The 137,606-nt window shown below is 30.2% G+C and overlaps 24 protein-coding genes, 1 long non-coding RNA gene and 2 pseudogenes across 56 annotated transcripts in view; 9 read left to right on the top strand and 18 right to left on the bottom strand.

Annotated features, from left to right (window-relative positions):
* Positions 1–4,146: 4,146 nt before the first annotated feature.
* Positions 4,147–5,924, bottom strand: LOC124957868. The gene is made up of 3 exons (XM_047515324.1): positions 5,438–5,924; positions 5,226–5,328; positions 4,147–5,096 (listed from the first exon to the last, which is right to left on the bottom strand). The coding sequence occupies exons 1-3, from the start codon at positions 5,777–5,779 to the stop codon at positions 4,735–4,737; spliced, it is 807 nt and encodes a 268-aa protein (XP_047371280.1). The 5' UTR covers positions 5,780–5,924; the 3' UTR covers positions 4,147–4,734.
* Positions 5,925–9,755: 3,831 nt separating this feature from the next.
* LOC124946994 lies at positions 9,756–11,074 on the bottom strand. Its single transcript, XM_047488526.1, has 3 exons — positions 10,615–11,074; positions 10,429–10,521; positions 9,756–10,354 (listed from the first exon to the last, which is right to left on the bottom strand). Exons 1-3 carry the CDS (start codon positions 11,072–11,074, stop codon positions 10,080–10,082), a joined length of 828 nt encoding a protein of 275 aa, XP_047344482.1. The 3' UTR covers positions 9,756–10,079.
* A 1,997-nt stretch (positions 11,075–13,071) lies between these two features.
* LOC124946453 lies at positions 13,072–14,517 on the bottom strand. Its single transcript, XR_007100071.1, has 3 exons — positions 14,350–14,517; positions 13,499–13,572; positions 13,072–13,415 (listed from the first exon to the last, which is right to left on the bottom strand). It is a non-coding gene; the product is annotated as an uncharacterized LOC124946453 (long non-coding RNA).
* A 263-nt stretch (positions 14,518–14,780) lies between these two features.
* LOC124957862 lies at positions 14,781–17,143 on the bottom strand. The gene is made up of 3 exons (XM_047515315.1): positions 16,868–17,143; positions 16,221–16,734; positions 14,781–15,956 (listed from the first exon to the last, which is right to left on the bottom strand). Exons 2-3 carry the CDS (start codon positions 16,726–16,728, stop codon positions 15,598–15,600), a joined length of 867 nt encoding a protein of 288 aa, XP_047371271.1. The 5' UTR covers positions 16,729–16,734; positions 16,868–17,143; the 3' UTR covers positions 14,781–15,597.
* A 3,241-nt stretch (positions 17,144–20,384) lies between these two features.
* On the bottom strand, positions 20,385–22,815 carry LOC124957799. Of its 4 annotated transcripts, none has more exons than XM_047515137.1 (5): positions 22,579–22,815; positions 22,064–22,196; positions 21,457–21,760; positions 21,189–21,382; positions 20,385–21,082 (listed from the first exon to the last, which is right to left on the bottom strand). In XM_047515137.1, exons 2-5 carry the CDS (start codon positions 22,167–22,169, stop codon positions 20,724–20,726), a joined length of 963 nt encoding a protein of 320 aa, XP_047371093.1. In that variant the 5' UTR covers positions 22,170–22,196; positions 22,579–22,815; the 3' UTR covers positions 20,385–20,723. The 4 variants fall into 4 exon arrangements, with proteins under 4 accessions (XP_047371093.1, XP_047371092.1, XP_047371091.1 ...); XM_047515136.1 differs by having other exon boundaries at positions 22,037–22,228; positions 22,353–22,807; XM_047515135.1 differs by having other exon boundaries at positions 22,037–22,196; positions 22,353–22,806.
* Positions 22,816–23,591: 776 nt separating this feature from the next.
* Positions 23,592–28,345, bottom strand: LOC124957749. Of its 5 annotated transcripts, none has more exons than XM_047515010.1 (5): positions 27,924–28,345; positions 26,903–27,658; positions 26,227–26,400; positions 25,318–25,610; positions 23,592–24,730 (listed from the first exon to the last, which is right to left on the bottom strand). In XM_047515010.1, the coding sequence occupies exons 2-5, from the start codon at positions 27,486–27,488 to the stop codon at positions 24,308–24,310; spliced, it is 1,476 nt and encodes a 491-aa protein (XP_047370966.1). In that variant the 5' UTR covers positions 27,489–27,658; positions 27,924–28,345; the 3' UTR covers positions 23,592–24,307. The 5 variants fall into 5 exon arrangements, with proteins under 5 accessions (XP_047370966.1, XP_047370965.1, XP_047370967.1 ...); XM_047515009.1 differs by having other exon boundaries at positions 27,918–28,345; XM_047515011.1 differs by having other exon boundaries at positions 27,914–28,345.
* A 1,842-nt stretch (positions 28,346–30,187) lies between these two features.
* LOC124947378 lies at positions 30,188–33,443 on the bottom strand. Of its 5 annotated transcripts, none has more exons than XM_047489463.1 (5): positions 32,513–33,443; positions 31,943–32,210; positions 31,313–31,567; positions 30,503–30,552; positions 30,188–30,411 (listed from the first exon to the last, which is right to left on the bottom strand). In XM_047489463.1, the coding sequence occupies exons 1-5, from the start codon at positions 32,738–32,740 to the stop codon at positions 30,274–30,276; spliced, it is 939 nt and encodes a 312-aa protein (XP_047345419.1). In that variant the 5' UTR covers positions 32,741–33,443; the 3' UTR covers positions 30,188–30,273. The 5 variants fall into 5 exon arrangements, with proteins under 5 accessions (XP_047345419.1, XP_047345423.1, XP_047345424.1 ...); XM_047489467.1 differs by having other exon boundaries at positions 31,313–31,432; positions 32,513–33,194; XM_047489468.1 differs by lacking the exon at positions 30,503–30,552 and having other exon boundaries at positions 31,313–31,432; positions 32,513–33,186.
* A 4,607-nt stretch (positions 33,444–38,050) lies between these two features.
* LOC124947376 (sideroflexin-1) lies at positions 38,051–40,273 on the top strand. Of its 2 annotated transcripts, XM_047489462.1 has the most exons (5): positions 38,051–38,212; positions 38,347–38,630; positions 38,764–38,940; positions 39,282–39,670; positions 39,780–40,273. In XM_047489462.1, the coding sequence occupies exons 2-5, from the start codon at positions 38,473–38,475 to the stop codon at positions 40,022–40,024; spliced, it is 969 nt and encodes a 322-aa protein (XP_047345418.1). In that variant the 5' UTR covers positions 38,051–38,212; positions 38,347–38,472; the 3' UTR covers positions 40,025–40,273. The 2 variants fall into 2 exon arrangements, with proteins under 2 accessions (XP_047345418.1, XP_047345417.1); XM_047489461.1 differs by having other exon boundaries at positions 38,070–38,630.
* LOC124947379 (39S ribosomal protein L2, mitochondrial) lies at positions 40,270–41,512 on the bottom strand. Its single transcript, XM_047489469.1, has 2 exons — positions 41,257–41,512; positions 40,270–41,046 (listed from the first exon to the last, which is right to left on the bottom strand). Exons 1-2 carry the CDS (start codon positions 41,489–41,491, stop codon positions 40,358–40,360), a joined length of 924 nt encoding a protein of 307 aa, XP_047345425.1. The 5' UTR covers positions 41,492–41,512; the 3' UTR covers positions 40,270–40,357.
* A 162-nt stretch (positions 41,513–41,674) lies between these two features.
* LOC124947380 (neurophysin 1-like) lies at positions 41,675–42,423 on the bottom strand. Its single transcript, XM_047489470.1, has 3 exons — positions 42,287–42,423; positions 41,940–42,144; positions 41,675–41,878 (listed from the first exon to the last, which is right to left on the bottom strand). Exons 1-3 carry the CDS (start codon positions 42,407–42,409, stop codon positions 41,757–41,759), a joined length of 450 nt encoding a protein of 149 aa, XP_047345426.1. The 5' UTR covers positions 42,410–42,423; the 3' UTR covers positions 41,675–41,756.
* A 129-nt stretch (positions 42,424–42,552) lies between these two features.
* LOC124947373 (rRNA N6-adenosine-methyltransferase ZCCHC4) lies at positions 42,553–44,910 on the bottom strand. Of its 2 annotated transcripts, XM_047489456.1 has the most exons (5): positions 44,730–44,910; positions 44,076–44,620; positions 43,304–44,003; positions 42,868–43,245; positions 42,553–42,694 (listed from the first exon to the last, which is right to left on the bottom strand). In XM_047489456.1, exons 1-5 carry the CDS (start codon positions 44,791–44,793, stop codon positions 42,690–42,692), a joined length of 1,692 nt encoding a protein of 563 aa, XP_047345412.1. In that variant the 5' UTR covers positions 44,794–44,910; the 3' UTR covers positions 42,553–42,689. The 2 variants fall into 2 exon arrangements, with proteins under 2 accessions (XP_047345412.1, XP_047345411.1); XM_047489455.1 differs by lacking the exon at positions 42,553–42,694 and having other exon boundaries at positions 42,741–43,245; positions 44,730–44,906.
* A 1,717-nt stretch (positions 44,911–46,627) lies between these two features.
* LOC124947375 (fructose-1,6-bisphosphatase 1) lies at positions 46,628–48,893 on the top strand. The gene is made up of 4 exons (XM_047489460.1): positions 46,628–47,168; positions 47,601–48,065; positions 48,155–48,344; positions 48,438–48,893. The coding sequence occupies exons 1-4, from the start codon at positions 46,996–46,998 to the stop codon at positions 48,624–48,626; spliced, it is 1,017 nt and encodes a 338-aa protein (XP_047345416.1). The 5' UTR covers positions 46,628–46,995; the 3' UTR covers positions 48,627–48,893.
* LOC124947372 (heat shock 70 kDa protein cognate 5) lies at positions 47,657–53,158 on the bottom strand. 3 transcript variants are annotated; one of them, XR_007100390.1, is made up of 13 exons: positions 52,936–53,158; positions 52,404–52,465; positions 52,130–52,275; positions 51,886–52,009; positions 51,518–51,826; positions 51,267–51,429; positions 50,727–51,183; positions 50,265–50,561; positions 49,876–50,063; positions 49,665–49,805; positions 49,484–49,569; positions 48,463–48,605; positions 47,657–48,022 (listed from the first exon to the last, which is right to left on the bottom strand). XR_007100390.1 is itself a non-coding variant. In XM_047489454.1 (12 exons), exons 1-11 carry the CDS (start codon positions 53,026–53,028, stop codon positions 49,486–49,488), a joined length of 2,064 nt encoding a protein of 687 aa, XP_047345410.1. In that variant the 5' UTR covers positions 53,029–53,158; the 3' UTR covers positions 47,657–48,022; positions 49,484–49,485. The 3 variants fall into 3 exon arrangements, 2 of the variants coding, with proteins under 2 accessions (XP_047345410.1, XP_047345408.1); XM_047489454.1 differs by lacking the exon at positions 48,463–48,605; XM_047489452.1 differs by lacking the exons at positions 47,657–48,022; positions 48,463–48,605 and having other exon boundaries at positions 48,823–49,569; positions 52,936–53,157.
* Positions 53,159–53,509: 351 nt separating this feature from the next.
* On the top strand, positions 53,510–55,193 carry LOC124947374 (tRNA-dihydrouridine(20a/20b) synthase [NAD(P)+]-like). 3 transcript variants are annotated; one of them, XM_047489458.1, is made up of 4 exons: positions 53,510–53,526; positions 53,613–53,810; positions 53,921–54,118; positions 54,213–55,193. In XM_047489458.1, exons 2-4 carry the CDS (start codon positions 53,635–53,637, stop codon positions 55,030–55,032), a joined length of 1,194 nt encoding a protein of 397 aa, XP_047345414.1. In that variant the 5' UTR covers positions 53,510–53,526; positions 53,613–53,634; the 3' UTR covers positions 55,033–55,193. The 3 variants fall into 3 exon arrangements, with proteins under 3 accessions (XP_047345414.1, XP_047345413.1, XP_047345415.1); XM_047489457.1 differs by lacking the exon at positions 53,510–53,526 and having other exon boundaries at positions 53,533–53,810; XM_047489459.1 differs by lacking the exon at positions 53,510–53,526 and having other exon boundaries at positions 53,664–53,806.
* A 2,132-nt stretch (positions 55,194–57,325) lies between these two features.
* LOC124947129 lies at positions 57,326–62,605 on the top strand. The gene is made up of 8 exons (XM_047488851.1): positions 57,326–57,632; positions 57,841–57,913; positions 57,990–58,236; positions 58,564–58,647; positions 58,757–58,844; positions 58,938–59,310; positions 59,385–61,194; positions 61,971–62,605. Exons 3-8 carry the CDS (start codon positions 58,230–58,232, stop codon positions 61,973–61,975), a joined length of 2,367 nt encoding a protein of 788 aa, XP_047344807.1. The 5' UTR covers positions 57,326–57,632; positions 57,841–57,913; positions 57,990–58,229; the 3' UTR covers positions 61,976–62,605.
* A 1,761-nt stretch (positions 62,606–64,366) lies between these two features.
* Positions 64,367–75,247, bottom strand: LOC124947128. 2 transcript variants are annotated; one of them, XM_047488850.1, is made up of 8 exons: positions 74,606–75,247; positions 73,811–73,982; positions 73,338–73,455; positions 73,109–73,253; positions 72,951–73,026; positions 72,514–72,880; positions 67,680–72,237; positions 64,367–67,310 (listed from the first exon to the last, which is right to left on the bottom strand). In XM_047488850.1, exons 1-7 carry the CDS (start codon positions 74,658–74,660, stop codon positions 68,311–68,313), a joined length of 4,860 nt encoding a protein of 1,619 aa, XP_047344806.1. In that variant the 5' UTR covers positions 74,661–75,247; the 3' UTR covers positions 64,367–67,310; positions 67,680–68,310. The 2 variants fall into 2 exon arrangements, with proteins under 2 accessions (XP_047344806.1, XP_047344805.1); XM_047488849.1 differs by having other exon boundaries at positions 72,951–73,038.
* Positions 75,248–76,974: 1,727 nt separating this feature from the next.
* On the top strand, positions 76,975–106,369 carry LOC124947130 (histamine H2 receptor-like). 4 transcript variants are annotated; one of them, XM_047488853.1, is made up of 5 exons: positions 76,976–77,794; positions 79,608–80,213; positions 94,974–95,233; positions 97,366–97,582; positions 98,370–106,369. In XM_047488853.1, exons 3-5 carry the CDS (start codon positions 94,981–94,983, stop codon positions 99,028–99,030), a joined length of 1,131 nt encoding a protein of 376 aa, XP_047344809.1. In that variant the 5' UTR covers positions 76,976–77,794; positions 79,608–80,213; positions 94,974–94,980; the 3' UTR covers positions 99,031–106,369. The 4 variants fall into 4 exon arrangements, with proteins under 4 accessions (XP_047344810.1, XP_047344811.1, XP_047344809.1 ...); XM_047488852.1 differs by having other exon boundaries at positions 79,647–80,213; XM_047488854.1 differs by lacking the exon at positions 79,608–80,213 and having other exon boundaries at positions 76,975–77,794.
* A 4,471-nt stretch (positions 106,370–110,840) lies between these two features.
* On the top strand, positions 110,841–112,436 carry LOC124947131 (nitric oxide synthase-interacting protein homolog). Its single transcript, XM_047488856.1, has 5 exons — positions 110,841–111,344; positions 111,428–111,539; positions 111,631–112,031; positions 112,113–112,221; positions 112,292–112,436. The coding sequence occupies exons 1-5, from the start codon at positions 111,169–111,171 to the stop codon at positions 112,361–112,363; spliced, it is 870 nt and encodes a 289-aa protein (XP_047344812.1). The 5' UTR covers positions 110,841–111,168; the 3' UTR covers positions 112,364–112,436.
* A 962-nt stretch (positions 112,437–113,398) lies between these two features.
* On the bottom strand, positions 113,399–113,927 carry LOC124947133 (annotated as a pseudogene).
* Positions 113,928–114,545: 618 nt separating this feature from the next.
* On the bottom strand, positions 114,546–115,099 carry LOC124947132 (annotated as a pseudogene).
* Positions 115,100–117,387: 2,288 nt separating this feature from the next.
* LOC124946504 (60S ribosomal protein L6-like) lies at positions 117,388–119,039 on the top strand. Of its 3 annotated transcripts, none has more exons than XM_047487264.1 (4): positions 117,388–117,526; positions 117,919–118,110; positions 118,186–118,459; positions 118,626–119,039. In XM_047487264.1, the coding sequence occupies exons 1-4, from the start codon at positions 117,524–117,526 to the stop codon at positions 118,970–118,972; spliced, it is 816 nt and encodes a 271-aa protein (XP_047343220.1). In that variant the 5' UTR covers positions 117,388–117,523; the 3' UTR covers positions 118,973–119,039. The 3 variants fall into 3 exon arrangements, with proteins under 3 accessions (XP_047343220.1, XP_047343221.1, XP_047343222.1); XM_047487265.1 differs by having other exon boundaries at positions 117,472–117,584; XM_047487266.1 differs by having other exon boundaries at positions 117,507–117,588.
* Positions 119,040–119,386: 347 nt separating this feature from the next.
* LOC124946618 (two pore calcium channel protein 1-like) lies at positions 119,387–125,368 on the top strand. Of its 3 annotated transcripts, XM_047487513.1 has the most exons (12): positions 119,387–119,691; positions 120,163–120,374; positions 120,580–120,744; positions 120,824–120,949; positions 121,528–121,835; positions 123,009–123,289; positions 123,393–123,611; positions 123,699–123,818; positions 123,927–124,266; positions 124,372–124,673; positions 124,752–124,858; positions 124,949–125,368. In XM_047487513.1, the coding sequence occupies exons 1-12, from the start codon at positions 119,592–119,594 to the stop codon at positions 125,180–125,182; spliced, it is 2,514 nt and encodes an 837-aa protein (XP_047343469.1). In that variant the 5' UTR covers positions 119,387–119,591; the 3' UTR covers positions 125,183–125,368. The 3 variants fall into 3 exon arrangements, with proteins under 3 accessions (XP_047343469.1, XP_047343466.1, XP_047343467.1); XM_047487510.1 differs by having other exon boundaries at positions 124,372–124,858; XM_047487511.1 differs by having other exon boundaries at positions 120,190–120,374; positions 124,372–124,858.
* A 963-nt stretch (positions 125,369–126,331) lies between these two features.
* LOC124946624 (mevalonate kinase) lies at positions 126,332–127,641 on the bottom strand. The gene is made up of 2 exons (XM_047487528.1): positions 126,724–127,641; positions 126,332–126,656 (listed from the first exon to the last, which is right to left on the bottom strand). The coding sequence occupies exons 1-2, from the start codon at positions 127,618–127,620 to the stop codon at positions 126,396–126,398; spliced, it is 1,158 nt and encodes a 385-aa protein (XP_047343484.1). The 5' UTR covers positions 127,621–127,641; the 3' UTR covers positions 126,332–126,395.
* A 100-nt stretch (positions 127,642–127,741) lies between these two features.
* Positions 127,742–131,202, bottom strand: LOC124946626 (probable dolichyl pyrophosphate Man9GlcNAc2 alpha-1,3-glucosyltransferase). Of its 4 annotated transcripts, XM_047487534.1 has the most exons (4): positions 130,996–131,202; positions 130,512–130,673; positions 127,994–128,088; positions 127,742–127,882 (listed from the first exon to the last, which is right to left on the bottom strand). In XM_047487534.1, the coding sequence occupies exons 2-4, from the start codon at positions 130,572–130,574 to the stop codon at positions 127,786–127,788; spliced, it is 255 nt and encodes an 84-aa protein (XP_047343490.1). In that variant the 5' UTR covers positions 130,575–130,673; positions 130,996–131,202; the 3' UTR covers positions 127,742–127,785. The 4 variants fall into 4 exon arrangements, with proteins under 4 accessions (XP_047343490.1, XP_047343489.1, XP_047343488.1 ...); XM_047487533.1 differs by lacking the exon at positions 130,996–131,202 and having other exon boundaries at positions 130,512–130,989; XM_047487532.1 differs by lacking the exons at positions 127,742–127,882; positions 130,996–131,202 and adding an exon at positions 129,968–130,303 and having other exon boundaries at positions 128,018–128,088; positions 130,512–130,989.
* Positions 128,639–129,961, bottom strand: LOC124946623 (dolichyl pyrophosphate Man9GlcNAc2 alpha-1,3-glucosyltransferase-like). The gene has a single exon (XM_047487527.1). It carries the CDS (start codon positions 129,958–129,960, stop codon positions 128,734–128,736), a length of 1,227 nt encoding a protein of 408 aa, XP_047343483.1. The 5' UTR covers position 129,961; the 3' UTR covers positions 128,639–128,733.
* A 1,415-nt stretch (positions 131,203–132,617) lies between the features above and the next one.
* On the bottom strand, positions 132,618–135,111 carry LOC124946625. Its single transcript, XM_047487529.1, has 3 exons — positions 134,600–135,111; positions 134,321–134,422; positions 132,618–134,220 (listed from the first exon to the last, which is right to left on the bottom strand). The coding sequence occupies exons 1-3, from the start codon at positions 134,738–134,740 to the stop codon at positions 133,882–133,884; spliced, it is 582 nt and encodes a 193-aa protein (XP_047343485.1). The 5' UTR covers positions 134,741–135,111; the 3' UTR covers positions 132,618–133,881.
* Positions 135,112–136,912: 1,801 nt separating this feature from the next.
* LOC124946619 overlaps positions 136,913–137,606 on the top strand; it is a 17,496-nt gene continuing 16,802 nt past the window's right edge. For 2 of the 4 annotated variants that reach the window (XM_047487515.1, XM_047487516.1), the window contains exon 1: positions 136,913–137,572. The gene's annotated coding sequence lies outside the window, so the exon portion shown is untranslated. The remainder of the gene's footprint in view (positions 137,573–137,606) is intronic. The other 2 variants (XM_047487514.1, XM_047487517.1) reach the window with 1 other exon arrangement.

The following is a 137,606-nucleotide window of genomic DNA, read 5'->3' on the forward strand; positions in this document are numbered from 1 at the left end:
CAACGATACGAGGACAATCTCAACGATTCGACGTAGACGCAAACAAGCTATGCTCTCGTGCGATCTTTCACACGGCTTAACGGACCGACCGACCGTTGTAATTAATTGGAGAACACGTAGCCACATTTCTTGCTATGCACATATTCTTTACATACACATCCATATCAATCATCTCATTCACGGTATATCATACGTATCGTAAAAACGAATCTATGATTATATTTATATTCTATCAAATATGAGTTTCATTGAACAACATTGTTGACCTGCATTGTTTCGAGTCGACGACTTTCACCCTTTTTCATCTGCGGCTTTTCTGTATGAGTAGATCCAAGAATCCTTATCGAGGACGCCAATACTCTTCCGGTCAAAAAAAAGTCCAATGTTCGTGCATTCGTTCGTTGATTAAAATCGTTAGATAGAATAAAATACAATATTATGGCTTCTTCAGACTATAACATTGTATTTTACTTTTATTAAAAAATGAGCTGTTTAGCAATTTAACCGTTGTTAATTGTCGCAGGTGGTGTCGTTTCTCCCTCAAAAGATTCATCAGAAAATGATGGATGCGAGACATTACACCGGTAACGAGGCCAGTCACCTATTTACAACTGGGTCAAGCATTGGGTGTTCGATTCTGTCTGTCTCTCTTTCTCTCTCTTTCTTTTTCTTTCCTTCTCGCTTTTCATCTCCGATTTACTCTCTGTCTCTTTCTCGACATACAAACTTATATACGCAGGCTCATTCACTTGCTCTCACGACACCGGTCTCAAGCCCTCTCCTCATTCTCTTTATCCTACTCTCCTTCTTTTTCTTTCGCTTCTTCGTGACTCTGAAATCGTGAACCCTCGCTCCACGAGAGCGAATGTCGCCTTGGGCGATACGATGACCCACCCTACAACTATCTTCCAATTTTACGAATCGAAGGGACATCGGTAAAGTATCGACAAAGAGAAAACTTCTCTCCTTGCTGTCGTCCGAGAAAACCAGTGAACGTCACACGTCACTCACTTTTCTCCCGGAGAATTGCCATTACATAGGTACTCATTAGAGTTGAATAAATTCTTCACTTCCCATGAATTTACCATCCTTACGCACTTCGTGTTAACATCTGGGCTTCGCGAGATATCGAATTGGATTTTTCTTTTAGAAAGTAATCGGTCAAACGGAATCAATTTTCCTCTTGGTTTTCTAAATTTCACATAGGTGTAGGTACATATGTGTAGAAAAAGTATGTAGAGTTATGAGGAAAATATGTAGAAGAAGATATGAGAGAGAAAAGTCCTCTAGAAGGTAGTAAGAGAAAAAAAGAAAAAAGGAAGGCGAGTTCGGTATGGTACCAATTAGGCAACCGGTGAAGGAGCAATTAGGCGTGCCGACATCAATTATGTTGAAACGTAGAATACAAGCTTCGCTCTCGGCGACATCGAGCTCTTACCTTACCTCCTTTGCAATGTCGAAAACTACGGAAGAGGCCGAAGATCGTCGACATTTCGAAAGCCCGTGGCGCGATTAAATTTAAGATGTCCGAGAATCACCTTGCTTTTCTTCACCATAAGGATTATTGAAATGTTCCTCGTGAAACCAGTGATTTCTTCTATTTATTATAACAAACGATCGGCCGTGCCTCATAATTTTATAGAAGTCGTTATCATACCTTCGTAATATTTTATTTGCGAACGAGAATAGGAAATCAAATGACTTTCCCTACGTTTTCGTGAAATGGTTGGCAGATTCGAGAACATACTCGGGAATTCGGTCACGCAAAAAGAAAGCAAATAAAAACCGATCTTTTATCTAAATTAGAGAAGTCGTAGGACAGCGAAACGTGCACATATATACATATATATATATATATATGTATCTAGAAAATCTAATAACCTAGTCAGAGAATGCGAATTACTCGTGGAAATTAATCGTGACGTGAGAACGCATAACGTGATTTAGATAGAAGTAAATATGTTTGTTCCTCCGTTTGTGAACTTTATGACTCTCCTGGTATAATAAGATGGACATTTGCATCGCAAACGCGGAGAAACTCAGTTAAAGAAACTCGAAGAAAGGCACCTTACGTTTATCCGTCTGTGATATTACTTTTCGAAAAGATTTGTTTCCTATTTTCTTATTTTTGTTTCACATATACAAATGATACTAATAAAGTTGGACAATTTAAATAAAGTTTTTCGCGAAACAAAATAATAAACTGCGGCATCCTACGATCCATGAAGATTCGCCGCAAATGAAAGTCTCCTCTTGCTTTCGAAGTAATTCCATGTCTTTTTTCTCGTAGTCCTTCGCGATCCGTCCAACGAGGAGAACGTAACGAGGCGTGACATTCACCTTTTTTCTTTGGCATGCGTTCGTTACTCGCTGAAGATTCCTCTTCTCCTCGATCGATATTCAGTACGACTGTCGACGACGGCCCTTTCCCTCTTCTAAACGTTCTCTGTTTCAAGAAAAACACGCTCCTAACCGTATTTGTCATCATCGAGCTAAACTCTGATTCTGTCGAGTAAATTGCAAGAAACTTGCCTGCCGTAATACAGAACTTTCATTTTTCGTCGAGCAAAAGCTACAAGATAAAATACATCAGATCTAATATAAACAGATCTAATAAAAATTTATCTCTAAAAATTTTCGATCGATTTTTATAGAAATAAATATATTCGAGCTATGAATTTTTCTACAAAAGAGAATTTCCAGAAAGACGATTTATTTGAGCCAATAAATCCACCACCGGCTTCGCATATCTAAAAGGCTAACGACCGTTTCGTATAGTGCTATCCATCGTTGTCCTAGAAAACGCTTACTCAGGCGCATACCTATCGTCGGAGTATAATAGTTTTTGCTATTGCTGGACGTGGACTTTAATGCGTGATGGAAAGAAATAAAGAGAGAAAGAGAGAGAGAGAGAGAGAAAGAGAGAGAAAGAGAGAGAAAAGTAAAGAAAAGGAAAAGAAAAGAAGCGACGAGTTTCGATCCAACAACAACCTCCTTTCCAGCCATTTATTTGTCCTCTAGGCGCGCGTGTGCCGTCGTGGGACATTGCTCTTAAAAAGATTCAGTAGGATGCATACGAAGAGTACAAAACGTCTTTCTAGACCCAATTTAGAACGACAAACGTAAAATACGACCTCTCGACCTCGAGAGGTAGCGCTTCGTTATGTCCGGATGCATGACCACGAGCGTGCACTTTTGCCTTGCTCCCCTTCTCACCAGTTCGCAAATTGTACTTATTGACCACCTGACATGTCATACGGTACGATCCGTTAGCTACGCATTTTGTTTCCTCAAAAGAATCGAGTTATAAAGTTCATCTTCAGCGACGTAACTTCAATAAAACGATATTTTTAACCTACATAAAATTTCATTTTCTTGATTTTTAATTTTCTTTTAATAAATATATTAAAAAAACATTTTATATATGTATCTCGTAAGATTATATGTATATTCGTAAGATTACGTTCGAGGAAATGATCTAACCTCGTCCATGGGGCTATTTCAAGAACATAAAGTTCTTATTGTGAAACTTTATGTCCTTGAAATAATAGGCATCTTTCTGAATAATGTATTCTTTATTTATAATATGGCTGTTTGTACTGGATGACAATTTCACTCGTATAAAAAATATGTTTCGGGCGTTCTCGGAAGAGTGGAAAGTTTGATATGATGCCACGGATGATTTCTCTTTTCGCCGGCTTGTTCGACTTTATGGACACGGAGATTTCAATGCGAAGAGAAGAGACGACGAACGATCGACCTGTATCAGCCATAAATTTCTTAATGTCTCTTATTAATTTATTTCTCTTACATTAATACCTAACTCTCGTTTTCGATTATACTTATTGTGCTACTTTACGCTCGAGTGAAACAAAAGCAAAGTGCAAGAGTAAAATCGACGAGCGATATATTTCATAATATTTGATATATTGCCAAATAGTATGAAGAAATTTATAACATCAGTTATGTTATTAGAAATTAATAACTTAGTACTAACGAATGTACTAAGTACATTCAAAACAAAAGAAAATGACTTTCTTTATTTTCCGATTTCACTTTACAATTAATATCATCATAAAAATGTTATACGTTTACTTATCAAGATAATGAACAAGGTAATAAATAAATGTAGATTTTTCTTTTTTCGTATAATCGTAATTATATTAAAAGGATTACAATGACCATATTATAAAATCGATAGTTATACGGGCTAGTAGGTTAATGGAATCCACGTACATCCATGATGGTAGACTAGATGGTTTTGATCTGCGGTGAGCAGAAAAAAGAAAAGGAGCAAAGAAGATCGATCGGAGGGGGGATAGGAAGGAAATGGAGAGAGAGTTAGTTCTCGCACGGACATTACACGCATTCGAAAGATGCAACGCGCATACTATTCGTGTTATCGTACACAAAAAGAAAATACTTGCTGAACTCGCGTTCCTTTACTCGCAAGACTAGTTTCTGTGTTTTGATTCGTTCGTTCCATTCGTGAACGCTCACGTGGCTAAATAATAAGAACAAGAATATTGATATTATTAATTATTATGTACAAGAAGATGATCTCACTTTCGAACCGACTGAATTTATACAACGGTTGATTCGCACACACATATAAATAAATATAAATAATTCTTTTTTTCGTTACTTGTTCGCGCGACGTGTCGAGAAATAATCAATAATAATAAAAGGATTTGAAATAGGATTTCGACAAATCGACATGAGTGTAATAGGAAACTATCGTCGATGATGATAGCTGGAATAAGCTTGATTCTGAGCATAATGTCCATCATCCCAGGCTCCAGAACCGGAGGTGGCCCATCCACCGGAAGAAACAGGTGCAGACCAACCGATGTTGCTGGTACCACCGCTCCAACCACTATTATAGGGAGTGAAGCTGGAGCCAGATTTAGAGGACCAAAGATATTTCAATCCAATAAAGGCAGAGATTGCAATAGAAATAAGTGATGCAACGATAGCTTTTTTGGCAATCAGCGCGATAAAAAAGTAAGCAACGGTAGCAAGCGCACCGATTTTAGCTTTGGCGGCGATCAAAAGAGGAATCACAGATTTCAGAAGCTTTAACTTCTTGACTCGTCCTGAAAATAAGGAATTAATTATGAGAATACAAAAAAAGAGAACGAATACAAAAAAATTTGTTAAAAATGTTACTTGAAAAAATGATATCTATTTTCAGTTTTAGAAACTAAATCGGCTCGGAACGTTACCTTCGACGATCTCATCGGCTGCCTGATGAATCTCTTGAGGCATGGAGTCGTTAATTGTACGAGCGACTTCGCCAATTTTCTCAACGGCTGGCGCAAAGTTGATCTATCACAAAAATTTATAATTAAATTTCTTTTCCAATGATAGGAATCAATAAAAGGTCCAAACTTCATAGATCTATAAAATCTTTAATCAATGATATAATCAGCATTACCCTTAAACTCCGTCCAGTGAAGTAATTGCTAGCTTCTTCGCCAACAAAACTCTCAAGAACGTTCTGTCTTTCGGCGACATCATTAGCACCATCGATTTCCTGATCATAGATCAAATCTTTACTGGATCTAGCATTTCTGCCATCCGAATTAGCATCCTGATTCCTGATCAGATTGATTCCTGGTACAATCTCTAAACTGTCCTTTCCAAAAAATTCCTTGGCCTTCCTATAGATGCTCTTTTGCACGCATGATATGCTGTCCTGCTGGAGACACTCGTCAAGATTCTGACCTGCCACGAGGACAACAGCAGTCGTTAGGTACACGATTATTATTAAATTCATTTCTGTGTCTCCCCCTTTTTCCTTGCACCAAGTATCACACCGAACAATCAAATCTCGCGCGAACAAACGATCTTCAGGAGATTAGGAGTCGCCCTTTTTCGAAACTTGTACCGGTTGCGTAGTGAAATTTCGTGTGGTCCATCGGACAATCTCTTAAGCTTATATTTGGTGGACCCCTCTACCATCGCCACCACATACGCCCCACCTCTACTTTTTTCTTTTTCCTTCCTATATGCGTGCGTCACGTGCGTTCGTTCGTTCATTCGTAAGCGTTCGCGCGCACATGACCAAACCTCTTCTTACCTTGTCCTTGTCGCGGCCGCTTAAACGGCCCCTTGTATGCGGGTATTCGTTCAAACAACGATAAGTGTGTGGCTAGCATCATCTTGTAGGTGTCTATTGGGCTATTGCGATCTGTGACCTGCCTGTGGCGAGCGATTAGAGGACGAACTAACCGCCTTGTCAAACGAACAATTCTACGAGTCTTTGTCCAAGTTTTTAGAAAATTATGCTACACAAAAGAGTGTTCTAAAATTTGAAATCACCGATATTTGAAATTTTCATGTACTAATGATCAATTTGTTTATTGATTGCAATTTTTTTTACAAACCCTTGCTTTATATTAAATATTTATATTGATTATAGTACATATATCATCGAGATAAAGCTTACGGTAAACGATAGAGAAAAACATAAAAGAAGCGCATACATAAGAAACCTCGTTAGACTTTATCATAACTCGTTAACATAAAACGCCCACATAATTGATATCGATAGCCTTACCAACTCGTTTGCTTTTTCCTTTGAAGAAGAGGAACGAACATGTAGGAGGTAAAAGTCTAAAAATTGGTCATATTCTTCCTTTGGCATTGTGAAACTGCAACAGAATTATGATACGATCGACGAATCCATCGAGTTTGGCGGATGCGAAACTCGAGGACGATCGGCATGAATGAAAGAAAACTAGTAAGGATCAAGTTCAAACATCCCGGATACGACCTTCATCGCGACGAACACCACTTTCTACTCTGACCTGCTGCTCTCAGGGGCCAGCGATAACGTCTCTCTCTCGTTTTCGTTTCGTTCCTTCCGACACACGCGCGAGTTTCAAAGTATCGAATGACAACTTACAGAAAACACACACAATTCGAGTTTCGTGAGACTATAGTACTTCTTAGTAGGCTAGTCACGTTGTCGACTAAACCAGCTTGTAACATAATCTTTGGCTGATTATATACCTATTAGATATTCACTCGTTGTTACATGTTTGTAGAGCTAGCTATATTTTTCAATTTCCTTTCGTTTAAACATTAATTTGTTCGCAAAATAAACAATGTATGTCATCCATTAACTTATACAACTCGCTATATAAAAAGGAATTCAATGAAAAGGAGTTGAATCTCGTACTCGATCTTACGTCAGTAGTCATTCATCTTTTCTCGGTCATTGGGTAACTCTCAGAATTCTCTCGGTCGATCATATGTTCCCCTCGGAAGAGCGAGCCTTAAAAAGTAAAACCAAAGTTTCTCCTTGTGCTTGCACCACTGACCGCTAAGTCATGAACACGCCCAGAGTAGTAAAATTGTTATTTTCATCAAGAAGAATATGACTTTTGATCAATCATATTCTTGACAGGGTTGCGTCAGGGTTGCGTCTTCTTATTTTCTAAAAGTAAATACTAAAATTTATCTCGTGTCTAATCGTATCTTACCTTTTTATGTATGCTAACTCGCTTAAAATTGATTTTTTCATAGATAGATATTGCACAACTTAATATTTATTCTTTGTCATGATATAAATATTACCACCGATAATATAAAATAATTATTTCTGATAAAATTTGACTACTTCGAAGAACTTTTAGATATTCAACGATATTCCATTAGATTCTGAAATGTATTTGAAAACATATCGTGTAGGTTAGTACGAGAAAGCAATCCGTTCAATCTCCTACGATAAGATTATTCCAGTATCACACGAAAAGATCCGTATGATGTGCATTTGAGATATCAAAAGATCTTTAACTCCTACGTTATTTTCCGTTCGAATCGGAGAAAGTTTGTATAGGTGTCATGCCGTCTCTTTCTTTCCTTCTATTTCCGGATTTGTGACTACATTCGGCAAGCTGAAAGAATTCATAAAATTCAAATTTTTTGGATTCTAGAAAGATTGTAGTATTTTTTCTTCAAACTTCCACACCGCGACAAGACGCATGCGCGACCTGAAAAATCAATCGGTAACTAGGCTCCTTCCCCGATTTGAATTTTAAATTTTCCTCTTCCATGGATCGTAATGAGTTAGGAATATAACGGAGTCCTCATCTCCCTGGCGAACGATCTATGTGTCTCTCATCTTTTCTCTTTCTCAACTTCTCACAACTCGACTACTATGGCAGAAAACTGAAATATTAATAGACCATTTCCAAGTCTTGAAGACTTATAACCGATGGCGATTAAAGAAATCTTCTTTCGAAAAAATGATTAGAACTTATTGCGAATCGAAACGCAATAACCTTCTCGAATTGCACTTAAAAACAAAGAATCGATTCTTCGTTAATACTCTACTCGCAATGCTCCGCGAGTGAGCGCGTATATATGTCAAAGGAGTAATAGTCGTCGAATTTCAAATCAAATAGGTATCGAAAGTTAGGAGGAAATATCGACGAAAGTAAATACAAGTAAACAACGAAATCACCTAGTAGCTTGATAGATTAGAAAGTATTTTGTTGATGGGAATAAAAACAGGAGAGAAGCGAAGGAAAAGAAAAGAGTAAAAAAGGAAGAAAAAAAGACAGATAGAAACCGAAGAAAAGACTTTGAGATACGAGATAGAAAGTGGTTTCGACTTCAAAGAAACGATTCGTCAAAAGAACAGTAAATATATACTATGTATAATATTTGAAAAAAGAAGACCAATTAACATTTCGATCGACAAATAGCGAAACTCCGGAGAAGTACCTGCATGGACTTCACATTGCGTCTGGACCGATTTCAAGGTTTGCCGGCACGTTTTATGATATTCGAGACATAAAAAAGGAACCGTCTCGCAAATGTGTGTCAGTAGGTCTACGGCTTCCACTTTCCTAGCGAAGATATTCTCTCTTTCTTTTCGTAAATAAAAGGAAAAGAGAGATAGTATGACGAAGATCGTAAGGAAAGAAGAAAAAGAAGCAAAAAAAATGGATTCCACTGCTTTCGCATAATTAATTTTCTAGTTCGATAAACCTTTCCTCGAGCAAAAAAAAATAATTTCTCACTCACGAATCAAAGATTCGAATGCGCGTGAACATGCAAGAGAGACGAGCAGCATAAATAAATAGTACAGAGTGTTTTATGTTTTGTTTTGTAACGTGGCTTGAAGCTTTCCTAGATTCTAGTGGTGGAAGAGGAAAACTATTGATCCACTTATAAAAGGCACGCTTTGCATCGAAAGCTAGGATGCTAGGCGTATCCGCGAACAGGTGTATATGCATCGCACGCCGTCGGTCAGCGTGGCAGTTCACTGACACACTTTTCTCTTTCTCGGATCCTTGAAGCCGTCCCCCCTTAACTCGATCGCCTCTCTTGTGTCAATTTTATTCCCTTTGCCAGTCCTCCTCATATCATTTCAATGAACGTCTTTGAAAGATACACTTCCGTTCTCTGATTAATTCAAATATTTTCTGTTTGTTAAATATTTTTAGAAGAACGGAAGAACGTTTAAGAATCAATATTATATTTAATGTAAACGATAAATACCCGCGTGCGTAGACGCGTGATCAAAGATTAAAATTAAAGGCAAATACATATCGATTGATTACAGAAGTCTAAATTTATTTAAATAACTTAAATTTAATTGTATACATATATTTGTAAATAAAAAGCTGCGAGACGTGTTGAGCGTAAAATTAATCGTCGATTAATGAAGATCAGAATTACGCTTGTCAACGAGTCGCGTTGTCTTACCGTCGTTTCGAGATAAGTAATAAATAAGAAAGAAGAAAAAAGAAATAAATAAGAAGAAATAAAAGAAAAAAATAAATAAAGATTGATCGTATACTTTGGTTCGTTTGTCGGTATTCGTTCTTGCTCGTTACGAGTCGTTTGTGATCGTTGAAGAAATCTTTAAAGTTCGTCGTCGGTTGTCGTGTAAAGTCAATTTCCAATCATTGGTCCATGTTGTCATTGTTAATGTCTTTGTCACTATGTTCGTAACGTTGCCGTCTATTTAAAGTCGTTTCGTCATTATCCTCGCTCGTACACGTCGAAGCATGTCTTAAGTCTTATAAACGATTCTACTAATTGTGAAATTGGTTGTCGCGTCAGGACCCCTTCAGATCTCCGTAAAGATTTGCGTAGCCTCTGTAAGGCAAGTTGAGAATGTCATCGTTCTCCTCGGACATACTACGTTTCTTGCGATGATGATGACCGACTTCTTGCGCGTAAACAACGTGGTGTCCACCTCCGTCGTCTCCACTACTGGCTAATTTCTTCACAGCGATGATTATGGACAGCATCAGAGCAAGACCGGACACCATTAATGCCTTCATCGTTAAAAGACCAAGTGCACCAAATCCCATGGCAGCCATCATTTTACCTGGCAATGCACCATATAACATAAATTCGATTGTCCATTAAAAATGAATGATTTAATAATCGTAAATATTTTACCCATCATTAGAGCCATTATCATTAATCCACTGCCACCCTTTTTACCACCACCACCTCCTCCTCCGCCTCCACCCAAACCTCCTCCGCCACGTGCTCTTCCACCTGTTGAATGGAAAACAATCATATAGAATATAAAATGTATCTTAATTCTCACTTAATTTTTTAATAACTTGGACCAACCTTCACCGATCATTGAAGCGGTCATAGTCTTCTCAAAAACTGTCTCAAAATTTTGCGGTAATAATTTTGGCAACTTCACCCTTAACTCTCGACCTTCAAGAAATTGTAGCAATGGCGTCATACTACCGAAGTCTTTGAGGAATCTTCCTTTTCGCGAGGAACTTGCGTCCTCCACTTCAACCAGACTAATTCCATCGAAGATCTCTATATCCGGTTCTTTGCTGGAGTTCTCGAGAAGTTGCTGAACGACTTGTCTGACAATCCTGACTCCCTGACACGATACCGAAAGATTTTTTGGTTCTTCTGCCGAGCAATCGGTCGAAAAGTCCTTCCAGGCGTTAGCAAAATCTTTAGATAGGCCACGATCGATAGCTATCACGTTCGACAAACAAAGAAATGTTGCGAGGATAAGAAGGAAACGCTCTACAATAGATGGCGTCCAACGTGCGGAAATTTTCCGCGACATATCCGTCTCCCTTCGTTTTTCTTCTTTCTTCAAATTCGCCAATAATAAAGTCGACCGTTTTTACGTAAGAGGGTAGAAATGGCGAAGTGATACTGTGGAACCTACGGCAGAGATCCGAGTGCTGCAGCAGAACGCTCTGCAAATCCCATTTATATAGATCTACATGCCGCGATGGTGATCATAGAAGGATGAAAAAAAGTAAAAAAGAGAATAAAGAAGTCTCGATGAAACGAACGGACTGGCCATTCTCCTCTCCCTTGCGATGCATTAGCTTACACTCTTTTTCGTACATTATAAATAAGATCCTTATCCTCCTCGTCTAGTGGAATCTTTTATTTGTGAAGTAAGCGTTTTAGAGCGTTACGGCGAGCGTCCGACCGATAAAGAAAAAGAGAGACATATACCTAGACAACGCTTTTGCTAGAAGAACACTTTTTTCTCTTATCTACCTTTCCCTCTCTCTTTTCCTTCCCTCATTCACTTAACTTATGAAAGGGGAACGTAGAAAAGATGCAATATCTATGATGAGATTCTATAGCATTTGTTTCTAGATCATTGTCCGATGAGATATCTTCCTCCTTATGATCCACCCTTCCCTTTTCTGAAACAATCTCTAACCTTCGCGCGATCTTCTTCTTGTTAGTGGAACGGAAAAAGAGAGCGTACTAATTTCGAATCTCGATTGTGACCGTGACGTCTTAGAGAAACGTTAACGATCTTTGATTTTCCAGCCGGATACAAATTCTTATCCCCGGAAAAGGCAAATTTCTCGATGATCTCGATAAAGATCTTTCGGTGAGGAACGATTTTGCATGATTGATCTTACTCGATAGTTAAAAGACGACTGAGAAACCATATGGATAAAGAAATATGGACAGAAATCGTCAAAAGTCTTAGTCGCTTCAGTAGACTTCGTTTCGGCTCGTAAGAAAGAAGGACGCGAGTATAGTAGTTTGATACGCTCGAAATCTTGAGATCACAGGCAGAGGGAAAACTAGAGGAGGAGAAAAAGGAGGATGAGGATGAGGATCGAGGAAAGGTAGGAAGCGAGAGAAACGATGAGTATCTATCTTCTAAAGAAAGAGAGAGAAGACAAATCTAGTTCATCTCCGAGCCTTTCTCTTCTGTTCCACTTCCCTCCATATTCTCGATTCCGACGCTATATACGCATCACGGACCTGTGACAGGTATAACTAGAGCCGGTTCGATACCGGCAACTTCGTTCCTTCGGACGACGCAATCGCATACGGACGTCTTATATTGATCGATGCAATCCTCGTACGATCGTTCTGAGATTTCTTAAATCCAATATTCATCGACGATCTACTTTCTTTTTTCTCTCTGATTCTATTTAACTTCTTTTTTAAAATTCTTTTAACTTTAAAAGAAACAACTTTTTATTTATTTTGAGGATGTTATAGAATAATTTTTTTATTCTCCAGTAGATTGAAAAAAGAAATCTATATAGTTTTTTCGTCATATTTGTGTTAACAATTTTGTTAATAATTGATACCTTAAACAAAATTTATGTATATCCTTGTAAAAAAAAAAACCAATAAGGTTTAGAAAGAATTATATTAACATTTAAGTATTATATTTAATCGAATTTAATCGGCTTCGATATTACGTTGACTTAATAAAAAAAAAACATCTTAAAATGGTAAAACACATTCAATGTTTCTAGAGTTTACAAAAAATATAATTTGTAGATAAGAAATCGAAAGTCGATGTGCTCCTGAAAAGAAAACGAATAAAGAATACTTCCTTTTGGACTTCCTTTTAATTCTCTCTTTTACACGTACATAAACACGAATCTAGCAGGAACCTATCATAAACGAAGTGGTTCCTCATCACGCACGTCTCTTTCGTCCAATTCTTTTCAATCGTGATGGAGAAAGCGATCATATGGAAGTAGGTCAACGTATGAATACAAGATGTTTTTCTTGAACTCTACATTAATTTTTTCTTTGAAATCAAAACATTTAATATCCTGTTCATTCGAAACTTATTCGTTTCACTTTCGATTAGCTTTACTATTGATTTATTGTTATAATATCTTATTTTGTTAATGATATTTTGTGTTTTCACCTTAGAAAATACTTCTTTTTCTATTTCGATTTATTATTTTGTTTATTAATCGTTAAATACAGTTCATTGTGTAATGTTTTATTTATATTATTTTTCGTTCAAACGCATTTGTATTTCCAGGATATTGTCTAATAGCAAATTTTCTCCCTTGGAATTTATCGCTATTAATTTCTTAACAATCAATGTCTTAGAATTGTCAAATTTAAATTCCTATTTCTTTGTTGCGGAAAAATTGGTTAATTCATAGGGATCTCTGAAAAAATAGAGAAACAGATTTATTACAAGAATATTTTTTAAAAGATGTGGATATTCGTATATCAATAAGTGTCAACGTACTCGAATTTCTAATAGAAAAAGCCAATAGTCAGCTTTAACGTACCAATGGATGTCGCTTCAAAATAGCTTTCTACCTGTGAAAAAATAATTCTTCACAGTCATAATAGAGGAAATAAATAGATTTAAATTCGTCAAAATGATGGCAGTAAAAACAGAAATTTTAATCCGACAATAGCCAATGATATGTAATAATATCAGTAACTTATTAAAAAAAAAGTCTCTGTCGGAACAAAAATATGTTTATATTAAAATATAAAATTGAATTTAATATTGATTTCAAAGCACTTAAAAATGAAATAACAGATATTATAGTAATAATACTATTTGAATTATGCGTATTCATCAACTACAACAGTCTATAAATTATTTTCTATAACACGTTTAGTCACGTGTCTAAGATTGAATCGTTACACTGTTTATCACTATACCAGACGCTAAAGTCCCGCTAAGTTTTGCAATGCGGGAAGCATCGTTCAAACTTCGAGCTCAGTTAATTTAAGAAAAACTGTTTTACTGTTACGAGCTTATTTCTTATTTAACTTCAAGCTCGTTTAATTTAAGAGAAATTTTTTGACTGTTAAGAACTTATTTTTCATTTAACATTAATTTTTTAAATTTGTTCCGTTGCACAATTATTCTGTTTTAGTTATCGTCTGCAATTTTTTTTCTTTCGTAGATTTACAGATTTAGATTTACAGGTTTATCTCACAAATTATTAATTAGTATCAAAATGAGATTGTAATCTTTGATTTTTAAATAAATCATTACTATTTCATTGATATTTGATGTCTGTCATACTTATAAGCATTCCAGTAGGATGATTTAGGAGAGAAGAATTCTAAATGACTTACGTTTACTTGGAGAATAGCCGTGCGTATCCATTTTAGATTCTTCCTTTTTTTGGAAACTAGTTTTACAACCGGCACCGGTTAATAGGCCGAACAGAATAAGAATTGATAGGAGATTCCGCATTATCTTCATTCTTTGATATGAACAAAGTTTAAAAAGAGACGTTGTGAAGTTATTTGCCATTCTGATATTTTATCTTCGTATTCTTTGTTACAGAAAAATATAATTTTCCACGTTCATATGGCGTAACAAATAAAGATAAACGCCGGATGTATCAAATAGAAAGATATCTTACCGTGCGATAGTTAATTATAAGAATCGAGAGAGACCAATTACAATTATATAGTTAAAAATTTACAATTTCTATACATTTCCGAGAATAATAATAAAATAAAAGAAAAAAAAGGATCTTATTTTAATTTCGCGTTCTTCTAATTAAACGATAACATTACGAATAAATCATTATATTATAAAAACAATAAATATTTATTTATACAACAAAGAATATTAAACATAACGTTATGATACATTTGCACTGTCAATAATGAAGGAGTGAAATAAATTAATGGTAAAAAAATAAATACTAGCAAGCGATATTCGTTACTTTGGATACTCATAGACACGATTTAACTTTGTCTTCCGTTTCTTGCCTTTTGGTCGGGTATACATCCTTGGTCTTGATAACGTCTATCGTATTCGGTATAACTATCTTATGAATCTCTTTCAATAGATATTCAATATAGAATTCTTGAGATATCAGAAAATAATATAAGAAAGATCTCTAATGTCTTCTTATTGTGATAAGGATGTCACGTGTAATAATAGAAAAAAAAAATAGTAAAACAAATACAACATCTCATGTAAAAAGAGATAAAGTATATATCGAATGTTCGTCATTCTGGCGTCATAATGCGTAGAGAGTCAAAGTCATGATAAAAGGATAAGGTAGCACAGTCATGTCTGTTGGATTTTTAAGAGGTGAAGGCACCCCAAATGATGAAAAAAAGAAAGAAAGAAAGAGAAATGATAAAAGAGTAAATGATCAAAGATGAACGAAAGATAGAAATAAATAGAGATAGAAAGAAGAAGATAAAAAATAGAGAATGAAGAGCCTAGAATAACCAAAGTAAACACCTAAGAATTAATACTAAGATTGTGAAGACAATACGAACGATACGACGGATTTCACAGAGCAACTAATCGATTCTGCATATTTTTCTGACTTCTCGTCTTCTGTCTCATTTTTTTTATTAGATGTGAGCGGAGTAGACCAACTCGTGAGCGTCTCCTTGCCCAGAAATCGGTGACTGCCCATGGAAATTTCTTGCCCATCCACTTGAGTAGCTATCACCGTGTCCATGATCGGAACTGTAGGTATGACTCGAGGAGTGATGTGGATGAGCGACAACTTCGTACGTCACGTGCTTCTGTTGCGAAAAGAGCTTTTTCAGGCCAATAATACTGGCCAAGAGTAAAGCTATCTTCGAAAGCAAAAGAGCTTTACCGACCAACAATGCCAAAGCCTTAAAGGCCAAACCAGCGATCACACCGATCTTCAATACAGCTGCTGCCATTAATGGACCCATGTTGTTATTTTTTTTACCACGACCTGAAAAACGTCGATTGTCTTTTTAAAATCAATTATTACTTTCTTTCCTTCTTTCGTTTGTCGTCTCGATGAAAAGATAATTAAAAAAAAGTCAATGGACCACTTTATTGTTGATCATAAAATCGAACAAAACCACTAATCGATTAATCGTTAAATATCTCCATCGTACTTTTTTTACTTATTACATCATTGACTCGAACTTGATACTTGAGACTATAAGTATAGATTATTCAACGCAGATTAAGTAATCAAAGATATGATTACCGTCTTGAACTGGTGCATTGTCCGCGCGTTCGATAGAAAGGCCAAGATTGAGAGATCCATTTTTGTCCTCAGAAGCAGACACGACGACATTATCTTCTGGAAGGATTCTCCACTTGATGCTTCTGGATTTGACGAAAGCGTAGACTTTGTTAGCCACAAGATTAAGTACTTCCGTTTCGTCGTCCGTACTTCTGCCTGCTTCGTATGTAATAACCTCCTCCGTAGCTTGGCTAGTCTTTCTGATTTCAATGTCATCGGTTAACTCAATGGAAGCTTTTTTCAATAGCTTGTTCATATACGTCACAAGCTTCAACATAACGCAGCTGCTAATATCGTTTTGCGAACACTTATTGTTCAATTTTCGAAGCAGCTCCTCCTCGTATTTCGCTCGATCTGTCATTGTTATAGACTGCTGCTCGATAACGCTGATTTTGTCAAGCTTCTCAATAGGATTGGCAAAACATATACCTAGAGCGTAGATCATCAGTAATGCTAAAACCGCTCTCATCTTGCTCTAAAAAAAAATTGCGAAATAATCGATTGAAATTAATAAATTCCAAAGTATAATCATGATCTCCTAAACGGTATTAATCTATTTAAGGAAAGCGAAGATAGATAAACAAGAAAATATTTTGAGTCGTACGTACCTATTTGTTTTTGAACCGAACGTTATCAGAACCGGACGAACTGAATACTCTAGATAAGTTTCAATCTACGGAGGCGACCCGTTGTATCACGCTCGATGCGTGGAACGAGCGTGGTAAGGCGTCTGAACCCGCGTCTCGCCCCGGCTACTTTATATAGGTAGATCTATGGGCTTAGTAGAGCCAAGTTGTATGCGTACAACACGATATGGCAAACGCCTCCTCGGTGGACCACCTCCTGCAGGAGGTGTGTGAATAACCAGCTCGGGAGGAGGACAGTCACTTAGGTAGGAAGAGGACAAAGAAGAAGTTAGAGGAGGAGAAGTAAAGCAGAAGCAACATTAGAAGAGAAAGAAGGAGGAGCGAGCGATAGCAGTAGTGGCTCGCTTGCTGCATGATAGTGCCAATTATTTCTTGGTATTGGTAAGCAATTCTATAGATGTATGCGTATATCCACGTATTTATATTGGCATCGAGAAGCTGATGGTGGGACGCATCATGCACAACTCTCTCGTGGGATGAATCTCTCGCGGAAGAGAGAATCAAGCCGATGCCAAGGTGAGGACACTTGGAAGAGATTGATCGGCTCAGAATACTCACGCAAACTGGTCCCATTCTTCGCACACAGATACGAGTGAACCGCTCGAAGAACAGTCATATACCACATACAAGGATATAAGGTCTTACTAGAAGTTTCACGTATATTATCGGCGCTCCCGAGATGATCTTGTGTGAGTGCACGAGCTTGTATAACGTACGCATCATACGTTCGCCCATATTCGAACCACTCGCGTTGGTGGCAGACATCAAGCCCGACCCATCAAGCCCGAGAACCATGTCACGGATGTGGAGCACGCATCCAGATCAAAGACATGTATACACCTTTCATACGCTTGAATGCCATGGATTTTACGTAAACCGTAGCTCTTATACCTTAGTCTTCCGATGTGGATTTTATTTCTTAACTACTTGTAAAATTTCAATGAAAGAATCATGTATCAAGTTTCTAGGATTATCATTAAAAGATTTAAATTTACAAGAATAAACTCTCTATATGAAAAGGATAATGAAAGTAGTCTTCTCATATATAAGAGATATTGATATAAAGATAACCTAGAAAGCGTTCGTAATAGGCTGTCATTGATTTCGGAACTGAAAGTCATCCGAAAGTATGAAATAGGAAAAAAGAATTGATAGAAACACTAATTCTTGAATCTTATGCATAGCAACGAGCGATTTAATCTTATAATCAACAAAAGATCGACGAATCATCCCAGATTCACGGAAAAACTTCGAAGGGAAGATGCGAATAGCTCGACTGGTTTTCGAATCCTGTTAGTTTCTTCCTACCAAGAACCGCTTTCACATAAGATCGCGGAGGTTAACCGCGTCGCCAAGCTTCGATCTTGGAAAGCTTGCAGATTATCACATTAACGTCCATTGATCATCTATTAATCTTCATCATCTACATCTTCATGAGAATATGATTCTCGTCTAACAAAAGGACAAAATAGTTTTTGAGTACTTTCGAGCGAGACCGTTACATGTGTCGAATTCCAATTAGATTATTATCCGTTGACATTGCCGTTGGAAAAACTCGCTGAACAAACTATCGATTCTCCATTATGGCGTGGGTAACAAGCCGTAAAAATGTTGCGTAGATACATACACATGAAACGACAACATTTCTCATATCGTTCTTCGTTCTCCTTCTCTTTCTCTCTCTCTCTCTCTCTCTCTCTCTCTTTCTTTCTTGCTTAACGACTTGCGGTACTTCAATATCTACGTTTCATTAACTTTCTCTCGTGTAACCTTTTATCCTAATTCTTTCTACGAGCCTACTTTGAAAAGACGCTCCTTATTAATCCTTTTACGATCAATTCATCGATTTACGTAACACTAACGTTTTCATTGATGTCAAGTGAATAATCGCTTTCAATTAATCGGGTTATCCTGTCTGTAAAATTCGCATTTCTTGATATTGCCAAATAATCGTCTCGATACTGATCGCACGTGCGCGAGAGAAATTCAAGAATTCTTTCTTGACCTTAATTCTGAGTCTCTCTAACATTGTGAAATACCTATATATGTAGGTACATGTATCATGATCAACACGAAAAATGCATGGAGTGTTTAACGCAAGAAAGCTTTGGAAGGTTAATTCTATTCGTTTGAAATAGGAGGATTAGAAAACGAGCACTGAGCGAAGGCAAAGAAGAAAATCGATTGAAGCTTTATCAAAGATTCCCGAAAGATATCTGGAACTCGCGAATATTTTCACGGACTTTCCGACATGGCATTTTCCTTATACCGCCCCTTCTATGGCTATTCACTTCCGGTCTTCTCGGACGAACGAGGTCACTTGGTCAACGGATCCATTCTAGCCGATTCTTTGGATCGCACCAGTGAGAATCATATCAGGCTAGTTCTCTTCTATTCGCGGATATCTTCGTCTTTTCCCGTTTTGTGCTTAAAAAGAAAGAGACCAGGAGAGAGAGAGAGATAGAGAGAGAACTGATGAAGCACGATTATTTTCTCGTTCACGATTTTCACGCCAAGATGAGCGAACCGGCCGGACCTACTACTCAATGTTGTCTGGTCCAGCATTCATCCACCATCAATATCTATTTATGCTATTTTCGTGGACATTGATTTAATTAATCTGTTCGAAAGATTAGAGAAAACGATTAGAAATGTAGTCCTTGCAATTAATTTACTGCAGAATCATATAATTTTATTTTTCAAGTGTATTTTTTATGAAGAATGTGAAATGTTGATAAGAAATCGAAATTCCTCTTATCCGATTCTCACTAGTGAAAGATGCTCGTATAGTCGATCCACATTCGCATCTGATATAAACATGAATTGGACGTTTTCGTTGATATCCGGAGAAAGTGCATTATAGCAATCAAATTTATAAATGATGACGACGACAATTGTTACAAATAATCAATTTATTTACGTGCCTAAGAAATCTGTGTCCCAATTTCTGACCATTTTCACTGGACGAAAGATTGCTCTTTCAAATCGTTTATTATAAAAAATATATATCTTAAGAAAATAGTCTTGAGCAAGCGAAACTTTCAACATAGTCCATCTTAAAACCGTGAAGTGAAAACAATTATTCTTTTTTTATTTATATGCAGGAAGAAGAAGATGAGTGTATGTATCTAACCACGTGAGATGATATGCTTTCTACATTTATCTGATATATTTCTATATGGCTTCGCTTTGTTTCAATAATATATAATCTCATTAAAACAAGTTAAAACTACAACACACAGAGGTTAAATAATCATTGGAACATAACGAGAAATTTAACAAATTACTATCATACCATTATTAGCTATTGGTTATTCAATCTGATCTCTTGTTACATGTATTTAATTTTATTATTTCGTTTTATTTACATTAACAGCAAAGCTATTTTTCTTCTTAATATCAAAGAACAAATGTTTGTATGTTTTTATGTAAAAAAATAATATATATATATATATATATATATATATATATATATATATATATATATGTTCGGTCTTCATGAGATTATTCAAAAGATCTAGAATAAACGTTTGTAAAAAAAATACTAATGATTTTATAATCATAAATTAATAATATATATGTACATCTGCTATCGATCAATATTTCTTTACACGAAATTACATGGACATAGTTTAAATACTAAGTATATGAGCTAACTTACGAAAACAACGTCGAAAAGAACGTCAAAAACGAGATCGAATTAGCTAGCTTCGCAATCGATTGATAAACAGTTCGATTCAACAACAATTCAAAATTAAGCTAAATAATAAATAATAAAATAAGTATAGATACATAATAAGTGAAAAGTCATCTTTCTTTACGATTGATATTCGCGGTAGCCTCGATATGCAAGATTCTGTCCATAAGACACAGTATCTCCGTGGTAACTTCCATCATATTCCGTATTGTGATTTACATAAGGATAAGGCTGATCGGAGGGTTCCTTGTAATAAGGATGCCCAATACCACTTTGGCTGTAAAAGGGTGGTTGATAATTTTGAGGTTTATACAATTTCACAAATCCTATTACTCCTGGTATAACGATAGCCAAAAATGTCAAAAATTTCTTGAAAGACACCAAGCCGAAGATTAGTGGTAAAAATAACAATAGTTTCAATTTGAAGAGCTTCAATACAATCAGCATCGGTATCAACAATTTTCGGAAACGATGACGAGCTAAAAAATGTAAAAATTCTAATTGTCATTTATAATATAACCTTTTGAATAATTTATAATATAAAAACCAATCGATAAACTCAAGTCAAATTAATAGAATACTCACAGAAAAGAGAATCCTTTTTATCTTCGAGAGTGTCAATCTCATCAGCGATTTCATCTATAAATCTTGGTGAGTAGACTTCGTTTTCACCAGTCTCTGAAGTTGGAACTTCTATTTCTATAGCCATGGTCTTTATGAATTTTTCCATTTTTCTTGATGCGAACTTGACGAGCTGATCCCATTCCGATTCATCGGATCTACAATATGACAAAGCCATTGTAAATTTACATTCTCATTAACATATACTCCATTATAAACTTTATTTATTTACCTAGGTTCCGTCGAGTATTCATACGGTTGATGGCTAACGTCTGCGACCACTTGCCGAGACATTTGCACTACCTTTACATTTTCGTTCAGAACATAAGCTGTTTGATCGAAAAACTCGGAGAACGAAGAAAGTGCTTCAGATTTGAAGCATTCCGCTAGCTCGCCGTTCAAACAAGCCTTGTTAATCTTTGCCAAATACGGGTCGATGTTTCGTCCTATACCGATACCAATCCAATCAAAAAGATTTTTACCTTTACGTGTTCCATTAAAGAATCTCCCATCTGGCTGCTGAGAATCAAAAATACCTGAAAAAAGTAATATTTTATTTGATTTTTATTTGTTTAACTTAATTTATACGATTGACTTGATTTATACAATAAAAAAATATTCTCAATAAAGACCAATGTACCACGAAACGTAAAATTACCAATATGTTGAAATATAAAAATTATTAATGCAATGAAATTGTTAATGTAACACCAACACAATGCGATTATTTCAATTATATTTATTTAAAACAAACGGTGAATTCTAAAGAATAAACGAGCATCGTTTATTAGTAAATTAGGCTATCAACTTACCAATTTTACCACTACTTAACTCCTCACCTTTCTCTTCAGCAAAGGTAACTCTTCCTCCGGTAGATTGACTACATATCAACAGCGAAGAGGATAAAAGAAGCACGCAGCTTACCAACAATCGCACCGGTCGCATTCTGCCTCTATTAACTTTCGCCGGTACCTACACAAATTTTCGTAGTCTTTATCGACATTCTAAGAAATATTGAATTTTTAATATAATTAATAAAATTGATATTGAAAGAAAGATTTTAAGTCGTTTGAGGGTATTTTGAAAAATAATATTACAATTAGAAATATAAAAATGAAAAATACATACAAAAAAGTTTTAAAGGACAAGTAGAGGATCACAGATTATTGATAATTCTTCAGATTATAAAGACTAGACAAATAATTTCACGAAATAATAATTAACAAAGTTTCAACACTTTTATATCAGTAATATACCTAAGCACACAGACTGTTATATCAAATGAAACTTTCTTGCACTACCTTTTTCTATTGATATTCAAAAAGAAAAAGAAAATGCTGAATTAGACTCTTACTTGTCTTTTAATCGTTTTTTGTCAGATGGTCGTCGTGCAAAACGTTTTAACAGACATGATGTCCACTATTTCCGAATTACAAAGCGTGCTTCTCGAACGTTTCTGTACAACGGACGCATTAGTCGAACGAACGACTCCAACTATTCACTGTAGTCTTCGAAGTGCCGTTAGACCAAAGAGACCAATCAGAATCGCCGGATCACAGTAAAAGCCGGCTCACGGTCTCACGTACACCTGCTGATATGCAGTACGTTCATTCCGTGTCGTCTTTTGAATAAAGATCAGCCAAATTATTAACTTCTCGACAATTTTGTAATTTTGTGATCAAAAAATAAACATGAGCAATAATGAATCATCGATAAATAATTTTTTCGATCTCTTACTAATACTAATTTTAATTAATATTATGATAATAATTAATATTTAAGTCATAAATATCGAAAAATTACATATAAATTGTTATGTCCTAATTTATTTCATAATCTTTTTTTTTCAAAATTAAAAAAATATCATTGTTACGTTTTCAATATATCAATATATTGAATCTAACTTCAATTATATCAGAAGATTAATTAATCGTATAACTTACCCTTCAGTACTAAGTAAAGGAAGGAGCTGCGTCCGGAGAGGAAGCAAAATGAACTTAACATATCTGCTAGTGACCGGCCGTTGCATTTATACAACAGATCGGTCCAATTTTAAGGAGAGGGAAGGATCTGTAGGATTCTAAGAATAGAGCAAGTATTAAAAAAATGAAAGTGAAAGTGACCTCGGATATAGGACCGGAACCTATTGGAGAGACGAAATCATTGTAAGGAAGATGAAGAGAAACAAACTTTCCTTTACGCAACTTGATGCTCAGCACATGCGTCATCGACCTCTTACATGGATATTTTAATTTCATTTTGTCTTTCATCTACCACCGACTAAGCCAATCGTCCAATCTATTTAAAAATTTTTTAATTTCTTAAGTCTAAGACAAAAGAGCTAATAAAACGAATTCGATCGCTATTTTCATTTTTATTTTTATCGAAAATATCAAGTGATGAACGAATAAGTAAAATTATAGTATTTGCAAATAAATCGTAATAATTTCGACCGAAGAAAAATCAATGTGTTCGAAATAATGTATTCTATTTTCATTGTACATTAATTAGTGTACCTATAGATTCTTATTTAAATAAACTTCGCTAATTTTAATGAAGTACACTGTCACGTCATACGTTTTACTAAAAATAAATAAATTAGTAAACCTACTTCAATACATTCTCGCACTTTTGGGAGATAAATAACATTTACGTCACCGTTTATTTTCATTACACCGTTCGAGCAACAAATAAATAATCCAAACATATAAATAAATAAAATTGAGGACTGTTCGTCGATCGTGTTATTTTCGCAAAAAAATATTCGATATCGAAAAGTGATTGTTCCTTTAATGCTTAAGTCACTTTTTTCATACTACAGGAACGATCAATCTTAACTATTCTTTTATTGCAATAAAAAATATCACGAACGCAGTATATATCCTATTACAAAAACTGCTTTCCTTCTATTATGAAAAATCGCACAATACTACTTATATCGCAGATGCATACAGATAACGGTTACCGTAACAATGTCAACGGTAATAGTAATAATCGTCATCCTATCATAGATCGAATGTTTGTTCTTTTAAGGAATCAACGTAAAGGTATTCAGCAATTCTACGTAAAGAACAAATATTCTTTCAAAGTTTCCTAGCCTGCACGAGTTTGTCAATGTCCTGATAGGTCGCCAGCATGGCCTGATTTTGCTTCAGATTTTGATCCTCTCTGGCGGTAGGACAATTAGCGTAAACGTCTTCGCAATTGATACCATCTTGACCATCCTTAGCTGCCTTCATGTACCGGAAAAATCTCAAGACATCCGGATTATCACTAGCAGGTTTCCTCAGCTCGTTTAATTCTCTTGAGAGTTGAGCAGAAACGAGATTAGAATACGGAGCGTATCGTGCTGGACTTCGATACATTGCACAGACTGCATACTCTCTACAGCCCTCACTAGTGTGCCCAAGTCGATAGAAAACAGCATCCAATCGCGAGAGTAGAGGTGAGTAGAACGGGTCGTAGTTCGTCAGGAGCAACGAGCTTGTTGGAATCTCGTGAAAGATCTATCGACATACATGTCGGAAAATTAAGTTTTACGTGCCAATATAGATGAGTATGCAAAAAAAATGAAAAAGAAATTTTCATAATTCAAATTAAAGTAAAAAGAAAACAAGCATCAAAAGAGGATCATTAATATGTCCTGTAAAAGTAGAACACACATATGTCCGATCCATGCTTAATCAATACATATATTTAATTTTTAGCTATATAAGGAAGAACCGGATGTATCGGGACATCAATTCGAGTTCTTGGACATTACGTTGATTGGATATTACTGACGCAAACAGATCACGGATTAATGTGCTAATGAAATGATAATGAGTAACGATGTATAAAGTGAATTTAACGGGAACCGACGTAACCATTACGATTTGATTGACATCTTTCTAAACATAGAGCACTTGCTCATAAATTTTACAACAACTGTTTATTTTGATTACAATTTTATCGAACAGAAATATGATATTGTTCTAATTTAACTATTAGATTTAGTTTTTAAGAAACATCTAATTTACATCTTGGTTTAAAGAAAGTGTGATTGATGAATTTCATAATCTATCCTATACTCGCGAAAAAGTCTATCACTTGCCTTGAAATCTTGTTTCTTCGTGAAGCCTTGCGCCGCATGTCTCATATAATATCGATCGGAAATCGTATTAGCATGAGTATATGCTGGATCAACGAAGGAATATCTAGAAGAAATCTCTGGACTTTTCTGTGACTGCATCATATTCTCATCGTATAATGTAGAAGCTGGCAATGTTCCGACTGGCTGTCGCGTCAAATAATCGTCATTGTAAAGATCTAAGTTGTCCTTGAACTCAAAGTTTTCTTCAGGAGCAGCCGTTACAGTTTGGGAAGATTGTGCGAAGGATGATACACCTACGAAAATTTCAACATATAAAAATAGCTTTCGAATCATTTGCTTATTCAAATATAATAGTAAATGGAAATAGAAAATATTTACAATTAAATCTATTTAAGGTCTAATTATCTCATTATTTCAAAAAATATTGATATATTAGAAAAGTGTTTCAAACAAAAAGAGTAGGATTAAGAAAAATCGATTAGTTGATGATATTTATTTGTCTTTGTAATGACCTTGAAAAGTCCAATCAAGATTAACACAAAAATCTTAAATCGAAACCTCTATTTTTTATATAATATTCTTGTAATTGTAATCCTTAACCAGGATTTTCAAAATTATTCCAAAATCAAATAAATATCATCAGTTAATAAATTTTGTAAACGTTACTTTTTTGGTTTAAAATATTGTTCCAATATATCAATATTTTTTAAGATAATTGACTATTCTAAAACTTTTGCCTTTCACTGTTAATATTATATTTGTATATATTTATATTTCGTTGTTTATATTATAATATACTTTAAAATTTTAAATAATACAAAATTAGGATATCGAAAATATCGCTAATTATTATATATATACCATTGCCAAAAACTATATTAATTTACTCTATTTAATTATAAAAATTACCTTTGCCAACGATATTACCGATACTGCCGATGATACTTGGTAAAAAGAGAGCAAGTAAGACGCTCTTAATAATCTGTATGCCAAAGAACAACGGTAGCAAGAGCTTCTTCAGGCCGAACGCTAGAAAACCAAGTCCGAATCCTGTTAAAAAGGTACTCTTTCCCTGAAAGAGGGCTGAAAGCAAAAGTACCAGCCGATTAAAGCCTGCCCAATTAGTCCTATAAGCCATGCCACAGTAAATGTTGGATTTTCTGTCGTCCTTCTCCCCTTTTTCTTTTTTCTTTCTCTCCTTCCCCCCTGACGTGGAATTACTGAAAAATTTGTTTTAAACCTTCTCGCCAATTGTTAACAAATACCCTTTTGCCCAATTTCGCCTTCTAAAAAGCCAATCAATATTAAGTTAGCTCTGACGTGCTCCGCGCATACAGTTTCAATCTCGTACAAGAGTCATTTAGAAATCGTGCACCGAGAAACATTCTTAAGCTGAAATTCTTCACCCTTTCTCCGTGCTAATATACATTCCAACTTAGTCAAACAGTTAAAAGTATTCGACAGCGTTTTAGAACACATTTTTATGATCTAAATGACCTCTTTCTCTCTCTCTCTCTCTCTCTCTCTCTCTCTCTCTTTTTTTTCTTCACAGACAAACATATACACACGCGCGTATCACACTCACCATCGAAGAAAGTTCTTCCTTTTCTGCCGGTGATCGTATTGGGATCGATCTTGATCCTAACCACGTGTTCTTTCGCATATCGATGAAGCTCGTCAAGAAGATCAGACCTCCTCTCGAACTCCTTTTCAAATTCCCTCTTAGTCTTCGGTTTGTTGTTGGTTTCACTTCGTATTATCTGCACGGAATCCGTAACATTATACTCGTCGACCTTGTACAGTTCATCCAAAAGATTCGAAAGTTTCTCGCCTACACAAAGATCTTGCTCGCACGAAGAAGACTCTTCTTCGTCTATCGAACTCCTCGTCGAGTTCTCCGTGTTGGAAGACTCAATCTGATAGCTTGATTTATCATCGATCATCGTTACATGATTAATATCTATATCAAACTTACTCGGTTTGCCACTCACTCTATGAGGGTGATCGTCCGTGCTTACATCGAATACTTCGTTCTCCGAATTTGTTAAGGTCTCGTTCACATTCAAGGACGAGGACTGTACAGTATTGAGCTTTACTTCGTTCGCCATTGTTAGGATCACGAGGACCCACGCCATCATCATCATCTTATACCTTCTTCTTCCTACGGACATCCTTCTATAGACGTCTTTTTCTTTTCTTCCCAATTTCTGTTTAGCTGTGTAATGATACTTTTCGCGACTCTTTATATATACCTCCTCCTCTAACTACATTCCCAGCTAGCTGATTCTTTTATTACCATATAATAACTGCATCTCCTTCGGGTTCGCCAACGTTTCGCTTTCTTGGAAATGAACAAAAAATAATTACTGTAATCGTCAGCTTTCAAAGAATATTCAATTTGCATAATTATTAACATATTCAAATAAGTATAAAGTGATATCATCGAGATATTCTATTTATCTTTATATAATACATAATTATACGTAGTTATTGTATCAATCAAGATAGATACTTCTGATTGAGAATTGTATCAGTAGATAAGTATTTAATATCAGGTTTAAACCGCGAATTAAAATAATTCATTTAGACAACGTACTCACTCTTACTTCTTGCACGTGTCATCAACACTGTGTCTTCTTGCATGAAACGTGAGCGAATGGCAAGCTCCCTGTTTGCACTGATCCTGTGGTATATCTCCAAAAAGGGAGAACGATAAGAACTTAAGATAGAGTTCAAATGAGGAAGGAATCTTCAAAAAGTTGGAATCACGTTCGACGGCCGCGACGGTACTGGCTGACGGTCTCTGTTGGATCGGCTGAACTGAACCGATCTGGGTTACCCGGCCATCCGTCCATTCGTCCCTCGCCACGGACTGTCGTTCCTTTCCACCTTCCTTCGTTCGTTACTTCCTTCGCTTCTTTCCTACTCTTTTTCCTTTCCATTCTTTCCATTTTCATCCTTTCTTTACTCACGTATGCTTCATAAAAGACCGATCGATCAATTCCTTCTTGTTTCTTCCATGTGCCAAGATAAAATCGAAAATAGTAAAAGATAGACAATTTTCATCTATTCCAAGATTAGATAAAAAGATCAAAAATTTCACATTTTCACATGACAAAGATCAAAAATTTCACATTTACATTCTTTCGTTACATAAACAGAGTAATATTTGTAAAACATTATCTTTTTTTACCTCTATATAACCCAATTTTGTTCATGTCTAAAAAAGTTATATAATTTAACTTACACTAATATATATAATAGACAATTAATGTTGCGAAAAAAATAAAATAAAACTAAAACAAACAGATCTATAAGTATATGCATTTAAAGTCATTCTACTCATGAGACATGAAGCACAAACGTGAATTACGATCGTGAACTACGACTCGCGTGAACATATTATCGTGAAGATTGCCTGTGACGTCAATACCTCTACAACTCAGTAGCAAGTGTGAAACAGGATATTTACACAGTGTGTATTAAAATTGAACGAGTATGATACTTTTCAATTGTTTTCACTGTCATGAATTAAAAATTCCTTGTGAATAGTTTACGCTTTCCATTAACATAAACGTAAACAAAAATAAAGTTAACACAACAACGTGATTCACGTTTGTGACTCCCGTCTCAAGGAAACACTGCATTATATAGAAAATTAATTTATGTTTGTTTCTATTTTAGTCAATCAAGCAACTGTCATGAAAGCAAGCATATCATCATTCATCTTACTCATCTTTTTTCTCTTTGATACATCTACTCGATCTATCGATATTCACCAAGGAAAAGAAAAGAAGAGAAATACAAATAGAAAATCAATGAAATAATAGCAAGTCTTACAATATAAATAGATCTTTTCCCAAAATAAATCTTTTATCAAAGCAGAAGCCACATGAACAATAAGCCGTTATGTTAATGCGGCTTTTTTGTTGAACTATAACACAGATAGATGGTAACGGTCGACTTGCGTGAACGAGCTCGGATCACGTATCGACATGTATGCGACTTCCGATTCCCCGCCAATTTGCCAGAGACTCAATCATCGTCATTAACTATCGTTCTGTGTCGTGGTAACGAAGTTGAACGAAGAAAATATGAGGAGAAGGTAAACGACAGCAAGAGAAAGGGAGTATTCATTCGATCATGGAAACGATTGAAGAAAGAAGGCAAATCGCTTCGAGAAGTCATATAGGAGCGTACATTGCAAGGTATAATCGTAAAAACTCAGAGCCGACAAGCAAGAACGATAGAGACACAGAGAGCGATAACGGTGTTTCGATCGGTGATGCGTTGGTTCACGCATGCTTTCGAACGAACCGCTCGAGCGAGTTTATCAAGACGAAGGTAAAAGAGGTGAAGAGAAAAAACAACTAAAGAGGAAAGGAGAAAGGTAGAAGGGAGGAGTATTGAGTGTATATCCAAATCTGTCAGTAGGTCACTCGGCACCAGGGGCCAACATACCTCTTGCCCACATTGTCGACCTTGACCATCGACCTCAAAACTACACATTGTTATCGAAACTACACAAATCGCTCTCGCTTCTTCATATACGACCAATACTTTATATTTTTCAATTGACTGTCTTTTTTTAAATTTAGTTAAATATGAAAAACTTCACCTATAACATTTTAATAGAAATCCGTAGTATCTGCAAGTCCGATTGGTAACGGTACTAGCCGAGAAAGTTACTTTTTTACGTATTATCATCACGTCGACCCGCTTAACGAAAAAATAGAATTCAATGATGAAGAATGACCATTTCTATCTTTTTCATTCTTCTTGTATATATATAGGATAATACAGAAAACAATACCTCATGGAAGGAATTACAAGTCAGTGATATAAATAAACATTTTATATAGATTGTACATTCTATGTATAAAAAATATATTTAACAGTTTCAACAGTGGCACCGAACATATTTGATCGTAGAGATTGTTTTCTAACATAAGATCTTCACATTTTATTAAAAATACAGTTATCTCGTTGCCGAAGTTCATCCGTAAGGATTGCGATATCCATGATAGGCCGGATAAGCCAGATGACCTTGAATATCATTCCTATGTGCCCAACCAGTGTCTTCGTGACCGTATCCTGAAAACGAATATATTATTAGATGTGATCAAAATGAAACTCAATAGATCGATTTCCAAGTATCGATAGTTGATTCAATTACAGAACCTACTTCGAATTTGGAAATGTTGCCCATTAAATTCATTCGTGTCATTAGATAGCCTTTAATTAGAAACATTACATTATATTAGAATACATTAAACGCATCCGATGCTTGATGTCACAGATGAGATTTGCACCTACTTAAGCACCGTACGCTAACAACTTCTTTTTTACGCCTAGTTTAACTCGCCGAATGTATAATAAAACGATGCCAAAAAAAATACTATCCATGAGGTCACCGTAAATTTAGATTTTATTGAACGAAATAACAATTAAATATTGCCATCATAAGTAGTGGAAGTTAAAATATTAAAAATAAATAGCAGTAATGTTATGTTCTAGGTGCAATATGAATACTTGACGTTCTCAAGTAGAAGAACATTTTATCAAAAAATATGAAGCAAAAATAATTTAACTATCTTATGCCAAGAACATTGCAGTTTTTTTAACACTTTTGTTATTTCATAGATACCAATTATAATCGTTGGATGAATTATTTTACAATCTCGATGGGTTGAGAAACGATACAAATGATGTTTCTTTCAAATGATAAAAAAAAATGAAAATTACGAGAGAGGAAACACCATCGTGTTTTATTTTAAAGATTGTGTAAAAAAAGATTAGTAAGGTCATCGACGTAGAGATCTTTCTGTTTTTACTTTTGAAAGATCTTATGTCTTAAATGGAAGTAAAAAGTAATTAGCTTTTTATTAAATGCTTTGAAAAATGTTACCTCTATAAAGATATGCTTATTAGCTATATACTTATTCTTGAATTTACTTGTAAATGCTACATATATACTACACGTAGAATTAATTACCAGTCGGATAATCAACCGGTGCTTCAGCAGCAGTGGCCCACGTGTGATAAGAATACACTGGATGTGTTGGAACCTTGCAAACCTTAAGATGCGCCAAAATAGATGGTGCGATCAGAGAACCTAAAACGAGGAGTTTTTTGATGAAGTGAACGCCTAAGAAGATTGGAAGCAGCAGCAACTTTAATTTGAAGAGATTCAATAATATAAGGAGCGGCAAGATCAATGACTTCTTCTTTTTAAAAATACGCCAATCGCCTGAAAAGATGAAAGATACATTAAAATCGAGAGCTGTTCATTACTTCCCGAACGATGTTGAATGATTCAAATAATTATGATAATTAATTTGAACGGAATACGAGCCAATTTGGATTCAGTGTATTATTATATAAAATGTACAGTTCAGTGGCTCGCGGTAAAATAACCTCACTATTTTACTGATTATAGAAAAGTAACCTGCAAAAATCCGCTATTCCGGATCTGCTATTCGGACGAACAATCAGATTTGAAATTATCGAAGTAAACAATTTAACGATTTCATATAAGTAACTCAATTCAACAATGGGTACTATTTTAACTAACACAAATGAGCCTCTACCAATGATTAAATATTCTTTTCTAGATGGAACTTACCCTCAGCCTCTTTCCTCCCTTGTATCTCTTGTAATTCATCTTCGTCCATTATCATCGGCCCACTAGTAAAACTTCTGCCATTCGTAGGATTCTCGATCGTATAAACGACCACACGTTTCGTCAACAAATCGTTGACATTCTCTCTGAGAAAATCTAGAGTGTCAAATATGTTTCTTTTGAAAGCTCGAGGACGAGGTAATTTCGGCAGTAAAGATTCCTGCTGCATCGATGATATCCTTATGATTCGAAATGGTCCATAGGTGAATTCCTAATATCGTAGAAAAATAATTGTAAGAAATATCTATAATTCGGTCAATCGATCAGAGAGATTTAAATGATAAATGCTGCGAGATCATGATTTTATCATAGAAATTTTCGAAAACATTTCCATAAAGGTTAACACATCGCGAAGTTATCATTGATGAAAGGAAAGTGAGAAAGGCATGAACGCGTAGCAGTTACGTGAGAAATCAAGATTACCATAATTGTAAGTTCTGCAATAAAATTTCGTGATCAGAGATTGAGATCCACGCGAACAGATCGTCATCTTTTTCCTTTCTAGAATCTTACCTTTTCTTTGACAAGTTCGTTCAGCCATCTGGCTACTTTGTACTTCCCACAGCTTGCAAAATCTCGCTGAAGACTACAGTCAAGCCGGCATCTTTCCAAAAACGTGTTTGAAGAGTTAAGGTACGTCGCGGCACAGATCTCTGTGAAAAAAAGGAATAGAAAAAAAATAAGAAGAGGCCTGGAGAGTGTCGAATAACAACAATCGGTGCTTGCTTCTTCTGTCAACATTATCGTTATCTTTGTCTATTTCTTCTGAATAATCACGATCAACTGTTATTTCGAATGACACATGGAACACAGAATCGTCTCATCGCGAATTGCTCCTAAATTCCACTTTTATGTAGCGCTAATTTATTATTCTCGATTAAATTACAAATTCAAGAAATAAAACCGGACACGTCGAATCCGTTAAAACACACACAATTCCAATTAAATCCAATGCGATAATGTTACCGAGGTAAAGCAGAATGCGAGATAAAGCGCACAAGTTTACTGACAGTGCTTAGAAGGTGTCTTGACCATTTATACGTCGAGCATTTAGGTCGGTGGGGGTAACGGTCCACGACTTAGATAATGCTACATCAAGATTACGCCCAGAAGCGGCCGTCATTGCATCTCTAGATGCGCCATTGCACGGATACGTAGATATAGCAAGTACGTAGATCGGTGTCACACGATCTATTCATCTTTCAAAAACTAATAGAATACATCGATTTTCATTGATATCAGAATAATGAAGTACTAAAAATCATTAACAAACTATGTTGCAAATTTAAAATTCCAATATCACAAAATCCAATCTTACAAAAAAGATTCAAAACATAATTATTTCAACAATGTAAGTTAACTTACGACAGAGATAATAAAATAATAATTTAATTTCTGTTGAAAATTATTTATTTACATAGTGCAATTTAGTTCGTGACAAAAATAACGAAGCGAAGTGTTACGCGAGAACGAGAAAGATATTTTTTCACAATGAAAATTCCTGCGTAACGGTAAGCGTTGTCTGCGCGACCACCGAAGGGAGTCCCGACGATTACCGGATAATCAGAATTCATCAAAAAGAAAAACTACAAAAAGAAACACAAGGCGGACTGTATGAATTTATCATAAATATACCTGTATGATGCGTCCCATTTCATTATATTAAGCTGCTGGAAAATCGTTGTTGATTATCCTCGCCGAATGTTCTCCCGGATGTAATTACATGGAAACAATTACGAGTCTTTCTTATCTCAGAAACTGTATTTTCGACATTAAATGAGACTTAACGAATCTATTACATTTGAAATCGAATCTAATTCCATATCGACCTGAAGACGTCATAAATTGTCGAATCGAATATTTTTCAAATTAACAGAAAAAATTATCACGTCAGAAGTGACGACATAGATTAATAATCACCAATCAACCTCTTTCGAAGAAACCGGTTTATAATATACTCCCAATCACTCAGCGTAAGCCATACTTCAATAACTTTGTATCAGCTTTCTTTTGTTTTTGTTGGATCACGCACATACTGCTACATTTGATCAATATCTTTTATATCTTTTTTATTTTTTGAAAACTCGTTCTACTATGATAAATGTTTGATGTAAGACTACTTTGTATTTTGTTTTTAGTACGTTCACTTCATTTCCGTTTATAACAGATATCAAATATAAAACGATTATTATTCGAACAAATTTTAGAACTCGGCCGAGTTTGTCTTGGAAATTTGAAGAAGTCCTGTCTTAAAACAGCCTTAGTGAATTCATTTAGTCCAGTATTTTAAGAGCAAGCAATCAGTATTAAATATAGTTCTTCAGAAATTTTGCAAAGAAAATTATATGGAGCTGATAATAAAAATGAATTTATAGGAAAAAGTTACAGGAATTATTATATTAAATGTATTACACGAAATATTAAAGTATACAATCAATATTACGTATACATCTACTTTCAGTAAAATTTATCAGATTCTTAGCCATAAATTCCTAAGAAATGGAACTTCATCATATTAAATACTTTGCAATCATCTCCAAAAGATCTCGATTCTAGAAACAGTGATCGAAATAGATTTGCATAGAACTATTGATCGTTAACAGGGCTCGCATATCTAATCAGATTCATTAAATCCTTTCCGCTATCGATGTGTTATTGACAAAAAAGAAAAGCATTATAAGAAGACATAAAATCAATGAGTTCACACACATATTTTTTCAAATTCTAGAATAACGAGATAAAAAATAAATACCGGTCAATCTGTGCTCGACAGGATAAATCTTTGAACACATAAACATATACATACACATATTACATACTTACGTATATACGTGCTCGCGATATAACCTGTTTACCCCTTTTTCATTGACCCAGATAAATTGTTGTGCCGTTCTTCATTGTTGCAAAATATGAATCTGTTCAAGATCATATTAATATGAGAGTACTCTGAATCATGGACAAGAAATCAGTGATCAATTCAAAAATTCATAGAGATTTCCATGATTTTCGAATAGATCAATTAAAAGGTATTAAGATAATACTAAATATACTAAACATTACGTTAGAAAAAGAAAAACTCGATTGATGGATCGATAACTAAAAAGTTAGGTTTATCCACAAACATTACTCATTACAATCTCCGAACTCATTTCAGCATCTTTTCACCAATTGGTAGGAATCAAGTCGTTTATTCGAATTGAAAATTATGAAAAAACGTGTGTAAATCTCTAATTATATAATCGTCGTAAAAGATAATTAAGAAAGATTCAAGAATTGAAGCGAGAGTCGATAATATATTATTCGATGTTATTTGTTCGTTTACTTTATTTCATTCTTATCGATAGTAATACTGAATATCGAAAATAATACTGAAGAAAATAGCTGAGCAGACTTTCATCATATCTGGAGCACTTTTTTATAATTAATAATTATTGCAATTAGATTTAAGAGTTTTTGTTACATTTACAAGCTTCTAAATGCATCTGTATTGTGTTATGTCTCCACTGGTATCAACATCCTGGTATACTTATGACTAGATGGTGTAGAACGATTAAAAAATACCTCGTACCTGATAAAAACGTTTATGTCTGGTGCAAATATCTCTTCGTCTCTTATTCTTTTCGCTGAACTTATAAACACGCATTCCGATAGTCTAGATCAGTGCACGGAGTGCCAATGTTAAAACCTATTAAAAGGAAAGACACGTCGTGCTTCGTGAAAGTTATTCTCCTTATTTAAAAGGTCTTATCGTATCGATATTTTTAATGTAACGTGTCAAAGAACAGATACATCAGAAACGTGAACTCCTTTCAATGGTATTCTTAACACTATAACTTGTCCTTTCAAAAAGAATTGCAATGAATGATTGTTTCAAAGATCTTTTAATGCCGAGAAAGCATGTAGTTATCTGATAATGAACCGATTTCGCCTGTCTTGTCTTTTACTGTTCTTAAGAACTAACGGTTTCACATTCAAACTTCATCTTCTTTTTTTATAATTATAAATCTCGCATGAAAAAGTGGTTCTTGAACTTCTTTAACTTTTGACACCTTTACATCTACTTACTTGCTAGCCTATATTTAGAAATTCTCTGTAATATTTTAAATTCGATACTTAAAATATTTAAAAATTCAAACTTGTTCATGAACTAACATTTTTATAAGAAATTATAAATATTATCTTATTCTACGATAAATGACTTCTTTCGTGCTAATCCTATAAAATTTCTACCGCTTTCCTATCATTAAAGATTGAACAAATTGGCAGGACATAAATTTTTCTCTCAATAAAATGAAACAAGATAGCGACGTAGAATTTCAACGACACCGAGCAAATTTTACCTTGAAGTAAACATGATTCTAACAAGATTCTTCTTAATGGAACACGCTTTGTCGTATTTCTACTGTATAATTATGCATAAAAAAGAGTTGAAGCAAAATCGAACAAAGAAATGATTCCATACGAATTATTATTACTTGGATGAAAGTATACAAATAGTCATAATAGGAAAGAAGTAGATTGTTCGATTTTTCATTTTAGATATAACAAAGTAGTATTGTATTATTCATATTGAGACAAAGCATTTAAGATGACATTTTATCTATTTGAGACTTTATTTATTTACTGTACGTCACCCACTAAAAAGAATCATCCCGTTAGAAGATTTATTTCTCTCTTAACATTACATTTTATATATTTCTTCGTTAGACAATTATCGCAATGATTATTATTTTTCGTTGGGTGACTTTAAACAGAGCTACATCTAGAAAGTAAGGCAATGTACTGTTTAACACAAATTATCCGTTAATCTTATTCGTATTTGCTAAAGAGACTCATGTCTTCTTTATTCATAGTTATTTTTCATTTAACATTCTTATTCATTGTTGCATAAATATTCGCTATGAACAAGTATTGGAAAATATTGCCATATCTCGGCAGTGTTATTACTTGGAAAAGTCTTGTCAGGACTCGCGACGTGTACATACATAAATACTTCGTTAAAAAAAGATTTTCAATTCAATATCAGCCCGTGTTATGAAGTGTAAATCTTGGACCTATATTATAAGTGGAAAGTCCGATGGAATCCGTTCTCTGTCAGACAAGTTGTATTAGCACTTACAGTTAAGTGTGTTGTAACTTTCCTACAGAAATTTTCTTGTTCTTTTCTTTCTTGAAAATCACAAATATGTTCGACAAGTTTTTTGTATAATGTAAGTATGTAAGATTTTTAAAGATGAGTTTTAAAGTATTAAATAAAAAAAAAAAATTTACAAAATTAATTATAATATGTATAGAGAGAATGATTAGTTAATAACCAATGACAAAACTTAAAATCTCTCAAGTTTACATTAGTAAGTTTTAATTAAACTGTGATACTCAGAGATTGTTGCTAAAAATTCTAATTACAGTATTCTATTTGAGGTCAACTTCATTTCATCATGGTATACTTTACATTTATATAAAAATTTTATCCGTTCGCCAATATTATGAGATAGTTCATATTCTTTGATGAATTTACCAAAGTGTTTTAATTGCATTAATCATAAGCGTTTACAATTCTGCGTATACTTCAACGATCTCATGACTTTTAACATTGTCAACACTGTCATAAATCTCGCTCTAACATTCACAAATATTACGATACAATCAGATTTTAAAATCGGCCAAAAAAATTTAGACCTACTTCACAAATAGCTATAAATATCTCCTTTTTTGAAAACACTTAAGCCCGATCAATGACCTCGCTCATAGTTATTACCAGATAGTCGAAAAGATAATATACAGAATTTTATAATCATTTTTGATACAACGCGATCGCCTAAGATATCAAAAGAGGCCATCAATGATTTTAAATAAACTCCAAAAAGCTTCGTTGTGAAAAATATAAAATTTCATATTTCATTGAAAAAGCCTAAAAACAATCAGAGAGAATGATTTTAAATCGAATATATCGACTCTCGGAGCACTACCATCTCGCGGAATCACGACAAAACGCGTTTCATGTGTGCGCTGATTTGCGCACGCGTCCACATCTTATCGATGAGGAATGCCTGGCTCCAGAAGAGAGAAAGAAAAAAAAAAGGAGAGGGAAGCATGAGTGGACTCGGGTAGCAATCGAGAGTGGAATAGCGAGAGGAAGAACGGGGGTTGGAAGGAAGACAGCAGGACGAGAGAAGTGTTCCAGTCGGTGGTCAACCGTGTTCGATTAAATAAGTAACGTCTGTTTTGTTTGGCTTTATAACACGTTTAATATATTTTTTCTTTAAAGACATCAAAGTCACAAACAGACACTAGCAAGAGACAGCTTCTAACTGATTTCTTATTGTTTAAATGTAAAAAACAAATAGGTGTTAAGAGAGAAAGAGAGAAAAGGAGAGAGAGAGAGAGATTGAAAGGAAGAGAATATCCGTAGTTTAGTGGGGATAACAGTATCAAAACAGGTAGAGTAAGAGGTACGGCAAGGAATAATCAAAATGTCGAGCGAAAAGAGAATCGACATTGAAAAACCATACTGGGATCAAAGTACTTACCGTGGAAGGGCATTACACTTTCTGACAGTCACCAATCCTTTGAATCTTTTCGCATCTAACAAAGCGCTCGAGCGTGCTCGAAATATCGTCACGAGATACAGGTAATCTTTTATATGATTTTTTAATCTTTTATTTAATTTTAAATAGATTTAAATATAATGAATTATCTGTGTTGATTTAGCTTGACTTTGTGTTTATTTTTAATATCTAATATGGATTTATCCCATAAAATAGGAACGGAGAGACTCTCGCGGAATTAAGCATCAACGAAGAAGAGCTATGGAAACAAAAATATTTGTTCGACAGCGCTTATCACCCGGACACTGGTGAAAAAATGATATTAATTGGTCGTATGAGCGCCCAAGTGCCAATGAACATGACTATAACCGGTTTGATGATGACATTCTACAAGTACATATGCATATGAATCTGTGAAACGGTTTAGAAAATACACAAGAGATTTTCACTTGACGTTTGGTCAATAACGCGACAGTTCGAAAGTAGCGATAAGATTCATTACGACTTTTGACCTGTTTCCTTTCCGTTGTCGGTCATTATATGTAAATGGAGAATACATAAGCGAAGAATGAAACGAATCGATTGGTTATCAGCAGAAGTATTTCACATCACGATGGACAATAAAGATATTTTCTTTCTCATTAAATAGATTTCGTCAAATAGATTTTGTTAAATAAATTTTGTTAAATAACTTTACTCTGGGTCATTAGGTGAAATTATTTTTTATTCAACAGATCAACACCAGCCGTAATATTCTGGCAATGGTTCAACCAATCCTTCAATGCTATAGTAAACTATACGAATCGCAGTGGTAAGTCTCCAATTCCAAAAGAAACATTAATTCAAAGTTATATCAGCGCAACTGGAGGGGCAGTGATAACGGCCCTAAGTCTGAACAGACTCGCACGACGTGGCCCGGCCTTGGCCGGTCGTCTGGTTCCTTTGGCCGCTGTGGCTGCCGCAAATTGCGTTAACATTCCATTAATGAGAATTACCGAACTTCAGAATGGTATCGAGTTACAGAATGAGTCCGGCATAGAAGTCGGCAAAAGCAAGTCAACGGCTCAAAAAGCGATCGCAACTGTCACGTTATCGCGTATTCTTATGGCTTCGCCCAGTATGAGTACGATGATAGATAAATATATTTATAATCTAGTCATGAGAGACAAATTTAAACTTACAGAATAATAATCAAATATATATAAAGATAATCATTTTATTATTTATTACAGTAATTTCACCAATCATAATGAACTACATAGAGAAACAAAATCTATTACGAAAAGTTAAGTGGGCTTCTGCACCGATTCAAGTCATTATTTGTGGAATTTGTTTAACGTTTGCGACACCACTCTGTTGTGCTCTTTTCATTCAACGAGTACCGATCAGTGTGGACAAACTGGAACTCGTAGTACAAAAAAAGATACGATCTCAAGATCCCGCCATTCAAACAGTCTACTATAATAAAGGCTTATAAACGAACACGTCTGTAATTAGGAATTCAACGAACCGCTACGGATGGAAACACAACGTCTTAATTAAAGATATATCAAGCCACAAGTAACACAAAAATACATTATAGATTAAATAACTAATTATTAGCCGACTCTGGAAGTGAAAGAATTATACAAAAGTTTATACCGTCACTTATGTATATACTATTCAAAATTCGAATTATTCAAGTTCAAAAAAATAACAAAGACAATAAAGAGAAGACTTCAATAAATATAGAGGAGTTTTTATTATTCGAATGTGTATATATACACACACACATATATATGTATCATAAAATTAATATAAATTTAAAGAATTAATTAAGACCAGGTATATTACAAACAATAATTGTAGATTTTGGAGGAAATTCACCGTTGACGCCTAACTGTCTAAGACGCTTTGGTGGTTTTATTTTCCTTCCAAATCTGCCAGTTTTTCGTTGCCAAAGACCACTTCTTGGACGATTACCCAATTCGCGATTTTTTTGAGCGCTACCGATTGGTGTAGAACCATGTAAAATATTCGACAAACGTCCTATCGTTGCCATACATCTATTGTGCAAACTAAACTTTCTCTTACTAGGTACTTGCACAACTGTCCTATCCAGTCCATCCGTGCCAATTATCGTCCCTGAGGTCCCAGCCGCATGAATAAGACTTCCTCCAAGTCCGGGATACTTTTCAATGCAGTTCACGATAGTACCGATCGGTAGAGCACCCAAGGGATAAGCATCGCCCTCATTTGCCCTTACAGGATTACGCGGAATACCTTTGTGTGTTTTTATAATATCTCCAGGCTTCATATTTTCTGTCGCTAAAATATACTTTAATTCGTCACCCGAACCAACGAGTGCGACGAAGCATGTTCTACAACCATCCTTGAAAACCTCGAGTACCTTTTCCTCTTTTGGTTTTTCATTCAGATCAGTCGGACCATCTCTTGCCCATTTTATCCAATGGTACTTGTGTTTTATACCACCACCGATACCCTTAACTATTACTCTTCCTGTAATTAGAAACAAAAATTCAATATATAAGAAAAATATCGTTCGAAATGTTTAAATTGCGATTAAAAATTATTTTTATTGTATAATTGATAGAAATATCTAACAGCAATAAAACTTGTTGCATATATTCGTCACTGCATACACAAGAGGAAAATAAATCTATAAGAATATATATCTATATATTAGCTATATCTATAAAAAATATTTACCTGATACAGGATCTCGACCGGCTAAATTAGTAACCTGCAGTGGTTCGATCGTATATTCATCTTTGAAATGTACAATTCGCCTGTAACTTGTTCCTGGAACACCTGGTTCTGGAAGTTTAAGTAATTTCCATTGATTTCTTCTAGGTTGTATTTGGAACGATACTGATGTCGGATTAGCCAAAGAATTAAATATTTGTCTTCCGACAATACGTTGCAATAATGTTATGGCAGACATTTTTAAGTATAATCAAACGTATTGCCCTCTAGAGAAAGAATAGTGAAGTCGAATCGTATAAAGTCAATTATCCATAGAACAAAACCCATTTTTAATATTAGTCGATAACATAGGGAGTGATAGGAAATGATATTCGAGGAAGGAGTACTCCAAGAAAGAGAAATGAATGAGTCTACTAATGAATCAGTTTCATATATTATGATACATCTTTATTAAGTTACTTTCTCTCATTACATTAGTTTAAATACCGAGAAAAATATAATCATTACTGTGCTACTTTGTTGGAGATTTCAATTTCTCCGAAAACCGCGTTTAAATCAGAATCAATTTTTCGATCATTCTCCATATTATCTAAAAGTCGGCAGTTCGAGTCCATAAAACACGATTCTGCAAATGAATTAAATAACATGACAAAATATAAGCAATATTTTATTTAATTTAAATATACCTTGCGAACAACAAATTCCACTTGCAGCACATCTTCCTGTATTTTCACGGCACATTGCGTAACCCGCAATGCAAGGATGCGTATAAAGACTTTCTTTTCTACATCTGTAAGTTTCTGATGTGCCGATAAAACAGCCGATAGTAGACCCACAACAAATATGAGGCCCAAAACACTGACCCAATCGATTAGGTCCACAAGAAGGGCACTTACAATTAATTGTTTAAAAAAATAATACAATTAATCCAGTATAAATTGATACTTTATAAAAGTAAAAACAATTTCTTATAATTCGATTAATAATATTAATTTGATAACTCTGTGAAAACTATATAATACTAAATACTTACTTCTCTTGTGAAACCTTCTAAGGGTGCAATATCTCCCCTCTTTCCGCCACGGGGGCAATTCGTAATTAAACACGCCGAAGATAAAATAATGAAAGTAGTAAATATAAGAAGTTTCTTCATCATGTTTTCAACTAAATTTCTGGCCAGACTATCTGAACAATCTGCTGGATGTACGAAGACGAACTGCGATAAATCGTCCACACAGCAATGTATTTATATTGTTAAATCTGTAATATTTAGTATTCCGTTGTGCTTTCTACAGATATTTTTACAATAAAGCACTCTACGGATTATGGAGATGAAATCTGCGTACGCATATTCTTATAAAGAGTAGTATTCCTTTTACTGGTTTCAAACTCGAGAAAATGTACTTAGACATTCAGCATTGTTCGGAAATAAAACTTCAATCTACAAACATATATTCGCAATAAATCTTTATAAAGAGAAAAAATGATAAAATTTATTTATAAACTTTATTCTCTCTCTTTCTCTCTTTAGAAATATGTAACATTAGTATGTCTATCAGATACTACTAATATCTTCGACCTTTATTCTATTAACTAATTTTTTCTTTGCTTTACCCATTTTATTATTCATATGTGTTGCACATAGCTTAGTTTGCCTTAATTTTATTAATCTGTTAAATCTTTTTAGAATTGGAGATTTAAATTTATAGCTAGTTATTAATTTCTGTTGTCTTATTACGTATCTTCTCTTGATATCAGCAACTTTATTGTCTGTTGTTTCCTCACTAATTAATGATTCTTTTCTTTTAACCTTCCTTTTTCTTATCAATAGTTCGCTTGAATTTTCATTAAAATTAATACTAGTATTTGTACTTTTCTTTTTCTTTTTCATTACAATACTATCTTCATTAACATTAATCTTACGTTTCCCAAATTTTTCCAATTTTTCTATTGGTTTATCATTACTAGCTTCGCAATTTTTGTTTGTATGACCTAGAAATAATGTGAATTATTAAATCAAAAAAATACATTGAAACGTAACAATACATACCTAATTTTTTACATTTAAAACAACATCCTGAAATTTTAGGTTTATTATTGCATTTATGTTTCTCTAAGAGACACCTTTTACAAGTATTACAGTGCTTCCAAGATGGTTTAACACAACGCTCACATAAATTGCAATGTTTGTATCTTCTTCCATCTTTAGAAGTGCAATCTTTACATTTCTTGCAGTGTTTATTTTCACTAGAAACCCACTTTTGACATTTCTTACAATATTTATAGCCATCAGATTCAGGAAGTTTTAATAAACTTAAAGGTATGTTAGTAAATATTCTTATTGGTGATCCATATTTTCTTCCAGTAGAGTCTGTTTTAAAAAGTGGATGATTTTCATAATCTACTTTGTAATCTAACATTTTTAAGTCTCTTAAACCACCAGTAACAGAAGGTGGATTTGATTTTTCTCTCATAATAAATTCCATAAAATATGGAAATATAAACATAATCTTCAAATCATCATTGTTGCCCTCAACTTTGTTTAGCTTCTTATGAAGATCAGAAATCTTCTTTATAGTTTGAGATATAAGTTCTACACGGCCACCAAATGGTGGATCGCATATTAAATATAAATCTTTACCTTTGTTTTGAGTAAGGAAATCTTCGAATACAAATTGAGCATTTTCATTGAAAAAATAATGATTAAATAAATTGTACCATCCATAACTTAAAGGGCTAAGAAAATTATGCTGAAAAGGAATAATTACTATTACTAAAAGCCACATTATCTCAAGGTTAATAGTTTTATAATCTATACTTACAAATCTCCCATCTATATCAAGAAGTAGAGATGACAATTTATCCTCCAAGTTTTGAGAAATATATTCATGTATCCTAGGAGCACCAATGCAAATAACTTGTTTAGCTTTGAGTTCTAATAACATGTTTATTATATCTTTTACAGATTTTTTAGAAAAAAGATATTGAGCTTCCTTTTTGGAATTTTCCAAAGGTTTAAGAACTTCCGTTGGATGATGCATTTGATGATCCGTTAAACCTACCATTGTCAGATGATCATTATGCTTGTTTCTTTCATTCATAAAAATCAGTTTTTCACAATCATGACAATAAGACCGGTTATTTGGACTGGTAGCCAACAACGTATTAAAACGTATAAATAATTTCTGGTGATTGTAGCTTTGAGCAATTTTCTTTTTCTCTTTTTCCCATATATCTTGTTGCAATTTAGTTAATTTTTCTCCGTATTTTAAATAAAATCGACATAATTTTCTGTCACGACAAGCGGAACAAACATAAAATCGTTCCAACGTACCATCAATATATTTTCCGAACAACACAGTTGGGCCTACGCAAATAAAAATTTCGATACATTACGGTTATATAATTAATTTCTAACGATTTTGTTTACAGAACGGCACAATTAAAATATGATTTTGATAATTTCTTTAAATTACCATGTGCACAATGTGGATGTTTATCATCTCTCCAAAAACATTCGAGATTACGTGTCTTCTCCATTATCAAAATCTAACGAATGAACCTAGTCACAAACCTAGCTAGAAGCTTTATGCTTCACTACATACACAAACGATAAAGAATAGAAAGCAAGTGCATACATACAGGGTGTAACAGAATAAGTGGGAAATACTTTATTTTTTAATAGAAATAAACTTTTCCATATAATTTTATTACTAAAAATACTGTTATAGATATTAATTTAATTTACTAAATTAAATATGCAAAAAACATATCAAAATGGTTTCGTATGATAAGTTTAAAAAAAAATTATCATACGTATAAAGTTACGTGTTATATAAAAAATTAAAGTACACATTAAATTTTTGATAATATTTATCGAAATTGATGTTGAAGCCACTTGTGCTTTCGAAAGAGTCCAAAGTAACATATAAAAAAATAACATATCACTATCTTACAATGTATAAGAAAAGACATTGGCTACATTCAATAAAATAAATAGCTTACGATTAGTAAGCGTTTTACGAAACGCTGTCAACAGCGTATAATTTATGAGCGAACTTTTTTAAACTATATGTTTAATGCAAGTGTTTATGTCATGATCAGATGCATCACCTAGATTTTTTGAATAAAAATATGAAGTAACTTGTTGAATAAATCGAGAAGTCGAAAACTCTCCAAAAAGTACTCAATAGTATATTATTTATATTGAATTATTAAAAACGAAAAACATTAATAATGGATCTAATGCTATTTATCATATTGAATGAGGACCTTAATCAAAATAAAACTTAAATTAAACTAAATAAACCATATTATTTCTTATTTATCCTTATATTCTATATACTAACAATTATGATCTGCGTACGTTCTCTAATACAGAAATTAAACATTTTAAAATATCATTTCTTTTTTCTTAAATTTTATTCTATTTTTCGTCTACTCTAACATGCTTTTACATAGATTATATAGTACTCTTGATTTAGTAGCTTTCTCTTTTAAGTTTTTGAAAGGATGCTGTTTCGATAAAATATCGAGAATAATACTGTAAAATATAAATAAATACTCCCTAAAATTTCCAGTTTGCAATAATATTTTTTTCATAATTATTACTACTCTCTATGATATATATGCATCAAAATTAAATTTTATACATTTGTTTAGCCAATTAGAAATATATAAATTACCTCCTATAGATTCTTTTATACGCCTTTTGAATTAAAGTTTTCTATTATTTCCGACTTTGCATTATCAATAACCGAGTATTTATATGTTCGCCTATTTAGATTAATGTTAATGAAATTGAAACGAAATCTTCCTGATTATTTACAATTAACATTAATGACATTAAATAAATTTAAATTAATTAATATTAATTATTTAAATTGTCATTATTATACGTATATATAATTCTATTTTTCTTTGCTTATATTTTTGATACCTCATTTTTTAATTAAGAAGATTTTATAACGTGTTGTGAATAATAAGCGTACTTCTATTATGTTGCAAAAAATAACGACTGTTAGGCAAATATATTGGAAAGACATACAGTGATTAGTGATATGTGATCGAAAATCTTGCAACTGTTGTAATGTGTGAAAGAATCTAAGTATGACATAAGGAGTAGCAATAACTGCAAGAAAATATTATTGCAAATGAAAATTATAAAAAGCAGTTTTTTATATATTACAGTCTTGTTTCTCATATCCTATAAAAGCAGGATTCTCACAAGAATTTCTGTACATAGAGAATGAGCATTAGAATATACAAGGTGTCCCATGCAACTAGAACAGGCTATATTTCCTAGACGGTTGAAAACAGAAAAAATGTTATAGATGAAAATTAAATGGTATCAGATGATGCATAATATGTAAATAATTTTATGCACTTTTGTGCATCAGTGTATCAGAAAAATGTAACTGCACTTTTTTATGGAAACATATTTTTAACTGCATCAGTTGATGCAATTTTTATATTCTATATAAATATATCAACATACTTATGCCCTAAACTTATACATTAAGAAGTTATCTTACGCTTATACTTGTACCAAACATATAATTAAAAAAAGTACGTTCAGTAAAAGTCGTATTTTGCTGGTAGTGCTTATTAAGCTGCTTTTGATGTAGAACAGCAGCTATTGATGTAGAATAGAGCTTATATAATGCGATGTCTTGCAAAACAACTTTAGTCTCTACTGAAATACTGAACCATTCGATTTTGTGACGTTCCTCACTCATCAAGATGACATCAAACAATACTTTTGATTCAAATTGTATGACTCTTACGAGATTTGTTCTTGACGAACAACGTAAGTTTCCTACGGCAACTGGTGATCTTAGCCAATTGTTAAACAGCATACAAACCGCCGTAAAAGCTGTTAGTTCAGCTGTGAGAAAAGCCGGTATTGCAAATATGTAAGTAATTGATTTTATATTTATAAAAAAACGTCAACGTGAAAATTGAGAAATAGATACTTATCATGTAATAATCGTGAAAAAATGGAAAATTTATAAAATAATTATGAAATTATTACTATTGACTCTTACATTAATTTTTTATAAAACATAAATTATATAACTTTGACAATTAGTTAAGATATGAAATAATTTTTGTTTGAATGGCTTAGTATAAATATTAGTATTTTTCCACATATTTACGTCTATATCGATATCTTCTATTATGCACTTTTATAAAGAGAGCATAATGAAAAAAATGTTTTGTTCGAAAAATGTTGGAGATTAAAGTTTATCTATGTTTTCGCAGACCGTACTTTTTTCTTCTAAGAAAAAAAAGAAAATTTTTAAGAATCATCTATCTTTAGTGAAACTTTCCGTTTATTTTCACAGGTATGGCATAGCTGGTAATATAAATATTCAAGGCGAAGAGGTAAAAAAATTAGACATTTTAAGTAACGAACTCTTTATTAACATGTTAACGTCTTCGTTCACAACCTGCATTCTCGTCAGTGAAGAAAATAAAAATATGATTGAGGTTGAAACGGAAAATCAGGGTAAATACATCGTGTGCTTCGATCCTTTGGATGGTTCCTCAAATATCGATTGTTTGGTGTCAGTCGGATCGATATTCGGAATTTATAAAAAATTAGATAACACCAATAGTTCCAGTGTTTCTAACGCTCTTCAGCCAGGCCAAAATATAGTTGCTGCTGGTTACGCGCTTTATGGTTCGGCCACTATGATTGTTCTTTCCATCGGACATGGAGTTAACGGATTTATGTACGATCCAGCGATCGGAGAATTCATTTTAACTGAAAAAAATATGCGTATACCAGAGAAAGGAAATATTTACAGGTATGTGATGATATTTTATGTACTATATCTGTATAATTATTTATCGACAACCTAAAAAGAACTTGATCAATAATTATTTTAACTGACAGTATTAACGAAGGAAATGAGAGTACATGGGATTCAGCTATAAAAGAGTATATACATTCCAAAAAATACCCGAGTAACGGTAAACCGTATAATTCACGATACGTTGGTTCAATGGTTGCTGATGTACATAGGACTATTAAATATGGAGGAATTTTCTTGTATCCTTCAACGAAAAACAATCCCAATGGCAAGGTATAACAAATCTGTAGAAGTTCCTAACGAGCTGAATATTAGCAGTATTTTCGAAAACTAATACTAACGAAAATAACGTAATTATATTCGTAGCTACGTCTTTTATATGAGAGCATACCAATGGCTTATATAATAAAAGAAGCAGGAGGTCTCGCATCAAATGGAAAAATCGATATTTTAGATATAATTCCGGAAAGTATTCATCAAAGATCACCAGTTTTCTTAGGATCCAAAGATGATGTTCAAGATGTGTTAGAGTTTCTAAAGAAAGCCAAATCATAAAATAGATTTAATTAAATTTATATATCGTAATTTGAAATATTTTCAAAATTAAATCTTGAATCAAAATCACTGAATTCAAGAATTTTCATTTGTATCAATAAACGCAATATAAAATTTGGAATTATTTATTGAATAACACAAAGAAAACATGAAAATTATTGTATTGGGAGTAGGTTTCCAAATAAAAAATTTGTGAAATAGATCATATTATGTATACGATATTAGTACGTTATAGCACATAATACATTTTATATATAATTAACTATATACGTATTGTGTAATTCTTATGCTATATATCTGTCTATATATACCAAGCATTCTTATAACATTCTTTTCATTGTCAATCATAATACACATTCATACTGTATGAACTACCATAGAACTCTATAGTAGCAAAGAATGAACTAACATACTAAGAATTTTAACACTGTTGACGAAATAGTGTCTAATCATTAAATTGACACAGGCGAGAACAGTATTCTTAAACACCATCTGTCATTTCACATTTTAGGCTGCATAAACATGTCATTAGCAATATTTTTTATTGGATTATGTACACAATTTACAAAACGATTTTCTAGCCCGACAATTGCTTCCAAGTTAAACTGCGATCAATACATATTGCAGGAAATTATTGTTACCTTCGAACTAATATTTCCTATTTTTATTGGCGAACTAATTCTCTCTGTATGAGAGCACATTACAGTAAAAAAAGTAAGTTTGCAACAAATACACAATTAGTGAATTTGATTATATACATTTAACAAAATGACATTTTTTAAGCTGGCTATGTAAAACGATAATTGGTGTTTATGTAGCTATGTGCAAGAAATTTATATTTATTGAGGAATTTTTACCATTAGTTTTTCTCCTCTTTCTTCTCTTGAGGTTCTTGTTGACTTTGGTTACTACTGCCGCTGCTGCTTTCTCTTTCTGCCGCCATCTACATCAATCACATTGATTTAGATTAAGGACAAATATATGAGACAATTAAAAACAAATACGTGTTGAATATTTCATATTCATATACATGCTTACTTTTTTATATGCCATTTCGAACAATTTCAAACTTGCTTGCTGTAATTCATTGGTTTGCTTCTTAATGTCCTCTGGATCCATATCATCTTTTTTGGCTAATGTTTCCCTTGTCTTGGCAACCAATTCTTTCAACTTATCGCACTAAAAATAAATGAAACATTAAAAATCAGTTGTAAATGCACATATTATAAAATTAATATAATTATTATACCTCGTCTTGTGGAAGTTGTGCCTTGAATTCTTCTAATTTAGACTCCGTATCGTGTATAATTCCTTCGGCTTGATTAACAGCTTCTACTCTATCTTTTTTTATCTTGTCTGCTTTGGCATATTGTTCTGCATTCTTTACCATATTTTCAATTTCGTCTTTGCTTAGACCACCGCTGGACTGAATTACAACTACAAATAACAACCGGAAGGTAAAATACTTTTAAATCAACATAATTTTTGACTTACTTTATGTAAATTATATAAATTTACTCAGTCAAAGACTTCCACATATATTACTCTACTTTAGAATAAATTTTGGAGACGAAAAATAAAACCATCATAGTAATAATAAAATAAGCAATTTGGAAAAAAATAATTATTTTTACATACTTTGTTGTTCTTTGCCAGTACCCTTGTCTCTAGCAGATACATGAACGATACCATTCGCATCAATATCAAACGTTACTTCAATTTGAGGAACTCCTCTTGGAGCGGGAGGTATTCCGACTAATGTGAACTGCCCTAAAAGTTTATTGTCACAAGCCATTTCTCGTTCGCCTTGATGAACCTTAATTTCTACTTGAGTTTGACCATCTGCTGCTGTGGAAAATACTTGACTTTTTTTCGTAGGAATAGTTGTGTTTCGCGATATTAATTTTGTGAAGACGCCCCCAAGTGTTTCGATACCTATAAAGAATAGACGAAAGTAATAACTAAAATTTATATAATTTAAATTAATTATTTCACTTAAATGTCAGTAATGAAATATCCTCATTGTTGTCAGAGAGAAGATTAGACAATTATACATCATTCGTTAAAATCAACAATTTATGAGAAATATAGAATAATTACCCAGCGACAGAGGGGTAACATCGAGAAGGAGAACATCAGTCACATCTCCAGCAAGTACACCACCCTGAACAGCAGCACCAACAGCTACAGCTTCATCAGGATTAACAGCTTTTGAAGGTTGCCGACCGAATATTTCTTGAACTGTTTGTTGAACTTTAGGTACCCTAGTCATCCCTCCAACCAAAAGAACTTCACCGATGTCAGATTTTGATATTTCAGCATCAGAAAGAGCTTTTTGACATGGTTGTACAGTACGCTTAATGAGGTCATTTACAAGACTTTCAAATTTGCTTCTTGTAAGTTTAAGATTCAAGTGTTTAGGTCCACTTGAATCCATGGTTAAATATGGTAGATTTATATCAGTTTGTAAAGAACTTGATAATTCAATTTTCGCTTTTTCAGCTGCTTCCTTTAATCGTTGCATAGCCATAGCATCTTTGGCCACATCTATACCTTGCTATAAATAAGTAATTACCGATTATGTTACGAAAAAATTCTTTTCTACAATTTTTTATATCTTTACAATTTATTAGTACATACGTCTTTTTTAAATTCGGTCACCAAATAATTAACTAACGCGTTATCAAAATCTTCACCTCCCAAAAATGTATCTCCATTAGTTGATTTTACTTCAAAAACACCTTTTTGAATTTCTAAGATCGATATATCAAAAGTACCACCACCTAAGTCGTATACTGCAATACTAAACGAATATATATTAATTAAAAATTTGTATATTTGTGCATAAAAAATTAACTAGAAAATAAATATAAGTATAAATAACTACTTACATTTTATCATCTGTTTTATCCATACCATATGCAAGTGCAGCTGCAGTAGGCTCATTGATTACTCTAAGCACATTTAATCCAGCAATTTGACCTGCATCCTTTGTAGCCTGCCTTTGTGAATCATTGAAATATGCAGGCACAGTGATGACAGCATTTTTAGCTGGTGTGCTAAGATATGCCTCTGCAGTTTCTTTCATTTTCATAAGTACAAAAGCACCAATTTGACTAGGAGAGTACATCTTTCCATCTCCTCCTTGTACCCATGCATCTCCATTAGATGCTTTCACGATTTTATAAGATACTGTTTTCCTGTAATAAGATAATACATGCAACTATTATTTAATTTAGAAAGTATATACACTACTTACATGTCTTTTTTCACTTCAGCATCATCGAATTTTCTCCCAATGAGTCGTTTAGTTGCATAAAATGTATTAGAAGAGTTTGTAACTGCTTGACGTTTAGCAGGCATACCCACTAAACGTTCTCCGTCTAAAATTTTATTAACTCTTTATTATCATTTTATTAAATATATATCTAAGAAAAACAAACTAAAACAGTATATTAAAATATTGTTTAAATAACCAAAGGAATAAAATTATAAACAATTACCTTTGGTGAATGCAATATAAGATGGTGTTGTTCGTGAACCTTCAGAATTCTCAATAACCTTTGGCTGTTTACCTTCCATTACTGCTACACAAGAAAATGTTGTACCAAGATCAATACCAATAACAGCTCCTTTGACACCTTCAGATCTAAATATATTGAAAAAAACATTTTTTAATATACATTACAAAAATTTCTCCTAGCATGTGTAAAGTAGAAATACTTTTTCTTAAATCATATTTGTTTTTTTATGTAATCATTATAAAAGATTACTTACTTGTAACGACATTGTTGTAAATCTGTATAACGTTGAGGCAGGGCAATTCCAGGAGCTGCAACCTAAAAATCATTATGATATATGAGAAAGAACTATATAAACAATTATTTAAATAATATTCATATATGTGTATATATATATATATATATATATATATGCATTCAAAGAAAAGTAAAATATATTAGTAATATATTAGCAATTGACAATCGTGTAAGTGATGAAATATTATTGTACATTTGCACCACCAATCCTGAAAGACTTATTTAACGCTCTTTCTTGATGATTAAGAAATCCTTAGTACAGAAGCTGCCCGAAATAAAAGAAAAGCCGGTTTCTGAATCAATTGCAAACAAAACCTTATATCCATTGATGTGTTAATTTGCATTAATTGCAGGACGTTTTGCAAATAGATACGTAAAAACATAGTGGAATGAATCTTTTCTTTTACGTGATATAGAAATCGTATACGACGCACACATTTTATTCGATCAATGATTCGCTCGACGTGATGAGAATCGCCATCAAAACTTACATTTTTAAGTATCGTACTAAACTGCTGTTTTCTGACAATATCGCAGCCAACACCGTTACAGCTTCTGCTAAACAATCTTGTGGCAGCCAACATTTTCGTTTATTCCTTTGATTAAGTCTAATTTCGGTGAAGAAACGAACCGGAAATCTAAAGACCAACTTCACGTGTAGTGATGCAACTCCTACAAAGCCTCACGATACGCACTCTATGCACGCTACTATCACTTTCGTAGAACATGCAAGAAGGACAAACAAATTCTTGCATTGACCAATCTTCAATAGCCTCCAAGACTTTGAACCAATCAAAAATCGAATTTAGACGCTCCGCCTTCTTGTGACTTCAGAACTATCCCGAACATTCGAAAAATTCATCAAATTAATTACGAAGATAAGATTTACTTGGAAGACGTAAAGAACTATGTTATCATTTGAAAATTATAATAATTCTCTGTTATATTACTTTTCTCGATATAATTTTTCTACTTTATATAATACATACAATTAAATTAACGGTATATAATAAAGAGTAGATCGACAACCGGAACTACAGTGTAATGTAGTAACTATTTCCGGAATTTCAAGCAAATATGATGTAATCATTTACTAAAGTTACCGCGCACATCGCAAGAACGATATAATCGATTCACAGTTCTCTTTTTCTCTGTTTCATTCCAACAGATGATGCTACGTTGGCACATAAATGATAACAGATTCTACATCTTGGTTACTATTATTACTATGGGTAAATAACCTTTTTTTGAAGCATCTACAACGTGTAGCGTTTTACATCTTAAGGAAGATGACGGTCGATATTGTCGAATTATTAAAAGAACCGAGAATAATAAAGGTCTGCGCGCCAATGGTTAGATATAGTAAGTAAGTAACAATAGAGTATTTTTAATGAATACTCTATTTTTTGCTGCCAGTTTTTAATAAAATTAAATATGAATTAGTATTAACAATGTATTTTTATGAATTTCATTCAGATTACCATTTAGAATGTTGGTCAGACGATATGAATGTGACATTTGCTTCACACCTATGATAGTGGCAAATTCATTTGTGAAGTCGGCTAAAGCTAGAGATAGTGAATTTTCAACAATAGAGGAGGATACTCCGCTTATTGCACAGTTTGCAGCCAACAATGTAGCAGATTTCTCTAATGCAGCAGAAATAATTGCTCCGTATGTTTCTTTTATATAAGTATATTATAACTACATTTTATTTATCTAAATATACATTTAGATATGTGTTCATAATGCAACGTCTCTTTTGCAGATATTGTGATGGAGTTGATTTAAACAGTGGTTGTCCGCAACGATGGGCTATAAATGAAGGATATGGTGTAGACATGTTAAAACATCCAGAACTTGTAAAAGACATAGTATCTCAAGTCAGAAATCGTGTGCCTCATCCATTCACTGTTTCTGTAAAAATACGTATATTAAAAGATATTCGCAGAACAGTTGATTTTTGTCAAACACTAGAGAAAGCTGGTGTATCATTTTTAACTGTACATGCAAGAACACCTGAAATGCGTTATGAACCTATACATTTAGATGATCTTAAAATTGTTAGAGATAGTGTACAATTACCACTTATTGCTAATGGAGATGTGAAAAATCTAGAAAATGCACAAAAACTATATGAAGCAACTAATTGTCAAGGAATAATGAGTGCAAGAGGTATTTTAACAAATCCAGCTCTTTTTTCAGGATATACAACTACACCACTTAGTTGTATTCAAGATTGGATAGATATTACAGCTAGGATTGATGCACATTTTTTATGTTTCCATCACCATTTAGTATTTATGACTGAGAAAATGTTATCAAAAAAAGATAGGGTATATCTTAATAGTTTGAAAACCAGAAAATCTGTTTTAGAATTTCTTGGAAATCATTTTGATATAAGACCAAGCCCATCTTGTGATATAATAGAACAAATATTTTGTGATATTAGTGAAAGTAATATTGCATATGATAATGAAAAGCACGCTAAAAATAGACAAAATATGGAATGTAATAATATATATATCGAAAGAGATCAATCAGAAATACCTAATTATCTTCTAGGAGATTTATTTCAAGAAGCATAGAATTTTCTATACAAAATTTCATGAAAAAATAATTTTAACACAGAACTATACTATGTACAGTTTTAAAGTATTGTCATTTTTTTTCATTTTTGTAAAATATGATATCAATGCAAAACAATTATTTGTAATGTATAGAAATATATTTTACCTTTTAAACGAAATTATAAGATTTCATTTTTCATCCACTCAATCAAAGCTGTATTCAACCATCTTTTGCTCAATTTATACGTGACTTTAGTAACAGGTGTAGAAAAAATAAAAACTAGAAACGCATTAGGATAAGATTAACCTTTTTCTTAATTTATTGTATTAATGTATGCTTGTTCAAGTACACTATGCTCCTCACATTATTAACGTATTTGGTTTAAAGGATTGAATTGATTAAAAGAATTCATTTAAAAAATATAAACATAGATACTACTCTCATATTCGATTGATATTACATGCACTGTTTCTGAATTCACTTAAAATAATAGTAATATAATATAGTAGAATAATAAAGTAATAGAGTACTCTAAAAAATACATAATTATTATACTTGTTTTATTTAAGTAATAGTAATATTATTATTATTTTACTAAACCAGTTTATTATTTTATTAATAAATTATTAATAATTAAGCAAAAAATTATATATATATATAATTATTAGTTATAAAAGTGACAATGTACTAAATTTTATTCGATTGTGTAATAGTTTACGCCAACAATGAGTTGGCGTAACTATGGACCGATTTTGATGAACAATGTCTTATTTTAAATTTCTCATTTTCCTTAAAAAAAACGTGTCGAAAAATGATATTTCTTAAATAATAGTTTATGTCTAAAAATAAAATTTTTTCAAAAATTCAATAAAGTGAGGATCTCGCTTAAATGTTCATTTTTAAAATGAGACGTTGTTCATTAAAATTGGCCAAGAATTACGTCTTGACTCATTATTGGTGTAAACGCTGTTCTCGATATTTTTCGCAAACAAAAATATCGTATAGTGGCGTCCCTTGAAATCTGTGGTAAAAGAGAAGTTGGTACTTCCACTATTGATTTTCATATAGAATGATGTGTATTTGTTCCATGAAGTAGACGATTACCTGCTTATTTTTTCCGTAAACTGATGGTCAGATTTTCTGATCCATTTAAACACAAGGAAATGCTTTTCACGATGGTCACATAAAAAAGCTATGATAACTCATTCTGGCATTTTAAATTTCAAATTCAAAAAATTAGTTGTTTATTACTTTGAAATGTACACTATCACTTTTATGCTTACTATTATATATTATGGTTCTATAAATGTATTTTTTATATACACATAGGTAACAAACTGATTCTTATAATATATAGATCAAAAGAAAATCTAAAATCGTTTAAAAAATTATCTAAAAATAATTAAAATAATTAAAAAGTTTATCAATGAATGTCCAGATATAAAGTAATAAAAACAATATTTGAAATATAGCTGGGAAAAGTAAAGTTTATGTTCCTATGATAGAAAACCTAGTATATATTTCTAAAATTAAGAAAAAAATCTTTAATTTTTCAAAATTCTTGGAACGTAGCAGTAAAACTATATTTTAAACTGATAAACAATTAGAATTGTGTAATATTTTAATATATTTTTTACACTGAAAGCCGAAATTTTTTAGAAGTTCTTCCTTATCTGATAAGGAATAATTAAATAAGACGTTATTATCCAATCTCATATTTATTTCCTCCACCGATAACTGGAATGTACGTTTCGAGTTGATTTGTACTAAATAAAATACAACGGCAGTATAATTTTGTTTAATGACAAATGCATATAGTATATACATTTATAGATTATTTTATAAAAAATAATAATTAATGAATATATATTTATAAATTATATATTATTTTTATAAAAATCAGAACATTTGTTCGTTTCTACATTATTAACGAAGTAGAACTCCCAGCGTTATTTTTAGTATTTTTGCTATAGGAGTAATCCACTTTATAGTATTACTATTAGTACTACTATTACTATAATAATAATAATAAAGATAAGAAAAATAAGTAAATATATCATGAACATCTTAAAATACATATGATGATGGAAAAGAAAGATACAAATATGAAAGATTGAAAAGTGTTAATTCATAGCTTATTAAACCACCTATGATATAACTAAAAGTTTATACACCAATGTGATAGGCGCATGGTAGGAGCAGCGTTCCCCGTTTGTGCTTGTAATTCATATTTTATCCACACCTGTCGCTGAAGTCATACACGCTTTGGACGAAAGATGGTGAACAGTCTTAATAGCTACAAATGTACGTATTATTATTATTATTAAAATCTGGTTGAAATTATTATTCTGCTTAACTATGTGATGCATCACGTTTGGTAGAAGGCCATACGTTTAGAAAATCTATAATATAGTTGCCCGTTACTTTAGTAAATCAACTATGATACAGAAAAATGAATGAGATAAGTTGTTGAAAAAAATATCATAAGTGTGAGCAAAAAATGACAGACGGATGGTGGAATTCAACAAACGTGTTATTGTCATTTTTACCATCACACCATCGTTATTACCACTACTATTGTTAAGACGAATTACAATCTGTTTTTTTTCGTCACTATGTATGTAAAATATTTAATCTTATTTCTCCTATATATGTTTGATTAAAAAAAGATTTTCGATAAAATATAACTTTTATGTATAAACATTTTCTTCTATTATTTCAGTAGGGAACTTTTAATGCATATGTTCTTTAACGTAGTGTTTTGTTTATTTTATCATAATTCTGTTTTTCATACTATTTTTGGAACTCTTTCTTTTAATTTTCAGAAAATGGCACAACTTATTCAAGATACGATTATTAACAGTTCTTTAGCTTTGTCTAAATCATTACAAAATGATGGTATATAATTTGTTTCTCTTATATTTGAATCATAATAATATATTTCCGAAGTATAACTTTAGTATCTTTCATTTAGATAATGCATTTGATAAAAAAGCATTGCTACATGAAAAGGAAGAAACAGATATTATATTAATACATGAAAACTGTGACAGAATATTGAGAAATCATAAGAACGAAGAAGTACAGAATAATAAATTGCATAATACTAAATCATTCGAAAAAGTTTTTTCATGGCTTGTTACATTTGATAGAGTAATGCATTCATCTATAGGAAAGAGAAGTTTCCATCTTCTAGAAGAATTGCTCTCCATCTATGTCAAGTAAGGCTTTTATAATAATTAAAATATTAATTAAGAATATATACAATGAAGTTTTACTTTTTTAGCAATATTTTAAAATTTATGGAAATAAATTACATTATGACATATGAAGTTATTAAATTAAAAAAGCATATAAGTAATACATTAATATTTTTTCATTTTTATTGGCACAATATTAGTGAGGTATAGTATTTATTATAAGGTGTTTTTTTTTAATAACTAAGAATAGTAATAGCACACACATATACAATTTATTTTTTATATAGCACATAAGCAATCATAACTCCTATTTAAACAAAATATCAGTATTATTGGCAATATATGTAGATATAGAATTAAGAACTTCCAAACGCTGTAAGGATCCTTCTAAGGTAGCTGCAAAACTTTTTAGTGCATTATGGATATATTTAAGTAAGTTTATATATGTTAATCATTAAAAAAAGAAACAAGAACTTAGAACTAAATATTTAATTATGCTATATTTTTCAATAATATTTATATATAATCATATAAATTTCAGATAAATCAAAAGAACATATATTTAAAGTATTACTTAGGATTAAGCTAATTACTAAAAGATATGCAAAGATTTGTGATCTTATATTCTCGTATGTAATAATTTTTATTTACATTTGTGTTTAAAGAAAAATTGTTTAAATTTCGATTCATATTACTCAATTAACTATTATTTTATTTTACAGTAAAAGCTTGACTAATTTAAAAACAAATGAAGAGTCTATAACAGGGATAAAATATATAAGATATTTATTCACTTTAAAGCTTTGGAGAAAAATAAAAGAAAATTCAGAAGACGCAAAACAAGTTGATGAATTAGCTGTAGCTATATTAGGATCACATATGCCAAAGATGCAAGCAGACTTATTGAAACTTGTACCTAAACTTCCTCTTAACTGTAAAAATGAAACATTATGGTTAATGCAACCAAACTTATTTGATCTAAAACAAGCATGTAATGATTTCCTCGTACTCGAAGAAAATATTGAGATAACTGAATATAATGAATTGCCTTCCACAATAAAAACTGAAAGAATATATAATTATACTAATTCAGAGGTAACTTCAATTTTTTATATTTATATTTATCATTAGATATTGTATTTCATTAAATATTCTGTTTAAATGCTTAGACAAATATGAATATTAACAAGAATAAAGAAATACACTCCTTGAGTTGTATATCTAATATAAATCAGAAGATAGCTTCAGATGAAAATAAATTAATGGAAAGTATTTGTGAAGAAAATGATAATTCTATAAAAAATCATATTAAAAAAAAAATAGAAAAAAATAAAAAATTTAAATTAGTGCCAAATGTAAAACCAGGAGAAATAATAGTCATTGATTTTTCTAAAGATAATGAGGAATGTATTTCCTTAAATAAAAGGAAAAAGAATAAATGTAAAAAAAATTTGGAGTGGCTTAGAATTGTGGCAAAAAAGTACCAGAAAAGCCCAAAACTTTTTTTTATAGATGATGCGAAAAATATTGATACTAAAGAATATGCAGATATATTAAATAAACAAAATAGATTAGAAGACTTGCAAAGCTCTCTAACATCTTTAATTGGTCATGATAGTTTCTATAACACGTTAAATTTTAATGAATGGATAATAAACCCTTGTCTGATTAAAAAATGTGTAGAAGAAAAAACATTAAGTGTTAATAATGAAAAAAATGTTGAATTGTACAGTCAAGAACCCTTGGTAGATATTACAGATACATCTGTACTAAAAAAAAAAAGTAAACAATGTGTTAATCAAAAAAATTCGATTGGTAGATGTGTAGATATAGTTGCTTTTGGTTTAAATGCAAAAGCAGAAGAAGATTTTGATTTATTTTCATTGGATGACAATGGTTCTATATCGATGTTTAAAAATATATCTTCTTCGTGCTCATCACCATTACTTATTCAATCAGATATAAAAATTTCTGAATCAAGAGAATTTTCTTCAAATTTTGGTTTTAAAAAGTTTGATCGCGAATCTAATGATATGAAAATGGAACAAATTTATGATTTCCAAGAAGCGGATATTTTAAAAGAAAATGATTCAAAAATACATATAACAAATCAAACTTTAATAGATGAAGCATGTATTTCCAAGGATGTACCCTCGAATCATTTACCAATTCAAACTGAAGATCTTCTTGTGCCACCCTATAATAATATATCAACGTCTTCATTGCAATTAGACTTCGAATTATTACCAACAGAACAATTGATAGAAACATTTAATTTACCATTACCTTTCAGTCAGTATGATTTAATATCAAATAATTCAATTCCTTTGGATTCACAATCTATATTTACAGAGAATGATAATATAAATATACAGCAAATTGTAAGTGGATTACAATCAGTTGAACCTTATGAACGAATACAGCAAAATATAAAGATATCTTCTGATTGCAACCAATTATATACAGACAAGGAGGTAATGGAAAATACAAGTCATTTTTGGAAACAAATAGATCTAATGGATTTAGATGATTCTTTACCACTAAAAAAACGTATAATGTTGAATTTTCGAAAATCTAATATTATTTTTAAAAATGATATAGAGAATGAACATTCTATAATTATGATAACAGAAGGTGTATCAGGAGATACCAATCTTTTGTATAAAGTAGAAACAGAAGACAATATTTTAATACCAACAGAAAAATCTTGCTTAAAACCTTTAAAAGGAAGTATTACAAAATCTGATACACAAATTTCCAAAATACCTCTTGTACAAGACAAATGTATGAAAGAAATTTCAACTAAAATCTCTATAAAACCCAACGTTAGAAAACTCGATATAACGTCATTTAATGAAGAAACATCAGTAAAAAGAAGAAAAGTTACATCCGAACTTTTACCTCTTTTAGACGCAAGTAGAGTTATATATTCAACAAATACACAAGCTCAAGCAAAAGATTTACTTTCTGGAATGAAAGGTAATTTGATATTAAAATTTGTTAGTATTTTGAATCAAATATCACTTTTATATTATGATAAATTATGTATTATACTCTACAATAATCTATATATATATACACACACACATTTTTATTTATTATATATATAAATTTTTTTTTATATTACTGTTACTTAAAATTCATATTATGTGTTTCACTATAAATCTTTTTAACTGAAACGATAAATTTAATTTTAAATATAGTAAATATAGTTTTATAAAAAATAATATCAATCGCATTAAATATACGGAATAATATATATACATACATGTGTAGCATGAATGTACATGTATAGCATATAATTATGTGATATCATCGATTGAAGATGTCTGCATTGAAGATTTATGGTTACTACAAATTACAAATCAAAGTAAGACAAGTAACTAATGTGTAAAAAAAATTTCTAAATCCAATTTTATGAGCATTGCATATATTTTTCTCTTTTTTCTTCTATAGCTGCCTTTAATTGTATAAATTATAATATGTAAAGCATAGTATGTAATGTAGTTAATAGTCTTACAATAGAAATTATCCCATTTGATGAACAATGATTTAACAAAAGTTTATTTATCTTAATATTTTAAGTTACATAGTATTTGTATTTGAAAACAAATCTTTTATTACTTATATATTTTTGATGTCATGACAACACAAATCATATCATTGAAGAGGTACCACTTTCAACATTTAAAAATAATGTCAATATTTTTATAAAATAAGAAAACTATGTTTATTTTTGTTTACTAATTTTTCAGTATGATGGAATCAGTGGTCAAAAAATACATATGATACCACCATTTGCAGTTAAAGCATAACATGCAGTCTATCATGTACAAGCTTGTATTACCACCAAAGAAGCAAAAAACATTTGCATTGAAAATATGATGGATAAGATCTAAGAATCCTATGAATATAGTATATTGACAATATAGCAGATTAAATAACTTCATGAATATGCTATAAATAGATAATGTATTTGAATATTAAATTCAAAATTAGTTATTAGTAATTAAGTTTGTGAGTGATTTATATCGTTAAAATCTAGTATCTCGCTGAAAATAAGTTCCATACTAAATTAACTTTTAAAATCAAGTTTATTTTAAGGTCATATTATAACACAGATAAATATATAATATTATTTTTTTGTTGTGTTAACATACAACAACAAAAAAACCTTTGTATATTCGTAAAAAAACAAAGTGATCTTGGAAAAACCATTAAAATATTTACGAAAAAAATTTTCTTCGTATTGTCACAGATAGACAATATTTAGGTAGCCTGTTTTAAATGAAACACCCTGTATACTAACAATAGTTCATCTTTGTCAATTTTTGATTATTTGATTACAATAATATTATAAACCATCTATTAAAACAATTATTTGACAACATTTAAATTATATTATTTTAAAGTTATTAGAGAGAAGTAGAAGCTAATAGAAGTTATTGAATCCCGATATGTACGTAAAAACATTTTGTATGTCATATTAATATTAAAAAGAACAGTTTCCTGTAAGTAGTATATATGATTGTATAATGGGGAATACTAACAAATATTGATTTTCTAGCTTCATGATTTTTAACCATAATTATTGTATAATCAAATATTTTACAAAAATTAATTGTTTATTGTCTCATTATGAATTAATTTTCTATCTGCAATAACATTATACTCTTTAGTATACATATAAAACTAAGAAACAATAATCAATAACCTGATGTCCATGATATATAATTCACAATAGATAACAGGTTCTAATATGGTATTATTGAGAACTGCATTAATCTTTTAATGATATAATAAAAATATGGAGTGCACTTGTATTAAATTTTAATCAAACAAATCTTAGAAAACGTACATAACTTTATTTTAAATCAGCAACATATTAATTTTATTATCACATTTTCTCAGAATATTTACTTGTAAAAATTTGGTTTATATATATATATATATATATATATATATATACACATATAATGATAAAGTGTAATAATGCAAGTAAAGATATATGAAAGTAATAAGGGCACGATATTTTCTTAATATTTATTAAAAGTAATTACCTTATTCGAAAAACACATGTAATGATTCCTTAAATGTTCACATACAGATGATAATATAATATCGTGTAAGAAATAAAATCTTCCATCGTAATTGAAGATTTTAAGAGAAAGTAATTAATTTTAACATTAAACGTAATAATACTTCGTTTTAGCTTAGCTAGAATATGTAACTGCTGTCTTTGCTCTGATTATGATTAATATACATTAACATTAAATCTTAACAGAGTGCAATACAAGAAAATGACATATTTTTATTTAAACTCAGTGGCACATAACTATTATACAACATATTCCATGTATATTAAATTTCATTAGTAATATAAGGAAAAAATAGAAAAGATATTTTAGGTTTTAGTATTGAAATTATCAAATGATTTATTAAAACAATTTAATTATTTTTTTTGTGTAAATATATTTGGAAAATCATTAATGTTTACTTACGAATAAGTGTTATGTTTTCTTTCTTAGTACAAGATTTTTATTTTAATTTTACTAATAAGAAACTGATTTTGAAAAATGTTATATTTAAATATGTTTAAAATCTAAATTTTAGTTTTGTTATTTTTATTTTAATATGATCAAATTACGATAAAATATATTTAATCTCATAATTTATGATAATAAGTTTGATATTGTTTATGACTATTTTGTTTGATTTCAAATGCAACAAATTGATGTTTTTATATCTCATATATATTTTTTATTATTTATTATTGTTAAAGAATTTACAGAAATCTTCGAAAAATGTTCAACTTTTTATATAATCTCTAGCTCACTTATTTTAATATTTTCCTTTTTTGTTTTGTTTAAAATTATAGTTTTATGATGATATATATATATGTGTATATATATATGTGTGTATATATATATATATATATATATATATACACACATACGCACGCACGCACACACATACACACACACAGCTGATTGTAATACGTTAAACATTAATATTTTTTAAGATCTTCTGTATAACATAAAATTTAATGATTATAAATTATGTATCCAATGTAAGTTTAGCAAACTAAGCAAAGTTTTTTTAAATAAATATTTTAAATTATATTTAGGTATAAATAAATAAAACAAATAGATATATAAATATGTACATATATTCGTACATAACAATACTGTAAGTACATTCATTAAACAACCGAAAGAAACATATTTTGTTATTTATGATATTTTTCAACTATTGTAAATTTATAATATGTAAGGGAAACTGACTATAAAACTAATTATTTACACATTGTGAGTTTTTTAAGCATAATAAATGTTGTCGTCTGTATTTCTCTTATGATATAGAACAGATTCAAGAGAAAATAAAGAAAAAACTATAAGAAAAGAAATTATAGATACATTATATATCTAGTTTAGTATTGACTAAATAAAAAATTGCCATTTTTTATAAGAAATATACATCTTTATATATTTATAAACAAATTTGATTTTTGCATCTGTTCGTTTATCTGTTTATCTATTTGTTAGCAAGCAAACTTTTCATCTTTTGAATAAACTTTATTTGAATAAAATCATAATATTATAATAATAGCATATTCTTATAAATTGAGACACACTAAACACTCAGTCTATAATAGTTATTTTACAAGAAATAAAGATCTTGTTTCCTTTTTATCATTATTAGAAGAAAAATACGCATTCATATATAAATTTAAAATATTTCAAATATAAGAAAAGTATTATTCTCGATAGTTAAATTTGCATTTTAATTCATATTTTATTTATATATATTATAAGACTGAGTTTGTATTTGCTAAAATAATTAAAATATGTCTTTATTTTACAATTGCCAAATAATGCAATATAATACCAATTTATAATAAAGTAATAAACTGTTTTAAGATGTAAAAGTGTAATTGATCATTTTTTCTTTAGTAAATTTACACTTGTAAGAATTTCTACAAGTTTTCAATATTTTAAAATGTAAATTAATAAACATAAATTGGTACATTACACAGATATGAAATGTTTTAATTTATATTGACATAACTAAAACTATCAGACTTATTTATTCAGACTTCATAATATTAAATAATGAAAAACATACACAGACACACATGCGCGCGCGCGCGAAAATTGCTAAATTATATCTTTTTTGATAGAGAATAAAAATATTCATTTTTCTCATAAAAAAAAAGATAATATTCAGTAATAGAAAAAAAAAAGATTATGATATGTGAATACAATATGTTATTTTTATAACAAGTGAATTATTTGGCAATATAAATAAAAGTTGTTGCTAAATTATATGAGATGATGTAGTATGTTTGTATAACACAATATTACATAACAAAAAATCACAGGTTTGAGATCAGATATTGAGATATGGCACCGAAGTATTATATTCAAGAAATTTATAAATTTATTTAACCAATATTAATAACTTAAATCAATAAATAATATTGTAGAAGTTGATAATTATGTTAAAGATGAATAAATTAAATAATGTGTGCATATTGATATATTCATCGTTTTTAATTATGATCTGTTCATTTAGTGATGTTTGAAAGTTATATGATGTATATGATAATTTTTCATATTAACATAGATGTTCTCATAAAGAATGTAAAGTTACAATGAAATTGAAATATATTAATATACTCTATAATATTATTTATGCATTTTTAAGCTGTGAGCTAGATTTTCCCTTTTGGATTTAATAACTATTGCAAGTTTATATTCATAAGTTTCGTTTCTACAAATTTCTTTTTTTATCTTGTTTAAACGAGTGATTATGATTAAACAAATATTTATGTACACATATTAACACATTGACTGCCATGCGAATATTGTACATTTTAACCTGGAGACCACAATAAAATCTTTATTATTATAATGATAAATTATTGCATAGTATAATTAAATATCGTATATTTTATCAATAATGTGTTTATTTTACTGATTACTATAGCAGTGTATTCGATTGATTTTGACAATTTGTTAATAAGCTTAAAATAGTACATTTTCAATATAAATACTCCATAGAATTGCACAAAAAAGTAATAACATTTTTTACGACTGTCATGATTGGCCCTATTTTCATTTATACTGTTTTAATATAGTTCATTGCAAAATCTAATTTTTGGAAAATATCATGTTTATTAATTTCTAAATCAACGAAAATAAACTGATTATTAATATTTAAAATAATAATTTACACGTACATATATTATTAGTAAAAAAATAAAATTCTTTTTATTCATAGTTTCATTATTCTATTAATAGCAAAAAACAATAAAATTAACAATAATTATTAATTATTGAATAGCATAATTTTTAGTTCACACTATTACATAGTTATTTGCATTATTCAAAATTCTTTTTATTCAATCTGTAAATTTTTTAAATTTAAGAGTCCCAGTCATCTACAATCATTGTAATCTTACTGAGAAAACAGGCAATCAATGTATTAAATGGTTTAACAAGTCATATTTTTTTTGCATATACCGATAAAGCAAAACAAAGATACGATGTCATATTTACGGTTAAAAAGCATCTTATTATTTAAATTAAAGCTGATATTTGTTAAATGTAAAATAAATGAATTGACTAGTTATGCTATACTTCGATACCTGGAAACAATAATTCATAATTGTTTTATTCCAACATTTATGTGGAATTCCTATATATGTATGTTTGTGTACATATATATGTATATATATAAAACAAATGGACAGATTAAAATTTTGGAGCACACAAAATGTCTCCATTTTTTTTTTGTCATGTCATTACTTCTGGTTCATTTGGCGATTTCGTTGACATCACAGATTTATTAAAGTTGATGTTTTATCAAATAATAGATCTGAAAAAAAAACTCTTATATCAGTTACATTAATACATTTGTATTTTATTTTGTGGATATCTTTTACATTATTACCTCTGTAAACTTTTTCTTAATAACTTGTTTATTCATGAATTAGTTTTGGTATTATGACTTAAAGATAACACTGCTGATCATAACAATCATTAACTTAGTTTTCATATATATCCCAATCTACTTTCTTCTTTTGCTATAATCTATAAAATATATTTTAACAATTAATATTTATTTCTAATAATAAAATAAAATTTATATAAGAAAATAACTAATTCAATTAAATAAAAAAGTAAAATTTATATAAGATAGAAAACGATATTATTATAATAATGCAATAATAAAGTCTTGCAGGTTATGCATTTATAACTTCATTACATGATATTTAAAAAAAAAAAAAAAAAAAAAAAAAAAAAAAAAAAAAAAAAAAAAAAAAAAAAAAAAAAAAAAAAAAAAAAAAAAAAAAAAAAAATTACTTTTTCTGAGTGAATAGGGACTAAATTAAATAAAAATGTGTAATTGTATATCTTTTTTGATTTGTAGATTATCATATGTTGAAGAAAATATCTTACCTCGTAATTTTATCAATACGAAGCGTATGTAAAGTAGAAGAATTTGGCATGTTTGTTTGTACATATTTTATATATACATAATTACATAGATATTTATTTTAAAACTCTTTATAAGTTAATCACAGCAGTGACAAAATGATATAACATACCATAATTGAAAATTATATGACTTTTACTAAATTTAAGAAAACATGATAGGAATGAAATTTAAACTTAAAATAAATTATTTGAATACAACTTTGTATTATTTGAATACAATTTTTACTTTGATTAATTAATGTTACAAACATAGATTCTAAATAACAGTCTTAAAATTCTCTACACATACATTATTACAGTAATTAATTAAATATTATATCTTATGAAAAAATGATTCCTAAAAATCTTCCACGATGATGCTTTACGGATTTTCCATGATGTTCTTCATAGTTGATCTTCTATTTATTTGCAGGTATCACTTATAGTATCTTCCAACGATGAGAACTCATATTTACACACATGTGGACACGCACATACACATCATATTTATGAATTTACACACTCACAATTTTGTCACTTATATCATATTTTCATCTTTTTATTTTGTATTTCTGTGGCATTTACAATGAGTTTCGTAATTAAACAGTATTGATCATCGACTGTTTTTCCTACGTTTACGTTTTAATATACCTGATGAATTCCACTCTGGATCATTATCAGAATAAGAATAATTTACCTTAGGGACATTTCTTTTCGAACTTCTGGTTCTTCTAGTGGGTGATTGCATTTTTTTTGCTTTTTTATAAGGTACATCTGTCGCTATAGTTTCTGATGCAAATCGTTTTATCGTTGTCATTTCAGATGCAGCGATTTCTTTACGCTGTGCAGGTGTTTTAAATCTTCTTTGATGGCAAGATTCTTGGCATACTGTAGCGTTTGATTCGTGTGCCGTGGTATCATGAATGTCCTTGCAATAATCTCGTCGTACTAAATTTGCAGTAAAATGATAATTACTATGTAAATCATCTTTTCTGGTAGAAGACAATTCAAAAACTGGTTTTACAATTTGCTCCTGATGTTTCTGTGTAGTATCAAGTGCTTCTAAAGCTGCTATGGACATCATGGGTATACCAGGATAATTATCTAATTTTTCTGTTTTTATTGGTATTTCTTTATATGTCATTGACATCATAGCATGTGCTTTTAATCTTTTCTTAAGAGGTAATTTACTATTGAAATTAGTATTACTCAATCTTGCTGTTTCACACTTCATATCAATTTCTTCTAATGTATTTTTTTGTAAAAGATCTTGTTTTACTTTATATAAAATTTTATCATCATACAATTTTCCTATAACAGTTTCATTTTTCGTCCTGTCATGCTCCTGGACGGTGGATGGTTGTACTGATGAATGCGTAGGCAAAAAATATGAGCTACTTTCAATGCATGATACATGAGAATCTGTACCAGGGTGTATACATTGTCGACAATGTGTAACTATATCATATGTACAACTTAAGCATGAACAATGTGATCTCCCACGAGAGTTGTTTGTATTTACATGAGAGTGCAAAGATGCAGTAGTATTTATTTGTAAACTACAAGAGACAGATGTACAGTGCTTATGATATGGCACACATAAATCTGTAGTAGCTGAGCAATTACTACAAATTGATGGTGGTAACGCAGTAGGATGAGATGCAGGAATATGTAATGGATGTTGCGATTCAATTGTTTCGTGCGAATGTGGATGCATTCCTGTACATCCTTGTACAGCATAATTAGTTGTAATACGATTGGGAAGTGTAGTAAATTCTTGCTTAATATTTTGTCTACAAGCAGAGATAGATTGTGATGAAGATTTATGTTTATCATTGTCTTCATTAGTTGTAGTTAGACTTGCAGCATCAATATCTTGCAAAGTTGCTTGAAGAGTAGATAATATATTTGCTCTGAGTGAAGCCTTTTTTGTATATAATTTTTCATCTGCAATATTTAATATGGCATTATCTTCTTTAGGTTCTATTTTAATACTTTTTTTTCCTTCAACAGAATGTTTTTCTTGTATAAAAGTATGATCAAGAGTGTTGATAATTTCAAATGATGTACAGTCTTCTGAAGGTGGTGTTAACCAAGTTTTTTCCATGATCTTACTTGTTTCATTAACATTATGATTTCTTGCATTTTCTACAGCTTTATTGATGATGTACAAATTACTATTTGGTGATTTTTGCAGCAACACAACTGTTTCTCCATTCAGTATAACATTTGTATTTTCTTTAGTAGATTGTACATTATTTTCGAGTGGGACCATAATATTTGACAATGTATCTGATGTTTCATAATTCATAGAACCTTGAAAAATGTGAGGAACGTTCACGGAAGATGCATTTTCTGCGTTTGTTGTATTTCCATTGCTCGTAGATGTTAATTTAACACAAAGTTCCACTTTTTCTAATTCATCTTCTGGATAAACACCGACAATCCGATTAATTAATTCAGTTGTGGGATTTTCACAAAGCTGTGATATAGTATTGGACGAATCATTAGTATCTGTTTCATCATCAATGATTTGGTTAAATGAAGTATTTTTTAGAACGGCATAATCTTTAACTTTGATTTGATCACATCGTATTTCAGATTCAGCTTTTAAATGTGGTACATGTTGTGATACACTGGCCAATAAGGAGAGACCATCGATATTTTCTTCAGTACTTAACTCAGTACTATGTATAATATATCCTTTGTCAGAGCTTTTAGGATCGTTGCTTATTTCTTCAATTTCAGAGAAGTCCTTATTTATATTCTTGATTGCATTACCATCATGAGAATTTTTTAATAATTGTACATCTTTCTGAAAAATAGTCGGTAATACAGGATAACTATGGGACTTACTTTGATCTATATTCTCTATAGCAATTTTTTGTTTGCTATCATTCTTATTGTATATTTGTTTATCATACTCTATAGATTGATTTACATATTGATTATTTACAATGTCTTCTTTGCATGTATGTTTAATTTCAATATTATGTATTGCTATATTCTTTGCAATATCAATTAAATTTTCTTCTGAATTATAGATTTTATTTTCAAAATCAAATGTCTTAATGGTGCTCATTTCATCACCACCTTCAATAGAATTACCAATTTCAACTTCAGCTTGTACATCTGAATCATCTCCATTCATTATGCTGAAACTTACTGTATTACTTAAATATCCAGGGCAAGAGACTTCAAAATTCTTTTGAGATTCACGAAATGTCTGCTGTTGTTCTAAAATTTCATTATTAATAAGAAAACCTTCTTTATTTTCATATTTGAATGTGTTATTCGTAGATGATTTTAAAATTGTACATCTCTCAGATTCTATCTTTTTACTCCTATTATTATTCTCTAATTCAATTATGTTTATACTTTGGCTTTCATTGGTCTTTTCAAAATAAGAATTTGTAGACAGATTTCGTTCTTTTACACAATCAGATTCTATGTTTTTATTATTCAATGTTTCGTGGACACCATGTTCGTCTTCCTTAACTTTTAAATAGGCAACTACGTCCTCCGATGTGCTACTTTCCACTACGATCTTACTAAGATTTAAGCTATCTACCTCGTCTTTGGAATTACATTGAGAATCTATTGTGATACTTTCTATAATTGAAGGTTGCGGTTTTAAATCACAGATTTTCTTGTTACCATCGTTTCTTTCACATATTTCATTCTCTGTAGAAATGTCTTTTTCTATCAGTCCTTTAATCACAGCCTGTTTAAGTCTATCGTTTATAGTGCTATTTTTCTTTAATTCCAAAACATCACTACCATTATAATATTTCCGAATATTTATAGGAGCATCTACAGTTTCAACAGCTGCATTGAATACACATTCATTGTTATCAGAAGATGAGTTAGCTGTTGCTGGATCAATATTGACATCATTACAACTTTTTGTATAAATTATAGATGACGCTAATTTTTCGTTAGTTAATGATTCTGTAAGTGTTGAAAGAATAAGATTAGAATTCTTTAAATCCGTGTTACCACTGTTCTTAACATCACACATAGAAGAATCTACTGCATCATCTTTGGAAGTTACTTTGGAAGTCCTTAATGTTGTATCTTGCAATTGGCAATGACTTTCTGTTGCATACTTTGTTAAATTGGTATTATCCACTTTTTTCTGTATTTTTCTTTTTATCTTCATTGAAGTTTTCATAGCTTTTAAACCTATTTGTTTCTTGGCTTCTTCCAACCATGCAGGTTTCTTAGATTTTTTCTTATTTATCACGGATTTTTCAATCTGTATGTCACTTGTTAGGTCAATAACTATAATTTTATTCGATTTTTTCAAATTTCTTTGAGAACAAGGTTTAATTTTCGTAAATACTTTTGGAGCAACACGATTGGTAGAAATATTACCCGAAATTTTACCTAAACTTTTAAAACACGTTTCATCTGTTATAGTTACAGATTTACAAGAATTATGCAAAGAAATAAAGTTACTACAACTACTATTATCAGATAAATTAGAATTGACATTATTATGAAAATTATCTATATTTTTAGGTGCTAGGTCGACGTCCTGACAAGAAAAAAAGCAACCATTATTAATATGTACTATTCAATAATAAAAAAAAATGTATGCAAAGATAATAAATGATGTCATACTTCATACAAATATAAAATTATTATATATAATATATAGTATTGTATTATATTGTACATATGTATGAAATAGTTGCTTCTTACAATTTATTTCTGTATCGCACATAATTATATTTTTATAAACGAATTTATATTCCATTATAAAAAATAAATTTGAGAAAGTAATTTTAAAGAATGTTATAAAGTTGATTACCTTTTCTATATCACATATACTGGATGAACTCATAGTTGCTCTTATATCCTTAATGTACTCTTTATATATTCTTTTATTACTTTCTTTAGAAAATTGTACAAATATTTTGCAAGTCCTTCTTGTGTCAAATTTGTATTGTAAAAGAAATTTTGCAGCATTTGATTGAAACTTTGGCACTTTTGGTAATACGTCATCCAATAAATGTGGAAAAGTAGGTGGTGGCCCAAGAGAAGTAACTGCAGCTGCAGTAATTTCATTTTTTATTGGCACGCTACTATTTATTTTCCTCCACAGACGATATATAAGTAAGTAACGCACATACATAATATTTGATTCTGGATGCAGGGGAATATTTTTAATAATTTTCCTGTAACACAACTTTCATTAAGATAGAAATATTAATTTATATAATAATAAAATCCGTAAAACATTCTTACGTTATTAATGGATTCAAGATGGCATGATAACTGCGACACATAAATTGTACTTTTATAAGAGTATCTAATAAATGTTCTGTGGAATGTTCTACAAAAAGTACCCAATCATTTATTATATGATAAATTAATTGTAAATAAAATAAATCTTGAATACATACCAAGATAAACATATAGGCAAGAAATAAGTCTAGCACAAATTTTACCCTGATCCTCCTTAGTTTTTTTTGATGCTTTTAATTCCATATCTATGTATATTGCCAGTAAGTCTGACATATAATTAAGATAAATACATCTATCATGATTCTGTAAGACATATTTTGTTTAACAAGAAATTTATTTAAATATCAATTTTTAAATTTTTAGTTACATTAGTTTTTATATTCTTACCTCTGAAAGCATACGATAAATATATAAGAATAAAACTAAGGTATCACTAATAGAGTCTTTCAACCGTGCTGCCCATAGAGGTCTTGTATAACATTCATTTATACTGATGCTTATATTTCTGTAATAAGAAAATAGCATCTACTTTTTAATCTAATCTTCCGTGAACTAAATAACAAATTGTTACAAATATTAAAAAATTATAATAAATATTTTTATGTAATTGTGCAAATTTTACTCGAATATATCGGATTTTAATCATTAAGAATATCATTAAAAGCTATAAAGTCATAATTGGAAACTATGTAAAACATGTGTTTGTGTATATATTACTTTTATTATATATATCACACAATCACATAATGCTATTATTTTTAGACTATTATTTTAAAAACCAGTTCTCAGATAATTAATACTGGTTATAAAATTAAAATATAAATTTTTTTCATAAAAAAAATATAATTCATGTATATTACCTCATATAGTACTGCATAAGCTCTGTTAAAGAAGACATACTACAATCCTTGTATATAACTTTACACATTTTTCTAAATTCAAAAATCCATGGAAATAAATTTGTTGTTAAAGATTTTGTATCTTTGTCCATCATATTTTCTTGTTTTTTGTTAATTGTAGCTTTCTTTATATCTATATATCCATAACAATGTAAGTGTTAATAAACAATGTAAAATATTCCATATTAAAAAACAAATATTTGAAAACATTTATAAACAATATGTAATGCAATACTGTTAAATCAATAATTTTTTATATTAATTAATTTGGTAAATATCATTTGATATAAAATCATTTTTCTTTATAATAAATATAATGTTAAAATATTTTTATTGAAGAAATAAATCTGTAGAATTTATACATTTCTCATCCATAGCACCAAAACGATATAAGAATAATCTTGAATTTAAACACAATAGAACATAAAAGACAATACAAATAATAACAAATGATAAATACGTTATAACGAGTCTTCGTTCTGAAAATCTACATAATTTTATGATAAAAAGATTCTCAAAATGAATATGCTTTTACGACTCCACAATGAATACATAATTCTCCAAATCTGAATATGATAAAAAAATAAAATGTAAAAGAAACAAACGAGAAATTGTATTGATCTTCCACGAGAAAACATATCACGTTATTGAGTCAACGTGTGATGCTTACGAATACTGAAATACAAATAAACATGTGGGATATTCAAGCAAACGGGTAAAGCGTCGTGGGAGATGTATAAAAGAAAACAGCATTACCTTGCTTCGGGATGTTCGCCACTGTACTATTGGTCGTGCTTGTGGGAGTCTCCATTGCGGTAACGTTTATGTCGAATAGTCACCTCTGTTCGATCGTTTATATTACGTAAAATTATTCTCTATGATCATGGCACATCTCATGTTAGGAGAGAGTTCAAAGCAAGCTAATGCAACAGCATCCTCTCACGAACTGCGTTCTCGGCAACAACCATATTGATACTACCGTTTGTCGCGACAACCGTAAGAGAGCGTCGTACGTGCCCTCTCACATTACTTCTTATATCTACCTATGTTACGTATTTGTACCTACACATATATCTATAAACGATCGTGATACTTGGCCTACATACTTTGTATTGTACGTCCTGTGGTATAATTTCTATCTGCGCATCGGTTGTGTTGTGTATCACGTTGCATTTAAAGCAAACGTTGTGACACGTTAATTATTCTTCTTTTATTATTAAATTTATTTTCATGTTATGCATTAAATAATGCTGAAGAAGTAGATAAAAACGAGAATGCACAATGATTTATGGTCACAAGTCTTGCATACTGAAAATTATGTTGTTTTTAGTACTGTATGAAAAAAACTTAAGCGCACAAAACTCTCCGTTTGTCGAACGATGCGACGAAACACTTTTAGAAAGGATTTAACGATAATACAAGTAAATCAGCCAATAGCCATATGGTTGGGCGTTTAGACGCACCAATCATGATACACGCTACATAGTTGGCTATCCTGTGGGATATCCAATCGGATGCAAGCAATTAAGAAAATACAACACACGATGCACATTTGCACATGTGAATGTGTATATATATATGACTTTCTTCATCCTTTTTGCAACTTTTTTCAGTTCTACTATAGAGAATCGGGAAGTACATTTTGATGTTAACAATTTGTAAATATGCGATTAAAAAAGAAAAGTAAAACGACAAAGCATAATTAGTTGTTCCTCACTGTTTTTCACGGTTTTTATAAAATTGTTTAATAGATACATGTGAATAAAAAGGATGCTGCAATTCAATTTATGTTGAACAGTCCAAAATATTCCTGGACGGTATATTTTTGTTTATACATATATATATATGTGTGTGCGTGTGCGCGCGCATGCGTGCGTATGTGTATGTATGTGTGTATGTATGTATGTATGTATGTATGTATGCATGATATATGCATGATGTATGAAAGTACAAAAGTAATATTTTTACGCATTATATGAGTATCGATAGATCTACAAAAAAGTTTCTGATGAAATTATTGTTACTGTATCCTATTTGAATTATTATAAAATATGTTATAATTTTACTTACTAAGTGGAGTATAAATTTATTTTATTTTTTTTATTAATACTTTGAATAATTTGTCTAATTTGTATATGATATAGTAAAATAGAATTTTATCTTGATACACGCCACCTGAATGGGTTTCACAATGTTATGAGAATAATTTTGCTCGATTCGATGATATTATGTATGAAATGTTAGTATCACGAAGTTCTTTCGGTATTGAAGTATAAAACACATATTTACGAATATTGGTTCGAAGTCAAGAAATACCAACAGAAGTTGAAACAATACAAATTATTCTTGCTTCGAAGGATTTTCTTGTTGCTCGGTGTTTTTATGCAATTACACATGGAAGTATGGATTTATGTTAAATATTTTGCGTTAAAAACTCAACATTTAAATTGTATCCTCTTTATCAAAAAAGTATGCTTAGTAAAGTAATCGATAAAATACGTCTTTTATAATGATCATCTCAAGAAAACTACGTAAGAATCTCTCTAAACTCTACATATACTCGTTTATCATGTGTGTTCCTTGTATCTTATCTTATAAATAGTTCCTTCCTTCCTCATTCCTTATTTTTCGTTTTTATTGATGCAATTTTCCAGATATTCAAATACAAACTTTGAATCCTTACATCTTTGGACGTTGATTCCTCTCCCGATTTTCTTGCTTTTTCTTGATTGGTCAATCTATGTCGCTTAAGAATGTATAAAATGTATTGCTACTCTTAAAGCGAGCTTAGTCAACTTTTGTACTTTATCGAACCAAAGTAAAACCTTCAAATATTAATTTCATTTTAGGATATTCTGGAAACTTACATTTACTTTATTTCTCAGTTTGTTAATCGTATTCTTTAGGAACGAAATTAAAATTTATACATTTATACCCGAAAATTATGCTAATATATATTTATAGAATTTATAGCTTCGGCAAATTGACGCATCTTTATTACATTTTTAGATTGTACCTTGATTTATTTTTATTCCATGTCATTATGCAACGTAAATATGTTTTATTTATTTTTCTTTGAGCTAATAAGAATTTTCATTTATTAACTCTTGTTTTTCATTAAACTCTTTGTTAAGAATAGTCATACAAAAAAGACTAAAAATTTACAAATATAATTTCGTTTTACAATAGTCTATATATTATAAAAAAGAAGTAAGAAATGAAAAGTTGAAAAAGAAATCTAATAATTAAAATAGAGAAGAGGAATGACAGTGTACGCGGATGAACAAGAAGAATGAAGAGAAAATATTGATAAAAGAAAAAAAGAAGAAGAAGTAGAGGCGTAAGAGTGGGAAAGAAAAGCAAGTTTTGAAGAGCGCTTGCGCCCATTTAATGGAAACGTTGGTTCTCTCGGTCGTTGTCGGTGATCTTTCGCCGCCACCGCCGCCAACACTCGGATATTCAGCCGGTGTTCAGGCGTGTCGCCCACTTTGGGCTCAGTGAGCCGGTGTAGGAGCGCCGCGACGCCTAAAACAGCAGCTTTGACTCTACGCTGTCGTTGTCATCGTCATCGTCGTCATCGTCGTCTATATTTTCGTCATTGTCGTCCTCATCGGAAAGCGACCGTATCGACACTAACACTGTCATCGCAGTTGCCACCGCCTTTTCGTCGTCTTTCTCCTCATTTTCGTCTTTGTCGCCCTTGTCATCATGTTTGTCGTTCACACTTACATTTTGCACCCGATTTTCACGTTTTTATTGTTATCCTAACGCGTTGTCTTCGCCACGAAATCACCGCCACCAACACCATTACCACTACCAGCAGCCAATATCATCGCCGGGTTGTGTCTTACATCATCGTTTAGCCGATCATAAAAACGCGAAGCAGGTTACACATGCAATCATCATATTTGGTGTACCGCGAGCTGCCGACGGGGAGGTGATAGGGTGAGCAAAAGAGGGAAAATATATTTATGTATCGCGTACAGTTACAAAGAGAGAGGAAGGGGATTTGGATGGAAAGAGTAGCAGAGAAAATATTGGAATCTTTCTTATTTTTCTTCATTATATACCTATTTTTCTTTTATTTTCCATTCTGTCATCGTTACACATATCTCTTATTTAATGTTTACTCCGTATCAATGTCCCTATCTTGAGATGATCGGTTCACGTGTCTTGAGGTAATCAGCTCACGATGTGTGCTTCGTCTCTCATCGTGTTTTCGTGATGTTTTGAATTTAAACACATATAATTAGACAATACTTACTTTTCGAGAAGTGGGAAAACTTTGCATCTTGTAATTAGATGCAAACATAGGGATTAATCTTTTGCCACAAGAGATATACTAACCAATACACCATTTGTAAACTTCATTTGAAATGTTTCTAATATTGATTTATACAAAGAATTATAAATTTTCATGAGATGAAATTATCAATACATGTAAAATTATTCGATCAATGATTTAAAAAGACAGAAGGAGAAAGACGTTACAGCCATTGTACTCGTTTGACATTTACTTCATTGGCAGAATACACATTCGTACTAAAAGCATTGACTATCTCGTTCGCGTGACTTCACTCGTCTTCTTTCTCATCTAATCGCAATAAAAAATGAAACAAATATAAAAAAAGAAAAGAGAAAGAAAAAAGAGAGAGGGATGATAATGTGATCTTTTATGGTTCATGATTTTTTTCACGAAAAGCGCATCGTATATGATAATGTTCGAATAAATGAAAGGAATTTTATCTTTTTTTTTATGAAAGATTGTTGGTACATAAGCATAGTATAAAGCTATAAAAAATGATGTACATTAACCACATCTAATTAGTTCAGAACTAATTCAAAGAATTAGGCGTTTTCAAGATAACTAACGAATTGAATTAAAAACGTTATATAATTTGTTAATCTGTGAATAATTATTTCATTTTTATTTAAATGAAAAATACTCTATTCTATATTCATTCGGCATATCTATCAACTTTTAATTTTTAATTTTCTTTTCTTGAACGTATTTTGTCTGGAAGATATCGATCAGCTGAATACGTCAAATAAAGACAAAGAGAATAATAGTACCTGTTGATTCCAAGATATAATTCATTGACGCGCAAAGATTATATTATGATTTCTAATATGTTTGCTATCTTCCTGTTTCATTTTGTAACGATAGATACGTATTTACACTTTAGGAACAACGTTCGTAATCTTTGAGCGGTTTTTTGATTTCTTTTTTGATCTATCGAAAATTACAAATTTTAAAAGTGGAACTAAAACTTTCATAGTACTTGTTACATATGTCATCATAGTATATAGCTGTTTGTTAAAACTCGGGAATAAAGAGCGAAAGTTCATATATTATATGCTCGGTATAGCGAAGAAAAATTTCCGGACGTAATTCGTCACTAAAGAATAGTAGATTTTCAATAGATAAAGTATACTTTTCTGCGATCTGATTGAGTAATTTCAAATTAAACAAATGTTAATATCTAACTGAAACATGACATTTCCTTGTCCCCGAATGATGATTTGATAGGGTAGAACGAGCAAACGAGACTTTTAATAAAATATTTATTTTTATAAAGATTATCTGCTGCTATCATGCTATTCATCCGAAACGCGCTTATGAATATAATATTAAAATGATAATACAGCTGTGAAATTTATACACTTTTATGCATTAGTATGCATTAGTATGCAATAACTATTTAATTACAAAGATATTGTCATGAATTATTAAACATAAATTATTAAACTATTACAGAAGAACTTACGAATTATCTAAGATAATTAAAATTTGTAGCTTGGAGCATAGAAATGTGGACTCGTGGGAACTCGAAGATTAAACAATTCACATATATGCATATCTCACATACCAATGAAGTGTGATACTTCATTTATTCAATCGATAAATTATTGGCATTTGTGCATTAACGATGACAATTTTTCTTGTCAACACGTCGATTGTCACTGTCATTTTTTTGGATGTGTGGGAAGTTTCCTCATATGATCATCAAATTCACACAAAATTGGTGTGACATCAACGTTTTTCTTGCGTATACGAGAATGAGAGAAAGGAAAGTAAATATTTAATAACTAATTCGTAAAATGCAATGTGCGACCTGACCGGACTCTGGACCGACATTCAATCGGATTGTCCTGATCTACGCGTATGCTTCAAACACTTCAAACGTTCCGAACTTGGAAAATGCTCCGCTGGCGAAGCAACGTTGGGAGAAGGCGTATGATACACATCAATATTAAAGATCTCCATTCAATGATTTTATGGACCTGCCGATATCTTAATTCTTTGGCTTAAAAGAACACTCTGCCAGGTGAATCCGCAGTGATAACTACTTTGAAGTAAACGGTGAGTATTTTCCTTCTATTTACTATCGTTAATAAAATTCTATGATTACATTTCTAAATCATTTTTTTTTAAATCAAGACTGTAACGTAGTTTTATTTTATTTTAATGTAAAAAGGACGATCTCTCATCATTGTACCTAGTAAAACGTTTGTGTTCCATATAAACTTGAATAAGGCAATGATAATTGAATGATAATCTCACGTGCACCAATAAACAGAAACCCGGAGTAGGTTGATTTACGTTTGACAACAGGGAAATGGATCAAACATTATTCAATAATCTCTTTGGAGATTAAATCTGTCCCCTGTATCCTTTGACTCTTGCTTGCATCAATTTTCTTGCTTACGTCATAATGAATAATGAAATTCGATGAGTCATGGTTCGCTTAAGGACGCGAATATACTCGTATTGACATCAAAGAGAATTTGCCGTTATTATTAAGTCTACAGCACTACTATACGCAGTATGAGGAAGGTGTTCATCCCATTCAAGTACTGTAGCTTGACAGTTCGCTTTGCAAATGGATAGATATTTGAATTTTTCCATAATTCTTAAATTGGTAATGGATGTACCATTCGATTTTCCAATTTATATCGGTTACTTAAAAGAATTCATAATTTTAATTTTTAATGTTTAAACGATTTTATAGATACGTGTAAAGATAATATAAATATTTTGATATTTTTAATTGATCGAGAATGTTTATTTTCGATTTAATTCAATATTCTTCTGTTGATACAAATGAAGTTAATAAAATAGTTCGTAGATAAATACGTACGCGATATAGGAATTTGTGCGAGGGTGGAAAACGTTGGTTAAAATCCAAACACGTATATACATTGTTAGAATTCCCTTCTTGCAAGTTCATGCGGTTTAATATTTTACTTAATATCGTTGCGTAAATACGAAAAAAAATTTGGAATTACATATTTTATACTCCACGTAGGTTTATTTCGTCATCTATTCTCTCTTTTTTTTCTCTCTCTCTCTATCTTTCTCACACTCTCTCTCTCTCTCTCTCTCTCTCTCTTCCTCTCTCTATTCTTCTCTTTTTCATTTCCCCTTTGTAGACCGTCAAATCTGACCGAAAACAATAAGATGTACCTGTCTTTCTCTTGGACATTATATGATCACTAATGATACGATTCACGTATGTGAATGTGAGTAGATTATGAAGCGAACTACAAACACACACACATATGTATAATAAACTTGCAATTTTTTTTAATCGCTGGTTACTATTGACTCGTGTTTAATTGCTTCCGTATCTTACTTTCCATTAGAAAGCAATCAAAGAAATTTTGTAATACGTCATTAATATGAGCGATTTCACACCATTTTTCTATTATATTTTTATATATAAATTATTTATCTATACATTTTTATTATTCTAATGATAACATTCTTATTTGAAATAATTTCTTTTATTTTTTTGGTCTTCTGAAAGAGTGATCGTACGTTAGGAAATGTACTGGTGGTACGATCAATAAAAGATAGAAATTAGATCATAAGAGTAAAAAAATAAAGAATTTGAGTTCCAACATTCGATTATCGGCACCCTTACAAAGATTGATCCAATTTAGCTGTTTTTTTCATCATGAAAGCATCGTTACGAAAAAAGAAGCTGCTAATGCAATTCGTCATGCGCCTTCTTTCAACAATTCTTTACATTTCTCACTGAATAACATTGGTATCTACGGATGGCAGATTAATTCGAACACAAATTCGCGAAATCAATGGATAAAATAAAACCAATAGATCTTCATCTTTTTCTTCTCCAATGATTCGCCGCGAATTCATTAAAGGCTAGTAATATTTTTAAAAATGTTATTGCAAAAGTCACAATTTATATATATCTACGTATGCCTAATAACATGGTAGACAACTTATGAAACACGATAGCGTTAATCCACTGGATTAAATCACGCTAGCCGTAAAGTTAAGCCAGAATAGTAAAATAATAGAAAAGTTACAGCGCTCTACCGTCGAGTGACCATCTGAATAAGAGATTAAATTACACGCTATGCGTTTCTGAGATAGAAGATCGTAAAGGAGAGAAAAGTCTTTGAAAATTGATAAACTTCTATGTGCGATTGCTTCACGAATAATTTTTGGTTATGCCGATAACGAATTGTACTTTTAAAATAGATACATAGATAAGAATATATATCTACGTGTACAGATACATATATGATATAATATGTATAAAGTAGGTATGTAAATAATATATATATATATATATATATATATATATGGTACTTCGCAGTCCCCTTTGTCGCATAACACGGAGGACAAGACACACGAACAAAGAAGTGACCTTTGAATGCGTTCATACGCATTGGCGTCCACCTGCGACCCCCTGATGCGTTAACTTCCGTCGCGACGTTTTTAACATATTCAAGCGAGTTCAAGCTTCCTTTCAAATGCTTTACCGACTCGCACAAATCCCATATGTGTTCTCTCTTCCTCGATGTTTTCACATACATTATCAAAAAAAAAGAAAAGAAGAATAGTAAAAAAGCAGTCTCTCTTTGGAAATTTCTGACTCAGAGCCAAATGCATAACTCTATTCTCTTGTTCTTCCAATAAAAACATAAATTAAGAGAGATTTTTCTTATCAGAATGGCTAATAGTACTTCCGCAACATTTGGTATTATCTGATAGATATAATATATTAATTAATATATATTAGTAACTTGATATATATTAATATTTATTACACTTACATCTTAGACTAATAATATTATTTCCTCTATTTCTATTTTATAAGAGGAAATATCATTTTTTAAGATATAATGATATTCATATGTTGGAGACATTAATTGTAACAAATAAAATATAATAATATAGACTATTACATACAACAAAGATAAATATAAAACATAAGGCGTTTGACAAAAAAACGTCGATCACCAGAGAATTGTTCTATTATGGTAAAACATATACATAAAAAATATTAGAATTTGTACAATTAGTAGTATTAGTACAAATTCTAATAGTTACATAAATTGAGAACCATGAGTAATCTAATTATAAAAACACATAGATGACAGAAGACATATGGAAAAGAAAATACAACAAACAAACATCACTTTGACGTACTCGATATACTTGGACGTTTAATTTGAAAGTTAAAACATTTTCGCGTTTCGATCGTGTAAGGTCTATATTGTACATCTTTTCTTCAGTCATCGTAAAAATGTACTTTAAAATAACGCGACGTCAAGCGGACAAACTGCTTTCGTCGTAGTTTCGAGTGCTCATTAAAAGCGACGAGCCTCCATGGAGCCTTATCGTTTCCAACCGGCGGGATCTTCGTTAGAAGTACTCAGCCATTCTTACAATCGTTCCCGATACGCGCTTACGATGCAAATCTTGAACCTTATTGTCCTCCTTCGACATTCTACTATGTTTCGTCGATGGCATGGACAATGTTAACCTTTGAAAGTGTAAAATACTTGTTCGTCTTATGTGCTTATATTCGATATAAGCACATATAAGTGTGTATAAGCACTTATGTACTTACTAACGTGCATATACAAATTATAGTTAATTAATTGAACTTGTATAACAGAAGCACATACCGATGCTCAAAAAGTGAAATGTCCTATGTGATAATGTTAAATTCGCGAAGCCATGTCTGATTTTCATGCCTTTTATAGATAATGTACTTTTTGAATTTTTGCGGTTTGAATTAATGATAAATGATAAAATTTCTTCAGCGTTGATCAATTGGATTCACTGATTTCGACGAAGTATATCTACTCACGAAAGAGAATCTCAATCATATATACAGTAATCAATGTTATATCTTTATTACAGCATCTACTACATTAAGAAAAAGGGTTATTTATTATAGGGTTAAGAAAACAATTTTTAAATAGCTAGTGTAATAAATATTCTGTTTGTTCATTAACTTCGCGTGCTTAAAGGCAATTAATTATTGGAGTACACTTATAACAAGTAATTATTACCTGTGAATTCCTGAGACAGAATCAACATCACAGTAGATTGCGTGTTGTATATGAAAAGAAATTAAATTGACAAAAAATTTAAATGTATGTATATATATGTACTCTTTTGCATTTATATACACATGTATTAGAAGTCTTATCAAGAAAAACTAATTATTTAATTTATTTTACTCTACACTGGTCGACTTCTGACAAAAATAAATATAAAACTATACAATCAATAATTATGATCTTATCAAGATATATTTTATTCCGAGTGAGATAAAAATCTATCTTATTAATTTGATATAAAACTATACAATTTATTTTACTCTACACTGATCGCGAAGATAAATATAAAACTAGACAATCAATAATTGTGATCTTATCAAGACACAGTCTATTTATACAGTGAAATAAAAATCTATTTTATTAATTGTAGTCTCAAATATAGATGCAATTATATGATGTCAAATTTTATAATACGTTGTGTGATCGAAGAGAGAAAAAAGCAACGCACCCTATCGCAAACTCAGACCATAGATATTTTTAGTGGTCCTTCATGACGCAATCGCGTTAAATGACGCGGTAAGTAAACCTAACGGGGTTGGAAGATCAATGTGATATTCATCAAAATCCATAATGCCATTTTGTGAAGTTATTGTGATTTTCATTTGTATTATTAAATACATCGATATTATTCGTCACTGATGCTTTATTGAAAGAAGAAAAAAGAGAAAACAAGAGTGAACAGAAATAAAAGAGATAACGAGTCTGATCATGATTTTTCGTTTATTAAACTTAAGTTTAATTTTGGTGTTTAAAATTTGTTGGTGATATTTTTAGTATATATAATGAACCATATTGTGTAATTAATTTCATTTATTTTTAGATTTGAAAAATATGTAATTAAAAAACAACACAAAGAATATATCACGATTCGTTTTAATGTTCTTCTACATAAATTATGTAAGTTAATCAAATTTTAAGTAGTTAATGATGCAGAAGTACACTTTTCAAAGAACCAACTTTCAATTTTCAACTTAACCAACTTACACGATTCATTATACAAATATGTCACATCTCCAAGATATTTTGTCTCGAAGACTGATCGTAATTGGAAATTTTGCGTTTTCAAGTTACTCGAGCGATAAAAATTGTATTTTATCGCTTGAAGACGTTTTTACGATGTACCTCGTCAAATATAAATATTTTCAAAAACTTTCCTTTTAAGTTAGCTCGAAACTTTTCTAAAGTGGTATTTATACTTGATATGATATCAATCTGAATGACTGAAATATTACCTTTCGATTACCTCTGTTGATTCAACAAAAATTTCAGCTATTATATCTGGATCTTTCGGATCTTAGTTTTACCCGAATTTTCATATGTTACGGCGTACCTTAGAAAGATTTCTTTCGTTTTGGAAAATAGTCGAGTTTTTTAAATCGAAGAAAAGTAATTAATAACCACGATGACAATGCGAAATGTTTGAGGTATCGATGACGACTTAATTTTATTTCTACAAAAGGGTGACTTACCCCGGTAGGGTCGGTGGTAGTTATCGTTGGATCCCCGGCAAACTCTCTAATCGATACAGCTTCTCTCTATGTCCCGGCTCACGCTCTCTTTCCATTGGCGCTGATACCAGCAATGCGTGAGTGACTGTGTGATTTTTTCAATTGCTATTTCCTATGATAGAACGAATGATGTAAATTAGTAAAGCTATACCAAACGGACGGTCTGACCTACATTCATTACTTCAGACAAACGAATGTGCTGCTACTCGCCAGGATATTTGTCTTGCCAATTAAGGAGTTCCTTCGTCCATTTGATATGAATCTATTCAAATTTCCAAATATTTTCTTTTATTTTTAATACGTTATACTTACGTATTTTTTTTTGCTTTATAGTATGCAATCATATTATGTTTAATCCGTTGCGTAAAACCGTAAAACCGTAAATTTTATGTGAGTATGTATATATGTATATATGCAATACATAAATATACTACTTATGTAGCCAGATTGTGCACCACGTACTGATCGGATTAATTTCTTTGTAAAGGAAATAGAAAAGATTGACGGTTGTTGAATTCGTTTTGAAAGGTAATGTCGTGATGAAATATAAACATTGTGAAAATTTCTTTTTGTATACGCGCAAGTATTTATGTTTTTACTATCTTTTGATCTATTTTCGCGGCTCGCTTTGATACCGTATGCCCACATAATAATATTTACGCGTAATACGAAACGTTTGACGATAGTTTTCGTATAATGATTATCGTTCGTAACGAGAACGTCCTATCAAGTTTATTGATATCGATATCAAACACTAAATGCTTTCAATATTTTAATTTTCGATAAACAACGAATCTGTAAATCGGTTGAACTCAACAACGAAATTGTCTACGACAATAATATAAATAATAAAATTAATAGACTTTTATCAATTCATATATCGAATTTGATTACATAATCGTGGTTACGATAGCATTACGAACAAAAAAGCATTTTCTTCTATTCAATTGCGTCGCATACACTATTCTCAATAATGGTTCTGCGAAATGGTTCAACAGATAATAACAAGCAATGCAAAGATCATATATTGTATGTATGTATACGGCGCAGCCACTGGACAAGGTTTGTGAGGAAATGGGAGATACTCCTCTATCTTCTATTGAACGCTTGATTTTGCAACGTTAAACGCAAATTAAAATTCAAGTTTCTTTTAAGCTTGTAGTAAAGTATTTTCATAATAATACGATATACTCGTAAAATACCATGATATATACCGTATTAGGTATCATAAAGCAAACTGAAAATTCAAATGTTGTACTCATATATATCTACATACGCACATTGGCTTCAACTATTTTTACACTTGTTCAAACTAGATTTATTTTTTTTCAGAGTTAGCAATGCAAATTTATGCGATGTACAATCTAATTTTTAAATAAAAAAGAATTAAACTTTTAGCTGACATTGAATATAACCCAGATAACCAATTATTATCATCTGTAGAAGTATTTGGAAAAATCACGCTAACAATTCGGAAAAATAAGTTCAGAAACTGCATTTTACAATTTTTTTTAATATAACAGTTTCAAATATACGTAAGTTTTTTTTCATTGGTTTGACTCATCGATATTCTTTCCTTCTTTCTCTGAGCGAAATAATGATTCCTTATTTTATGGAAAAGTGGAATAAACCTTCTTAAATTTATTACCATTTGCGACATTCAAAACAATCAGTGTGAGATCCGTTGGTGGAAATACGGAAACAATAATACAGTATTAAAATAGTAATACCATTCAAAAAATATCTTTCTTCGTGATGTGAGCTCGGTTTGAAATGAGGTTTAACGTTTAAACGTTCTTTTCTAATTAAATTTAATATTTAATCGTAGTCTTACTTTCTTTTTTCTCTTTTGTCTGTATCAGTTTATATGAAAAAACTACCTTCGTGCTGAAATACAACTAATAAAAGATCAATATTATTTTTTTCATTTTTCATTTAAGGATTCTTCTCAAAAGTATAATAATACGTAATAAAATACTTCTTTTTTTAAACAATCATTTTTCATTTTAATATTTTGTGATTAGTAACTCTCTTTCATCACATTAATTAAAATTAAAATGCATTGCATTCTAAAATGTAATTTTCAAAAGGCGATGCTACGTGCTACTCCAAAAAAGACGTAACGCTAATGTATATAACGAGCCATCTACTTTAATCCAGATTTTAATTGGAACACGTTTTTCGACCATTTAGCTAATTTAATTACGAACATTTGAAAATATTTCTTGTTCTTCGTTAATTACAAAAATTTGTCTTTGAAACAAAGAGCATACTAACCTTTTAGTACTTAACCACGATCTCCTTCATTCTAGTTTCTTTATAAGAATCCTTTCTTTTACTAATTTTCAATAAATCTCCGAAGATTTAAGAATATAATCTGAAACTTTTAATCTGTAACTTCGAAGAAATATATAAACAAATTTTTATAGAAATTATTTTTACTCAATCCGTGTAAAAAATAATCTGTAAATTAACGAAACATACGTATCTGGCTTTTTCGTTAGATAAGGTTATTTTATGGAAAGCAATCAGGTTGCAATTATAAAAGAATTTTTTGGTACATTCTCGTGAAATATGGTAATTTGCATTCAACTCTCTCCTCTAGTTAATTTTACCTCGTTTGTCCAAGAAGAAACGATTGCTTTTAATATCTCTCCTTTAGATTGATTAAATATGAATAGAGTATTAAATATGAATACAATAATGTAATATCACATATTTCCATATTTCGAAATAAGAAATACTTGTTTTTCTGAATCTTTTTTACAGTGAATGGTAGACATGAAAATGTTTTTGTGACCTCAGTGTTATAAGAGTTTATTGATAAGAGTTTAAAAGGGGTCCAAACGAATAATTCATGAAATGAAATTGTTTTAAATTTATAAGCTCGACGGTCGTGCGTAATGTAAACGTGATATTAGATTACGCGAAGTAGCTTTATCCTCGTTGGATGTCGTAACGAAATAAAATCATTTTCATCCAAGCGACCAATATCGGTCATACAACAATGAAGAGCGTATCTATATACGATCGATATTATTTACAATCGATTGATATTCTTTATAAAGAAATATTAACTCATTTATATCGAAAAATTATTTAGAAGATATTTTAATTTAAATATTGCTAAATAACTATGTACGCATTTACTAATGTATAATAAGAATAATAATAAATAAATACAAATAATAAAAGAAAGTAACAGTTTCTTAGCAAAATTTAAATCAAAATATCTCCTAAAATATTAATTTTTCGACATACATGGATATTGGACTTTCTTATAAAGAATATCGAGCTGCATCGACTAATGTATCAAATAATATATGATTCCATTTAAGAAAAACAAACTTGACCTTCATCTGATTTTTACGCGTTCACAGACACAAAACTAAATAATGTCAGAATATCCCTCAAAGTCATTCAACTTTTATTTGGAACATGTTTCACTACGGATAATAATAATGATAAATATATCGAATAAAAGTATCATGAACCATTAAAAAGAGCAGTGATATTTTTTTTGTCGCATCGACAAAGTTGTCCATGTGATGCAACAAAAAACAAACTAGTTGGAATTTCGAACATTGCAACCGACAAATATTTACATTTGTCGCATCACACGCATTGTCAATTTGGACGCAATAAAATGTGCCTTGTTTGTTTATTGTCGTATTGGTCGGTTGCTTGAACAACAACTATTTCATTGTCGTACGACATTCATTTAAGACATAGAGTTACGCTACTTATATTGTTCTCATTATCATGTATCGAAGAATTATGTCGGGTGATTATTCAATAAACTCATTATGAACCTGAAATTTAGTTACTTGAAAATCGGATTAATTGCTACTAATAGTCAACCAGTGAGAATGCAAGAGAGACATGTTGCGAGTTCAATATCTCGTTTACGATAGTTTATCCTAACGAGGATAATATGCACAAACGATATGCCAATCAAATGGATTAAATTGATCAGACTTTAATTCGAATGAAATCCTCATCCTTGTTGTCGTAACTACCTGTTTATTATCACGATATTTTACAAGAATATATACTCTTTCTATTATTCAAAAGATCTTTTCAAACTACTTTAAATTTATTCGAATCTAATGTTGCAGATTGAACGTTTAATTATGGCAATTATTTTTTACCTCGATTTAACAAAATTATGAACAATATTAATAGTCTCACCTTTTTCTTATTTCTCAAGAGAACTAACGAGGAAATTATATTTCTTGTTATGAATCCTCTTTCTGGGTATTAGATAATTCTCTCAATGATTCATTTGATGTTTCGAACAAACACGAACAAAGCAAATATTTCGGTGAATTTGCTTCGTTGAATTTTCTTTATTGAATTATCTGTCCACTTATACGTAAATGGGGTAAGTGTATTTATCTACCATCATTCATGGATTTTATCTTGTAATAGAGCTGTGGTTTATTAATATTTGCGAAAGATATTATTATAACAAATTTCTAATACATAAACAAGCTACCAGAACGTTAACATTCATGTTTCATTCAAGATCAAAAGATGATATAATACAGCTAGATTAGCGTAAAAATCGATTAACATTTTTGTTATCGTGACGTTCATTCTTCATCTCGTTTATTTTGTTTGCATAAATTTATTATATATCGAAGTTGTTTTCTACATAAGAACATATATTGATAATTAAAAGTATTGATTTAATAATTTACGATAAAAATCCAGAAATTAACCTGCGTGCGTTCTGTCATGGAATATATGAGCGTGCATGCACTTGGTGACCAAACACACGGGCAACTCACTGGTCACTATGACCAATGAAATACATTGCAGATATTCACACTATAAGTAATTTTCTTAGAAATCAAACATTGGCGAATATAATCTTTAAAGGTTCCGAGACGATCGTCTGTGACTAATTCACCACTAAAACTAGACATTAGGATACTGATAAATTCAAGTCACCGAATTTAGTCTTGAGTGTTTTAGGTTAAGTTTTGTCGCCTAGTTTTTTGGTTTTTTTCTCAATCTGGTGACTGTGACTGGTCAACAGTGTACACACAATTTTATGATACGATAAATATGGATTTCTTCTCATATGATAGTTTTTATTTCCACCGAGCTTGTATATTATATATTATCATTTAAACGACAGGAGGAGATTAGAAAGACAGATTAGAAAGATTGAGAGGACCGAGGAAAAATATTTTTAAAAATAAAAAATAATTTAGATAACATAATAAATATATTAAGATTATAAACATAAAGACAACAAACTTATCGATCTTAAATTAAAATTATTATTATCGATCTTATTATTAATGTGCTTGTGCTATGACGTGGTTCATTAAAGCAATAAAAATTTAGATTTATAAGTAAGTATGTACATAATATCAAAAACAAGAGTAACAATAGTCTATTCATCCTTCTACGCTCTCTATTTTGCGTAAAACAATGGCAACTTACTTTCGACCGCTGCCAGTCGGATGTCTTTCGATAAATATATTAATCACTTTTTCGTTTCCTCTTCTCTCTTATTCTCAGTAGATATATTCTTTCTTTTTTTTAAATACGACGACAAAAAGTTGAAAATTGTTAAATACACTTAAAAACTATTTTCAAAAGTAAAAAGAAAGAATTCAAAAAATCGTTTATATTTTCGAGGCTGTTAAGAAGAATATCTTGTATTTGAAGAGAGTAGAAAATATTATTATATAATATATATTTAATTAAAATATATATATATATATTATATATAATTATTAAATATGTATTATTATTATATTAGGTGGACCGGAAAGTAATATCGTTTCTGCGCATGTCGATATTTGATTGTGATTAAAAATAAAAACTTGTTAATAATTTATTCGTTTGAATTTAATTTAAGAAAGCGACATTACTTTCCGGCCCCCCTAATATATATTAAAGTATACTATTATTGAAAAGCAAATAGAAAATATTAATTGGTATTTATCTGAATTCTTTATTTTCAAAACGTCTTTTCGTGTTCTTTCCATCGCGTTATGAAAATGTATCCTTTATTATACACATAATAAGACCGGTCAACTTTGTTATTCCTTATGAAAATCAAATATGTGCCTTTTCTTTTATCTCCAACGAATGTTAGTCCTTTCTAACCTTTCAAATTGCTCGTTCTAAAGCCGACTATATGTCTTCGCGAAATTGTCTTCGAGAAAATGTTAATCCTCTCTTTTTTCATTTCTTACCGTGGGTTTCAAGTTTCACACTTTTCAAAAACGTTGTTTCTTTTAAACGAAAAATCTACTTTGGCGCTTTCTGAAGATATTCCTTTACTAACCGTTGCGACAAATAACGCATCATTCAGTAAAATGATATTTTTCAAGCAAGACATCAACAAAATTTTTCATCCTCAACAATCAAGAGTTGGTAAAGATGGCGCCGATTGTTGATGTACTTTATTAATGTCCACTTTCGAGAAATAAGAATATTAGTCTATTTTATTATTATTGCTAATAACTCTCAATATATTCTTCGAACTAACTAGTAGATTAAACGAAGCATCGGTAAATTATCGTTATCGGATAGTTAGCAATTAACGAAAGTACCCATTCGTCGAACAGTCAAATAAGCTGTTAATAGGTGAGCAAACAACAATAAATTATCGGTACAGTATGATAGCGATTTTTAGTTTATATACACCACTTCTATTTTTCATTATTCACTTATTTTCTTTTTTTAAATAAAGTATTGCCCGCTATAAACAAAAGATACAGTTAAAATTGCATTAAACAACTCTCTAGAATACTCTAAAAATTTTAATTTGTTTATAAAAAATAACAATAATTATTTTTAATCTATCGCTCCTTTAAGTAAATATAACATCGCCTTTATCTTTTACAAAAAAGTTTGCTTTCGTTGTAAACTATTGTCATTCAGTATTTGCGATAATATCATTCGCAGATGAAGGCCAGTAAATAATTATTCTTTGTCAACAGAATTACTAACATCGAAAATTGGCATTAAAATTGTGCAAAGTGTTGATGTAGCGCACGCATAACAATGCAGAATGGAGACTTTGATAGGCAAAGGTCAATTGCCTGAAATTAATATTGCCCTTGTTGCAAATTTTTTTTTTTCGATTTTACCTAAAATTATATTTCATTACTTTTAATAGATCAAAGAATATAATTCGTCTAAATTCTATTATTTTTCAAAATATTAAAATTCTAGAAGCTTATTTCAAAAATTTTCGAAAAAATACAGAAAGAGTAAAGAATTTTCTAGAATATTTTGTCAATCATGCAAGACATTGCCTTTCTTTAAAAGTGACGAACCGTAATAACAGTATAGTATTATCTCTGTGTCAGTTTTGAAGAACTTTTTCGTTCTTATAGCCACGAAAACGGTATCGTCTTTCTCATGAAATCTCGCTTGGATGACTTCTTACACTTCTATGCCTTTAAGGTCTCTTAACGCTCTAGAGACATTATCTTTCTCTCTCTTTCTTTTTCTCTCTTGCTCTCTCAAAAACTTCCACGTGGTGTTTCACGATATCGCGTAACGTGATGACCTGCGAAATATTTGTTACTACATTTTATTATACGTGAGTGTCCGTCTACCTTTCACTTTGCTCACCCTACCCATTTGTCAACTTTTTTCGATCAATTTTTTATTTTATTATCCATTATGTTTCTGGCTACATTCGATCGTTTCTCTTCTTCTCGATTTACAATGTAGCACTTTGTGATACGACTGACGGGTAAAATTTCACTAAAATATTCTTATGGAAGAGACGATTTTAACGATCTAAAATTAGCACTACGTATATAAATAGATATGTAAATGTATAGATCTAAAAATGAAACTTTTTTCTTTTTGTCAAGGTGTTAAGAAAATCAAGACGATTATCTGTTCCAAAAACAATACAGCGAAGTTAAGAGATGATCAATGTTATTATCGTTGTAAAGTACCGCGTGATGCTTTTCCAGATATTCGTGTAAAAAGGAAAGAAAGAGTGAAGATGTTAAAGAAGGCTCACTAGTTGCTCTCTTATGTTGTCCAACATCGATCCCACGAAACACAATTTCATAGCAATACAAAAATTAAACTACATATTGCGGTATTTTCTCACGCATTCTAAAGCGAGACCACTGACGACTGTATTCTTTACCGTGAATGTAACTTAATATAATAGATTTTTGTTTAAAGTAAAAAGAATCTTTCTCGTGTGACGAACGATTGTCACTCGTTTTCTTCCAAAAATAAGTAGATACGTTCATATATATTTAAAAACATCTATTTATTATTCTAATTCATTCTATTGTTTCTTAATAATTTTATATGATATAATTTCACAATAATATAAGTCTTCTTTTTTCTTACATTTTTTCTTTCCTTCAAGTTATTTCATTCTTCATATTTTGCTTAGCTTCCGCTTTCGTATAAATTAGGAGTCAAAAATAAGAACAAGTGGTTTCAATCAATAACTTAGACTTATTAGCTGCGTTCTTGTCACATAATCTTCAAAGGTTTAATAGTCCAAGCGTTTAATAATTTCATGATATAGTGAATCTCTTCGTTTTCTTTCGTGACATATTTCATACTTAGCTCAATCAAAATTAATATACCAAGAATAACGTAACGATTTTATTGTAACTTATAATCGATCAATTTTTTTATATAACCACAAGGAGTGTCTATTGCAATCATTATCACGAAAAGCGTTGACTTACTATAATTTCAAATAGAAATGAAAATTTTCAATTCAGTTTGAAGTTCTGCGTAAATCATGACTTTTTCTAAATTTTGGTGTATAAATTTGTTTTAAATAAAGCAAGAAATTGACTGAACGAAATATAACAAAATCTTAAACATAATACACATTGCATCGGAATTTTACAAAATATTTGTAAAACGTTAAGATGTTTGTAATTTCAAATAAAAAACAAATTGCCCGATTTGCTTTATCATGACGTCCATTTTAGTGTTACACAAACATTTTAATATTAAAATATAATATAATTTATCTAATGCATAAAAGTGAAACAAAGAAAATGAGTGTAATTATTATTCAGTTAATAACATAAACACATAATGATAATGCGTAAAATCATCACAATGATATTCTTTTCAAAAGAATTTAGGAAATAAAAACAGACAGGAATGCAAAAAGACAAAATTTTTTAAAATGATGTAGTGCCCTGACCGAACTAAACGTTAAAAACGGTCTGGATAATGTTATTTAATTTTATTAGTTCCAGAATGAACGTAACAACAGCAGCCCACGGTGCTGCGAGTACCCTTGCCGAGTTTGTAGGCCTCGAGGAAAACGTAAGAATGGATAAAAGTGGCGGTATTATGGACGGAGACCTTGGCGTCTCACCAGTCACCCTATCACCAGCTTGGTCCAGAGTCGCCCGGCTTCTTTTACTGGCTTCTCTTGCGGTTGGTGGAAGTGTCGGCAATGTCTTCATGATATCCGCAATAGTTGTCGAAGATCAATTGAAAAAACGAGGTAAATCCATCTTCCTTCTAATCATAACATTGCCAAATGTTCCATTTTTCTTCCTTTAAAGAGATCAGAAAGGAACTACAAGATGCATTTGTGTCGCTTGCTTCTGTTTTTCTCCTTTTGATCAGCTGAAAAGATTTATCAACATATTCTTTGGAAAAAACTCACAAGAGCCCCTTTTAATATTTTCGTGGATCACGTTAGAGGCATATATACTCTCAACGTAGCTGATTCCACAAGAAAATTATATTTTGAGTATCATTATTTTGCTGGCAATAAACATGCAAATAAGATGCCTCCACTTTCACTACTACCTTCTCAGATTTTTATTTGAGTTCTCCCGACAAACTTAATCATTCTTATTGCATTATATTATTATATATTTACATTAATATTATTGTAATGTATTTATTCATTTTTTTTTTTATTGAAAAGAATAGCTAATCGAGAGGACTGTAAATTACATGAACGATGTTTACAAAAAAATATAAAACTAGATGTTTCTTCTAAAACTATCAATATTTCTCTTTCGCCAATATGAAATAACCTCTTTTAAAAATTTTATTTATTTCCTAAAGATTTGAATTCGTCAATTTAACAAATAACAGCCAATAGGAAGCCACAGACTCGCATTGAACGTAGCTCGATCCTTGCAATGATCCTCGAAGAAAATCGATAGCCAACAAAAAAAGCTCGTAATTGAAGAGGTTTCAGAAGGAATCAATTTCAATGGAAACTCATATATAGCTTTAAGACTTTTTTTTTCTTGAGACCGGGCTAATATAAATTAACCAAGATATAAACCTTGGATCTGTCAATTTAATTAAGGAATGTGCGATTGTAATATTTTTTCTTCGAATGCATTTGATAGAACACAAGTAAACCTTCAAGTTTATTAGCCGTTTAATGTTTAATATAATGCTATTAATTATAAAGATTTATTTAATTTATCTCATTTAATCAAAATGAGAATTGATTGATTATAATCCTTGCTTTTTATAACGAAAATCATAAAGATTACATATATGATTTGGAACGTTCATTCCAAAATATTAAATTAACGGTTAAACATAAATTGGCTCCATTATCAAAATGCAGACGACAGTTCATAAAAAGTCATATATAACAGTCTAGGATATCACGATAGGATCATTTTGAGAACAATTTTTCTATGTATGTATGTATGTATGTATGTATGTATGTATATATATATATATATATATATATATATATATGTATATATATATATACATATACATACGTATATATATATATATATATATATATTATTTGAATATATTAACATATAAATATTCCAATATATATATACTCTCTTTCTCGTTCTTAATGAGAAGACGAGGCCACGAGTAAAACAAAAGTTAAACTATTTCTGTTTTCTTTAACGACATTCAAAGAGAATTTATTGTCAGTGGAAACCAATTCTGAACGAAATGGCAAATTTGTAAAGAGAGCTAACGTTCAATTTACACTTTCGAATAGGACGTTCATTATATATTCCTTTGTCCTTCATTTTTTGTCTCTCTTGTCTACCTCCGCTAATCACGTTCTCTACCAAACGGTTCAATTCATTATCAAACTTATTAAGCATGCAAAGTCTAGGCAATTGCATACTCGCTGCTACTATCGCTGATTATCTATATTGCGAAAAGGAAACGTAATCGCTTTATATTTCGCTATATTTTCTACATATATAAATAACTTCGTTAAGGAGCAAAATTCGTTTCTACTTCAAAGTCGGATCCGTCGACTTATGTTATCGGAATTTTCCTCGCATCTGCGTTATTTCAACAGAGAGGAATAGAAGAGAAAAAACACGTCAAAAGACTTCTTGCTGATTTTTGAAACATTTGTTACCATCACCGCTTTTAACGAGTATAATAGTAGTAAATTAATTGCAGGAAGGATTTGTCTTTATTAAAATATTTGTTATTCTGAAAGTTCCCTAAACATTAAGAAAATGAATTTTATTCGCATCCAAGCTCCTCCAGGAATAAGAATAATAATTTCTAAAAATTCTTTCTTACAAAAATTACTTTATTTATTACAAGTAGATCTTAGAATTTTAATTAGTGACAAAATCAGGAAAAAAAGCCAATTTGAATCGCATATTTCAGGAAATGCGTTTCTAGTAAACGTTGCTTTGGCGGACCTATTGGTGACCGGCCTTGTAATACCGGTGTCCGTTATCGTGATCCTGGCAGGACACGAAGAATCTTTAAGCACCTGCCGCTTTGAATGGACTCTCGAAGCGCTTTGCTTTCTGGTCACCGTGCTAACTTTGACCACGATAGCAGCCGAGAATTACGCTCGCCTTTGTTTACCCCCTGAAAGGTAAGCACTAATGAAAATCACCAAACACAACCAAGTTTATCGGCTCAATCGATATCACTACATATATATGTGTGTACATACACAAACATGCGCACATACACACACATATTCAACTTCTTTTTCCAAAATCGCTACATATTTTTTGTTTCTCGATTAATCCTGAACATTCATTTAGTAATCTTTAAAAAACCACTTTTTTTCCCTTGAAATAAATAATATTATAAATCGTTGATAAGCGATAAAAATGATATATGTATATAAATTAACGCTTTCATTTATTTAATTTACATTTTATAAACTACTTGTACAAAAGTAGAATTAATAATCAAACATGGAAGCATTAAATGTCCATTTTTATCATTAATATACTACATTCAAAAACAAAAAGGATCTCGTTGCCATAGATACATAAAATCAACATATAACTATAGAAAAACGAATCCATTCCATTGTATGCGTCAACTGTAGTAGAGTAAGAGTCAACGTGGGAGTTCATAATATTAAGTCTCATACTTTCTGCTCGTTATCGGAAAGACTACTAACATCGATGATAAGTCTTGAAAATTACTCCATCATTGTTTACCGTGCGTATCATATGCTGTATGCAAAATACACAATCAATTTTATTTATTATAATTTCAAAATTTATTGCTGATTTACAAAATTTTACATCAAGTATCACATATCCTTATACTCCTAACCTAAATATTGCCTACATATATCTATCAATATGACATGAAATAGAAAACTAAACTCTCAAAGTTAACCATTGAAAATGGCTTTGCAGATACAGCTTTCTAACAGCGAGCCGAGTGACAGCCACTATAATCGTCATTTGGCTCATTGCGGTGATCGCTGTGATTCTTCAATCATCTATCAACGTCGGACCAGACTTTTGCCTACGAAAATTTGGCGGTATAACGATGGAGCAAATAGTGGGTGTAACGATATTGGTCGGTTTACCTGCTGTAACAATTACCTTGCTTTATGCGATGCTCGTCTTGTGCGTACGCCGAGCAACGAGGGGATCCTACAAACCACCGATCGCCTTTTCTTGGGACTACGAATTAACTAAAGCGAACATATACAGCTGCTTGATGTTTATGATATTTTGGTTGCCCTTCGGCGCTGCCGTATGCGTGAATTCGTTTCGACCGATGAGTGCTCATGTTCTCTATGGCCTAGCCTGGTTCGCCTTTTCCAAGTCTTGCTTCAATAATCTTCTCTACTGTGTGGCCGATCGACACTTCCGCAGCGCCTACGTAAAGCTCTTTCATTACTGCTGCTGCAAAACGACCGTGAACTTCTCTAGAAGAACGCGCGCCGATGCTGGCAGGAATTCTAGTGACGTGCGTTTAAGGGTTCATATCATCCATTCTTACGCGAGTCCGGGTTCCTGTAGACCTACTGTGACCAGACCGAACGGACGTGAAGTCTACGAGCTCTAAAACGGCTTTCTATTAATGTTTGCTATTTCCTTTCTTTTGTGTGCCCTACCTCTCACTCCCCACACACGCTACTTATGCTATGAGAACATCTAACTCGAGTATTCATTTTTCTTTTTCTGTCTCCTGAAATCAATTGTGGAGAAAATGAATTCGTCCATAAGAGTAGTTACGGAATAAACTTTCAAACACTCTCTATTTTCAGCCAAGTATATACGAAGGTTTATTGCACTTGAGCGCTCTTGCGCGCACACGATACACGTGACTGGCTTCCAATTTGGAAATGCTAACGCGATTCTCCGATTTCTATCCACTTAAAGTTTATCGTCCTTTTGTCTTTCTTCTGTTATTCTTGACACGAGGTGTAGTACGCACAAAATGAGAAAATTATGACATTGATGGGTCTATATCAAATCTATATTTCGAACGGACCATCGTCACCGATACGAATTTGTATAAAGAATTTTGTCTTGTTTTAAAACGAAAGAGAGAAAGAGAGACACACGAATTTACGATGAATTTCTAAGGAAACAGATGTTTCGAGAAACTCACACATGCCTTGTCTATTTCCGTCTTCGTTTCCGTTAACAAAGAAATACATATCTTTTCAAATTGTATTGCTGACATAGACACAGTTATATTGATGAATATATCATCGAGACTAATCTCATAAAAAAATGAAATACGTATCGATGAATGTTTATACAGTTTTTCTAACCATATTATAAACCTGTTTTCCGTTTAAACAAATCAGTAAAGAAAAGAGTCGCATTCGAAAGAGTCTATAATAGAAGAAAAGAAAACTCTATATTCAAAAATAGATATAGAGTTATCTCATTGAGAGCTGTCTGAACCCTCGTGACTCCGTCCGATTTCGTTATCCGTCCTTGTTCGATTAAAAGGATTCAAAGTTATAAGTTTTTTTTATAACAAAGCTGTCTCTTAGTTACGCATCGTGACGCAGAAAAATTTGAAAATTTCGTAATAAGATTGTTTTAGGGATGTAGAATTTCCTAAGCACAATATTAATTTAAAACGTTCTTTTCCTCGTCATTTAATATAAAGATTTTTATATTTTAGGACAACATTGAATTTTCGATTAGAAGATTTTAGATTTCATTATAATGAGAAGAAGATTGTTTTTTTGTTCTCTTTCTCTTTCTCCCTTTCTGTCGTCTTTTATGTTTCTCTTTGGATGAAATCTGCTGTGCTTAGATGGCGTTTTAAGAGGAAGTCAGAAGTTGACGGAAAATAGATTTGATTTATGTTAGAGTGGAAAACGATTATCTAATACTATCAAGATGAACGAAAATAATTTAGGACAATATATATTAAAGCAACACGGATCTTCAAGTTTCGAGAATGAAATAGTGTCATCGATCAATCGTTATGTCTGAAATTGTGGTGGCGCTACCTGTCGAGGTAGTGAAGGGAAAAGAGGAAAGCATTCGTAAAGGGCATTCGTAAGCTTTAAAGGGGCTGTACTTTCTTGCTAGCGTTCGATGTGGATTAATCGCCACTCATATTAATTAATTATATTAGCTGTTCCTTGATGACTTACAAAATTATGATTTTCAACGGTCTATCTATATCTAATTTAGTATTACTCTTTTATGCAATAGAAACGCATATCAATTAATTACGCTTTTCTTGAAATTTACTTTATTTTATACACTCGACTGCACTTTCTATAAAATACGTTTATAAATTTTTGATTCGCTCTGAAATATTACCAGTAGATATCTATCAAATTGGTTCGTTTCCTCGACGCGAAATGACAAATTAATCGATCTATATCGAACCAAGAATATAGTGATACTTTGAATATCTAACGATTCAATCGATTTGAATAAAATTCATGTTATTATCATTTTTTATTCTTTTATGAGCACGTATTTACGTATAGAAAAGTATTTCAAATATTTTCCATTTCATCTGGTAATTTTCCACTTTATAGATCATTGAAAATCATTACAAAACCATGATCTCGCAAAATTAATTCTTATTTAGATAGATAAATTTTAAATAGATTTTTAATTTTTAATTACGAGATTAAACTTACGAGACTTTTATTTCTTAACGTGTAATTTTTCTACGTCATTTTAAGGCTAATTGAATTTCTTGAAATCTTGCTATTATAATATCGCTGAAATTAGTATATATTCTATATACCACATATATTTTTTTAGCTTATATCTAAAAAAAAGGTATAAAAAGTTTTGTACAATTCTCTTGTGAAAATTTCATATCCGTGTATTTAATGAATTATTATATTAATCTCAATAATGATATTAGAGATTGGAATAGACTTTCGGGAAGATAGTATGTATTCTCTCTCCGTTTATCAAATGGTACTTAAATTCACGAAACATTTCTTAAAAAATTAAACAATATATTAAGTTGAACAATAAATAATGTCAACATTTACGACCAAAAATATTGAATATAGTATTGTTTATTCGTAGAAAATGTTGAAAATTACAATATTACTTATTGGCCAATCTAATACTAACAATAGCGAAAAAATTGAACTCCGAACAAGATAACATCTTTTGAAAACGTATCTATATGTATCATTCTATACGTGAAAGAATGTTTTCATGGACGTTATACATTTCTATTCCAAATCGTAAATAAATCTTGCTCTATTCTGTGATTAAATTCGCGCAAAACATATAATCGTATTTAATCATTAAAGAAATTATCGTTTATGACATTTTTTATTACATTATATATGCACACATTTACAACACACGATATTTTTGTGTCAAAAGTTTTTTGCATATATATACATATGCACTTACATACAGTGTGCAAATAATTCGATATTATTATTTGCATTCGCATAATTTTTAAATCCAAAGAAAAATGATGAGATCGATAAGTGATTTTATCTTTGTGCTATTAGAACTCTAGTTTCGGTTACTCCCGAGCACGATAACTTTATAGCACGAGAAAATATTAGCTCTGTCATGTCTGAAAATAAATACTTCTTATCTGCATATTGTGATCAAGTATATTTTACGACGAAATTTTTTAAAGGAAAAGAAAGCAACATAATCAAATCAATCTCTCTTTGGACATATGAAATAAAGAACTGAATTTATTTTTTAATCCAATTATACAGTGTGAGGCAGCTACGATAAAACAAATTACGAAATGATCAAATCAGGAGAAATATGTCGTATTTTATTAAATCTTTAAATATAACACACTCTCTCTCTCTCTCTCTCTCTCTCTCTCTCTCTCTTTCTCTCTCACTCTCTCTCTCTCTTTCTCTCTCTCTCTCTCTCTTTTATATTTAGTAATTTAAATAAATGTAATAAGTGTTTCAAACTCAACAAACAAAACGATATGTTTCTCATGATATATCTTATATACGTATATATATTATAAGTATATAGTTCGTCTAGTAAACATTGATAAATTATGATAATGACGTATATATATACTTATGTATATAATATATGTATATACTTATATATTTCTCATGACTGTATATCTCTAAATATTGTATTTTACAAGCCTTCTGTCAATCTGTGATCACATTGTTAAATATGATCGAATCATATTATGGTCGATGTACGTATGTATGTAAGTCCAAGTAACAGCTTTCGAATTCGACACGATTAAATCGCTAAAACGCGATCGACGGATCGTACGACTCGAGAAACGGGACCAGGATCAAAAACAAGTTTGTCGTGCTACTACTTCTTACCATTTACTTCTTTACTACACTTATCCTGCATGTAAATATATACAGGATGAAATATAATGAATAAAACGTGACCAATTAAAGATTGATTGCTTGAAAATTTTCTTCGTTTCCAATGGACTTGGAAATCTTTCTTTAACTCGTACAAATTTATATATGATTCTATATAACATTGATAATAGCATTCACAAGTTTATTTTTTCTAAGCAATTTGTAAAATTCAAGTTTAAAAAACATGTAGATAAAAAAATTGATCACGTTATACAATTTACCGACATTACGCACGATATTCGTAATCTATAAATTCGAATCTAGTTTTTCTCTATAGTGAGTAATATCTCCCTTCGAGCTTGAATCATATTTATTTATCTGTATTTCATTTACCTGTTAATTTATAACCATGGGTTATAAATTAAATTCTGTGACTTATTTTTCTTATACTTCATCATCAACCTCTAGCTACGCTAAATACGTATCCATCTTACAAGTATGTGACGCATCAAAGGACAGAATTTTCATATGTAGCCTGGAGAAAGATATTACACACTTCAAAAATGAAAAGAAATAAAGATATATGAAAATGATGTTATTAAATTAGGTCCTTACACAGAAACTTATAATTAGTAAAAAAAATCTTTGTCAGTTCATACTATGTATTTGACTGTAACGATATAAATGTACATGTAATAAGTATAAATAAGTTATATACAAGAGTGTATATGCCCACGCATACACACACGTGAGGTACTTCACGTATTCAAAAATCGATACTCCAAATATTCGGCCATATCAAAGAGATATTCAATGTTCATTTCTTCAAAATTGTTTCATACATGTTGTCGGCTAAATTAAATCAATTCGATCGTTTCTTCAATACCGACACAGTATCCGTCCAAGGAAAAATTCAAAATTTATAAAAAATATCTACAATCTATTTGTATTAATTTTAGATCTATAATCCCCCTCACTATAAAAAAGAAAAAAACAATTATATTTCGTAAAATACAATTTATATTTATATAAAATATAAATCTTTTTTGTATAAAATTACAATTACGAATATTTTTGTACGGTATGAGAGGGATAATTTACGAAAAAGCCTAAAGTGTGCGTGTATGCGCGTGCTCGTGTAAATAAGACAACAATAATATAAACCATGAATGAAAACTGTATAGAATCAAAGAACTAATTACATACGATACTCATTATTGATCTTATAAGAAATTATGAGCTTCGTCCGTCACCGGAGATTCATTAATCTCGTATTGCGATCTGTCTATTCTCGTGCAAGTAAAAATCGGTAATTAATTGTGAACTGTCTAAATATATTTATATATTGCATTAGTATATCTGTAATAAAATTATGGTCGCGATAAATGTATTCCAAATTAAAAAATCTGTAAGCAATGATTGGAGGTCCTACATATACTTAAAATAATAAACTTAAACGACAAGTATATGTGATATATACAGGATCTCTCATTTTAAACGATATGGCTAAATATCTCCTATCCTATTATTTTTATAAACAAATGTTTCAAATAGAAGTTGTTAAGTTTTAATGTGGAAATGTAATATGTATTGCAGCTATTTCATAAAACAGGCTGTTGTCAAGATACGGAAGTCATAACAATTTTTTTACATGAAAATCGATATATTAAGCCTGACAAAAATTGTAGAGAATATAGTACTAATCTACCGACCATCTGCAGTATTTTTTCATCGATATTCAATCAATTTATTTTAGAAGTTTAACAAACTGATCAATTTACCTGTAAACATCTGATAAGCAATGAATTCATTGATCAATTTTGTTTTCTATTTGTATGCATTTTTTTCATACATTTTTAAAGTTGTTATCATTTGAAACGCAATGCTCTTCAGCAGTCATAAAGGACATTAAAGCAATTATACAGTTCGTTAAACTTCAAGGCGCCATAACTTGATGAAATATTGATATTCTCTACAAATTTTGTTCAGCTTAAAATATCGATTTCCACATAAAAAAATTGTTATGCCTTCTGCACATTGATAACAGCACCCTCTATGAAATAGTTGTAATACATATTACATTTCCACCTCAATAATTAGCAACTTTTATTAAAAATTAATTATTTATAAAAACAATAGGATTGGAGATATGATATTTGATCATGTCGTTTAAAATGAGATACCCTATGTGTATACATATGTAAATATATATAAATGTACGTATGTATACATAAATGTTCGTAATCTCAAACTGAAAATAAGAGGAAAATGGAATACATTCACGTATACTTCGCTATTCTTTATTATCCATCTAGAAATTAATAAAAAAGAAGAATCATAGCTTACTTTAGAATAATGTATGAAATCCCTCTACAATTGTAGAATTAATCAATTAATTAATTCTGCTCAAAAGACTGACATTGCGCCGTCATTATACAAAATTTATAAAAATGACAAACAAACGAAAAAATACAAGATTTTTGGAATGACGATCGGTTGATAAATTTAATAAATTTTGTTGTATAAAAACGTAGGTAATCACAAGGAATTACTCATATTTATATATTAAGAATGTATATTTATACATACATATTGTATGTAGCAAGAAAAATGATCAAAACTTTAAATCTATAATCTAAATTAAATCTGTTTTTCGAATATGAAAATTATAGCGTAGAATAGAAAAAGGAAAAGACTATAGTGGCAACTTGTTCTATTGAAACTTGCTACTATGTAATTCCTATCATGAAACTTGTCATATGCATAAAACTGTTATATTCTAAACTTTGAGGACCAGAAATACACAATAATGCATTATTTATTTTATCTGTATACATACAAAGTGATCGAAATGATCATTATATCAAGTAAATTAAAAAAAAAGGAAAAAAAAAATTGTGTTTAGTATCTTGTATATGCGTTACTTCCCTTACGAAGTAAATTCGGTTTAGATTATACGTAATTAACATTGTCATTGAAATAATATAATATTTCTTTACTTAAAATATCGGATTTGTTTTCAATCGAATAAAATGAACTTTTTATGAAAATTATCAGAATTAAAAGGACTTCGACACGTGCTTGTTAAACATGTATAATCTGGATTCAAGTTTATAAGTCATTATACGGCTCCTTTTACTATGTAAGAAAGTGAAAGAATTAAAATAAAAAAAAAAAATAAAAAAACTAAATAAAGAAAAATAGAATATATCAATGTCATGTTTTAAAATAAATGTCTATGATAATATTACCAAGAGGGCCATTGATATTATTCAATCGTCGGTTTGATCTTATAATAAAGATCAAAGTAAAAGATACTCCAATAGTAGCCTAGATGCAAATGTAAAAACGTCACGAAACTCATAGAAATAGATAGTATTTTTTTGGTGAAAGTTAGATCTTAAAAATCTATGTGACACCGACAGTAAAATCTCTTTATCGGATTATAAATGTATTTATTTTGTACTTGACTATATTTTTTGCATTAATGTATTTTTCGTAAACAGGCTGATGTAATGGAAAACGTCATACCTCTTAGAATGCAGCATCTCGTTTTATGAATATATTTTACTGTAATTTGTGTAAACGTAGATTTTATAATGTTGTAATAAAAGACACTTGTTTTTACCTCGTGTAGTTCACCTTTATTTTCTTTTTATAAATGATAAAATAAAAATCTGTATTAGATAAAACAGAACGAAGAAATAAATTCTAAATTGCTGATATTACAACAGATGGCACTGCAGTAATATGAAAAAATACTATTTTATACGAATTGCCGCGTAATTATTTACTTGAAATGAATTATATTTTTACATAATATAAAAACAAAAGGGTAAACGGAAGTTAATTAGCAAATAAAAACTTGTTTAACTTCTTAATAAATATTTATTACTTTCAAGAATATACTTTCATGATTGCTAACATTGTTACATTGATAACATTATTACATTGATAACCTAATTTTTGGAGTTCTTTTATACGTGTTGCAGTAACAGTTTTTGTAATATATAAATTGAATATGTGAAAATATATATTTTAGTAATTAATTAAAATATATTATGTTCTAACTGTTTTGTTCTATTCTGTTTGTTTTTCACAATTTCAATTTCTTTTACAGTTACCTTCAATTTTATGGATCCAGAATTTCTTTCAAGATTGGTACCTCAAAACAAAGATCATACACGGCCTGCTTGCAAAAAATGTGGTTATGCAGGGCACCTCACTTATCAATGTCGCAATTTCATTAAAGTTGATCCGAACAAAGAGATTGTATTAGATGTAAGTAGTACCAGTTCCAATAGTGATGAAAACTATGTGACTCCGTTAACAGAATTACGTGAAAAAGAATTAAAGAAGAAATTGAAAGAAGCTAAAAAGAGACACAAGGAGAAAAAAAATAAGAAAAGTTCCAAAAAAAAAGAGAAGTCTAAATCCAGTGATACAGAATCTAATAGTTCATCTACAGAAGAAGAAGATGAGAAAGAAAAAAAAGAAAAACGACATAAACATAAAAAAAGGAAAAAGAAATCGAAAAATAAAAAGAGAAAGAAACATAAAAAGTATAGCTCATCAGAAAGTGACAATGATAACAACAAAACATAATATCAATAATGGCTTATCATCGAAAGCATACTGATACTTAATATAAAATATTAGGTCTACCAAAAAGTTTTGTCCGTTTTTGAATTAAAGGAAAATAATATATTCTCAATATATTTATTAATATTTACTGAACAATATAATTTCTATCATTACTAATCACCTCTTTTCAGCTTGATGGTAATTTATGGATTGGCTCCATTTCAATAGAATCATCTTTGGAGGCATAAAATTTAAGCAGTGCTTAACTGATATCTGCTTCGTTTTTGAATTTTTTTCTCTACAACAAATTTTACAGGGAGAGAGAAACAAATGAAACCTGAGAATATGGTGGATGTGACAGAATTTCCTAGCCTATCTCTGCAATTTTTTAGCGAGTCGCCAAAATAGCATGTGGTCTGGCACTGTAGTGTAGCATGATTTACTTCCTATTGACGAACGTGCTTTTTTCCTTGAGTGCTTCATTCAAATTATCCATTCTTCATCAATACATTCCTAAATTGAGCCTTCCTTTAGATTTGAGAAGCTCATAGTGTATTGGTCCTTTGACGTTCGACTATATACACGATATTCTCTTATTGAAGCTGAGCTTTGTTTCGAGGTAAAGGAGAAGGTCGTTTGGAGTCGTAGTATGTTATTTTTCTCACAATGTTCTCATATGTAATCCACTTATCATTATCAGTTATCATCCAGAATCTAAGAAAGGTTCATATTTGTTTCAAACAAGTAGAAATGTGCAAATAATAACTCGGTCATATAAATTTTTTTCAGTTAACTCATGAGACATCCATCTGAGATATTTATATATCATTCCAAGCTTCCGAATATGGCCCAGAATGGTTTATTGTATTGAATTGAGCTTTACCAAGATTTCTGATGTTGCCAAGAAAGGATCTTGCTGTATAATCGTCCTAACAATATCGTCATCTATTAGAGATGATCTCCCAGAGCATACTTTGTCATTAAGATTGAAATCGCCTGCTTCAAATTTTTCGGACCATCCCCTGCATCTTCTTTTGGAAACTATCTTCACCAAAAATGTTAAAATTTCTACATGTTTCTGCAGCATTTTTATCTTTTTGGAATTCATATAGAATGCAATGCAGCAAATGAATCTTATCAATGGACATGTTTACACAAACAAATCTCACTTAATATTGAGATGACGAAACCATCGTTTCCGTAAATTTAGAGAAAAGGAAAGAGACAACCATATATGTTTTAAACGTATATTTTCATATATGTTGAAATTTGAGGTGACAGATCAGAATTATCGGACAGAACTTTCCAATAGACCTAATAATTAAAAATAATTTGATAATTGTACCATATGATCTTTCTCAACATAATGTACATATACCAAGTATGAATTATACATCTGGATCTTTTTACATGGATACATACTGTACAAAAAAAATATCGTGTAGAAAGTGATCCACAAGAACTATAAAATTTATATTAAACTAATGCAAACTATACAAAGCACTTTAAAATATAGAAATACATTCATTAAAAACATTTTATTTAATAAACTCATAAAAGAAAAATTAGTGTGTTGAGGTAAATGAAAAAAAATATTTTTTCAAAAAAATACACATGATTATCATAACATTTTCTGTGAACTAATTAGTATGCGTTTTTGCAACTGTGTAAAAGTAAGTAAAACGTGTGAATAAAACATGTTAAGAAAATCTCTCATATAAAGGCTTATATCATATTCAACTAACTGCATCATATATAAATTATCATAATACTATCATTATATTTTTTATTAATTTGTAATGTAACCAGAAAATATAGAAAATATAGAAATCTAATAAAAGTATAATACTCATTCAAATTTTAACAATAAACTTGTTTATTACATAATACATTTGCTAATATAATATTATGCCAGGTTTTCCTGATTGCAATTTGATTTTGATGTTTAAGAGTTTGTTCAAAAAATAAAAAATAAATATATGAAATTACCTTTTTTGGTTTTTTGAACAAATTATTTTTTTCGCAAAACTCATGTTTAAAAAAAGGTTATTTTTAAGAGTAATTTTCATATAAAAGGAAACTTTTGAAAGTATTAAAAAAATAATTTTCTTCATCTTTTATCTTTCCATCATCTAAATTATAGTGTAAATGCTTATATATGAATTGAGTGAATCTGATGTAATAAATTCAAGAAACACAAACCAAGGTTTGCCTCCATATTCTGAACTGATTCTAATAAACAAGGGCTTAGCTAAAAAATAAATTTATTACATGAGACTATTTTCTTAGAATTTTAATATATGATTTTGTTCTCATGTAAATTAATCTTGAATATTAACATTCTTTACAGATACTTTGTTTTAAAAATATATATTTTTTTTATTTTGAAAGTATCATGTCGTGAGCCATTGTTTTATCTTTTAAATAAGTCTTTGCTCATAAAAACGTATCAATAATTACATTTGTTGTTATGCTATGCCATTTAAGAATTTATACTTTTATGTATTAATTCGTTGAATTTATACTTTTCATGTTACTTTAGAAAAATGAATAAATTACGAACTTTATACAAAATTAAAAAATTTAGATATATATTATTATATTGTAAAGCGTAATTTAATCTTTAGTCTACTAATAGTTTATTTTTTCTTTGAAACTAAGATTGCGTTTCTCTTTCAAACAATATATCTTTTTATATGTTATTTTTTGTATAGAATAAGAATTCAATAATAACCTTAATATCTTTATAAAATTCTGACTACAATATATAATAAATGCAATAGGACAGATAATTTCCATTTTTCATTACTGCATACAATATGTATTGATCCATCGCTTTTTGATTTACATGTAAATATTTACATATGGTCTATAGCCTTGACTGTGATAATAGATTATTAGCTATAATATAATCACGCATGTTTTGCTACTAGTGTTTTATTTTATTGTTACTTGTCGCCTAAAAGAGAATGGTCCTTCAGTCATAAGTATTTAATTCATATGTTAGTTACTATTATGTGGACCGGAAAGTAATGTCGTTTCTGTGCATGTCGATATTTGATTGTGATTAAAAATAAAAACTTGTTAAAAATTTATTCGTTTGAATTTAATTTAAGAAAGCGACATTACTTTCCGATCCACCTAATACTTTCGAACCATTTAATTCTTTTCTGTTAAAATACGGGATATTCTTAGTAAGACTTTTTAAAATCTACAGATTAAGATCTGCACTATCTATTTAACAGTATATTGAACTGACATATGTGAATACCAATAATTGAAACTGAAATATAACTAAAATGACGGAAAGGAAATTGAACTGAATTTAACTGAAAAGTTGAATCAACCTTAATAGGATACTTATGTTTTCAACTATTACGAAATATGTTTGTTACTGTACGGAATACATATTATTGACATCATTCAAGTTGATCTGAAAACTCTGTTGTCTAATGTCAATTTAGTTCTTCGATACTAGCGCACTAACAGTACAGTGGTTACAGCTAATCTATACGAATATAGATACTAAATGATACACCAAACGATAAAATCGAGAGAAGGAGGGGTAGTATTTCCCTAACTAACCTTTTCTAGTTTTTATTTTCACCGTATTAGTTGCTGAGGTAACGCACTAGTTGAACGAGATATAGTGGGCAGATGTGATGTACGCTTCCGTTAATTATAAATAGGACAAATTTATCCAATTAGTTTGTTGTGATTCGTATAGATTTATCTTCATATAAACTCATGCAAAAAGATTCAAGTATATGAGTGCATATTAAATAAATTCGAATTTTCGCATTTAATAGTTCAGTAAAAAGCTCACAATCAAGAAAAAATTAACTAAAATAATGACGAGACACGCGAGAAATTGTACTGCTGGCGCTGTTTATACTTATCACGAGAAGAAAAAAGATGCAAGTGCTTCAGGTTACGGTACCAATACACAAAGAGTTGGGAAAGATTCTGTAAAGGATTTTGATTGTTGTTGCCTTACTTTACAACCTTGTAGAGAACCTGTAGTAACGTATATATTATTTATTATTTACTATCCTCTGCTAAAAAATTCTTTATTTTCATCAATGTTTTTATCGATCCTATATTTTATAGAAAAGATGGTTATCTCTTTGATAAAGAAGCGATATTAGAGTATATTCTAACGAAGAAAAGAGAATATGGTAGAAAATTAAAAGAATATGAAAAACAGAAACATAAGGAAGAGGTAAGCTGCAAATTATTTGAACTAATATAAAATATCGAATGAATATAAATGTCATAATATTTTGCTTCTTTTTCTCTATTTTTAATTATAGGAGGAGTTACATGAACGAACTGTAAACGAGGAGCTATTAAAATTGCAAAACTTTTTAAAAAGTGAAAAAAATATTGTTTCAAGGACCAAATCCAAAACAAATCAATCAAATACGTCGGTTTCAAATATGAGCAACGGAAAAGATAAAGCATTACCTAGTTTCTGGATTCCTTCTAAAACACCCGAAGCAAAAAAAATAAAATTACAAAAGCCTAATAAAACAGTTTATTGTCCTCTCAGTGGTAAACCTTTGAAACTAAATGACCTTATTTCTGTTAAATTTACTGAAGTTAAAGATCCAGATGATAACAAGTCACTTATAGTAAAACAAGCACGATATATGTGTCCTATTACTCATGATATTTTGAGTAATAGTGTTCCTTGTGCAGTAATTAAAACAACGTAAGTTAAATCATATAGATATTATAAAATAAAATTAAATAGATATAGTATATACAAATACAATAATAAATAAACTTTTAGTGGTCATGTTATCACAATGGAGTGTGTTGAAAAAATAATAAAAAAGGAATGGATTAATCCATTGGATGGTTCAAAATTAACAGAAGCAGATATTATATGTCTACAAAGAGTAATATGCACAGATTTATTAAAAATACATAGAATGTTTATATTTTTAACTGTTATTTTTAATTTTACAGGGTGGCACAGGTTATTCAGCTGTAAATGACTCTTTAGAAGGTAAACACGAAAGACCAGTATTGCAAGCTTAAATATATAAAAAATAATTTGGTTGTAAATATGTAATTTATAAAATTTACAATAAAAAATGTATTAATCCAACAAGTATTCTGCATTGCAATATATACATCATAAATTATATTATATTGTTATGCTATTGTATATTATTATACATCTTATATGACAACAGTATATGACATACGACCAGAAAAAGTAACTTGTCAGGAATATACTAATCAAAACCATAACAGTAAAAGTTTAATTTAAAACCATAATCTGAACGCGCTATACTTCTACTATTATAGCTCTAACTTCACCTATTTTTTAAATTGTTAACTAAATATTCTTGAAATTATGTACTTTCAGAACATTTAAAAAAGAAAATTAATTTTTTTGTCCGAGAAAGTCATATAAATTATTTAATAGTAACTGATCCATGAATATAACATGACTGTTATCTTTTAAACGACAAAAAAACGAAAAAATATATATATATATATATATATATATATATATATATATATATATATTATGTATATAAAATATATTACATAATTTCAAGAAACTTCAGATTTTAAAATTTTTATAGTTACTTTTTAAGCGTTGAAATACGTAAGAAATATTTTCTTCACTTATTTAACAGAGATCCATTAACCATTATTTATTTTTTAGACATTTTTAATTGCATATATTTTGTTGTATTTCATTTACATTTAATCAGTAAATCTACATTTGAAAATAATCGTCTCACTATATCAAGCGTAACGCTTTTCTCGTTCTTTTTACAAAGTATTTAACACTAGGTTTACGGGCGTTTCTTATGTACCTATCTCTATGAGCACCCGTCAATTTGACGGGTAAACGAAAATACTCATTTTCTTTAAAAAATTGATATATTTAAGTTAAGTCTGAATTGAACAATATTAGGCTTTACGTTTAAATAATTTATTAATAAGTAAAAAGCCTTTTTTTTTAATTATCACGAAAATGATAACAATAATATTAACTATAGAGTAATCATTAAAATAGAGTAATCATATTTATTGAGCACATTTTTTACAAATATACTAAATTTTGTGTATGCATTTTCCGCATACAATCTTTTTGCAATATATACAACAATTATTGCTTCTATTTTTTTTGTAGTAGCCCACTTGGCAACTTGTTCGCACTTTTAACGTTGAAGATTACAGAAATGAAGCGTCCAATCTTTGGCAAATGTTCTCCTTGTCTTTTTCATGTAATTTCTCGGCTAAACAAAATGAATTCTTTTCTGAATATTTTCGATCTGGTGCACTCTTTATATAATATCCACGCGTTTATCGCTCTCAAATCTAAAATATTGAAAAGAACTTGAAGGGGCCATCGGAAACCTGCTTTCACACTATATTTGCGTGCCATCTGGTCAACGACGTCTATACCAAACTTTGTTTTATTATAAAAAGTAATGATTTCTGGAACAAGTTTATAATTATTTTCTATTTGTACACTTGTATGTTTGGTGCTTAGAAGAAGGACTTTTATCTTAGGTTTACTTTTTTATACAGTAAATGTGCAGTTTTCCGACTTATATAAATGTGAGGAAAACAAAGTCATCTTGTCCTTTTTTCCTTCGCTGGTTTAGGCAGTTCTTTTTTATTAGTTCGGATGGTCCCAACCAAGGTTGTTTCTTTTGCAAGCAATTTTTTAGCTAGCGAGATGCTTGTAAAGAAATTGTCAGTTGTTATATTTCTACCTTGTTTTAGATATGGTTCGGCTAATTTTAATGTTACAAACTCGCCCAATGATTTTGAGCATCGAGTTTCATCTTTCCCATTTTCCCATGAGGGAAATCATTCAAAATATATTTTGTTTGGATGTCAACTGCTAACCAAAACTTAATGCCAAATTTATGAGTTTTATTTGGCATGTATTACGTAAACCCGCATCGGGCTTTCCTTGGAAATAATTGTTCATCAATCGATATGTTTTCATATAGCTTATAACAAGCCTGACTATTACTTATATATTTGTTCCATATTTCGGATATCAGCGCAAATTTATCTGTTTGTAATCTTTTGGATCGTTGGTTTTTTATGTCAAAGCGTATGAATCTCAAAATTTCTGTAAATTTATCTCTGCTCATTGTGTTAGCGAAGAAAGTGGGTCCCCATTTTTTCTACCATAAAGCTTTCAATGATCTCGCTTCATATGCGCCCCGGGCATATAGAATTCCTAAAAAACTACGTAACTCAGCAACTGTGATTGTCCAGTCTTTTTTTTAAACTCGATGTTTCAGTGCAATCTTTTATATGTTCCATTATATGTCTGTCAATTATTAATTCGAAAGCACTAGTTACACAACCCAACATAATATTTTTCTTGGCGTAGCCAGTAGGCCCTGCGATATCCTTGAATATCATACGAACGGGCGTCCTACCCCCAGATCCGCCTGCTTTCAGTTTTATCCACTATGTCCCGTCAACTACGATTTCAATTTCACTCATTACATTTTGGGATGTGATTGGAATGCTCGTCCTCTTATCCTCTGAGTCAGAATTAGAAAGAATACACATTCTTTTCTTGTTACGGCACACTTTCAAGAAGTTTTCCTCTTCACTATCCGAAGATCCTTCTATTTCTCCACTTTCAATATATTTAGAACTTTAACTCTCATCTTCGCTTTGGTCTAATTCATACTGATCTTCTTCGGAGGTATCCTCAGAATAATCTTCATTGATGTTGACAATTTTGTTTAATATTTTATTATATCTCCTGGATTTACTCATGATAGAAAAGAAGGGGAATTGATAAAAATAAAAAAATATTGTGCCCAAATTCACTTACCCTATTGTAAATACGATAAACGGAGACTGTTTACAATAAATGAAAATTTTACACACTGTCTTTGAAAAACGTTTTTATTCGGTCACTACAACAATCATACTGAACAACAATCATTCTTGTTTTAGAGATTTCTTCGGCGATAAGATCAGCGATTTCAGACAAAAAGACAAAGATGAAGACAAAGACTAAAACTCAGACCATACAATCGGCTTTTCACTTTTATCAGCTAGCCCGTCAATTTGACGGGTTTCGTGGAGATAAGTATACTACACACAAATTTCAAAATTTAGAAGGCTTAGGAAAAAAATGATTGTGTGTATAAATTCTTTGGATGAAATAATTAATTTACAATATAGAATAGTTAAAATTAATGCTATAGTTTTTTGGATATTTTATTTCAAAGTTTGAAATCCGTCAAATTGACGGGTCCCGTAAACCTAGTGTTAAGGGTGTTCACTATCCTTTTTTAATGATTTACACCATCGATGAGAACAAGCGTAATTCTTGACCGATTTTAATGAACAAGGTCTCATTTTAAAAAAGAAGGTTTACTTTACGACGCTGTTTACCCTGAATTTTGAAGAAGTATTATTTTCTTTAAAAAAAAAATCATGTTAGAAAATGGTATTTTTTCGAGAATAGTTTATGCACAAATAAAAAGCTTTCTTGAAATTCAGGAAATTTAGCGCTGTAGATTAAACCTTTCCTTTTAAAATTAGATTGTTCACCAAAATTGGTTTAGAATTACTTCTGTTCTCATTGATGACAATGTGTCATAGCACATTGTGTCATGTAGCACATTGGCAAGCAATTAGATTCGTAATTCAGGAAACTTTAGGTTTCGAAGCTGAATGATTCCAGTAGTTTTTTTATTATATCGATGTAAACGAAAATAATTAATTAATTTATTCTTTTTTTTTATTTAATAATTTAGTAAGGTTGCTACTATCCAATTTCTTATATTTATTTTCCCCACTGATGGCTGACGTGAATTTTGCAATAATCTGCGCTAGATAGGATACAGCAGCAATATAATTTTATTTGATGACAAATGCATATAAAGTATATACATTTGTTGATTATTTTTTCAAAATAAATAATTAGTGAACATATATATTATATATTATTTTTAATAAAGATCGAAACATAAGTTCTACATTATCTACGAGATTTTTCTTCAAATGCTATTTTGTTATGTTTTCCTCTTTAGGAGTTCATTTCATATTATTACTACTACTATTACTATAATAATAATATGTAATGTAATAATATAGTAATGAAAACAGTAATAAAAAAAAACAGAAAAATATATTGTATGTCATGACATATGATGACGGTAATTTATGATAAAAAAAAGAAGAAAAAATGTATCATTTTATGTGATGGTTTGACACACAAATTCAACAAATCCTTGTCAGCGTTCTTGACAATTTCGATATATGACCGCCCATCGATGGATATGTCTAATATAAAGGACATGAAGATAAGTACCAAACGTTTCTTTTTGTTCTCGTCCGCTATCATTTCTCCTTGTCTTACTACCTTATGATCGTTATGCATTTGTTTCCATACTATTTCCTAGTCATGATCAGTCGAAGCTAATTGTCTTTACTATTATAATATACAATGTATTAAATAATATCTAGATGTATATAAATTATATTTAAGTACATTTTTATTATTATATTATATTATATATTATTATTATTATTATCAGTAGTAGTGGTAACAGTCGAAATAGTATACTAGTAGACTAGTCCTACAGGAGAAGCCACGTAAAAAAAGCGCTAGGAGTTCTATTTCATAGATAATATGGAAATGAACTCTTAATTTGTAAATTAAAATAATATTATATATATTATATTATATATATGTATTCACTAATTATTTTTAAGAAAATATTCGACAAGTTTTTATTTTTTGTTGCAGATTTATATATTAATTCTTATATGTGTTAATTATATTTATTATTTTCTATGCATTTATTGTAAAAATTATGCGTATCGACGTCGTATATAGCACGAATCGCTGCGAGAATGCGCATGTTACGACAGAGAAAGATATACATATGAGAGAATGAAAAGTGAGTTCACAGTCTACTAAACTACTTACTCTATTCAATAATACTGAAATAACCAACAAGCTTATACACTGATACGATAGAAGCATGGTGGGGACAGTGTTCTCCATTTGTATTCGTCCGTTATATTTGGTCCGTACCTATCGCTGAAGTCATACATGCTTTGAACAAAAGATAGTGAACAACCTTTAAGAACTTTTGATATAGATGTCGATACTTAAGCTTTCCATTCATTGAAGGCCTAATAGATGGAGCTGTTTTGCAACCTCTTTCAGCCGCTCGATTTATGGTAAGAATGTGTCTAGTCGAACGATTAAAAATTATCCAAGAAATCCTATAATTATAACGTATGTATGTTCCAATTATTAAGTAAATATTCTACCTTTTGTATCCCTTTTTTATAATTTAAAATATATTTTTTTGTTCTGAAGCAATTTTCTTAAAATTTTAAAGAAAGTGTAAGAAAGTCTTGCCAGAATGTTTTTGACGTTTTGTCTTACGCTATTTATTTAATTATTTTGATTATAATTTGAATACTCAAAGCTTTTTTCTACAATATAAAAATTTGTTTTAAAAGTTTATTATAAATACAACGTAGATAAACCTAACCTAAAATTACCTTAGGTAACAGATTTTATAAACTGTGATTATAATGTGTAAAGGTTTTCTATATTCCCATAGATGTCGGATACAAAGAAAAAGTCACCGGAAAAAGCTGCGCCAGCAGCTATTTCGGACAAAAAGGAAAGCAAGAAGAAATCTAGGAAGCCAAGAAATTATGATCTTGGAAATGGTGTTTACAGATTTAGTCGTTCACGCATGTATCACAAGAAAGCTATTTACAAATTTTTAGATAAAAAGACACCTAAAATCGTAAGTAATATAGTAATATATAAATATATTATTTATAAAATATTGAAAAGAATATATGAAAATTGTATTGTATAGATAAAACTTAAAAAACCATTGACGGGTGAAAAAGAAATAGGCGGTGATAAGAATGGAGAGAAACGAATTGTTCTGTTGAAAAAGAGGAGAGCATATTATCCTACAGCAGATCCTATTACAAAACGACATGCCAAGAAGTGCTTCCGTGAACATCATCGATACTTAAGGCCTTCTTTAGTTCCAGGAACTATTTGCATTTTGTTAGCTGGATTACACAAAGGAAAGCGTGTTGTCTTTTTGAAACAGCTGAAAACTGGATTATTATTAGTTACAGGTTGGTTTTAATATTATGTTCTTGTTAATTCTATCCATAACAATGTATATAGATAATCATATATATATTTTTTTTATTATTATTATTATTACATTAATTTTATTTATTCTTTAATTGATTTTATTATTCCTACAAGACTCAATAAATATAAATATTTATGTTTTAGGTCCATTTCTCATTAATGGTTGTCCACTGCGTAGAATTAATCAGAATTATATCATAGCGACTTCTACACGCATTGATCTTTCTGGATTTAAATTGCCAGAACACATAAACGATGAATATTTCAAAAGGAAACGTGACAAACGTGCAAAGAAAGAAGAGGGTGATATTTTTAGTAAAAAGAAGGAAGAATACAAGCCAAGCAATCAAAGAAAAGCTGATCAAAAGGCAGTGGATAAACATATAATAGAAGCGATTAAGATAAATCAAGACAAGAAATTATTGTTCACTTATATGTCAGCTATGTTTGGTTTGCGAAGCAGTCAGTATCCACACAGATTAAAATTCTAATATACAGTTACAACTATCTTGTATGTGTGACTTTTTGAATAAAAATAAAAAATAACTTTATCTTTTATACGTTTTATAATTAATTATGAATCCATTTATCTGTAAAATGTACGTATATGAGATGTTTTACAGTGCCCGATAAAAAAACTATTACAAAAAATTTTGTTATGTTTTATTCTTATATATTCAACGAAAAATATTTAATTCTTAGAAAAATTCGAACAAAAAAGTATAATGAAATAAAAGAGAAAGTATTCTATTAAATAATTTTTAAGTAAAGAATTTATCAAAAGTTTTGATAAATGATATAAGTTTTCGTCAATGATATTTCTTTTCTCAGGATATAATACGATACTTATATATTTCCCTCTCTCCTGCTCTTCCCCTACTCATAATTTCGTAATTGCTCATAATTCGATCTGACGTCGCGCGAGTGACATGTATAATAGCTGGTGAGTGTATCGAGCATCAACGATCGTCAACAAATATCGACAAGCACTTGACTGATACAGACAACTCCATAAGTTATATACCGTGATAGTGACATCGACTTGCTTTACGATAAAGTACCAAGAAAGGTGTGTAAGTCACGCGCGTGATATATGTGACATAGTGCTAAATGTCTTCCAGAGCTGATGAACACGCTGCTAATTATCAACGTTTTAATAATGACACAAATCAATCTTTGGAACAAGACATTTCTCATGGATCTACCCAAAGTGAGTCATCCTATAAGTGATCTTACTTAAAAATCCTTTCGTATTTAATCGATATTAACGGTAATAAAATCTTGAAAAATTAAACGATTACGAACTCTCGTTACATTTTTAAAGCAACCTTTACGCGTTACGTATATACGCACGGATATACAAATTGTTATATTTTTTCTTCGTTTTCTTTTTTTTTACATAAAAAGTAAAATGTAAGAATGTGGTGATATCGTTCAATTTTATTTGACGCTAAAATATTTCATAAATTTCATAATTTATAGTTATTTTCATAATTTATGATTATTTAGAAAAAATAGATTATTTAGAAAAAATAGTATATATAATTAAAATTTGTCTTTTTACAATATAGATGTTTTCCTAACAAACTTTCCAATTAAACTTAATCAATTATGACGAATGCTATATGTTGATAATATCAATTCTATACAGATACCTTTATTTACTTTTAACTTCTTATAGAATATGGATCTATGTTATCTTCCCCAGAAAGTCATGTGAGAGTATCCTTCAATGAAACTGGAAATTCTAATAAAATAAATTATAAATTATATGTTGATGGAATGGATCATTCTAATGTTCCGGAGGATACTACTATTATTTCTCAAGGAGAACCATTGGACATTGATATGCACTGGGAAATGAATTATCATGAAGCTGCTATTTTTTTAGAAGTATTAGTATTTTGAATATCAGAATTTAATTTCACTAAACAATAATTTCTTTAATATATAAAAAAATAATATTTTTAGTGCAAACTAATCTTTAATATAATAGTTTATATAATTTATACAAATTTTCATTAAAATATAAATATATTATTGAAATTTTGTAATTTAAATATCTTATTTAGTAAATTGTATAAATTTATGTTTGTAGGAAGGACGAAATAATGAAAAATTTGATTCACATCCTAGACATCCAGAGGATTTACCAGCATATCTGTTAGTTCATAATAAGTGGTATTATGGATTAGATTTATTAACATCTCTTATTCTATTAGCTTTAGCATTTGTTGAAGAACCAGCTGTATCGTTATTCCAAGTAAGTTATGAAAAGTAATAATAAAAGCATCATTTTACTTTTATCCAACAAGAGAATAATAATGAATAAATACTTTTAGATGCCTGTGTGGGCTCATAGTACAATAGAACTCTTTGCTTTAATTACTATCGGTATAGAATTAGCTTTGAAACTTAGATGGATCGGATGGGGAACTATGCTAAAACATAAACGTACAATGATAAAGGTAAGAAATACAATATTTTTTTACAATTTATAGTTAGATTATTTTATATTATAAATTAAAAAGTATTTGCAATAAAAAAGCTTTTATCTCTGATAATAATTCTTGTCAAAAATATAAGAGTAAAAACAAAGATAAGGAAAGGCAGCTGCAAACTAATATCAAGTATTAAATTTTTTAATGATTACAATGGTAATAATGAAATAATGTATACTAACCGTTTATTTCATATCAAGTAAAGTTCAATAGTACAATAATTCTAAGAAAAAATGAAATTGGAACATTTGAAATGGTAACACGTTATTACGATTGAAATATTATGAAAGATATTACATTAATAAAGTTTGTGCAATAATTTGATATATACATATGTACATTATTAGCATATAGATTAATTTTCATTGTTATTATGCAACTTTATTAAAATCTCAAACACTTAAGTCTCCAATGGCTGATACATTAAATATTCTGTTACACTATTTAAATGTGTGGTATAAATATGTATACTATTAGAGGAATCATAGATTTCTTTATGTGCTCATTATTTGTTTTAAAATATTATATTCTAATTTCTGTTTCAGTGTATTACTCTAGCTATTATGTTCCTAGAAGCAATGGTAGTTCTAGTGCGGCAGTCTTCTCATTTTAGAGTAACACGAGCTTTAAGACCCATTTTCTTAGTAGATACAAAATACTGTGGTGGTGTTAGAAGATTTATAAGACAGATATTATTAACGTTACCACCAATTTTGGATATGTTAGGACTTCTTTTATTTTTCATATCTGTCTATACAGTATTGGGTTATTATATGTTTTCTGAAATGAATAGAAATTTTTCTACATTGGAAAATAGTTTCGTAAGCTTATTTGTTCTTCTCACCACAGCGAAGTAAGTAAGATGATACCTGTCTAATATATTAAATATTTAATCTTACTATATTACTTTAAATATTATATTAATTAAATATTTAATTTATAATATATCAGAATTAATACATATTTTACATGTGTGCCGATAATTATGGCAGTAGACTAAATCATATATTTTTCATATTGAGATATTTAAATCTTTATAAATAAAAAATATTTTCCCATTATGTAGCGAAATATTTTCCGAAATATTTATTATTATAATGTAAATCTTTTATTAATTATACTTTTTACAAATATCTTGTAAAGATATGTTTTTTGATATTTCATATGACAGACTATTTTTAGAATTATTCAAATATCTTTCAAATGACATTACAAAAAAACATTTCAGTTTTATTCATAAAAGGAAGTTTAAACGACAGTTTAATTATAATCATGTTAACTTAACTTAGGATAATACTAAAGATCTCTTCTTTAATAATGGTATTTTCTTTTTGTGATATTTTGAAAATATAAAAATAATCATGAAAAATTAATGAAAAGTATGGTAACAAATTCATTAAGTTTTTTCTCTTTTTTTTTTCTTTTTTTTTATAATTAACCCATATTAGAATAATATAGAAATAATTAGTAAAAAATTAAATAGACGTTCATGGTTCACATAGCCGTTAATTAAATTTCAATTCAAATGGTTAAAAATTTCGTACAAAAATAAAATATTAAGATTCTCCATATTAATTATACAAAATTCTTTTAGCTCTTAGAAAATGGGATTTCCCGTACTAACAAAGCAAGGTTGTTCATACATTTTTATGTTAAATTTTTTGACAATTAACTTTTTTTTCTTTATCAATAACAATATAACTGTTTTTTAAAAGTTTTAAGCAAGTAGGTAGGCATTTTTTCAGAAAAATGAAGTATACTGAAAAGTAACTTAATTCACCATCAAAATAAATAAAAACAGAATTATATTTACCAAATAAAGTTAAAGTAATTATATTTACCAAATTAAGTACATTTTTTATTTTTTTATTTTTTTTTTTTTAATTATAGATTATTAAAATATAAATAATTGTAATATAAAATAAATCGTAAAGTAAATTAGTTTAATTTTTTGACTTAACCTACTGTCATAATCACCGGCACAGGTAATAAATTATTATTGTTTAATATTAATTAAAATTTTCAGCTTTCCAGACGTAATGATGCCATCTTATTCAAAAAATAAGTGGTATGCGATATATTTTGTATCATATTTATCTACCATGTTATATGTAATGATGAACTTAATGCTAGCAGTTGTAAATGAAACATTTACATCAGCAGAACGAGATAAATTTAAAAAATTATATTTACATAAAAGAAAGGCCTGTCAACATGCTTTTAAACTATTAGTTTCAAAGCAAAATCCAGATAAAATGAAATTTCGTCAATTTGAAGGCTTAATGAGATATTATGCACCACATAAATGTAAGTCTAAAAAAATGATACATCAATATTATATCATTGGTTTTATTATAATTGTTTATAGTCTTATTATTTTATATTTTTTTTTTATTTCAATACTTTACAGCCACAAGAGATATTGTTTTAATGTTTCGTTACATGAATATCTCTGGAAGTGGTGCATTGAATTCTGAAGAATTCTTAGTAGTGTATGATGCCACAATGCTTCAATGGGAAGTAGAATATTCTAATATACCGTGGTATCATACAGCATGGCAACCTTTACAAATACTGTGTGTTGGTGCTCATACTGTTATTAGATGGTCATACTTTGAAAGTTTAGTATGTAAGTAGATAAATCAATAACGTTTGTAAACATGTGCATAAAGTAATATTTCATATAGTAGAAATATATATTATTCTTTTTTTATAGACATAATAATTATAGGAAATGGAATAGCAATGATAATTCGATTGATACAACCAAGTGAAAATCTTCAAATATCATCTCACAAATTTGCAGCTTGTTGGGATACTTTGCTTTTTGGAAGTTGTAAGTTTAATAATAGAAAATGTATTGAATAATATTTCTTTTCTGATTCTAAATTACTATTCTTTATTGTTTTATGAATATAATTAATAACTACAGAATAATTTACAGTGTTTGTATCAGAAGCATTAGCAAAAATATTGGGCCTTGGGATAAAGCGTTATCTTAGTTCTGGATGGAATCTTTTTGATTTAGGAGCTTCAATTATGACTCTAGTTGCTGCGTGTGGACTTATTTTATTTCCAAATACTACGTTCTTAGTATTGTTCAGACCTTTGAGGCTTCTAAGACTTTTCAAGATAAAAAAGCGTTATCGAGATGTGTTCGGTACACTTGTTATATTGTTTCCCCTAATGTGTTCCACTGCTATTGTTATGCTCGTTTTATACTATTTCTTTGCTATCATTGGAATGGAATTATTTGCTGGATATGATATGAGAAATTGTTGCAAGTACGTATAACACTAAGTTATTATCTTTTTAAAAATATGTACTTTATGATAAGTATGCATCGTTATTGCCGCTATGTTTGAACTATGTATATTTGATTTTATTAGGAATACAACTGTAGAGGATTTTTATAAATATTCTGCTAATGAAAGTACAGCATTAGGATATTATTATCTCAATACGTTTGATAATTTAATAGCAAGTAGTGTGACACTTTTTGAATTGACTGTTGTTAACAATTGGTTCATATTAATGAATGCATATGCTTTTACCGTTGGTATGTATACCCGGTCATACTTTATGACATTTTACTTGATAACCATGATCGTCCTTACAATCGTGGTATCCAGTTTCTTAGAAGCATTTAGATTTAGGATACAGTATAAAAGATCAACATCAAAACACGATGGTAAGTTATACAGCGATATAATATTAACTCTCAAAATTATGCAATGTATATGCATTATCGTTTATTATTTTTCTGTAGAAGAAAAAATGTTACACGAGGAAGTAGAATTAAGATGGAATGAATTACAGTGTATAATAGAAGATGTTCAATTTCTCGAGGATTTACGATCTTCTTTAGTTATTGGCGTAAGTATTGTGCAGTCTTTCAAATTTAATTTCCAGTTTGTTATTTCAAATGCATATTATCATTAAATAATATCTGGTTTTCTTACGCAGGGCACTACTCTTTTTATTGGCTCGCGACCTCGTACCAGAGAGGTTTTACAACGAAAAATGTATACGAATGAAATAACTGAATGGATCACAGAAGCTAAATTGGAAGAACGCCAAAATGATATTACTGTAATAAATGATTACACAGATAACAGAGAAAGTAACGATATTCTTGATTCTGAACTTGTTTTACATCGAAGATCGCGATCTCCACAACGTAACGGTGTATGCACCTAACAATATTTAGTAATAATTATTCAATTGTACAAATTAAATTCGTCGAGAATTTTCATCACTTAATTCAATTTTTAATATCATCTCAAACAATATAATATCTTCTTTATTTAGAAAGTTTGTTGCAGTTAATTAAAATAAGAATTACTACATCTGTTCTTATATTTCTATTTTAAAGAAACAATTTTTAAGAAAAAAAGTATAATTTATCATTGATATTATCGATTTATTATAAACATAAGAAAACAATTAATGTGATTTTATTAATGCTGGCATTAATATAATACTTTACTTGCATTTTTCTGACATTATTTCGTATTTTATGTAAAATAGGAAATACTTTATTTGGATATGTTATAATTTTATAGTATATTTAGAAGTAATTCAAATTTTAAACATATTTTGCTCATTTCTTCATTTTTATTTATAATAATTTATTTTCTCTTCAGATTTATTTAATTTATGTATCATAAATTATTCTTTCATTGTATACTTTTTCATAGCCATTACTAATATATTATTTTATTATTATGTTATAACCAATATTCTTAATTTTATGTAACACTGTATATTAATCTACATATTCATAAGTAGTTTGCATATACATATACATGTGATATAAAATAATATCTTAATTTCGATTATATATTTCTTTAATGAAGTGCAAATTGAATGAAAACAAACACCAGCTTGTATGTAATTATTTGAAATTGTACATATTAGAAAATGAAAATTAAACAAAATATTGTTATTACTTTTTTATTTTATGCATTGATTATTAATAATTAGTAATAATTATACATATATGTATTATTATATAATTCTGTTATTTTTATGCGAATACTGGCATTTATTTCTTATGTATTCAATCAATCTGTATATTTTTTAATGTTACCACCACAAGAATAAAATATACCATATTTTATCTATATATTTAAAAAATCGATAAATATTTGTGAATCATACTTTTTCAATTATAAAATACATCACAATAAGTAAACATTTGCCTTATAAGAACCATTACATTGCTCTTAATGTTGTTATATGTATTTAAGGTACATAAATATATTCCAAAAATAATGAGTAAATCTGTCATCCATATTTATAAATGTGTAAATTTTAAGCTGCTGAATATAATAAATAAATATAATATAGATAACACAAAACAAAATTGTTTATTTATTGATATTCATAAAATAATCATAAAAATAATAACTTATTCATCTATTGAAACACCAACACCACCTAAGCTTGTCAATGTAACACAATAACCATCTGCAATTAATTTTCGTGAAATACTTGATATGATTTCAGGTTGCGTATCTGGTGGTAATAAAACAAAAGCATGTCCTCCGCCGCCGGCACCTGTTAACTTAGCACCAAATCCATAATTTTGAGCTTCTGCGCATATTCTATCTAATGATGAATGAGATGTTTGCAATGCTGCTAATAAACTTTGATTTATATTGATAAGCATCTGGAAATTAAAAAAAAAATATGAATATATTTTTTATTCCAACAGAGCATTTATATCATTTTCTTACCATTAATTGATTGTATTCTTCATACTCTTCGCATTTTCTTTTACTATTATTCTGAATTTGATTTGTATCTTGTTTAAGAATTTTCAGTGCTTCTTTTGATATGTTGTCTATAGAATCCATGATAGAATCAATAACAGTAGGATACATACATTTCAATTTCGTTGATTTATCTATTATTGTTTTAGTGCTTCTTTGAACTCTAGTATCTACCAATAAAATTTTCATTTTCTTTACATTAAGTATTGAGTTCATACAATTATTTTTTCTAAATTCTATTATTGATCCATAAGTGCAAATGGAATTATCGATTCCAGATGGTGTACCATGCAAAATCTTTTCACATTCAAATGCATATTTTGATATCAATTTCAAATCGATTATATCTAAAGTTTTATAGATATTCTTTTGCAAACGTGACCAATGAAGAAAACAAGCCGACAAACAAACTGCAAATGAAGCTGAACTTCCAAGTCCAGCACCAATTGATAATTCTGTATTCAAATTTATTTCTGCAGGTTTTACATCAATTTCTTCTTTATTGGATACATATATGAGTAAATAAAAAAATGCTTCTAAACTTAATTTTTGATGTGGATTATTATATCCAATATCGTGTACGAATTGTTGAATATGATCATAAAAATTGTCATGATTATTTTCTAATTGATGAGATTTATAAATAGAAATATATGTTTGTATACGTTGAATTGGTACATTCACAACCAAATTTATGTTATGAAAGTTTAATTTCATAATTTTCTCTACTTCTTGTAGTTCTTGAAATTTTAAATTTGTACGTAAATCTAAACTAGCTGCTAAGGCAGTCTTTCCATACATTACAGCATGTTCTCCAAACAAAATAACTTTTCCTGGTGCAGATACCTTAAATGAGATCATTTTTATATAAAAATTTTTACTAAATAACGTACGTTATGTTACAGTATCATTAAGTCTTGATACATAACAATAACAATTAAGCAACAATTGAAAATTTATTTTTAAGAAATAGCTTCTTCTTTAAACTATTGAATAAAAAACTGCTATTGCAATTTTTAAATTAAATTAAGTTTGTTGTTTCTTCCACTGTTCTGATGTTAGAGTTTTTTGTGAAAATGCATGGATTGTTTTCAATTCTTCTTCTAGAGCTGAATTTACCAACCTATATAATTTAAAAATAATATCATACATATATAAATATCACAAATCAAATTACATTGCACATTTTTATGTGCGATTAAAAGGAAAAAGAAAAAAAACAATAAAATACTACCTATGTCGTTGTAACAAAGTTTTGCCTTCAAATACATTAGAAACGACAACCACAGAAAACTTAGCACCACAACCATCAGATTGATCGGTTACCTCCTGAAAGAAAGAAAATATTAATGGTTAGACTAAGATAAATAAAAACTGTTTAAAATATAATAATAATACTTATGAACACATGTAAATACATTGCAGTAAAACAATCATATTGAAGATTTAACTTTGAAAGTTATTTTTATATACCACTTGCAATAACTACATAAAATTATTCATGTACAACTGAACTTTGGAACTAGAACTTCAAATCTAGAACCAAAGCTACTTTTATATTCATTATTCAAACACAAGTTGGATAACAGATCAAAGTTCACTGCAGCTTATGTATATGAATAGAATATTCAAAATATAAAAATTTATTTTATACTACCATAAATGACATTTTATTAAAATTTTAATGCATAGTACATATTTATAAGTACGTTAAACATCGTTATTCCTATAATTGTATAACCTTCAATAAATTAAATAAAAATATTAATATTTATTTTTTTCAATTATAATCAATATAGATATAAAATATGAAAACGGTGCAAGATTTCTTTTATTATATTTCTTTTAAACTGCATATTTATTTCTTTGTATTGACAAATTACAATTTAACCATTTATACAATATCATTTTTATATCACATAGAAAACATTAAATAAAAAAAAATAAGCGATACATTATATTGAAAAACATGATTCAATGTATTTTTAATTTGATTGCAGAATTATTATCTGTAAGTATAAATTGTTTATAACAGAAATACAAAAAGAAAAGAAAAAAATGAATGCATGAATATACAGATATTAATAATGCAAACAGATCTGGATATTTCTTAGGTGGCTTTAAATAACGAATAAAAAAGGATAAAATTAATATTCCTAGTAAAGAACTGTAAAATAAAATTTTTATAATGAAATTATATCCATAATAATACTTTAAGTTAGATATAAAATTGAAAAAGAATTTACTGCACTTGACTTTATAGTTTGATGTCTTCTGATTATTTGGTTTTGCTTTACACAATTTTCTTTCACATTTATCACATTCATTTGTATAGACAAATAGATCTGACCATATCCAAGTGATAAAAATAAAATAAAATATTATTGTTACAAAGTAAACAAGATATAAATTATCTTTTATATACAATGGTAACATACTAAAATGAGAAATTAATAATAACCAAAAACATGCTAAAGGTTCATTATGAAAATGAAGTAATACTGGAATTGCTACCAAAAGAATAGACTTTTCATGAACTTGAAAAGAAAACAAAAAAAATGCTAAGGCTGAATTTATGAGAGAAATTATAAATTTTTCTTTTCTCGGAAATATATATAAATTAATGCAAATCGGTAGAATAGCAATTGTTGTTATTATCAAACAGATTTGTGCTAATTGCTCATTTGTAAAGATATTACGTAATTTATAAAGAACGTTAATTGTACACCATACATTAGCAACTTTATCTTCGAATATACCTCTGTTAAATGGGAATAATCGTAAAATCGTATGTAAAAAAGTGTTCCAATCTTTAAGGAAAGGTAACCAAATAATAGTAAATGTTATTAGAGTTATTAATGAGACACAAATTAGTATATAGACCGATAAAAACAAAGATTTAGTCTTACTAATTCTACACTTTCCAAGTATATAGAAGAAAAAGGGCAAAGAATGATATAATTCCATTTGTTTATAATTTAATGCTAATACAAATAAAAATGAACTCTTAATAAAAGAATCATTCAAAATAGCAGTTACAGCAGCTACAAAAAATCCTAACGATATACAATTATATTGAAAATGACCATGATCAATCATTATGATACCAGGATAAATTAATGTGCTTAAGAGAATAAAATCTTTTTTTTCAAATAAGTTATTGTACTCTGTTTGAGCAGTTTTTATTGTTTGCACACTCATAACATACCATATCATTGCTGGCAAAAAAATCATAGCATCTGAACAAAGAACAGTCATTCTCATGAAATATTTATGATCTGGAGAAGATATTCCTCTAGATTTGTGTAATTGGACATACGATGGATTAGTCGCATTAGCGATATAACCTAATAAGAAACTATGATACGCAGTCAAGGGAGGATAGTCTAAGCCCCAATATTCAAGATCATTGTCCGTCATATTGACGTACCATTTTAGGACAGGCAAATTTAGAGTTATTTCTTGCCAATGTCGTTGAGCTTCATAATCTCCATACATAGGAGGTTTTTCTTGGCCACTGTACGAATGATAAGTAACGCACCATCTTAAAATGAGTGCAAAAATAAAGATGAGAACTACTTGCATAGATCCACGCAGCATTTTTTCAAAATTATCTTATACTGATGGATTAAATTAAGTACAATCGGTACTTTAATAACGATATTATGTTCACACTGTAAATTTTGAGGTTATAGTACGTTACAGACTTACGAGAAAAAGCAAATAGAATATGTTAATATTTTAATACATACCACGTGCGAAGCACTCAATTTTGTGATTAGTTTATTTTTTATATAATCCTCAGTATATGGCATTATATGTGTTCAGAGAATATCGAAGTCTATGGTATCAATATTCACACATAACATCAAATCTTCGTAATTTTCCACTATATATACACACAATATGCGAGCCTGCATAGTAAAAATGGATAAAATGGCGATGTCTGCAGCTTCAACCTCAAACGAAGTTTGTTTATAAGGTTATATTTAATTATAAGGTTACATGTGTTTGTTTAAAGATTATATTCTATTTTCTACTGTTTCTTTTACTTTTCGTAAATATTCCATTCATAATAATAATCTAAACTCTAAATCCTTATTGAAAATATCGTATTTGATTTAATATTTGGTATAATCGTTAACAGATTTGTTTTTTTAATCTGATTAATTGATCGGTCAGAATTCGTCTATTGCAATCGATTCAGAATTGTAAGAAGAAAAGTGAACGATTTACCTTGGAATGACGAACGATCTGTGATGTTAATAAAAATCGATAGAGTTGAATATAAAGAAGTAAAAGCCAACGCGTTGTAAAACTTGCGAATATGTCAGATTTGCCACGTCAATAATCGAATTATGAGCATCGAAAATTAAAAAAATAAAGAATTGCCACGTCAATAATCGAAACTCGTGAACCTATTGAACGTTCATAGAAAAACTGATAATAAAAAGAGTGTACACCTACTTTTGTTTTTACACATACTTTTTTCACATGATTTTGATTTAACTTGTTAAACAAAAAATTTAATTTTGTGTTTCCACGATTCGTTCTAATTTAACACGATCGATCCAAATTTTAAGAAAAACAATGTTTTCGTATTATAATGATTACGGCACTTGCTTTGTATTATTCTCTTTCATTGTTTTTGGTTCTAATTAGAATTAGTCAATATAATTGATATACGTAAAAAATGTGTTTATTGTCAGAAAGTAACAACGAAATCATGTTATATATAATTCATATTATTTTGCCTAATTTTTGTGTTTATGAATTATTAACATGTTATTTTTTTTTTCAAATGATTATTTATCTTATATAATATATTTATATATATATATACAATCTTCATGAAATAAAAAGTGCAAGCACGTAAAAATAATACAATTTTAATATGATTTTTTAGAAAGTTTGTTGTATTATTCTGCTGATTTTTGAGATCTAGAACCAATCTTCTATTTTTCATAAATACACTATATTTTTTTATATGAATTTTTTTACACGTATTCTTTGGTAACGTATCTATCACGTAAAAACAGATTTTTATCTATAGATATTTTTTTTGTTTTTGAATTCATCGATAATTTTGAACGGTTTAAGAAATTCAAGATGGCTTATCTATAACATTGGTTGTATTCCGTAGAAATTAGATATAATCAATGATGTGGATCAATCAATTGATGAGTAACGCTTTTATGAATTTTGACAAGCTCGTTTTTAATTACTTTGTTCTTACGAGCATATAAAAAAAAAATAATAAAAACAAACGATTGGACTCTAATGACCTTGAAAAAAATACTGTCTGCGATATATTGCTCCATTGTTGTCAACAGTACGTCGAATGTATTAAAATTCGGTTAAATTGATTAATGTTAAGCTTCGCCCAAAGGATATAAATATAACAAAATGATAGTTAAAGACCATCAAGAGATATGGCTCTAAAGAAAGGACTCACCTGCATCAAGTTCATTTTCCAAGTAACCGCCAACATCTAATGAGGATATCGAAGTTGTCTCTTATAATAAGGAAGAGTAGTAATCCTTCTAGACTAAATGCCAATATTCAATCGGAATGCTAGTTGGGATTGTGTCTAAAAATCAAGCTTCTATTAAAGTAAATATAATTAAAGTAATTTCGGAATCGTTGAAAATAACATAATTAAACATAAAGTTATTCCGTAAATATTTAGTCCATCATAGCATGAAAACTTATGTAGTTCCTAAATAACATGATATTTTCAAAAATACCTATTATAGATTGTTCCCAATGTAAACAATAACTGACATTATTAATGAAATTTATAAAAGTTTATACATATGCAAACAATTTTTTTTCTTGTTTTTTATATGTATTTCATGTTTTTCAAAGTTATTGAGGTCCAATTGCCCATTTTTATTATTTTTCTCGTTATATACATATCACAACAAAGTAATTAAAAATAGTCTCGTTAAAATCCATGACAGCGTCGCACATCAACAAATTCATTACGATGTGTTTCATTTTGTTTTCTTATAATAGCAATAAATAGGTAAATCATGTACGTTTATGCGTATATTAAGCGAGTTATCTTGCAAAGATGTGGATATATAGATTATGAAATACGAAGACATTTTTTTGGCCATTGCCTTTTTGAATTACTCATTTAAACATCTTAAGCAGTATAAAGAATTCTCTATTTCATTACGTGTTTTATAACGTATAAAATTAATGGGAAGATTAATTTTTTTTCATCGCAATGAGATATGTCTCTCGTATCTAATAGGAAAGAATTGCTATATATGCACAAAAAAGCTTCGTTTTCTTAATAAGTATGATATAATCGACATTTCCATACATTCCTTTGCCTTTCAATGTATAATTATTATAGGTATATACCCTTATTGGTGTTTCACGCGCGCGAAGAAGTTTTTATATAGATTATACTATTATAAATATCGTTTTATCGATATATATAGATTCACATATATGGATAGAATTGTAATGAGTGATTATTTTAAGAACTTTATCGATGTACGCACGAATCAGAAGCATATAATTCTGTAATTAATTCTTGAACGCATAATGAGAATTATTTATTGCTCATTAATTATAAACATATATTTAATGGGGTTTTTAAATTATCCTCTTTCTTGATTTTAATAACTCTAATCTCTATATTGGTTTTTCTCGGCAGTATCAAAATGTATCAGCGAAAGTTTATCATCTACAAAACTTAATGCGATTAACTTTGTTGAGTGTAACGTATCTGGCAACAAATGTTACGATGTTTACGCCTTACGGTATAATAAATAACTACAAGGATCACCACCGTCGTTAATTAATAAATCCGTACTTATATAAAATCAATTACATCTTACAATTAACATATAGATCCATAAAAATATTTGCGATTCTCGGAAATTGCTTTATTGCAATTAAACTTTCAAATTGTCGGATATAACGCCTTCATTTTAAATATTTCGATGGATAATAACGATATAAATACATATATACCAAACTCTAACGTGATCGAATAATAACCGATTATCGAATGCTATAAATATTAATTACAAATTGCGTTAACATTCGATAAAAAGGAAAGTAGATAGATATTTCAGCGATAACTTTAATTCGATTCAAAAATTACTTTAAAAATTTTCTCATTTGCTTCGTCTGATGTTGCATACTGTATTGAGCATTTTCGGCTTTCGTGATCAGAGAATCTAATTTACCCAAATGCGATCCCATTTTTTCATTTATGTCAATCTTCTTTGATGGTATCGTAATAATCTCGCTACTTTCTTCGGAGATTATTGGATTTTTCGAGTTCTCCGATAAATCGACCGTCATGCTTTCTTCTTCCGCAGTTATCATTACTTGCCCTTCTTTTGCTCTATTGCGTTCCATTGATTTGTGATTCGGTGTGCCACCACGTGATCCTACCTTCACTTTGAGCAATGTACCCAGACTGCCGCAAACAGTCTGCACAATTTCCATAAAGAAATATAGCTATAATTTTATATTCCTTCTAAATCCTCAATCAAATTCTATTTGGAGAGAATAGTTTTGAAGATATTTTTACCTTAAATCTATTGATCTTTTTTTGAGTTGTACTAAGGATGCTATTTAATTCATCTAATCCACCGCTAACTCGTTGCACAGTCTCGTCTGATTTGTCTAAATTCTATAATATAAAATGGCTATACAATTATTGCTTCTTTTTAAAGTTTATTTTTAACAGGGTGAAAGGAAAATTTCAATCGTTCTCTAAGACTTATATTCATATAGGATTTATAATTAATAGTGATAGGTTAAGAATGAAAATAAATATGGAAAATTATTAGAAAAAGACACAGTGTACCTGAAGGATCGCGTCGTCATCATCGTGATCGGCACGATCAGCCTCCTGTGCTTTTTGACTTTCAGTCCATTCCTCGAAACTGGGAACAGGCAAACCGAGTAATTCTGCTCTCTCACAAGCATAATTGTAATCTTCGGACATTATATAAATTGTCACGTAATTATCTTATGAATCTTTAACTACATACAATATATATATATTTTGATGAGCTAATCAATTAACTACGTCGTCGATACTGATAAAACATTTAGATGCGATGATGATGATATCTTATTGTTCACAATGAAATTTTAAACATTGATTTCTGTAAAAGTTCTATTACGGCACCATTGATACTTTTATTTTTTGTAAACTTAAAATGAATTATCTTCTTGTAATTCACCCTCTACGTACGTACAAATATGTATATCACCGATATGGGATTGCTCAATATTTCGGCTTATTTGAATAAAATGATTCGAGTTAGATTTTAGGGGTAAGGTTAAAATCACTGTCACGTTGCTGGAAGACTTGCCCACCTCTGGAATCCATATTGAGATGAATTCTGCGCAAACTCGAAGAGAAGTATCAATGAAGGGCAATGGCATTGCTTCACGTTCCAGTTTTGTCGAGTTAAATTCGATTTTTAAGCTTCTTAGAAGCTTTTAGAATGAGATAAAAAATTGTTAAATTGCGAATTTAAAATGTCATTAGGAATAACTAAAAAAAATAATACGTAACAAGTACGATCATGCATAAAATTATTACGTCGGAGAGAGGTTTAATCGAGATAAAATATAAAGGGATAGAATCGGTAGAGTCGATATAATGTCTTGCGATTATAGAAATTTTGCAAGAACCTGCGGTGATAATGCGGCGAATTATATTATGAAGCAAAAATTCGAGCCAACGAATGAATAAGGGAAAATATAAAAATAACTCGGTCGTACGGTATCAAATCAGTTGTACTCGTGACATGGAAATGTGAATATTTTGTGCCAGTAATTCCCAACCTTTTTTAAATAATACCTTTCCGTTTTGTAAAACAAATTCATAATATTGTATACTACTAAAAACATATATTTTTACAATTTTTGGTAGTATACCATTGTTATTAAAGGAATTAAGAATAAAATGAATGAAAAATTTATTAAAAAATTTATGTATTAAAAAAATTTCAACTTCTACTTCAATTTAATAAAATATTCAATATATTTAAAAAAATATGAAGCTCATTAGGTGCAATATTTCTACTCATAATTGTTGTTTGACGAATAACATAGACCGTTGATATTGAGATCACATTGAGTGGTTTGGAAACTACTGTTTTATGCGATTTTTTATTCTGTATGGGTAAAAACGAAAAGTATATTTTAATGAAAAATCTAACGAATAGAGACATACATGACTCTTGTCCATGAACTTGAATATACTTCAATCAGAGAATCATAGTATCTCGAAACGTGGAAAAGCTTTAAATTAACATAAACCATAGCTATTACAATAGTACATGTGCCGACTTTCAATATAAATGCAGCCAACCTGTGTGACGTCCGTTTAACAGTTTTCTTTCTTGATGTCACACCATATTAAATTTCCAACATCGGCAAAATACTGATAAAGAAATCATCATTATGTCGTCATTTTCTTGACAACGTCTCGCAGTCTTTAACGACTTAATACTTCAGTGACATACTACGTATCGCAATATCCATGTAAATTTCTACGAGATGCGAGGTTGGAAATATTTCTGTGCGCATTTTGTCTATTGTTGTTGATGCGAGCTACAATACGTTTTCTTTTTTTAACTTTGCAAAAAAAACCAAGACAATGGGAATGCTATTCACATCTTATTTTTTCTCTCGAGATATTCCATTCGCATATTATTATGATCGCGACAACCTTGATAACGCATTTTTTCAGCATAAACAAATTCTGATAATAATAGTCGGAATAAACTATTAAGAATAATACGGGTCTGAAGTTTTCTTAAAACTTTTAAATATTTTTTTGCCAAACGTTTACTTTCATAAAGTATGATAAAATCTCGATAAAAAAAATATACGTACACAGACATTTTTCGGTTGACATGGTTTGACATCATGCTTATAAAAAAACTCATCTTATCGCGAGAAATCTTTACAGTACTTCCAAAGTTAATCTGCAATTCGTATCGAGCTGGATAAGACACTTAAAAGTCGCGCGTAAGGATTTTTGGGCTTTCGGGAATCTTCGTAAGAAGCGACCAATCAACGAATGGCCCTTGATTTCTTTCGGCCGAGTTCGTGGGAGAACGCGGTCAGGCTTTCCCCTTTCGCTGCTGACGACACGAGTGGACGCAAGACGCCAACAACGCTGTCGTATGCCATCGTATTTCAGTTCGGTCAGCGACGTACTGCTTGCAGTGTCGGAACGTTTGGTGCATTCTTTCTTCCGCTTTTATTATCTTTTTCTTCCACTTTCGTATCTCGTGCTGCAGTGTACTTATATGCATGCTGTTACAGGCAGCCGGGTACGAGTACATTCTGTGTCGCATGTGTATGTGTACGCGCGTATATGTGCGTCTCTGTTTCCTTCGTCTTTTTCCTACATGCACTCACGTACACGAACTATTTTCTTTTATTATATCGTTCTCTCTTCATCGAGAAATCAAAATATCACGCGTATACCGACAGAAAATGTGCAAGATTAGTGGTACATAGAAAAGAAAAAGAAGATAAAAGTAATCGAAAGAAAAGAAGAAAAAAAACGACGTTCATCGAGCAATTTTAAGCAAACGCTATTTTGACAGCACACAGAAGCAGAAACAGGGCAACAGCTCAGACAGTTTCCCAGCGTCTTTCCCTTTCTCGTCCTGCCGGTCGAAGCTTCCTCGTCGTTTCTTCTGTCCCTCTTTTTCTTCCGAACATTTACGAGCGAGAGAAAAGATCAATTGCTTCCAGGACCCTTTTTCAACATTCTTAACGAGCAGAAAATCATATTTTATACGCATTGGTGAGTTTTTTGTTCTCTTTTTGTATATATATAT

This window comes from Vespa velutina, chromosome 2 (genome assembly GCF_912470025.1).
Source record: "Vespa velutina chromosome 2, iVesVel2.1, whole genome shotgun sequence".
Classification (NCBI taxonomy): Eukaryota; Metazoa; Arthropoda; class Insecta; order Hymenoptera; family Vespidae; genus Vespa; species Vespa velutina.

Excerpts from the sequence above, each read along its gene's own strand:
- LOC124957868 (XM_047515324.1), bottom strand. The coding sequence starts at position 5,779 with ATGAATTTAATAATAATCGTGTACCTAACGACTGCTGTTGTCCTCGTG. Across the intron at positions 5,329-5,437 it reads TCACTGGACGGAGTTTAAGG|ATCAACTTTGCGCCAGCCGT; the intron begins GTAATGCTGATT and ends TTTTTGTGATAG. Across the intron at positions 5,097-5,225 it reads AGCCGATGAGATCGTCGAAG|GACGAGTCAAGAAGTTAAAG; the intron begins GTAACGTTCCGA and ends CCTTATTTTCAG.
- LOC124946994 (XM_047488526.1), bottom strand. The coding sequence starts at position 11,074 with ATGTCGCGGAAAATTTCCGCACGTTGGACGCCATCTATTGTAGAGCGT. Across the intron at positions 10,522-10,614 it reads TATGACCGCTTCAATGATCG|CACGTGGCGGAGGAGGTTTG; the intron begins GTGAAGGTTGGT and ends CAGGTGGAAGAG. Across the intron at positions 10,355-10,428 it reads GATAATGGCTCTAATGATGG|GTAAAATGATGGCTGCCATG; the intron begins GTAAAATATTTA and ends GTGCATTGCCAG.
- LOC124957862 (XM_047515315.1), bottom strand. The coding sequence starts at position 16,728 with ATGAGAGCGGTTTTAGCATTACTGATGATCTACGCTCTAGGTATATGT. Across the intron at positions 15,957-16,220 it reads CAATGCACCAGTTCAAGACG|GTCGTGGTAAAAAAAATAAC; the intron begins GTAATCATATCT and ends GACGTTTTTCAG.
- LOC124957799 (XM_047515136.1), bottom strand. The coding sequence starts at position 22,169 with ATGCGACCGGTGCGATTGTTGGTAAGCTGCGTGCTTCTTTTATCCTCT. Across the intron at positions 21,383-21,456 it reads GAATACTCGACGGAACCTAG|ATCCGATGAATCGGAATGGG; the intron begins GTAAATAAATAA and ends GTCATATTGTAG. Across the intron at positions 21,083-21,188 it reads TAAAAAGGATTCTCTTTTCT|CTCGTCATCGTTTCCGAAAA; the intron begins GTGAGTATTCTA and ends TACATTTTTTAG.
- LOC124957749 (XM_047515007.1), bottom strand. Across the intron at positions 26,401-26,902 it reads AGGAAGAACTTTCTTCGATG|CCCTCTTTCAGGGAAAGAGT; the intron begins GTGAGTGTGATA and ends TTTTGCTTTCAG. Across the intron at positions 25,611-26,226 it reads CGGTAATATCGTTGGCAAAG|GTGTATCATCCTTCGCACAA; the intron begins GTAATTTTTATA and ends AAATTTTCGTAG.
- LOC124947378 (XM_047489463.1), bottom strand. The coding sequence starts at position 32,740 with ATGTTGACAGAAGAAGCAAGCACCGATTGTTGTTATTCGACACTCTCC. Across the intron at positions 31,568-31,942 it reads AGGGAGGAAAGAGGCTGAGG|GCGATTGGCGTATTTTTAAA; the intron begins GTAAGTTCCATC and ends TCATCTTTTCAG. Across the intron at positions 30,412-30,502 it reads GCAACATTTCCAAATTCGAA|GATACGGTCACGAAGACACT; the intron begins GTAGGTTCTGTA and ends ATTCGTTTTCAG.
- LOC124947376 (XM_047489462.1), top strand. The coding sequence starts at position 38,473 with ATGTCGAGCGAAAAGAGAATCGACATTGAAAAACCATACTGGGATCAA. Across the intron at positions 38,631-38,763 it reads AATATCGTCACGAGATACAG|GAACGGAGAGACTCTCGCGG; the intron begins GTAATCTTTTAT and ends CCCATAAAATAG. Across the intron at positions 38,941-39,281 it reads TTGATGATGACATTCTACAA|ATCAACACCAGCCGTAATAT; the intron begins GTACATATGCAT and ends TTTATTCAACAG.
- LOC124947379 (XM_047489469.1), bottom strand. The coding sequence starts at position 41,491 with ATGTCTGCCATAACATTATTGCAACGTATTGTCGGAAGACAAATATTT. Across the intron at positions 41,047-41,256 it reads CGGTCGAGATCCTGTATCAG|GAAGAGTAATAGTTAAGGGT; the intron begins GTAAATATTTTT and ends TTCTAATTACAG.
- LOC124947380 (XM_047489470.1), bottom strand. The coding sequence starts at position 42,409 with ATGATGAAGAAACTTCTTATATTTACTACTTTCATTATTTTATCTTCG. Across the intron at positions 42,145-42,286 it reads TAGAAGGTTTCACAAGAGAA|TGCCCTTCTTGTGGACCTAA; the intron begins GTAAGTATTTAG and ends ATTAATTGTAAG. Across the intron at positions 41,879-41,939 it reads TGGAATTTGTTGTTCGCAAG|AATCGTGTTTTATGGACTCG; the intron begins GTATATTTAAAT and ends ATTCATTTGCAG.
- LOC124947373 (XM_047489455.1), bottom strand. The coding sequence starts at position 44,793 with ATGGAGAAGACACGTAATCTCGAATGTTTTTGGAGAGATGATAAACAT. Across the intron at positions 44,004-44,075 it reads TTGATATAGATGGGAGATTT|CATAATTTTCTTAGCCCTTT; the intron begins GTAAGTATAGAT and ends ATTCCTTTTCAG. Across the intron at positions 43,246-43,303 it reads TTTTAAATGTAAAAAATTAG|GTCATACAAACAAAAATTGC; the intron begins GTATGTATTGTT and ends CATTATTTCTAG.
- LOC124947375 (XM_047489460.1), top strand. The coding sequence starts at position 46,996 with ATGACATCAAACAATACTTTTGATTCAAATTGTATGACTCTTACGAGA. Across the intron at positions 48,066-48,154 it reads GAGAAAGGAAATATTTACAG|TATTAACGAAGGAAATGAGA; the intron begins GTATGTGATGAT and ends TTTAACTGACAG. Across the intron at positions 48,345-48,437 it reads AAAACAATCCCAATGGCAAG|CTACGTCTTTTATATGAGAG; the intron begins GTATAACAAATC and ends TTATATTCGTAG.
- LOC124947372 (XM_047489454.1), bottom strand. The coding sequence starts at position 53,028 with ATGTTGGCTGCCACAAGATTGTTTAGCAGAAGCTGTAACGGTGTTGGC. Across the intron at positions 52,276-52,403 it reads TTACAACAATGTCGTTACAA|ATCTGAAGGTGTCAAAGGAG; the intron begins GTAAGTAATCTT and ends CAATATATTTAG. Across the intron at positions 49,570-49,664 it reads TCGAAATGGCATATAAAAAA|ATGGCGGCAGAAAGAGAAAG; the intron begins GTAAGCATGTAT and ends TGATTGATGTAG.
- LOC124947374 (XM_047489458.1), top strand. The coding sequence starts at position 53,635 with ATGATAACAGATTCTACATCTTGGTTACTATTATTACTATGGGTAAAT. Across the intron at positions 53,811-53,920 it reads CCAATGGTTAGATATAGTAA|ATTACCATTTAGAATGTTGG; the intron begins GTAAGTAACAAT and ends AATTTCATTCAG. Across the intron at positions 54,119-54,212 it reads GCAGCAGAAATAATTGCTCC|ATATTGTGATGGAGTTGATT; the intron begins GTATGTTTCTTT and ends TCTCTTTTGCAG.
- LOC124947129 (XM_047488851.1), top strand. Across the intron at positions 58,648-58,756 it reads TGCATTATGGATATATTTAA|ATAAATCAAAAGAACATATA; the intron begins GTAAGTTTATAT and ends TATAAATTTCAG. Across the intron at positions 58,845-58,937 it reads ATTTGTGATCTTATATTCTC|TAAAAGCTTGACTAATTTAA; the intron begins GTATGTAATAAT and ends TTTATTTTACAG.
- LOC124947128 (XM_047488849.1), bottom strand. The coding sequence starts at position 74,660 with ATGGAGACTCCCACAAGCACGACCAATAGTACAGTGGCGAACATCCCG. Across the intron at positions 73,254-73,337 it reads TTTATCGTATGCTTTCAGAG|AATCATGATAGATGTATTTA; the intron begins GTAAGAATATAA and ends TATGTCTTACAG. Across the intron at positions 72,238-72,513 it reads GTATATGTGATATAGAAAAG|GACGTCGACCTAGCACCTAA; the intron begins GTAATCAACTTT and ends TTTTCTTGTCAG.
- LOC124947130 (XM_047488854.1), top strand. The coding sequence starts at position 94,981 with ATGAACGTAACAACAGCAGCCCACGGTGCTGCGAGTACCCTTGCCGAG. Across the intron at positions 95,234-97,365 it reads AGATCAATTGAAAAAACGAG|GAAATGCGTTTCTAGTAAAC; the intron begins GTAAATCCATCT and ends CGCATATTTCAG. Across the intron at positions 97,583-98,369 it reads CTTTGTTTACCCCCTGAAAG|ATACAGCTTTCTAACAGCGA; the intron begins GTAAGCACTAAT and ends ATGGCTTTGCAG.
- LOC124947131 (XM_047488856.1), top strand. The coding sequence starts at position 111,169 with ATGACGAGACACGCGAGAAATTGTACTGCTGGCGCTGTTTATACTTAT. Across the intron at positions 111,345-111,427 it reads TGTAGAGAACCTGTAGTAAC|AAAAGATGGTTATCTCTTTG; the intron begins GTATATATTATT and ends TATATTTTATAG. Across the intron at positions 112,222-112,291 it reads ATATTATATGTCTACAAAGA|GGTGGCACAGGTTATTCAGC; the intron begins GTAATATGCACA and ends TTAATTTTACAG.
- LOC124946504 (XM_047487264.1), top strand. Across the intron at positions 118,111-118,185 it reads ATAAAAAGACACCTAAAATC|ATAAAACTTAAAAAACCATT; the intron begins GTAAGTAATATA and ends TGTATTGTATAG. Across the intron at positions 118,460-118,625 it reads TGGATTATTATTAGTTACAG|GTCCATTTCTCATTAATGGT; the intron begins GTTGGTTTTAAT and ends TTTATGTTTTAG.
- LOC124946618 (XM_047487510.1), top strand. The coding sequence starts at position 119,592 with ATGTCTTCCAGAGCTGATGAACACGCTGCTAATTATCAACGTTTTAAT. Across the intron at positions 120,375-120,579 it reads AAGCTGCTATTTTTTTAGAA|GAAGGACGAAATAATGAAAA; the intron begins GTATTAGTATTT and ends TTATGTTTGTAG. Across the intron at positions 121,836-123,008 it reads GTTCTTCTCACCACAGCGAA|CTTTCCAGACGTAATGATGC; the intron begins GTAAGTAAGATG and ends TAAAATTTTCAG.
- LOC124946624 (XM_047487528.1), bottom strand. The coding sequence starts at position 127,620 with ATGATCTCATTTAAGGTATCTGCACCAGGAAAAGTTATTTTGTTTGGA. Across the intron at positions 126,657-126,723 it reads AAGAATACAATCAATTAATG|ATGCTTATCAATATAAATCA; the intron begins GTAAGAAAATGA and ends TTTAATTTCCAG.
- LOC124946623 (XM_047487527.1), bottom strand. The coding sequence starts at position 129,960 with ATGAGTGTGCAAACAATAAAAACTGCTCAAACAGAGTACAATAACTTA.
- LOC124946626 (XM_047487530.1), bottom strand. The coding sequence starts at position 130,359 with ATGCTGCGTGGATCTATGCAAGTAGTTCTCATCTTTATTTTTGCACTC.
- LOC124946625 (XM_047487529.1), bottom strand. The coding sequence starts at position 134,740 with ATGTCCGAAGATTACAATTATGCTTGTGAGAGAGCAGAATTACTCGGT. Across the intron at positions 134,423-134,599 it reads ATGACGACGCGATCCTTCAG|AATTTAGACAAATCAGACGA; the intron begins GTACACTGTGTC and ends TTTATATTATAG. Across the intron at positions 134,221-134,320 it reads AAAAGATCAATAGATTTAAG|ACTGTTTGCGGCAGTCTGGG; the intron begins GTAAAAATATCT and ends GAAATTGTGCAG.